The sequence below is a fragment of the Citrus sinensis genome, chromosome 8, assembly GCF_022201045.2.
Source record: "Citrus sinensis cultivar Valencia sweet orange chromosome 8, DVS_A1.0, whole genome shotgun sequence".
Taxonomy (NCBI): domain Eukaryota; kingdom Viridiplantae; phylum Streptophyta; class Magnoliopsida; order Sapindales; family Rutaceae; genus Citrus; species Citrus sinensis.
Window position 1 is genome coordinate 6,605,325 of NC_068563.1, and position 115,317 is coordinate 6,720,641.

General features: G+C 34.7%; 10 protein-coding genes and 1 non-coding gene across 14 annotated transcripts; 6 read left to right on the forward strand and 5 right to left on the reverse strand.

Annotated features, from left to right (window-relative positions):
• Positions 1-9,155: 9,155 nt before the first annotated feature.
• Positions 9,156-12,236, reverse strand: LOC102629789 (hypothetical protein). Its single transcript, XM_006487303.4, has 5 exons — positions 11,965-12,236; positions 10,923-11,095; positions 10,525-10,588; positions 9,621-9,714; positions 9,156-9,476 (listed from the first exon to the last, which is right to left on the reverse strand). The coding sequence occupies exons 1-5, from the start codon at positions 12,167-12,169 to the stop codon at positions 9,362-9,364; spliced, it is 651 nt and encodes a 216-aa protein (XP_006487366.1). The 5' UTR covers positions 12,170-12,236; the 3' UTR covers positions 9,156-9,361.
• A 1,656-nt stretch (positions 12,237-13,892) lies between these two features.
• On the reverse strand, positions 13,893-24,473 carry LOC102630078 (zinc finger CCCH domain-containing protein 19-like). Its single transcript, XM_006487304.4, has 10 exons — positions 22,752-24,473; positions 22,566-22,645; positions 20,257-20,444; positions 18,854-19,781; positions 18,630-18,757; positions 18,163-18,222; positions 18,023-18,073; positions 16,770-16,840; positions 16,302-16,456; positions 13,893-16,203 (listed from the first exon to the last, which is right to left on the reverse strand). The coding sequence occupies exons 1-10, from the start codon at positions 24,278-24,280 to the stop codon at positions 14,057-14,059; spliced, it is 5,337 nt and encodes a 1,778-aa protein (XP_006487367.2). The 5' UTR covers positions 24,281-24,473; the 3' UTR covers positions 13,893-14,056.
• A 7,493-nt stretch (positions 24,474-31,966) lies between these two features.
• Positions 31,967-37,860, reverse strand: LOC102630381 (uncharacterized). Of its 2 annotated transcripts, none has more exons than XM_006487305.4 (4): positions 37,673-37,860; positions 34,898-35,103; positions 33,958-34,050; positions 31,967-32,754 (listed from the first exon to the last, which is right to left on the reverse strand). In XM_006487305.4, exons 2-4 carry the CDS (start codon positions 35,020-35,022, stop codon positions 32,187-32,189), a joined length of 786 nt encoding a protein of 261 aa, XP_006487368.1. In that variant the 5' UTR covers positions 35,023-35,103; positions 37,673-37,860; the 3' UTR covers positions 31,967-32,186. The 2 variants fall into 2 exon arrangements, with proteins under 2 accessions (XP_006487368.1, XP_006487369.1); XM_006487306.4 differs by having other exon boundaries at positions 34,898-35,191.
• Positions 37,861-40,330: 2,470 nt separating this feature from the next.
• Positions 40,331-43,131, reverse strand: LOC102630889 (probable beta-D-xylosidase 5). Its single transcript, XM_006487307.4, has 5 exons — positions 42,431-43,131; positions 42,142-42,311; positions 41,961-42,058; positions 41,099-41,863; positions 40,331-41,006 (listed from the first exon to the last, which is right to left on the reverse strand). Exons 1-5 carry the CDS (start codon positions 43,118-43,120, stop codon positions 40,381-40,383), a joined length of 2,349 nt encoding a protein of 782 aa, XP_006487370.2. The 5' UTR covers positions 43,121-43,131; the 3' UTR covers positions 40,331-40,380.
• An 18,874-nt stretch (positions 43,132-62,005) lies between these two features.
• On the forward strand, positions 62,006-65,024 carry LOC102631193 (endoglucanase 24-like). The gene is made up of 4 exons (XM_006487308.4): positions 62,006-62,844; positions 63,507-63,806; positions 63,897-64,058; positions 64,188-65,024. The coding sequence occupies exons 1-4, from the start codon at positions 62,443-62,445 to the stop codon at positions 64,794-64,796; spliced, it is 1,473 nt and encodes a 490-aa protein (XP_006487371.2). The 5' UTR covers positions 62,006-62,442; the 3' UTR covers positions 64,797-65,024.
• Positions 65,025-67,379: 2,355 nt separating this feature from the next.
• Positions 67,380-67,452, forward strand: TRNAE-CUC (transfer RNA glutamic acid (anticodon CUC)). The gene has a single exon. It is a non-coding gene; the product is annotated as a tRNA-Glu (tRNA).
• A 23-nt stretch (positions 67,453-67,475) lies between these two features.
• On the forward strand, positions 67,476-69,930 carry LOC102606906 (uncharacterized). The gene is made up of 2 exons (XM_006487310.4): positions 67,476-67,659; positions 69,049-69,930. Exon 2 carries the CDS (start codon positions 69,051-69,053, stop codon positions 69,801-69,803), a length of 753 nt encoding a protein of 250 aa, XP_006487373.2. The 5' UTR covers positions 67,476-67,659; positions 69,049-69,050; the 3' UTR covers positions 69,804-69,930.
• Positions 69,931-70,720: 790 nt separating this feature from the next.
• LOC102606603 (fructose-bisphosphate aldolase 1, chloroplastic) lies at positions 70,721-73,025 on the forward strand. Its single transcript, XM_006487309.4, has 6 exons — positions 70,721-71,009; positions 71,444-71,713; positions 71,823-71,932; positions 72,020-72,110; positions 72,202-72,471; positions 72,570-73,025. The coding sequence occupies exons 1-6, from the start codon at positions 70,833-70,835 to the stop codon at positions 72,846-72,848; spliced, it is 1,197 nt and encodes a 398-aa protein (XP_006487372.2). The 5' UTR covers positions 70,721-70,832; the 3' UTR covers positions 72,849-73,025.
• An 8,393-nt stretch (positions 73,026-81,418) lies between these two features.
• LOC102607193 (B-box zinc finger protein 19) lies at positions 81,419-84,725 on the reverse strand. 2 transcript variants are annotated; one of them, XM_006487312.3, is made up of 6 exons: positions 84,185-84,725; positions 83,421-83,517; positions 83,202-83,317; positions 82,877-83,113; positions 82,652-82,740; positions 81,419-81,890 (listed from the first exon to the last, which is right to left on the reverse strand). In XM_006487312.3, the coding sequence occupies exons 1-5, from the start codon at positions 84,275-84,277 to the stop codon at positions 82,657-82,659; spliced, it is 627 nt and encodes a 208-aa protein (XP_006487375.1). In that variant the 5' UTR covers positions 84,278-84,725; the 3' UTR covers positions 81,419-81,890; positions 82,652-82,656. The 2 variants fall into 2 exon arrangements, with proteins under 2 accessions (XP_006487375.1, XP_006487374.1); XM_006487311.4 differs by having other exon boundaries at positions 81,419-81,893; positions 84,185-84,723.
• Positions 84,726-101,019: 16,294 nt separating this feature from the next.
• Positions 101,020-108,696, forward strand: LOC102607874 (kinesin-like protein KIN-7F). 2 transcript variants are annotated; one of them, XM_052432216.1, is made up of 14 exons: positions 101,020-101,576; positions 102,241-102,538; positions 103,062-103,151; positions 103,253-103,353; positions 103,448-103,561; positions 103,637-103,718; positions 103,798-103,865; positions 103,980-104,045; positions 104,145-104,269; positions 105,173-105,509; positions 106,189-106,293; positions 106,372-107,307; positions 107,398-107,711; positions 108,215-108,696. In XM_052432216.1, the coding sequence occupies exons 2-14, from the start codon at positions 102,319-102,321 to the stop codon at positions 108,537-108,539; spliced, it is 2,883 nt and encodes a 960-aa protein (XP_052288176.1). In that variant the 5' UTR covers positions 101,020-101,576; positions 102,241-102,318; the 3' UTR covers positions 108,540-108,696. The 2 variants fall into 2 exon arrangements, with proteins under 2 accessions (XP_052288176.1, XP_015388480.2); XM_015532994.3 differs by having other exon boundaries at positions 101,022-101,576; positions 107,392-107,711.
• Positions 108,697-109,621: 925 nt separating this feature from the next.
• On the forward strand, positions 109,622-111,352 carry LOC107175247 (uncharacterized). The gene has a single exon (XM_015526642.2). The coding sequence runs from the start codon at positions 109,622-109,624 to the stop codon at positions 111,350-111,352; it is 1,731 nt and encodes a 576-aa protein (XP_015382128.2).
• Positions 111,353-115,317: the final 3,965 nt, after the last annotated feature.

Below are 115,317 nucleotides of genomic sequence, written 5' to 3' on the forward strand. Positions count from 1 at the left end.
AAATTCAAGTAATGTTTGAACCTTTATTGAAAAAGAATATAGTTAATCGAACTCCAAAAATCAAAGTTAACTGATTGATTTGACAAATGCTAATTCTTCCCATTCATGTTAAGAAAATAATAAGGAAGAAAATGCAAAATCAAGAATCAAAATTGATGTTCATGACCAAGTTAAGAAGGGACCATCTTCAAGAGTTGTAAAGAACAACCCGTTAGATCTTATTGTTGGAAGTCTAGAAAGCTCCATGGTAACTAGAAGGAGGTATGCGAATCTTACTTTGATATAATTGTTTTACCTCATTAATTGAACCAAAAAATACTAAGGGAGAGTTATTTGACGAATTTTGGGTTAAAGCTATGGAAGAAGAACTTGAACAATTTGAGCGTAATGATGTTTGGCACTAGTTCTTAGGCCATATCACACTAAAATTATTGGTACTAAATGGATTTTCAAGAATAAAACAAATGAATATGGTAATATAATAAGAAATAAGGCTAGGTTAGCCGCACAAGGCTATACATAAATTAAAGATATTCATTTTGATGAAACATTTGCTCATGTGGCTAGACTAAGTCTATTAGGCTTTACTTGCTATGCCTTGTTTAATTAGCTTTAAATTATTTTAAATGGATGTTAAAAGTGCATTCTTGAATGGACTTTTGAATAAAGAAGCTTATATTGAAAAACCCAAAGGCTTTGAAGATCAATATCATTCCGATTATGTTTACAAATTGAAAAATCCTTTATATGGATTAAAATAAGCACCTACGGTATGGTATGAAAGATTAATCAAATTCTTGATTGAAAAAGGCTACGAGAGAGGGGGAGTGGACAAGTCTTTACTTATCAAATATCTTAATCCTAGAATTATGATAGCTCAAATTTATGTGGAGGATATTGTTTTTAGTTTTACATCTCTAATGTAAGTTCAAGAATTTGTTGATCAAATGAAAAATGAATTTAAAATGAGCATGGTTCTTGACTTAACCTATTTCTTAGGTTTACAAGTAAAATAACTTGAAAATGGTATCTTTATTTCTCAAAGTAAGTATACCAAAAAATTTGGTGAAAAAGTTTGGATTAGATTCGGTCAAACACATGAGAACACTTATAAGCACTAATTTAAGACTAATAAAAGATTTAGTGTTGATCCAAGCCCATATAGAAGTATGATTTGTAGCTTATTTTACTCAACTACAAGTAGACAAAAAATTTATTCTAGTGTTGGTGTGTTAGATACCAAGCAAATCCAAAGAAATCTCACTTATTTACGGTCAAATTTATCATTTGTTTTGTAAATGGAACAATTAATGGTGAAATTTGGTATACTAAAGGCACTAATCAAGTCTTGCAAGATATAACGATACTAATTGGGCAAGTAATTTTAATGATAGAAAGAGCACCATTGGAGGTTGTTTTTATCTTAAAAATAATTTTGTATTTTGGCACAATAAAAAACAAAACTCAATTTCTTTATCTGCTGTTGAGGGTGAATATATTGCTACTAGTAGTTGTTGTACTCAATTTTTTGGTTGAAGTAAATGCTTGAAGATTTTGGTATTAGTTAGGATATTCTTACTATATATTGTTATAATACAAATGCTATGAATATTTCAAAGAATCATGCTCAACATTCTAGAACTAAGCATATTAATATTATATATCATTTCATTAGTGAGTTAGTTGAAAGCTAGGCTATATCTTTGGAGTGCATTAAAACCAAAAATTAGCTTGCAAATATATTTACTAAAGTTTTGGGTGAATCTAGATTTGATTCCTTAAGCAAAGCTTTAGGTATTTGTTCTTTGTAGTCGTGTTCTATGACATTTTGTACATGTATATGTATTATTATTATTATTATTATTATTATTATTATTATTATTATTATTTGGCATCTCATGACATGGTTAATACATTATTTGAATGTGTTTTTGTATCACACGTACTTTATTTGAATCACTATGTGCAAAAATATTTTGATTTGGTGACTTGAAAGCTTGAAACAATTTTTTATTGGTCTAATTTAAACTTAACTTTGTGCACATATATCTTACTAACTTGATTTTCAATTTTGAGGCTTCTGATGTTGAAATTAATAGATTGAACATTGCCTATATACTTTTGACTCTTATCTCAACTTTAGATATCAAGATGTGCAGGCACCTCAGTCAGAAATACTTATCCATAACATTTAAGAGTGAAGTTATCATTGAGTAATTTGAGTCTGCGTATCACAAGTGTAATAGAGGACCAACTACCATAAAAAACAAATGCTTCTTTCAAAGGTAAAGTGAAAGCTACTGACTATAGGCAATTGAAAAAGAAAGAAAAGAAAAATCTCAAAAGTTATATATATGCAGTAAAATGACAAACAAAAAAATTATTATTGCAATTTTTTATCATATTGCTTGATACAATGAAAAGATCAATTTGAAGATCAAGATGATAAGGTTAGTTTGAATTTTTCATTCTATTTTTTGATACAAAAGTTATTGATTTTGAGAAAATCGAGATTGAGTCTTGATGGATTTGTATTACACATAAAAGTTTAAAATTTCACTAATATTTTATTAGTTCAAGTGATTGAAGTTTGATTATCTTGATTTTGTGTGTATTTGTGATGATTATTGATCAACATATCTCTTCAATTTTTCAAAAAAAAAAGTGTCTTATTGCTTAATGTTTTTTAATTATGTGTTTCATGCATCGAATTATTGCATGGATGATTGCATGAAACAAATATACTTGCAAATTAGTTTTAGGATTTTTTATGATTTAGGGTTTAAATTGATAAAACTTAGTCATTTAGGGTTGTTCATCTTTTGTGTAGTCTTTAGGGGTCTTTCAGTAACTGTTCCATAAGTACTGAAATGCAAGTTATGCAACCCAAGAGGGGGGTGAATTAGGATTTTAAAATTTATGCAATACAATTCGCACAACAATTTAATCTATTGCCTTAATCAAATCAAAATAATAAATTCAATCAAGTACAATATTAAAAGAGTAAGGGAAGAGAAAACAAACACAATGATTTTTACGTGGTTCGGTTATCCCTGCCTACGTCCACGCCTCCAAGCTCACCCGGCTTGAGGATTTCACTATCAAAACCTCCTAAGGCTTCAAATGTTTACAATTGACTTCTAAGGTGTCAATGGACCTTTACAACAAGAGATTATATCCCCAATCTCTTCACCTCAAGTGTTTCCCACACTTGTACACTCACAATTTGATGAAAAATGAAAATCACAACAATGAAACTCTCTTTAAGAGTAGATAATAAATTATAGCTCAATAATGATTCAATAAATGATGATTTGCGAAATGGAAGCTCAATATATGTTATATGATCTTATATTTCCTTGTATTTGTTCATATAATGAAGTTTGAGTTAAATTTTTATAGTGAAAGTCCAAAAACTAGCTGTTATAGGCAAATTCCCACGCCCAAGCAGTTAGCCATTTGATTATCCGGCTAGCCGCTCAGGAACAGTGATATTACCGTTAATTTTAAATTTTGCTATAGTAACACTATTCACTAAAATTATACTTTAACCCAAAACTTTCTATAATTATACTATAGCCCAAAACGTCATAAAATTTTACAAATAGATCAAATTTCAGAACATCCTAAGAATAATTGTCTTTCCCAAACTTTTTAAAATTATGATATGACCCCAAAAATTTTATTATTTCGCACAAAAGTCCTTTTCAACATAATACCCATATTTTTCAAAGTTCTTCAAGCCTTTCACTTTAGTCCAAAATATTCATAAATTATACTATGGCCCAAAATATTTCAAATGTTTGTAAAAACGTCCAACTCCGAAATTTAGTACTTATTAAAATCAAAGATTTCAAATCTTAGCATTTAAGTCCAAATTACTTAAATCCATAAAATACTTTACTTAAAAAAAAACATTTTAGTTTATGAAAAGTATTTAATTAAATTAATCTCTTGAGCTTCTCAAATGCTAAACCATGCATCGTTTAAATCATACCGGCTTTTCAAGAATTTATTGCACTAATTTGTTCGTTGTGCTCTAAACTATATTCTTGATGTTACCGTTGTCCGTTGAGTGTCTTCAATATTGATTTCACTTGATTCACTTGTATAAATATTATCCTTCAAAAACTAGTGAAAATGTGAAATACAATATTTATTAAATTACTTAATACATATGTTTGTTATCATCAAAATTACATTATGTATAACCCTTTAGGCTAACAATTACTTCACCATTTTTCATTTTGAGCATAAAGCTTTCTTATATTTACACACTTTTCCTAAATCTGACAAGATTCTCAATGACGTCCTTATGACTATTTTTTCATCATACTTAGAGGTGGCAGAAAAACTCGCCCGGACCAAACCCAAACCAAACCCGGCCAATCCAATCCAGACAAAACTCGGACCACATGCACAAAAAACCCAGACATTTCTGGTCCCGGTCCCGGGTTCAGCCCCAATACCCATTACCCAACCCGATTACCATTTACTAGTACCTAAATTGCAAAGTTGATTTGAAGCCCTACTACCGTAAGCAACTAAGCATAAGCATTAAGCAGCAGCCTCCTCTAAAAAGCATAAGCAGCAGCGCTGCCACGATGCCATCGCCAAATCCTTAATCGCGAAATCCCTTGAAAAGTATAAGCAGCATCGTTGTGGCTGCCTTGAAATTACTAATCACCAAATCTCTTGAAAAGCATAAGCAGCAGTGTTGCGGCTGCCGCGCCTCCAATACTCCAAGCCAGCACCAGCAGCAGCCACCACCCACTGTCGGCATCATCTTGTCTCGGTTGTTGACTCACTACCCTTGGCACGCAACTTTGCTCGATTCGGTTACTCCATCTCCACTACCATTGTCAGTCTGTCATAGCTTATAGAGTTATTCGTGCAGCCCTCTCTGCCGCCGTCACAGCCACCCTCTCTAACTCTCCATTTATCATGTCATTACTTCCAAAATTATAAATAATTAAGCAGATATTTTATGTCATATACATATAATAGAGTGATTTTACATGCGGGCTTAGAAGCCCGAACCAAAAACCCAGGCTCGAGAGGTGCCGAGCTTGAGCCCGGACCGCACCCAAAAAAATCAGGTTTTAACCCGGGTCTGGTCTTACATTTCACTCATCCAGTTCGGTCCCGGGCAACACCAAAACCCGGACCGAACCCGGATTTTGCCAAGCCTAATCATACTTGTAATTTTTGTGATTTTTCTTGAAAATAATTCTTGTTTATGATTTTATTTTATGTATGTCTTAGTTATCATTGTTGTATGAAGATTCTACGACCTTGCTTGAGTTGTTTTACTATTTATGGAAGCATAATAATTAATACCCACTCAAAATACTTTTTTCTACCCATACAAGGTCTGTGGTTATCTCTCTATATAAGGGCTCTTGTTTAGCTCGTTTTTCTCATTCTTTCTCATCCAAACAGTAGCCTATACCTCTACAGTTTCTTTGTTTTAGTTCTTTTTCAGATTGTGCATGATGGTTTCCACAAAATCAAATATGCATGTTGAACAAGCAAAGGAAGTGGATGCTTTAGGTGATTCCAACGTGCATGGATGTACTCTAATTAATATGCTGCATGCTGCTCATGAAGAAGAGAAGGATGCCAATCCATGGCCTATGATAGAAATTGCATCAAAATTGCTCAACATACAACGATAAGGTGCACATGTCGATTGCACCCATTCACTCAACAATTTTGTTGGATCTTGTAATGGACATGCTGATTCAATTGAAAAAGATCCTAGTGAAGCCAATTTAGATAAATATGTCCCAAAGTCTCCAATTAATCAAAACAGCAGCCACTTAATCTATGTGTTACCTTATGCTTATAGTAAAAAGTACTATACTCATCCTCGTAGTGACAATCTTGATTTCTTGCTTACAAGAAAATATCATTCTGAATGTAGTGTTGCTATTTCCAAATTTATTCCTTTTAAGATTGAACCATCTATTATTGTTGCTGGTTTGGAAAACACCATTAAGAATATCTCTTCATATGCACCTAACTTAGTTTGAAAATTCTATGCCAATTTGAATAAGAATATTACGGATGAGACTAAGCTTAGTTTTTTCCATAAAATTTATGTGAGAGGACGTATCTTGAAGTTTTCCTCTTCTTTAATCAATTGTCGATTTAGGATAAAGAGTTTGATCATAGCAATGTCTGGAAACACATAAATACCTTGGACATGTCTACTATTGCTACTGGACTTTTAAGAAGGTATTCTCCTTGGCCTAAAGACCTTTTGGTTTCCAAATTTGATTCTAAATAAAAAGCTTTGCATTGGATTGGGGCACACATTTGGTATCCTAATGAAAATTATGCTACTGTGGACCCTTTGTTTGCTAAAAGTCTTTTCTTTTTTCAGTTAAAGGCTGAGTTTCTTTCAACTTTGGCAAGTTGGCTTTTAATTTGATTGTGAAAAATGTCGATGTGTTTTGGAAGAGACATGCATTACTATTCCCTTCCGTGATTTATCAATTGTTGACATCTTAGGATTATAATTTAGTTAAATAAGATGAGGGTTTTACTTCTTTTCCTATTTATATTAAACCAACCTATCCTAGGTAGAAGTCCTTAGTGTTGTTGGTAATCAAGATGAAGATACTTCTACTAAGAATGCTCTCATAGATTCAGCCACTATCACTTTTGACCTTCAAGCCATTCACTCCACTTTCCAGTGCTTGGATGTCAAATGAAGACAATTTTAGATTTTTTGGGTTGAGTTGAACGCATTGAACACACTTTTGATGACATTAGGCATGTTCACTATCCTTGATTTGTTTACTTTATACCCCCCTTGTTCATTAGTTTTGATTTTCGTCTAGCTTAGGATGTTGTTCCAATTTTTTGTTTATATTCTTTATCATGCTTTGGCACCTTTTGTCAAAAGGGGGAGAGAACGTATTTTAGTTTTTATTGCCTCGTGAAAACGGAAGAGTAGTTCTTTATTTTGTTCAAACTTTATTTAAATTTGATTTCAATAATAAAGGAGGAGTTTGTTTATATGTTCATTGAATTTATTATTCTTTCTCTAAGGGGGAGCTTGTTTGATTTGCATATGATCTTTATTGCTTATTTTATTATGTATTATTGCTCTCATCATCTATTGATATGAGATTATCTATCTTAAAGGGAGAGTTAATTTTCCTAATTGAATAATAAACATGAGCATTTATTTAGAGATGATTTTTGTCTTTAACTAACGGTGACTAAGTATCTTTGTTTTGGTGAGTTTTTTGTTTGCTTTTGTTGCTTATGAGTGGATTATTTCTTGTGATTTCTCTTGCTTCTACACACACCATTTGAAAGCCAAATAATTGGTTAGTTTATGTTTGACTACAAGATTGCAAACGGGGGAGATTGTTAGGGTTTTTATTAGTGGCATTATTGTGTCAATAATATTGTAATTTATTTGTTTCTTTTACTAGAGATTTTGTTTCCTTTTATTCGAGATTTATCTAATCTTGGGAAATAATTAAGATTAGATTATGTGGACTATTTAAGAATATTTGTGGAGGCATAGAAGAAGCAAATTGACGTATACATAGGATTCCATATCAAAGAGTTCCAAGTAAAAATAACTACTACTTTGATAAGTATATCAAGTATTTATAAAATAATGGACTATCAAGGAAGTATATTCTAATATCAAGTATTTTTGAAATATTAGACTCTTAAGGAAGTATATCTTAATATTGATATACTAGGATTTAGGTGCAATACCACTCTTACATAAAGAGAAGTATTTCACACATTAAAATAGTGAAGAAGACATATCGTAGTTTATATCAAAGAAGCAGCTAAAGCAGAGAACGAGAAGAAACCTATTTGGCCACATATGATGCTTTATATCTCTATGGTGTTTTAGTCTTCTTCATCTAGTTTTCATCGCATCAAGTCTTTTTATTAGACCTTCTTTATATTTACTTTGGTTTCTTCGGGACAAAGAGGTCGTTTATTGTGTCGAATTTGTTGTGGTTGTCTTGGTCATTTGTTAAATTCTATATAAATTTAGAACTTCAATAATGTAAATATATAATATTTTAGTAGATATATAAATTTTACAATAATAATTTACAAAACTATTTGTGTGTGTGTGTGTGTGTAATCATTCTCTAGTGAGGGTATTAAAGTGAAAATGCTAGTAAAAAATAAAAAAACATAAATTTTAATATACTAATAAACAAAAAATATATATTTTTCAATGTATTGAAATTAATTTTTTTTCATATTTTGGTAACAAAATGAGGATGTCTTCACTATAAAATAATTATATATATATAATCTTCTCAAGTGCAGGCGCCCTTATTTTTTTAATACGGACACACTCTTAAATCGTACAGTTTAAGATAATTAGTTTTGAATGAACTATAAAATCGTGCAATTTAAAAGAGTTAAAAACTAATTCTCTTAAACTGCATAATTTAAAAGTGTGTTCTCATAAAAAAAAAATGATGGTGTCCGCATTAGAGAATAACTATATATAGGATCATAAACTTTGTTCAAGTTTGAGAAAGTTGTTACGTCATATTGTACAATAGTGTAATGCCTATTATACTATTACATTATGTGGCATAATAATTTTTTTTATTTTAATAAAATGCAGGAACCCTCACAGAAAAGTACTCATAATATATTATTAAAATGATGGAAAATTATTATGATATATGGCATAATAATATCATAAACATTACACTATTACACAATATGGCATAACAATTTTCCAGACTTTAATACAATGCGAAAACCCTCGTTAGAAAGTTTACATATACACACATAACTAAGTTTATATATACACACATAATATTTGATGTAAATCTTAGTTATATATACAAATTGTAAGTTAATTATTAAATAACTCATTTATTTTCTAAGTCTATCTCAGACCTTGTGACATTGATCTTTTTCTGCCATGTTATGTTGGTGAAGACCGGTCACCTCAATCCTACGAAGCTACTTCTCTGATACACCCGTTGAATATTTTAATACGGTTATATTTTAATATGATTATAAATTTAATACAACATGAAATTGACACATCATGAGCATTATTAGGGATCCCGTTTCATTTTGTCTGCTCTACCCACAAACAACTAAGTATCCCAAAACTTATCCCAATCTGTAAAACGAAATGAAGAAATAAATAGTTAATAAATAAGACCAAAATTGAGTTTATTACAACGAATCAAATAAAATCTGCCACTTTTCTCCTTACAACGTACGAATTAAACATAATATTAATTAACAAGTACAGAAGAAAGGCCATTTCTTGGACGTTTGCTTTCCTTCTCATTACAACACATTATATATATTATGTGGAAGTGAACAGCAATCTTTGCTACTTCCTTCTGTAAGGGTACAGAATGTCTTCCAATGTCTCTTTTATTTGGTTACCAACTTTATTCACATTTTTTGCCACGCCAGCTGCAACCAGTCCTGCATTCCTTTTAAACCTGCACATTTAGTTTAACACACAGTTTAACACACGAGAACAGACTTAAGAGGTTGGATCTTTTAGCAAGTATGAACTTCACTGGAATGTCGAAATTACATCAACAATTGTCTAAAATTCATCAATTGGGTTTTGGCTGTCTTACCTGTTCCAGTACTCGTCTCCTGGAAAAGGTGCTGGCTTGTACGTTCGAGGTTGTGGTTGAGGTTGAGATCGAGGTTGAGGAAAAGAATGACTCTCTAATGAAGGCAAAATAGCATGAACAATTAGTTAAGCAGAAACAACCAAAAGCATAAAAGTAACGGAAAAATTAGTTGACTAATATTAGAATCTCCTGTTATGAATGATTTTAATCACTTTGACGTAGATGTAACTTTGAAAATATGATAAAAACAGCCAGAAAGTCCAGCAAGAATGAAACAAAATATTAAAGGAAAAAAGAAGAGCAACTCCACATTCTTGTTGAAGAATAATGCATATAATCATTCTATCATGTTTTACATTTGTGAAATCAACGCCTCCACATCTCAGTAGAAGAATAGTGGCAATTAAAAATCATTTGAAATCAATAACTATTATAATACATCTTTGGAGATATAATGACCAAATGCTGCAACAATATTTTCCTTTCCACTACCACAAAAACCAATAATAATTTTCAAGGATATGCCAACCACCAACGTAGATGCATAATTCTCCTCAACTCTGTGTCCAAGGCCCAATCAAAGCACCTAACATTTTTCCAGTAAATCTGATAAACTCGTTTATATAGAAGTGTTTCTTTCCTAAATCTTCTACAACAAATTAAACCTCAGGCAAGCCAAAGCCACATTCTAGAATGCAGATAGAATGATCATAACACTTCCATGGCAATGCATGGTATACAACTTCAGATAAACTGAAAGTGTAAATCCACAAGCCAATAAGCTATATTAGTTTCAACAGGCACTCTGAAGTTCATCTAGAGGTAAAACATATAAGTGTATAACTAGGAGAGTAAGAGAACCTTTGCTCCATTTTAAAGGGACAAGAAAAGAAACTCTCAATACCTTCACTTTTACGAACATGAGCAGGAACATGGTTGGCAGTTGAAGGGCTTCTGTCCAACAGTACCTTAAGAAAAAAAAAACAAATAAACAAATTTTAGTTTATCCCTTAAACAAAAATTCAACTTGATTTGAGAAGTATAAAAGTCATTGAAATTGTCCAACACTAGAAAATTGCGTAGACAAAACCAAGATAATAAAAGAAATTTATGTTTCTTTATAAGACAATAAAACATTGAATAGTTTTGAATGGAGAAAGATAAGCTACTACCCAATGCTTAGCAGCTTCTATAAATACCGACCGCATCCTAAAATTTGCGATGCAAGAGGTCCCCAGAGTTTCTTATTAGAACATATCTGAAAGTAAACAATCAGAAAATGAGATTAAAAAAATGCATCACCTCGAGACCAACACAGAATGGCAGTTCTGCTTCTTTACTATCCCGCTTATCAGTTGAAGAATCCTTGTTGTCCAGGAACACTGAGTAACCAACACAACCATACTTGAAATCTTTTAAGGTACGGCCCTCTTTGGAAGCTTCCAACTCAGTTTCTCCAACGATGTACCCAGGGACTGCTCAAACACCTCAAAATCATGGAATGAATAAACATACTTCTGAAGAAGTGAGATGTCAATAAGATGTGTGCGTTTGTGGAACAAAGGGCCAAAATTAAGCAGCATAATACACAAGAAACGCCATTAGCAATGTATGTCAATGGAAGTCTAAAAGTTAAGCAGCATAATAACATGAAAGACAATCGCAAGAAACACTTGAGCATCAATTGGAGCAAATCAGAGCTAATATTATACCATTCTTAGCTTTAAAGTGCAACCTGGAATACCAACCGGTCTCATACAGTATGCCAATTATCAGAAGTTAACCAAAACTTGCAATCATTTTGGGATATACAAAATAAACAATTTAGCGTTCAATAAAACTCAGACCACAACAAGTGCATAAGTCTAACGAAATTCACGGAAAATTTGATCAGAGATATACAATCATAGCAACAATTTAGCACCAATACAGCCCAGAAACAATAGAAGAAAAGCTGTATGTCCTTTTATTTCATCATCTCTAAGAACACACAAGTGCTTACAGCATGCAATGATTAATAAGCCTAACATCCAAACTCACTAATTCATATCACTCCAATTGTCCCATTAAGAAGGCATCCAAAATTTCAGCAAATTTTCCCGTTCTTTCTATTACGTTTAACTTCAAATTTCATAACCAAGGATGATCGATTACACTATCGCACCCGAAATCAAACTGCATCAATGCGAATAAACATTAGCACTAAGTCTGAATTATCATAAGTTTGGATCATAAAACCTCAAGCGTTCTTTTTTTTTTTTTCATGATTCGTAAGCTAACAAGCAAACAGAATCAAGGCAATCAAAATAAAATACAAATAAAACAAACCCAATAGAAGAAAGACCTTCATTTAGGGTTCTGGGGATGCCAACACAGATGGGGTTGTGAGAATTGGATTTGAGAGCAGAAGAGTAATACAAACAACCCTTGCATGACTTCCCTTTCAGCAATTTGCCCTGATTAGTTTCCTTGTAATTGCTTGAATTAGGTTTAGGGTTTTGATTTTGATTTTGGAGTTGTTTAATTTGCTCTTCTTTATCTTCCTCCATTGGATTTGTCGATTTTTCACTCTTTGCTTGCAACACCAACACAACACAAGACCAAACTGTTGAAAGTACTTGGCTCTTCCAATAAATAAATAAAATAAAATTTATTTCTGGCAAAATTGAATGGCATTTGAGTAAATTTTGTTCTAAATTATTTTAAATCAGGAAATAAGATTTTTAGGTTTCATTTTATATATCTTACTAAATAAAGATTATTTAAGTAAAGTTTTTGTTAGTGAAATTTATATTCAATAAATTTTATTTTGGTTATCAATGAAAATTCTTATTAAAAATTATAAAATTACTTTTAGCGTGGGACTATTAGCACTCCCATAATCTTTTTTCTTAACCCTTTTTTTGTGAAATCTTATTTTAATTCCCAAAATACCCTTTTTTCATTTTTTCAGTTTCTTTTCTGATTCAAAAAGAAAAAAAAAACAATTTCTTCCAACCAACTTCGAGTGCAGATTTTTTTTAACAATTTTTTGAATGATTAAAGCATATATATTTAATTGAAAAAAGATCATATGTATGTATGAATTAAGTAGAATTAAAACTTAACAGTGGACTCAAATAATTATTATGTAATTTTTTTGATTAAAAAATTAGAATGCAAAAGTATTTGTGAGCAAGCAGAAAATGTAAGGGCCCGTTTGGAATTATTTTTATGAGGTTTAAAAATTTAAAAGTTAATTTTAGTGTTTGGTAAAAAAAAAATTAAGATCAGTTTTATCAAAATTAATTCCTCCTACAACGTATTTTGAAAAGTAGAGAAGAAGCATTTTTTAGATTCTGATTAGAATTAATTTTATCCTTTAATACAATTTTATAAATAACCTTAAAATTATTATCGAATCCCAAAATTATCCTTTCAAATTGGAAACTAAATCAATATTCTAATAAATTTTTATTATAATTCATCAATATAAATTTATTAATATCAATTTGTTGGTTGAATTATTATTAAATTTGTTTCACTATATTATAAATTTAATTATCAATTGTTTTAAAATAAAAATAAAAAAATAAAATCAATATATTATTAATTTTATTTTTAGTAAAAAATTATTATATGTATATGTTTTTATATGTATAAGTAAATTTTATCCTACATTATATATATTGTACTCATTTATTTTCTTTCAACAATTTAAAATAAAATTTATCAAATGTTGATAAATTTTAAAAGTAAAATTTATCTAACACTTAACCAATTTTCTTCACAATTGATTATTTTCATAACATAACTAACAAAAATTATTTAAAAAATTACAGTATTTCCAAACTAACCCGAAGAGGCTTTGGTGCAGTTGAATGGATGTAAAAAGTTGGAGGGACAAACATAAAGATATACTTAGATTTATTTTGTCTAATTGCATTAGGAGAGGAGTTTTATAAGGAGCACCGACGGGTGCCAATAGTTAATATGGATGGCAGGCAACCTTTCCACAGAGACTCCAAATGATTCTGTGATCTTTGACATTTTTTTTTTAATTCTGTTTCAGCAACATAAAAAAAGATGAAAAGAAGATTGCAGATTATTAAAATGAATCAACCACACGCAGAAAGATGATATACTACTGGCACATCAACTCATTTGGGATCACAGAACCCAGAATAATCCTAAACCCGGATCCATCACCACATGCCGTCACCAACAACCTATTTATACCAATCAGCTAACAATTAAATAAGAAAAATGAAATTTAAAAAAAAAATCAGGAGATGGAAGAATGGACAATGTTTATGGGAAGTGAGATTCTACAGCTACAAAAAGTTAAATACTATGTATAAGCACTGAGAGACATAATGTGAGGAAATTTCTTCAGATGAAAATATACTGTACAGATATGACTGCTCTATCCTCCGCTGTAAGTAAATACCCAAAACTCAAGTGTGTAGATAATCACATTGAGATCCTTTCTTGCAATGCCCACTCTCATGGAATTTACACACTCTCTGCCCTTTATTAAAATGAGGTCTGGATGAATCTCCACCTCTGCTGCCAAATGACGGCTGTCTATTCCAAGGTCTACCTCCACCATAACCAGAATCTCCACCGTGAGAACCCCGATCTCTTTGATTCGAGAACCTGTCTCCGCCATTGTTCTGGTCACTACCCCACATGCCTGGATTCCCTGCCGGTGCCCCCCAACCAGGATTTCCATTTCCAGGTGGTGGCCCTTGCCCAGGTGCAACCCACCCGGTATTTGCATTTACGGGTGATGGTCCTTGACCAGGCGGTGCCCAACCAGGAACAGCATTTTTATGTGCTTGGCCCTGTGCAGGTCCAGCCCAACCTGAATGTGCATTACCAGGAGCTTGCCCTTGGGCTGGAGCTCCCCAGTTCATGTTTGTACTTGCAGGTAGTTGTCCTCCCCAACCCATGCTAGGATTTGCAGGCATTTGCCCCCAACCAGTATTCTGACTCTCTGGCACCTGTCTTGGCACAGCACTTTGATTACCTGCAACACCCATACCCCAAGGAGTGATGGGTTGAGCAGGAGACTGGACATTTGATTGACTAGGAACAGGAGCTCTCCATGAATCAGAAGCTGGCATACCTGATTGGCCTGACACAGGGAAAACTCCAGGTGAATTACCTGTATTGAAGGTTGAAGCATAAGGTTGAGCATAAGCAGGAGACTGAGCAGGTATAGAAACTGGATTATTTGGCTCTAGCTTCTGGGATGAAGCACTTCCCCAGCCTTGAGCTCCAGTCACAGGTTTGGGAGAAGGAGCCATCATCTCCGGCCTAGCAGCCAAACCAGAACCCCATCCATGACTTTCAACAGGTGTAACATTTGCACTCACACTTTGAACCAAAGTTTGGAGATTAGCACCAATACTTTTTATATCGACACCAGGATTCACAGAGGCAACAACCGAACTGGATGCAGGTAGCTGGTGGGGACTGACCAGCACCCTCTGTGATTCAACTGTTTCGGGCTTAGATGCCGAAGTCACTCCATGAGTGATATTTAAACCATCTACATTAACACTCAATTTTGATGCAGAAGATGAAGTAGAAAAATTTGGCGATTGCCCAGTCTCCAAACCAGTTGCAGGAGGAGATTGCTTCCCTACATTGCCTGGAAATAGATTGGTCACCATGAGAGAACCAGGTTGATTATTAGGGGTGGGGGACCATTCTTTTTCAAATGTTTTCCCCTTAATTTCACCTGCAGTGCTTTGAGTTGGAGTCGGAGACGGGAGGTTTGTCTCAGATGCCCAACCATCTCTATATTGCTTCGGAAGCTCAAGCGAAGGAGTGCCGCCAGACTGCCCTGAAGAACCTGGAGTACCGTGCTGATTCCAAGCCGTACGATTCTGATCAAAGTTTGAACTTCCTCCAACAGGAGTTTCCATTCCTGGCTGTGAAGATGCTCCATGTGATTTCCCAGAGTATGGGATTGTTTGAGACAGACTGATGTCCACCAAGCGAGGATCTTTATGAAACTTGCCAGCCAATGCATCAGTCAGAAGTATAGAGTCATCCTGCTTCTCGTTAGATCTCCAAATTCTCAAATTTGCAGGGAAATATCCAGTGTTGTTCCATTTCCGCAGCTGGACCATGGAAAATGGCCCTTGAACTTTTCCAGATGGATCCTGGTAATGCCATATTTTCTCTGATTCATTAATTTTGGGAGCAGATTGTGTCACACCTGTAGAGGCAGAAGCTGGTGATTTTTCTGCAACGGCCCTAGAAATTGATTCTGATAATACTACAGAATTGTTTCTAGCACCAGTTTCTAGATTGAGTGCAGTTCTCGGTTTATCCCAACTGTTAAATTGCTCAGTTTCTCTATCTCTTGCTTGATTCCATAAACTTTCATTCACTATCTCGCCACCTCCAACAAGATCATCCCCTTTGTTCGAGAAGCCTTTATTAGATATGTTTCTAGTCAAATCTTTAATCCCACCGGAATAATTCCTTGTCCCACTCAAGGAATCATTTGAAAAAGAACCTCCTTTTCCAGGAGAAATTGGCTCCCTTCCTCTCCTGCTAAAGCCACTACCTCTTGGTCTCATATAGTCTGCATGCACACGAAACAATGTTACAAGAGGAATGTAAACTATGATATTTGTATAAACAGAAGAATAAGTTCAAAATTCAAAAGAAGTCTAAACATGCCTTGTCTCTTGTCATCTGTTTCACCATCATCCTCTTCAGACTCATAGCTTGGATCCATATTAGGGTCTGAATGTATTTCTGGAATTTCCTCCAGTCTACGCTGACGCTCTTCTGGCGTCTTTAGAAGTTGCAACTTCTCCACACATTCTCTAAGCGTGAACATTGGTCAAGGAATACTAAACAGTTTTCCAAAATCACTCTATTAATTGTGAATTCACTTGCATAAACATTCAATTATTGATGAACAGGAATTAATGTTGTCATTTTCTTAGCTAAACTACATGGTGAGAAATAAAACAATAAGCTGGACTGATGGAGAGATAAAGCATAAAGAAAAGAATGGACAAAGACAAGATTGGGAAAGAGGCAAGAGGAGAATTTAGAACTAAAACACAATATCCAGACTGCATGAAAGATTATAACATAATAATAATAAAGTTGCTCATAAACTCATAAAGTAAAGGATATTCCTTTCGGCGCCCTAAATCACTAGCTCGGTCACGGAGATGACTGAGACGCAATATCTCTGCTTCCATCCACTGCAATGGAACAAGAAGTATTACACACCATATGAAATAAAACAGACAAAGGGCAATAGCAATGTCATGTTGTCAGCTATCTACTTCCATTTCTTTTATTCGCTTTACTCAAATTTTAATGGTGAAGTTTCAGATATTGAATCAGGAAAATTTAAAATATTGATTTTAAGGATGTATCATGATGATCTGTAACCTTCTCTCCAAATTCTATTTCTGGCACTCACTTCACAATCTTTTCTTTTCTTTTTTCGTTTGGGGGGGGGGGGGGGGGGGGAAGGGGGAGGGGAGGAATTAGAGAAAGACAAAGACCAGAATCAAAATAATCCTTGAAATCCTGTAGATTTTATTGGCACTTGCTTGTCCCTGAAACCATTTACTTTGAACCTTATATTAATTTACCATTATATATCTAAGCATTAGATCCCCAAAACATTGAAACCATAATAATTACTTAGTACTATGCACGTGAGTTAAAATATTTAATGAAGCAGCGTTCATAGTGTTCTCACGCAGCATTTACATTCTCCTTCTGCAGTACAAATATAAAACAAAAAAATCTTAAAATAACACTAAAAATGGACTATTCTGAACCTTTGCATAGCTTTAAATAACAAGAAAGGGGTCTTGCAATCCTCTTATTCATTATCCCATATATTCCCTCCACTTTGGCACCAGGACTTAACCGAAGGTTGAAGTAAAGACTTTTCTCAACAATTGGTGAGTGGAAGTGAGCAGAAAGGACAGGACGTTGGCAAAACATTGCTTTCTTGCCATAATATGGACAAGACTCCCTCAGCCCGTGGTTAATAATAAGATTTGAAATGTTGGAATTTAGGTAATTTATTCTCATATATTCGGCATTTAGTTTCTCATCCATCTTCTAAATTTAGTTAGAAATGCTTTCTAAGCATCTATATTTTACACTCTTCCACTATTTCTTGGAAGTAATTTCCTCTGGCGATACATGTTATAAGCCAAAGTTATCTATTTGACTTCTTCAGTACTGATAATTGGCAACCACCATGAAGAAAATAAAAATCAAGTTGATTTATTGAATAATCAAAGAAAATGTGCTGGAAATAGAATAAACTTCCTGAAGTGCCATGGTTTTTTCCCTGAATGCGCAGGAAATCAAAATCAAGTTGAGTTAATCCACTATTAAATAACACACAATGAACTTACATCTTTGACTCTGACTTCCTGGAGTGCCATGGCTTTTTCCTGAATGTCTCCCTGCAAGGAACCAATTAAAACATTTAAAGAAAGAACAAATATATAATTCATGGCTGATTCAAAGCAGAAATGGAACGTTGTGGGCTTACCACAGTTAGACGGTTGATAAGCCCACACTTTATGCTCTGGCGGAGACGCTTGCATTCATCCTAACAGATCAACAGAGGAAACATGAATACAAAAAAGAAATTACATGGACATATAATGAAATAGACACATAAACACAATGAATCTCCATAACACAATCTGTAATCCACAATGCTATGACAAACACCCCTCACTATTTGTATATTTGTTTACCTTTTATTTATTTTTCTTAATAATGACGTGTAGTTGTACACTCTATTTTAACTCCCCATCGTATGTTATTCATGAGGAACAAGCTACTTAACTAGCTACTTAAAAAGTGTTCAAGTTAGAAGCCTTCTAATTATTCCCATTTATGTGACTTTCTGAATCCAAAAAAGCAGATGGCAAATTCATCACTTTCTTGGCATGAAGGCAAACAAAAGAGACTAAATGGAGATATAACATGCATGAAATGTTCATTAATCACCTCTGTAAACTCTTGATTTGAGATTATATCAATTGATATGACCTCCGTCTTGTTCAAATTCAATATTTCTAAGAGGATATCGGTTGTCCTTTTGCCCACTTTATATGGTTCAGTACCTTTGCTTGTACCTGTGCAGAGTATCATGATATACTTGAAAATGAAAAGATTTCAAAAAAGACACTCCAAAAATAATATGGCTGATGAAGAGATATCTAGACATGTACCTGTAACTTGTACTAGCCTATACAAATCTTGTTTTTGGTGAGCACTACCAGATATTCTGATTCTTGCAAAGGTACCAACAACTTTGTCGTGAAAAGTTTCAGTATCTTCTAGCAACTCTTCCACAAAATTACGCCGCAAATAAATCAGATTGATGTTGTGCATATCGATTGCAGCATAATCATCAACATTAGATTGAAGTCCTCTGTGATCACCCTTTTTACGTGTCTTGCGTTTCTTATCTTTACCCCCCTTTACTAAGGCATCAGAGCTCCCATCAGCCTCCAACAGATTTGATTCAGTATCAACAACACTCCCCTGAAGTTCATCCACCTGAGAATCCTCCTTTGTGAGAAAGTGAGATTCAAGTAATTTAAGCATTTCAAAATGCCCCACACGTGGTTTCCCAAACAAATTTTGGAGGCGTGCATCACAGATAACATGAGTTCTACGTTGAGGATCCCGGAGCTTATATTTTTTTATATATTCCAAAAGGAGTGTCTGAACATCAAACTGAGATAGAGCTGATTTGTCGCCATTTCTCATGTGCATAACCAAATCCAAGAGCTCCTTCGATGCCCACTCAACACTTCCATCAGTAGATGCCCCTTCACCACCAGATAATTTCACTGTTCCTGGTGACACCTCATCCTTGGCACGGGATTTGGACCGTTTCTTGGCCTTCCTTCTTTTAGAGACAGTTGCCTCTGCATTTCCAGAAGAACTGTCTGAACCATGTCCCCCATCAACATTAGCATCATAAAGTTCGTCAGGTGAACTCTGTTTACCAGCATGTGTATCAGATCCCTTCCAAGGATTTTTTGCACGTGCAAGTTCATCTGAGCTCAAAGAAAGCCTCACTTTTAAATCAAGCCAATAATCCTTAAAGAGATACTCCCAGCTATTTTTGTCATCAAAATCCACTTGGGCCTACAAGATAAAGAAGGAAGAGACTATAAATGGAAAGTTAAATCATCAGCAAATACTAGATTGTTACAAGATTCAAACTCATTACGATATAGTCAGCTTCTGTGCTACTCATAGAAAGTTTTCAATATGTATATCATACTGCCCTGACATGTTTTGATTTTCCAACGAAACAGTCAAATCAACTGTACACGATCAATGCCAAAATCTCCCACCAATCAATAGCCTAGTGCCAATATTAGCTGCTTGCCATTCACCAGAATAATTAAAGGAAGCCCAAGGACACCAACTTGGGTGAGGTCACAGATTCAACATTTCAAATAAATCAAATCCTATTAAAATGATAAACTCTTCGAATACATGTATCAAATAAAATTGTTCAGAGCTATAAAATCTTCATATGAGATGGCCCGCAAAAGAAACAGTAGCAACGATGCTTTTTTTTTTTTTTTTTTTGAGGGGGGGAAAGCATACGTACCGTTTCCTTATTTCCCTGCTCATTCCTTTCAATCAACATCACAGTTTTCATGCATGTCTCACAAAAGCCCTTGTTACCTCTCACACATAAGATGACGGCATCTTTGGTGCACCCTTTGCACAAGGAAAACGTACAAGTGTAGCACATATAGTATGCATTCTTCTCGCAAATGCTGCATAGATGCCAACCTGAATAATAAATAAATAACAACATTCCAATTAGATAGGCAAATAACCCATGTAATAGCCATGTTTTAACAGGGGAATTTAAAAAAACTATAAAAAAAAAAAAAAAGACAAGCACAGCAAAGATATGAAGATTTAAGGTCCTCGAATTAACTATTAAACAAAAGAGAGAGAGCACTAGCAATAGCATGGGCCAGCAGTCACATGCATCGAATATTGAAGAGGAAAAGTACAAAAGCCCATAGATATAACAAAAATCAGATAAACAAAAATACATGCAAGAAACAACAAGTGATAGCAAATGTATTAAAGCAATCCATCAATTCCTTCAAATAGCAAAGAAAAGAGGATAATCGCATAATACACAAACAGTATCCAAATATGACCTTGACCCAGTTTCAGAAACATTGGAAATAGGAATCTGAATTTCCCCATTGCTATAAAAAGTTCATAGGTGGATTTCAAACTGTCAAGGAAGTTTCAGAAGTTTTAGCTATGGTACTCGCTTCATGCATATATACAATAAAGTGAATGTAACCTTGAACACCTTCATCCCATATTTGATTGTTTGTGCCATCAGACAATTACCCCAAAATGTATAATCTTGGACATTGTGAACACAATAAATTCAAACCAAGTAGTAGTCTAACAATCTCACAAGAAACTTTTTCTTTAACAGACCAAAGGTTAAATGGTGATTTGGCTACGTTAGCATTATGATTACCACTTCAAAGTCAAAATGAAGATGCCAGATTGAAGTCAAATATATTTGAAAGTAGTTGCAAAGAACCAGTTGGTTGGCTGATTAGATGGTTCTTATGAATCAACTGGGCAATGTTTACACACAACAAAATTAGACTTGAGTTCTCCTTTCCCTTCCTAAAATTATTGTTATTTCTTAACACAAAAATAGACATTTTCCATTGCCAATTTCAAAGCAGAATCATGTTCAGACTTTCTTTTTTAAAAAAATTGTCACTGTAGACCAAAACAATAAGTGTAAGTTCATTTAAGACGAAGAAATTTAGGAGAGTGTAAATTGAAGTCAAGAAAAAAACTTGTCAGTGCTGGCAATCCATCAATTAGTTCACCATGACAACAAAGAGCATGAACCGACCTTCTCCACAAGAGGCAGAACATAAATTCAACAAATGAAACATAAATGTATTCTCTTAGTTAGTTCAAATGAAAAAGCATTTAAGGCTTATACTGAACACTCTCTTGCATAAAGGTGGCAGTGTAACACTATTGTTAACAACTGATCTTGAGAACCGCTCAAAATCAAAATAAAGCTAACGATATATTCACTGAGTCATAATACATGCACGGCATCGTTCCAAAAATCACATAATTCCAAACTTGCCACACATTTAGCAAGCTTCTAACAAATATAGATACCAAAGAACTGTAACTTGTAGTTTAACAATTGACTTCCGGATCTTCAATGTGTTATGGATCCCCAATGTTGAACCACTAAAAGCTTATTACAATCCAGGGTAGTAATCATGATTTTGCACTTTTACTTGACAGTGGAAATTACCAGTATTGACAATTGCCTTTGGAACTCCAAAAAATTTAAACACTCCTAGTCATCAAAGAATAGAGTACACTTCACATGAAGCACAATAAACCAACTTCATAAGTTTGCAAAACTAGAACATTGTGCTGGGAATATTGAAGATTTTACTTCCTGTCCCTTCACACAAGTCCACCCCTGCAAGCTTTGCTGTCGAGTAGGTCACACCTTTTGCAAAGAAAAGAGGAAGCAACAACTTCAATACTTATAAAAGAACTTGTGTGAAAAAGAAATAAGAGGAACAAGGCACTGCCAGGATGAAGGCATCAACGAATGTATTGAAGTGTTCCTATGGTAAACTCTATTTACATTTCTTGGTTTCAAATACTTGTGGTTAGCAGTAGAAACTCAGTTTCATAATAAAATTCATCATAAACTGGGTTTCAAAGCAAAAGTCTGCATCACCAAGAAGTCAGTGGCCACAAAAGACCAAATGCATGCAAAATGCTAGAAAGTAAAAACAAAAAGAACAAAGAGAATGATGATATACAACTAATTGAATGTTGAATAAAAACAAAAGAAAATGACACAATCATGCAAACACTCACCACAATTCCATCTACCCTTAGCTCGAAAGAAGGCCTCATCGCGATTAACACATGAAGGATGATATGCCTTTGGGCATCCCCTATAAACCCAACATCAAAAACCCCCAATCAGGATTAAATTACGTGAAATAAAAAACAACTAAAAAAAACAAATAAAAATATTGAGGAAGGCACTCATAATGTCACCTGCGATCACAGAGGACAAGGTCACCACCATCAAAGCAAATAAAACAAACATCCTCCTCAGATTTCTTCTTTGAAGGAGCTTTCCCAGGAGACTTGGAATTCTTCCCAACTCGCTTCCTCTTCCCTCCAACCATTGTACTCACTTCCTCCACATCATCACCTGTTCCCATCTCCTCTGCTGTCTCAGCCTTCTCCATTTCATCTCCAATGTTAGCTCCAACCTCCAAGGTTTCTTCCCCCACATCACCCATCTCCATCTCATCTGTCTCAGTGACCTCCAGAATTTCAGTTTCTTCTGCGGCTTTCTCCATTTCCTCCTCCACTTCAGCTTCTCCTCCTGCCACATCGGTAAACTCCATCTCCTCCTCTTGCACCTCTGTTTCTTCTGCTACATTACCAACATCAATCTCATCTGCTATTGTTGCCACTTCCGTCTCCGTCACTGTCACATCTGCCACCTTCTTCTCCTCATAACGCATCGTTTCCTTTGCCAAATCAGCCACCTTTATCTCTTTCTCCTCGTCCTCTGCCACATCAACAACCTTTGTCTCACCTGCAATCTCACTATCCTCAGCTATTTCTGCCCTTCCTTCAGCCACCACTGCCACATCAACAGTCTCTGTTTCCTCTGTAACATCAACTACATTTGGACAACCCACGGTCTCCCTATTCCCTGCAATTTCTGCCCTTTCTTCCATGAGGTCATCCACAATACCAGTCTCCTCTGCCACATTATCCACCTTCTTTTCACCCTCAGTCCGCGACTCTGCTGCCACATTATTCACCTTCATTTCATCCTCAGTCTGCGCCTCTGCTGCCATAATATCCCCTTTTTGTTCGTCCACAATCTCCTTTGCCTCTGTAACATCATCCACCTTCGTTTCATTTTCATTCTCTATCTGCGCCTCGACTGTCACGTCATCCCCCTTTTGTTCATCCACAATCTCCTTCTCCTGCTCCGCCACATCAACCCCCTTAATTTCAGCCCCGACATCAACCTCCTCAAACACCTCAGCCTTTTCTTCTTTTGCCTCTGCCACGTCATTCACGCGCTTCTTACCTTCCGTTTCCCCCTCGTCAATCACATCCTCTTCGGCACCCTCACCACCACCAATGGCCGTTGAAGGCACAACCAAATCGCCGCCATTCACCACATCCTCAGTATTAGCAACAACATCCCCATCCTCTTCACCAACCACCGCAGCAGTCACCACTGGCTCCGAGTCACGTGACTCATCCCCTCCAGAGAACTTCGACTCGTCCAACTCAGCCACAGTCTCGCTCTTCTCCACAAACTCATCATCTAATATCTCTTTCCCATCTCCCAACGATTGCTCTTTCGACGTTAGTTGTAGCGACTCGCTCAACTCGGCCATAGCTTCCGATTCGCATTGCGGCTCGGTTATTCCCTGAACCGCATCGTTGGAGTCCGTAACTGTCGCTGCTGTTGCGGTGAAATTATTCGAGTCATCTTCGACTTGAACAGAAGGGTTCGTTAATTTCGAAGCTTCTTCGTCTTCGTTCTCCATCTTAGAGACTACAGTATTCGATTCAAATTTGAGAAAACCCTAGAAATTGAAATGAAACCCTAGGGTTTTGGGAGCAATTTGTGATTTTTATTTTTTTTCCTTTGGATTTTAGTTAAAAATAAAATAAAATAAAATAAAGATTATGTAGAAAGTGTGACAGGGGGGAGAGAAGGAAGAGAGAGTTACGCAAGAGAATTTGACGCTCTCTAGAGAGAGAGAGGATTTTGTTGCCTCGTACGTGTGATTTTTTAATGGACGATACTATCCCTAATCCGGTGACTTCATGACTTTTTTAACCCCCAAAATGCTGTGGGGCCCCAGTGATGGTTGGTGATTATTCCGTGGTCCGTGTCCATGTGTTTACCCGCGCTTGAAGGACTTTCGCAACCGTGTGATCTGATTTTGACTTCTAATTTCATTTCTGAGATCGTGACCTCATCATACTTGGGATTTATCGGTTCTGACATTTTGTCAAAAACATTCAAGAAGTTATGCACGTATTTTATTTGTTTTACATTTCAAAATAAGTATTTGATTGTGATTCATGAACTACTCATGATATGTTCTGTTTTATCATAGTTAAAAGAAAATTATTTTATGGCATTATAACTAATTATAATTTAATAAATAAAATCATACTTTTGTGTGGGCAGTATTATTTTTCAAAGAGTTTTTAAAAATAAAATATTGTTATGAATTTAGAGCTAGCAAAATTTGATACAAGTCATCAAATTTTTATTAAATGAGTCGGTTCAAGTCTACACAATTATATATAAAATTTTACATACATAATGTTTTATTTATAAAATTCTAAATATAATTAGAATTTTAATAGTATAAATTTATAATATTTTAATAGACATATATGTGTTGAAACGTTGACAAAATTGTTGGTATTTAGCACCTGTTAATACTGAGGATGGGGATGTTGACAAAATTTGGTGACAAATTGGCCAAAGTTGGCACCGACTTTGGAAATTTGACACATGCATGTGGCTAAGTATGCAAAGCTTGAAAAGTTGGCACAAACCCTTAAAAATTTAGATGAAGCATGTGGTTGGAATTGTGAAAATTGGAGCCAAAGGAGTTGGTGAAGCATGGGACAATTTGACAAATTCACAACAACTTTGACAATTTGATAAATTGTTGGTGAACGCCGAATTTGTAATAGTGCAAAATATTTCCTATAAATAGAGGGAGTTTTTTCATTTGTTAAGCATCCCAAAATTGTTAAGCTTATAAGTTTCTAAGCTTTTGAGAGAAGTGAGAGAAGTGTATCTGGAGAATTTATCTTTCTTGTAGAGTGTGAGAGTATTGGGTATATTTGGGTTTCTGGGAAGTGTGATTCGTTACTCAAATATTTGTACTCTATTAATTGTTAAATAGACAATTATTCTTTCTTACCTCCGTGGATGTAGGTTTAATTACCGAATCACGTAATTCTTGTGTCCTTTATTTTTCTATAATTATTTTGTGCACTTGATTCCGCATTCCGCGCACAACAAGAGGTATCAAAGCCGACAGTTCGTACTTGGGGGGATACGGTACTGTTCAAGTATACGGTACTATTCCCATATACGGTATTGTTCACGAATACGATAGAGATGGCCATTTGTACTTGGGAAACAGTCTATTGTAAGTAGTGTGTATTTTTGCATGTCTAAGAAAGTTCTGTCAATAAAGACGATAAGAGTCTAAAGATTCTGGTTTTTAATTGGGACTGAGTTTCCGTCCAGTCTCCTGAGAACTTTCTTGGTGCATTTATTCACGCGAAATTAACATCATAGAGACTGTTTTTTGAAGTGGAAATAGTTCATTGAGAAAATGGTAGAAGGTGAAACTTCCAGAATTGAGGAGAGATCTACCGAGACTATTTCAGGAGACACTTCAGGTGGGAAGCGAGATTTGTCAAATCGCTATTTAGCACCTGTTATAGGAGGCCAGAAGATCGATGTTGAAAATTTTGATGGGAAAATCAACTTCGGCATGTAGAGGTGCGAAGTTATAGATGCCCTTATTCAAATCAATTTGGATGTTGTTCTGAAAAATAAAAGACACTTGTATGATGAAGAAATTTGGGATCGTATGAATAAAAAAGCATGTGGTCAGATCAGATCTTATTTGACTAAGGAGGTGAAATACTTGGTGAAGGATGAAGAGTGTGCGATGACTTTGTGACTTACATTGGAGGAGAAGTACTTGCTAAAAAGTCCTGAAAATCGTCTTCATGCAATGAGCCAAGTAAATGGCTTTCGAATGAAGCCTGAGGTGTCAATGCACGATCATGTCTCAAGATTTGAAAAGTTACTTGCTGATTTGAAGAGTCTTGATGAAGATATTAAGGATGAAGTCAAGGCTATGATTCTGTTACACTCACTACCAGAGGAATATAACCATTTTGTGACTACTTTGATATATGGAAATAGTGTGATTGTCTTCAAAGATGTTTGCACAGCATTGACTAACTTGGAGATTTGGAATAATGATAAAAATTCTGAACGAGCATCGTCTGAAGCTTTGTTAAGTAGAAATTGAGCGATGGAGAAAAAGAAATAGTGTGGTGGAAAGAATTCTCGATTCAAATTAAGAAGCAGAAATATTGCTCGAGATGAGTGTGTCTTTTGTCATAAAAAATGTCATTGGAGAAAAGATTGTCCAAAGACTCAAAAGAGAGATGAGAAGAAACCAGCAGCAACAAACATGGCACAAAAAGATGAACACTCTGATTATTCACTAAGTATTACTCCTGCAGTATACGTGGCTAGTTCGAGCAAGTGGATACTTGATACTGGAGCAACATGTCATTTGTGTCATATTAAGGAATGATTTATAGATTTTCGTAATCTGGAATCCAGTGCAGTTGTGATGAGGAATGATCAACCTTGTCGCATAATGGGGATAGGAACAATTCGGCTCAAAATGTTTGATGGAATGGTCAAAGAACTCAAAGAGGTTAGATTTGTTCAAGCTTTAAAGAAAAATCTAATTTCTGTGGGTGCTTTGAAAGCTAAAGGCTGCAAGGTTACCATTGAAGATGACACAATAAAGTTTACACATAGGGCTATGATGATTCTGTAAGGGATTCGGCGTCACAATCTGTACTATTTAAAGGGAGGTATAACTGATGAAGCAAATGTTGTTAAGGCGCACAGTGACACCACCAAGCTATGGCATGTACGACTAGAACATGCTGGAAGAAGTCTTTGCAAACTTTGATGAGGCATAGACTCTTAAAAGGTATCAAAACTTGTAAATTAAATTTCTGTGAGCATTGTGTAGTAGGCAAAAAAACAAGGGTCAAGTTTGGTACAGCTAATCATGATACTCGTGAAATCCTTGAATATGTTCATAATGATGTATGGGGACCAACAAAGACTGCATCAATTGGTGGAAGTCATTATTTTGTTACATTTGTTGATGATTTCTCTAGACGTGTGTGGGTGTACACCATGCAAGCAAAGGATGAGGTTTAAAGATTTTCGTGAAATGGAAGAAATTGGTGGAGATTCAAACTGACAGAAAGATCAAAGTATTACGATCTGATAATGAGGGTGAATATACTTCTGATCCATTCTTGCAAGTATGCCAGAACGTGGGTATTAAAAGACATTTCACGATGAGACATACTCCGCAACAGAATGGTGTGGCTGAGCGTATGAATTGTACTTTACTGGAGAAGGTACGGTGTATATTATCTAATGCTGGTTTAGATAAAAAGTTTTGGGCTGAAGCTGTGAGCTACGCAAGTCACTTGATAAACCGGTTGCCTTCTGCTGCAATTGGAGGTAAAACTCTTATGAAAATATGGTCTGGAAAGCATACACAAGACTATGATTCCCTTCGTATATTTGAGTGTTTAACTTATTATCATGTCAAAGATGGTAAATTGGATCCTCGTGCTATAAAAGCTATCTTTGTGAGATTTAAATGTGGAGTAAAGGGCTTCAAGCTTTAAGATCTCAAAGATAAAAAAGTTTGTGTGTAGTAGAGATGTCATATTTGATGAAGCTTCAATGATGAAAGTTTCAAGTTCTCAGCAGGTGGAAAACAAGACCAAAGGGTATTGCAGCGGGTGGAGTTTGATGCAACTCCATATGTACCAGTTAGTTTTACATCAGAGAATGGTTTAACTATAGAAGTGACACCTAGAGTTGAAGAAGAGATTATTTCTTCTAATGTCCCACAAAATAAAGAAACAATTGATGATGTAGATAATAATGATTTTATAGCAACAAGGAGGCCAATAAGAGAGATAAAGAAACCCGGATGGCTTACTAAAGATATAGTGGTAGCCTATGCACTTCCAGTTATTGATGATGACATCCCCAACACTTTCAGTGAAGCATTACGCAGTAATGAAAGTGATCAATGGAAGTTAGCCATGGAAGAAGAGATGAAATCTCTCCATCAAAATCAAACTTGGGAACTTGTAGAGTTACCAAAGGGAAAAAAAGTTATTGGCAATAAATGAGTGTACACCAAGAAGCAAAGATCCCCAAATCAATCAACTCCTCAATACTAGGTAAGGCTCGTTACAAAAGGTTTTGCTGAAAAGGAAGGTATTGACTACAATGAAGTTTTCTCTCCAGTTGTAAAACATACTTCCATTTGTATCCTACTTGCCTTAGTTGCAGAATATGAGTTAGAGTTAACTCAATTGGATGTTAAGACGGCGTTCTTACATGGAGATTTGGAGGAGGAAATCTATATGATTCAGCCTTATGGTTTCAGAGTTGCTGGAAAGGAGAATCATGTGTGTAGGTTGATTAAATCTTTGTACAGACTGAAGCAATCACCAAAGTAGTGGTACAAAAGATTTGATCAATTTATACACTGGCAGAAATTCACCAGAAGTGAACACGATCATTGTGTTTACTTCAGAAGACTACTAGATGGAGCTTTCATCTATTTGTTACTCTATGTCGATGATATGCTTATAGTTTCGAAGAATAGAGATGAGATCGAAAGATTAAAGAAGCAGTTGGCTTCTGAGTTCAAGATAAAAGACTTGGGTGATGCACAGAGAATACTTGGGATGGAGATTCGTAGAGATAAAAAAAATGAAAGCGTATGGTTGACTCAAAAGTCTTATTTGAAGAAAGTACTAGAAAGATTCGGTATGGATGACAAAACTAAACCGATATGTACACCTCTAGCTCCTCATTTCAAATTAAGCTCTTCTTCATATCCTATATCTCAAGAGGAGTGCGATTACATGGCTCGTGTTCCATATGCTAGTGTTGTGGATAGTCTTATGTATGCTATGGTATGCATAAGGCCCGATATATCTCCAACAGTAAGCATGGTTAGTAGATACATGCACAATTCGGGTAAAAATCAATGGCTTACGGTAAAATTGATTCTCCGATATCTGCATGGGACAGTTGATGTTGGGTTATTGTTCAAGAAGGATTGTGGTCAACAATGTGTTGAGTATTGTGATTCTGATTTCGCTGGAGACCTTGACAAGCGAATATCAACAACAGGTTACGTATTCACATCGGGTGGAGGACCGGTTAGCTGGAGGTCGATTCTACAATCAACAATTGCTCTGTCCACTACGGAAGCAGAGTACATGGCAGCAACTGAAGTTGTAAAGAAAGATATCTGGTTAAAAGGATTGTTAGGTGATTTGAGAGTAATCCAAGAGAACATTGCAGTCTTTTGTGATAACCAAAGTGCGATATTTCTCGCGAAGAATCAAACATATCACGCTCGGACGAAGCACATAGATGTGAAATATCATTATGTGAGGGAGATTATCGAGGGTGGTGATGTGTTGTTGAAAAAGATCAATACCAAGGATAACCCATCAGATATGTTGACAAAGGTGATTTCTAGAGTTAAGTTTCAACATTGTTTGAAACTAATTCAAATCCTTCGATTGTGTTAAGTTATGTCCTTAGGGAATTTTGAACTACAGTTGGTTTGATCCCAAATTTTGAGTACGTAGGCAGTCATAGAGATGCAACCGCTTTGATGATGATAATTCGTTGGCAAGTCGGCTCAGATTTGGACAAATCTTCGCCGAGGTGAAGAATTGTTAAAAAGTTGACAAAACTTGGTGACAAATTGGCCAAAGTTGGCACCGACCTTGGAAATTTGACACATGCATGTGGCTAAGCATGCAAAGCTTGAAAAGTTGGCACAAACCCTTAGAAATTTGGATGAAGCATGTAGTTGGAATTGTGGAAATTAGAGCCAAAGGAGTTGGTGAAGCATGTGACAATTTGACAAATTCACAATAACTTGGACAATTTGGCAAATTGTTGGTGAACGCCGAAATTGTAATAGTGCAAAATACTTCTTATAAATAGAGGGAGTTTTTTCATTTGTTAAGCATCCTAAAATTGTTAAGTTTATAAGTTTCTAAGTTTTTGAGAGAAGTGAGATAAGTGTGTCTGGAGAATTTATCTTTCCTGCAGAATGTGAGAGTACTGAATATATTTGGGTTTCTGGGAAGTGAGATTCGTTACTCAAATATTTGTACTCTATTAATTATTAAATAAACAATTATTCTTTCTTGCCTCCTTGGATATAGATTTAATTACCGAACCACGTAATTCTTGTGTCCTTTATTTTTCTATAATTATTTAGTGTGCTTCATTCCGCATTCCGCGCACAACAAGATGTTCTTATATATATATATAATAGAGTGTAAATATATGATGTAAATCTTATTAAATATATAATTATTAAGTAGGTTATTAGGTAATAACCAGTTTATTTTCTGTCGAGTTAAAGTATAAGTATTATAACACAATTATTAAATGAGTCGTATTTGTGTCAACCCAATTTTGACACAATATGAAACTAACATAATACAAACACGATTCACTGACCGTTTTATTAGCTCTATATCAATTTAGTGTTTTCCAGTTTATAACACATTTTGTAATCATGAAATGTACTTTACATATAGAAACACACATAATGTGCTTGGATGAAATTTTGGAGAAAAATGTGACTACCAATAATAACTATTTTGTGAAATAAATAAAGAGAAAACGAATAAGTTTTGGTTTTCCAAATGATTTCTATTAAATTTGTTTTGAGAATGGAGATAACTTTTTTTTAATTTCAAAAATTTGTCTAACAGGCCCTCAAAATAACTTTTTTTTTTTAATTTCAAAAATTTGTCTAACAGGCCCTCAAAACAATGTAAAAGAAAAATGGATACCAAATGTTTGACGAAAAATTGGAAGTACAAAAAACATTTTAAGACAGACAATGACTACGATATCATACTCAACAACCCAAACACCCTTGTATAATTAAATTTTATTTATTTTCTAACCGCTCCCAAACTATAGCATATAATACCAATCGAATATTGTAATCAGATTTCATGCTCAGCTTAGGCTAGTCAGATTTTATTGATTTTCTTCAAAATAAATGATATAAGAAAAAATACTTTCTTTGATCTTTTTCATAAAATGCCAACACCATACAAATTTTCACCGTTCCGACGCATCTGAAAATGATAGTCGATGAAAAGCGGACTCTAAAAACGCTGTTTCTGTTTTTTCAAATTTTCTTCTCAAAACGTGAAAATAATTTAGGGGGAAAAAAACATTTTCACTTATTTCTAAGTCATTTCACTTCATGACGAAATCCAAACAGAGGAAACCAAACTCACTCGGAGTCTTGTTAATAGTAATCTATTATTTCGATAATAACAACAAATGGCACAAATCAATAAGTTTTTTAATGGATTAAAAAATCTCCCACATCGAAAACAAAAAAAAAAAATGCAATCCTACCACATCAAATTCTCAAACCAACTATCCAGCTCTATCCAGTTCCAATCTCAAACCTTCAACAAATCTAAGCTAAAACAGTATCCAAAAATAACATGGAAAAATAACTAGTATGACAAATTGATAGCTGACACAAATGCCATCTATCAGTACCTTCGAGAATAGCGGTCCAAGAACCTCCCTGAAGGGCACTCATATGCTAGGTGTCCTCGTCCACCACAGTTGTGACAGACCATCAACGGTCCCATACAATCCCTGCTCATATGTCCCAGCTGCTGGCAGTTTCTACATACTATGTCTCGGTAACCACCACCACGAGCACCACTGCCCCCACTGCCACGAGCACCACTGCCACCACTGTAGCGATCTCCAAGACCGCCAGATTTTGGACAGTGTCTAGCAACATGTCCAGAAACATTGCACAAGTTACAGATGGGATCATTGGGACAATCCCGTGCCAGGTGACCTGTCTTCCTACAGTTGTTGCAAGCCTTGTCATTTGTACAATCAGCTGCAAAATGACCCTGCTTATAGCAGTTGTTGCACAATCTCAAGTCCCCAGGTGGCAGTGGGGGAGCAGTGCAGTCTCTTGCACGATGTCCAGCTTTGCCACAGGTGTGGCAGATGCCCTCATTTGGACAGTTGCCAGCCATGTGCCCTGGTTCCCGGCAATTCCAACATAATGCCTTTGTAGTGCATTCTGAAGCAATGTGGCTGCACAAATGTTTTCAAGCACAATTACAAGTAAAACATCAATATTGCCCATTAATTCAAGTGATGAGAAAATCAGAAGAATATCACTACATTATTCAAGGGAGATCAATTCCTTTCTCATCACTGAAAAAAATTTAAAATACAAAGTTAGGTCACGAAACTTCCCCAAAGGCCTGTTTAACTGCAGAATATTTCAGGAATCAAAGCAATGCAATTATCTTCTCCTCCTAAAAATCTCATCTGGCAATGTCCATAATTTGGGCCTCAAGATTAGAGAAAAGGGGACAGTGAACACTATGTATTTCGAAGCAAAGGAACAAAAGCTGCATTGAAGCATATGTAAATTTTACACCAACGTAATACCACTAGTTTGCAATTGCAGAGTGTCTTAGTGACTTGGTTGAACAAGCAGCAACCATAAATATTAATAAGGATCAATTAAGGATGCAATGTTCCACTGGCTAAGGCCAAAGTAAAACACATGGGTTAAGGTACAATCATTCCAGAGATCAAGATTAACTAGTCACCACAATTTACAAACACAGAAAAAGTTAGTGAAGCTTGTACCTACACCAAACTAGTCCAAAAGATATCAATTCCAGACATAGCAGGGAAGCAAATGCTTGAACATATAGATTCCACATTAAGCCTCCCCCACACAGGCAATTTCAAGGAATTTATGCTTTCTACACAAAAATTTGTGTGAATCATTAGGGTGGCATTACTTTCGTTTTAATAATGGCATTATTCATGAGTAAGTTTAGAAATGGCAAATGCTTGAACATATAGATTCCACATTAAGCCTCCCCCACACAGGCAATTTCAAGGAATTTATGCTTTCTACACAAAAATTTGTGTGAATCATTAGGGTGGCATTACTTTCGTTTTAATAATGGCATTATTCATGAGTTAGTTTAGAAATGAAATTGATGGTTTAAACTCTAAAGGTTGGAAAACATGTTTTGCCTTTTGGAAAAGCATGTCAAACATGCTTCCCAAAGGCTTTTTGTTTTCAAGAATGGAAATGATGTCTAAGAGGATACCAGACAGCTACACAGCTGCACACCTTCACAGACCAACTGCAAACTACATGTGAATTACGAGATGTATAATAATAATAATAAAAAACTCGTATGTTCAGTTCAAGTGATCAGATATCAACTTATATACTTTTATTTGTCTCAAATGAAAGAGATTACATACCCTGGAAGACCACAATTGTGACAAATTGCCACATTAGGGCACTCTCTAGCAAAATGACCTGGCCGTTTGCAATTCTTGCAAAGATTACTTTGGCTGACAAAAAATGCAAAGAAGATTAATTCCTGAGCAGAAAAAGAAATGCATGGTACAAAGTAAATCTAGAATTATTTTAGTCTAAAACAGTGAGGACCCCATTTTTAAATTGATTTTGAACAATGGTAAATTGAAAATAGAAAAAATAAAAGAGCCCTTTTTTCTTCGTTTGGTGTTAGAAAAACATGAAACCTTAAGAACTTTTCATCCTAATGAATAATGAAGAATCTTACTCTTTGGTTTTTTGGGGCTTTCCAAATAAAAGAGAAGGGTATCCTCAAAAGAGTTAAGTAGCCAATATAATAAATGACCGACAGAAGCATTAATAAGAAGAATCCAGGACATAATACAAAAACAGCTATAACACACAGTGAAAATAAATATTACTTTCAAGAAAATATTAACTCTTGAATGCAATTCAGTGACAAGGAATTCAAGACATAACTTGCCACAGAACAACTCAAAACACAAAACCAAATTTCCAGTATAGTTTTATCATAAAACACCACACAGAAGGCAGGGAAAGAAGTATCTCCACAACCATGATGGCGTTAGGTAAATAACTGAATAACACAATTGAGTAAACTGATGCTATTGTATGAAACTCCGAGACAGTTTAAAAGTAGTTAACCAAGTAATTAGCATGAGAACAATCATAAGCAGAAATGCTAAAAACAATTCTGAAGATCCTCGAAGACATAATCATGTAGAATCATCAACCATAACTAGAATAACGGTCAGCTACAAAAACAACCTCCACCAAAGACATAACAGTCTCCTTCACCCCCCACCCCCTCAAGCCAATAAAGAGAAAGAAAAAACAAGTTTATGATCAAAATTAGAAAACCTGTAACCCCGACGAGACCCTCTCCTGTATGGTGCATCACGGTAGGAGAAGCGATCAGAGCGGATCTTACGATCCAGCGGGCTCCTGCTCCTGCTCCTGCTTCGGCTCCTGCTGACAGAACTCATGTTCAACTAACACCTATTAACACCTACCACCACCGATCTGCAAAAACTTCACCACCAAACACCAGAATAGCTGCTGCCTCCCTGTCCAAATCACAACCATACACCCATCATCATCCATGAGTACAAACCAAGCCCCTACCACACCCTTCAAAACAGAAAACACCAAATCCTAAAAGTAAAAGAACACAGCATTTCAGCAAGCACCAATCATATCCAACTACATATCACTGCATTCAACATCATCTCCATAAAACAACCTTCATAGTAAATTCATGGATCTCCTCTAAAAAAAACTTTCCCCAACACAGCAAAGACAAAAAACATAAGGTGGGCAGAAACTCAAAGTTCTTGACCAGCCATCTACACTGGATACAGGTCAGACCATTAAAGTGGGCCGTGGAGGTTTTAAAGAGAAAAATGAAAATAAGAAAGACAGGAAGAAGCTAGCACCACTGTACTTGTGTGTTTTTTCTATCTCTCACAACTTTTCTGCCTCTTAACTTCAAGGCAGTCCCCCCCCCCCCCCCCCCCCCCCCCCCCCCCCCCCCCTCCAAAACACAAATATGGAAAAGGTCAGAGGATCATAAATTGAAAAGGTGGGTGTCATGAGAAAAAGAGACCCGGAAGCTAGCTATTACCATAGGAAATCAGCAACCACAAGACGTGCTTATAATTTCTCACAGGGAGCATTTAGAGAATTCCAAGTATGTAAGGAACAAAGATAACAAGAGTTAGCTCAGGGAAGTCTGACCCCTCAAAAAGATTGGGGAAAAACTTGTCCTGTCATCTGGAGCAAATTATGCTCCAAATGTACACCATAATTAGAGATCACGTGTTGGCATATGGTAGCATGTTATTTTAAATCTGCACTGCATCCACATTTCTTCTGTGCTCAGGGAATAGAAATACCTCTTTTAACCAAAGTATCATTCCCACAAATTCTTGTTATTAATTATTTCATTTCTATTTTCCCTAGACATTGTCATAATAATAGACGTCATGACGATACTAACAAAATAACACATGATTCGAGTTAAACTGAGTACCTATGTCAATCATGTTTTCTAGTTACCACACACCTCACCCTATCCCACCCCAAACTAATTCAATTCCCCTCCAAAGGTTGGCAAGAAGGAACTTTAAACCATTGACCTCTTGCTTCCACCGCGAGAGGCAAACCAACTAGGTTGTCCCATTAAAGACTATGTCAATCCAACAGAAATAATACAACTAAATGGAGGATAATAAATAGAGAGGTAAAAGGACAGATTTTGGTCAGCGACAAGTCTCCTAATTCTCAAAAGTGTGATTTTGGATGCAAAAACTAAGCACGTCGCCAGTTTGGCACAAAAATCAGTTAGTGCAGGACTATTTCAACCATTTGGGATAAGTTTGGGATGCCTATCTCCCACAATTTTGCTATATCACCATCCGTAAAAGTGATGATGATGATATTGGCAAACAGAAAAGAACCCATCTTTCCTTGAAGTTAGTGGCAGGAAATTGTTTTAGATTGTACTAACAAAAGTAGGCACATAGGGTTCCATTTTAGAAATGATTTACCTTAGATTTCGAATGATCCACATTAGGGAGGAGCATTTGTACAAAAGTCACACCCTAGTCAATAAAATGTACTAGCTTACTGGGGTGTGAGCAGAGCATTAGTGTAGTTTTGCTATTCAGATTTTAATATTTGATGCAGCACACAACATGTTGCACAATACAATAGCATTGAGATCATCTAGGTACTCCAGCGTTCATTTCTTTCTTCTTCTGTTTTTTTAAAGATTCTTCTGATGAGGATTTTAATCTAGGTCAGAAACAGCTTGATTTCAGGTTAAAACACACTGGTTGAAATATTTTTCTAGTACCATAAAGCACTCAACGGGAGTAAAACAGCTATCAGAAATAAAAGAGTTAGATGTTAGTTTTGGCACTACAAAGCAATTTATCCAGAGCAATATAAAAATATATTAAGCCCTTCCAATAAGATACATGCATATCTCTGCTTGTTTGCTGAAACTCAGACCCAAAAAAAAAATTATCAGTTATCCTTCACAGACAGATATCGCAAGAATTCATCTTTGTTGAATCTACCGATGTCTAGGTCCCCTTCACATACACAAATTTCTTTCATAGGACAGACTGAACTCATTTGGATCACACAGACATAACCGCAAGTTGTCAGCTCTTTTCCGCAACATAGACAACGTAATGGTAATCTCAATCGACCCGGGAAAAACTTATTTTGGCAACTTTTGTGCAACAATTTTGTGCATATTGAAATTGACTCATCGTCAACCAAATACACCTATGTATTATTTTCCTTCAACAAACAGCTCAAATTTCCTTCATAATGAATCATTATTCATAAAATTTCTGGATTTCCAAGTTCAAATCCCACAGACACCACCACAAACAGCATAAATTCCACCAATCATCAATTTTATAGAAAATTTAGAAACAAATTAAAAACAAAAAACCTCGTGAACTATGATTTCACGCACATATATATACACATACGCAACCACGTGTATTTTAGGTCAAAATTATAGAACACTAATCTCTGAGCAGTAGACCTAAACCCTAACCCTAACCCTAACACAGAGCAACAGAATTGAATAACAATTAATCAATTAAATGAACAAACCTGATGAGTCTTGCTCGGCGAGTCAGCGAAAATTGTTGTCGACGAGAACTGTTTTAGCTAAAGAAATTACTTTTATGTACGGACGGAATTGCGACTGTTACGATTTTCAACTCCTGGAGAAGGAAAAGATGACGAGCAGCCGCTAACAGATTTGTGTCCGACAAGTGCCTAATTTGGTCATGTGATGTCCGGTTTGGTTATAACCGGAAACGACGACGTTATAACTAGCAGGCCCACTTTTTGATTTTTGTGGGCCCAAAATGGCCCATTGAGCCTTATATTGCTTCCTTTCTATTTTGAAATAGTATTAGTTAACAGAAATAAACAATTGTATGAAATATAAATTGATGTACGTGTACCATAATATGATTGGTTGATTGAATAGAATTCGATTTATTCTATATTCATACCTCGACGAGGCCTTTTCCCCTCTTCAGAAAATGTGGAATAGAGTTACATTTCTCCCCTTCTATTGTTTGGGAGAGTAAATTTCTAAGCTATATATATATACTTGATTGGTCAATAGGCTCTGGTATAAATGTATACACATATAGATCTAGAAAAAGTAGAAAATATTAAACTTTTTCTTGTAAGGCTTACTTGAGAAGCTCTTTTTAGCTCTATTCAAAGTTATTTGTCTAAAAAAATTTCGTAGATAAATCATTAAAGTCTTGAATCCTTGTGTATATAGAAAGCTCCAATATTATAGAAATTACAAATTATAAGAATTTGTCCATTAATAAAGAAACAAAAGTTTTAAATAATAATGTGTTAATTGAAAAAATTTGTGCAGCCGGAAGGTTTTACATCATTTTCATATTAATAGATAGACTAAATAGTGTAATAGGTGAAGCTTCGTCATTCTCTTTCAATCATCCGATGGGTCATACTTTGCACTTCCAAAGTTTATTCAATGACAGAAAAGTTGAATAGTTTGTCTCAATTATTTTCTTGTGGCACACAATATACAAGATGAGTTAAGTGTCTTCTGAATAATATTAAAGCTCTTCTGAATAGCTTTAAAGATAAGTAAATAAAAGAAAAAGCGAAGGAAATCCCCTACCAATAAAGGGCAGAGAAGCTTTATTACAGAAATTAATTACCATCTCCTTTAGTAATATTCTAGAGATGGGGTTATTTTTATTCCGCAGAGAACAATCTCATATTGCGGAATCAATATAGAAAACCAGGCTATTCCGACCAAGCAATTAATGAAAGCATATAAAATAGAAGAGTCATTAAGAATTATCTTCAGACTTCAGGGCCCTACAAAATATGAACACGTATAATCACCAGGATGAGGTGTAATGGTGTATGTATATATAGGAAGTGGCTATGGTGGATTTGAACGTATGGTTATAAGGTAATGGTCTACGGTGGAACAACTCCGCCATAGCCGCCCCTGGATCGACAGGTCATATGCAAAACCACGTATTTTCTGCCTCAGCTTTAAAAAAGGTCATCTCCCCAGAAGAAGTTTGAGGGCTGGCATTCTTAATTTGCTGCTTCATACACTTGCAGGATGAGTCGTCAGAGAATAAAGATTTAGAGACACATCATCCGAAGGTCCAAATACCGCACTACAAAGTCGATGAATGAAAAATCTTACTTGTCGATGAGAAAGCAAATGATCTCATCAAGTGAGGTCTCCAGCACCGCTATCAGCTGTGGACACTCAAGTTTATCCAGTGCATCTGTCAAACAAGTCCACACAGACAGTCTTCGAAAAGCTCACCGATCCCAACCACAAATGAAAAATATATGTTCAGCGCAGGACGTAGTATGTATACTAAACTATACACCACTGCAGTAAAGATAATACCGTATGTTCCACCAGACATTTCAATGGTGATAGTGCAATGAGATTACCAATCTCCTCTTGGATGCCGACGTCTCCCCATGTAATACCATTAATTGTAGTTGCTGATTGGATTAAAAAATTGAATTAAAAAAAAGGCTGAAAAAATGTTTTATAAAGCTTAGTATCTCTATAATACTATCATTAACTCCCAATAAAGTTTAGTATCTCTATAAGATTATCATTTTGACTCCCAATAAATTCAGCAAAACGGGCTTTCTACATCATTAGGTTCATTTTCCTTGCCTCCCATTTCTTTAAGAAGCTTCAAAAGAATATCAGAACTCAATTCTGCCATTTTCTTTAAAAAGAAAAGAAATCCAGCCCGTTATTTTATTGTTTAATAGTTAAAAAATTAAAAAAATTAATAAAGAGAATTGAGTATTTCAGATCAGTAAATCGCAAGGAGTGGTTTTTGCAAAAAGAAAATGGGTTGTTTATGGGCAGTGAATTATTTACATACATTTTTTTTTTAGCAAAATGTGGTTCTTGATTCTTGATCATCTCCAGTTTGTTCTCTTGAATTACAATGATATCAATTTTAAGAAACCAGTAAGCTTCACGAAAACTGCGATGCTGGACATCAAATAGGCTGTTAAAAACCGTTACTACAGATCCTATACTTGGTGCTGTCTCTTGGATTGCTGGTGATGGGTGCATAGACCCATTGTTGAAAAGTAAGATATTTTTGTCTAGTTCTATAATTATTTTTACAATGTTTATTGTATAAAAATATAAGTTTTTACTTTTATTAAATAGGTCTCTAAGTTTTTACTATTACATAATAGTAACACCTCAAATTAAATATGGGTGACTAATATTAGTTTTGTTGGTAATAGTGGTGCTGAAACTACATGATTGCTAAGTCTGTTTCACTTGCACTTCTAGCAAGCCTAACATTGAGATGGTGCCTCACTTGGCGCTCACTTGGAGATCCAACAATAAGGGTGTGCAGCCCTATGACCAGCTTCCTTTGTCCATCGGTATCCACAAGATTAAGCCCTTGGCACACGTCAAACCCTACTGTCACATTCTTGGTTTTGCCCTTCTGCACATCCACTCTCTCAAACCCAACCAACTCCACATTTGGGGCCCCGGCTGTTGATGCACTTGGTGGCTTCCAAAATATTAGCACAACATGAGAACCGCTCATTGGCCCGTTGTTCTTGACACCAATGACAACGTGAAAATGCAAGTCTTTGCAGTTTACTGTGGTGACATCAATGGCTTGAGCATGAGAAGAGTGTATGCTGTTTCGATTTTTTTTTATGAGTACTGTGGAAGGAGCCGAGACTATAAACTTGGAGAACGATGAGTAGCTTAGTCCGTGGCCAAATGGGTAGACGGTTTTGCCCGAGTAAAACCTGTAGGTTCTTCCGGGGAGATTAGCTGTGGCATTGGCTCTCATGTTCATGTCTGTCATTGGCAACTGATCTACATACTGTTGCGGATACCATGTAAACGGAGACCTTCCAGCTGATAGTTATGACAAGTTATTTAAGCAATTAACCTCAAGCAGTGGTACAAAAGCTTAAACTGATCAAACTGATCATGCGTTAATTAATTACCTGGATTATAGTCTCCAAAGATGATTTGAGCTATCGCATCTCCACCAGCTTGTCCTGGATATCCCACCCACAATATCCCTCCAATTTTCCTATTGCTTTTTGCAAAAGAGATATCAACAGGACCAGCAGCCATAACAACAAGAATCACTGTCCCTTTTGTAGCATTAGCTACTTCCATCACCAGCTTTTCTTGATATCCTGGTAAAGTCAAGTTCTCTCTATCGAGCCCTTCTGCTTCTATAGACTGATCAAGGCCCACAACCACGACAACAACATCAGCCGCGGCTGCAGCCTTAGCTGCCGGTTCAATAAGGGAGTCGTCTTGGCATTTCACATTGCTACAACCTGGTGCATATGTCACAGCGGACACATACTCTTGCAGGCCCTGTAAAGGACTAGTATAGCCACAAGGTATGCCAGCATAGTTGCTTATCATCACATTGGTGGCATTAGCATTTGGTCCTATAACAGCTAAGTTCTGGGTGGCATTTGAAGACAAAGGAAGAGCTCCGTTGTTACCTAGCAAAACTATTCCTTGCCTAGCTGCATCAAGAGCCAAGGACTTATGATCATCTGTACAAACATCGGACGGTCCTAAATTCCCCAGTGGCTGTGATTTGGGATCCCCATCGAAGAAGCCTAGCCTCATGAGGACAATGTAGTTGTATATTAATGCCTGATCCACCACAGATTCTTTAACCTTGCTCATGTTAACTGCATTCTCTGTATACTTCCCCAGATAATCCCCACAGTTCATGTTTAAACCTGTGTGACAAAATCATATAAAGAGACCGAGTATAAATGAAATCATGACTATCAATCAAACTCAATATATGCATTTATATGGATGCAAGTACAAAACCTGCGTTCAAAGCAAGGGCCACTGCATCTTCAGGCGTGGCGGTGTAACGTATGGCAGTGTCATAAACCTGAATAGAGTCGCAATCTGACACTATATATCTGCCAAATGCAACAACACAAGCACAATTAGGCACAACTAGTATGCATAGTAGCTTGACCTTGGATCATACGTAAGTACGTACCCATCAAGACCCCATTGGTCTCTAACAACTCCTTTGAGCAAATTTGGATCAGCACATGTTGGAATTCCGTTTACTCTATTGTACGAGCACATTACACTACTTACGTGTCCCTCCTGTACACAACTCTTAAATGGTGGCTGATACGTGTCTTCCAGGTCTTGCTTTGTCACCTGGAACAACCCAACACTTAATTACGACGACATAATTAAGATATCATACATGTATACAACATGAGGCCTCACACTAATTATGTTTACGAAGATACGATCAATATAACAAATAACAATACCTTTGCATCAAAGTGAAATCTATCAACACCTTTCCAATTGTCAACGTCATAAGCAGTATAATGCTTGCAACAACTGGAGACCTTAAGCCTGTCACTAGATGAATTTTTGCTATCACCTATTTCTTGCAAACCTCTAACATAATTCACAGCATATTTTGATACCACTAATGGATCCTCTCCGGGGGTTTCTTGGCCACGGCCCCATCTCGGGTCACGGAACACATTAACATTAGGACTCCAGTACGTCAACCCGGCTTGACCAACGTTGTACATGGCACGAGCCTCGGTTGACACCACTTGCCCCATCTTGAGCCACAAACTTGCATTAAAACTAGCAGCTGATAAAATTACAGCTGGGAAGCTTGTCGCACCGGGCACCGTGGCATTAAAACGCACAGCGGGTCCAACGTTTGAGACGCCGTGTAGCGCCTCGCCCCACCATTCGTAGGATGGCACGCCGAGCCTGGGAATGCCTGTGGCTGTGTTTACTAATTGTTGCACCTTTTCTTTCAGAGTTAAGAGTGAAACTAGGTTCTTGGCTCGGTCCTCATAAGTTAATGAGGAGTTGCAAAATGGGAACTGGCTTGTTTCTGACTTGCTCTTGTCACATGCAAATTGTTGAGGGGTACATTGGGTTGTTAATAAGAGGAGTATTGCAAGGCAAAGCGATAAGTGATATTGGGGTTTCATGACTTTGCCTATTTTCGTGTTGTTGAAAAGTAATAAGCATGGGGCTTGCTTTTATAGTAGAATGTTGAGCCAAAAATCTCTATTAGCACTTTGTCTACAATGCAAAAAGAAGTTGTTGCTTGTAAGTTGAGTGACACATGTATCATTTGGCTTGTTTCCTAGTTTAGGAAGAAATGATGCTTTGATGCTTAGGAGAAGCAAAAGCTTCTTTTAGTTCAAATGGTCCACGATGTATTAAATGATTTATTCCACACACACAATAAACCCAAAATGTGCTATGGGGGTAATTATATAAAATGATGCCAAATTCGTCTCCAACAAGTTTCTGAGTCAAGTTATTTTAATTAATCTAGTATCAAAGTTAAGCCTCTCATAGAATTTTAGCGAATTATATATTTTCAATTAGCTTTCTTAAACACACTATCGGAGTTTGAATTATAAGAGAAGTAATTAACGAACTAAGAAATCAACTTCAGCTTTTCCCTTACAATTATAAAAAATAAAATTAAACCAAGACCTTGTGTTTTGAATAAATTCATATTTAGCTCAACTAATTAATTTTAAACCTATTAGATTTAAGTTTTTACCAAAGCATGTAGGTGCTTCTTCTCTCGGCCTTATGTACATATATATTTTATAAAGCAAATTTTATTTTTGAAAATTTTATGTGATGGATATGAAGGATACGTACTAGTTTAGACTTCATCAACTATAGTTTTACGTACTAAATATATATATATATATATATATCAAATTGCGTGCGATACTTGAAATTGTGAACCTATCGAAATCTTGTACGATCAAGATTGTAGTGAATGTGATGGTGATTAACTATGGTTTCCACTTACTAATTTTATACTCAATTAATTAAGCGATGATGCCGTATCCAGAGCCAACAATGAAAAGAAATATTATTCTTTGTCGACGCAGCAAGCTAAGTTTTGATTGTTGTGCACTACTGATGGAAGTGTCTTCCAAGAATCTGCAATCATCAAAGCGCAGTGGGATTGGGTCATCAAGTTACTTGAAACGATGGCAAAGTCATATCCACTCCCAGCAAAGAGAACTGTGTGTCAAAAAAGTTTCCTAAAGTTTTCCATTAATTGCTCCCTTACTTACAGGTCAAAGTTTATGCTTTACTCATCAACATATACATGCTGCCACACTATCAACCAATATACAGTTACAAAGAATTAATACTTTTTTAAATAAAAAATGAAAAGCATGATCAACCCATGTACAGTTGCAAAAGCGAAAGGAAAAAGAGATTTATTACTTCGTCAAAATAATGAATTGAAAACAGCTTCTGCAATTACACTCTTTATCCTCGCCCTTTCTACTTAGATTTATGATTTGATATTCAAGTTTTTTTATTTTGTAGCCGCAATATATATATATATATATATTCTAATCCAGAATCTTGGACTTTATTACTTTAACAAATCGTGCATCTTGAACCAAATCAATACTCTATACACACACATTTCCTTTTTCTTTTTCTTGTAAACAATTCGGACCATTGGAAAGACTTTTACAAGACGTCTCAATGAAGCAATATAATGAAAACATTATGCATGTTTTAAATTTTTTTATATTATTTTTATATATTGTCATAATTATTCAATTTCAAAGTCAAATACACGTGACAATATATAAAGTACGTGCAAGTAATAATTCAATTGATCTATCCAACTCCGAGCTAAGTCGTTCTTTGATGACAACATATATTAGTTTGAGAACTTGTTTTACACGATCAAGAGGGAGATAGAATAAGAAATAAATTCAATAATATCTCAAAACTTTTAAGGTCGTGTTTGGATGTTAGGATTAAATATGGGATTGGACTAATTTTGGAATTAAATTCTTATCCCATGTTTGGCAAGCTTAGTTGGATTGGACTAAGGGGACTAAATTTAAATTTAATCTTAAAATCATCGGATTAATAATCCTAATTTACACATGGGTTTAGTTGGGATAAGATTAAAGAAAAAAAAAGTCATCCATTTATGAGATTTTTATTTGTATCTTTTTTTTTATTTACACCTAATATTGATTGATTAATTAACTAATTAATTAATTAACTAATTTTTTATTAATTATGATTTACTTAAATTTTATTTTTATTTATTATATATGATCTAATTAAATTGGTACTTTTACTTCTACCAACTCTTGAGATTAAATTTTCATTACTTGTATATTTAATAATTAATCAATAAAATTAAACGTTTAATTATTTATTGCATTATTTGATTGTCTTAAATTTAATAATTACTAATATAATATTAAAAATAATCATGAAAATTAATAATACCATTAGTTAATTGATTTTATATAATATTTTTAAATATTTGATAAAATTTAATTAAATATTTAAATTTTTATTTATTTTTATTTGTTTGTTATATTGTGGCTACCCAATAACTTATTTGCAATATATTTAATTTTCCTAGTAATTACTTTTAAAATTTATTTTAATTATGATTATAAAATTCCATGGATAATTGTTATTTATATTAAAATACCAACTTAAATGCTATTCGATATTATTTAAATATAATTTAAAATAGTCTAATTTGGTATTGTACCAAATATAAGACTATATAATATAATTGTTGGTTAATTTTATACTAATGCTATTGGTGTCAATGTGCAAGTGTACACAACAAGTAATAAAGTGATGAGTATTCAAGATCGTCTCCACAGGGATTGATGTTATCAGATTTGCTACAGCAATCTTAACAGTGCATATTTTGTGTCTAAATTAAGATAAACAATTGATGAAACTAATTTACTGATTAAAATAAAAACACAATAAATAAAATGCAACAAAGTAAATTATCATGTCAATCTCAAGGATAAAAGCAATGGGAATATAAAGTAGTTGAGTGAATAAACTCTCTTAATGGTCTTGACTATTTTCTAATGGTTGGCTCGGTTGCTGCAGTATTTGCTATAGAACTGGGCATAATCCTTATGTATCCTCAGTCGTCTCATGTTGGATATCTTATATCTATATGCAACATAACAATGATCAGTTGCTATGCCAACATAAGATATAGCATTACACGCTTAGGTTCTATTTACCCTACAATGTGAATCACTATGTCTAGTTCATCACTAATCTTAAATCAAGCATGACCCTTTTGGGACTCAAGTAAAACTCAATCCGGGAAACTCAATTTAAGATCAAGTATTGTTCTGATATGTTCCACTAAGATAGGTCATTTTGCGGCTCTCTCCTAACTTGTATCATTAAATGGGTGATCAACCGAAATAATGAATAAAAATAAATATTATCAAAACAAACTGCTACAACAAACATGCAGCAACACATAAATTCTATCAATAAACCATCAAGATTGTTTATCACTCAACCACAAATAAATTTAGTTCATGGTTTGTAAAAGAAAAATAAAGAACAAAGTTTCAGCCATGAAACACATCCCCATAAATAAATAGAAAACGAGAAAGCAAGAGAAGAATAAGAATGTTTGAGCTCCCAATTGATCTCTGCAATTTTTCCTCTTGTTTAGCCTTCAATCTCTCTCTTGAATCTTGTTTTTCTTTTGTTTCTTTGTGTTTTTCTCCTTGGGTGACGGCTCCCTTTAATCCTTATGATGTGTGCTTCTTTTATAGTTGAAAATTAGGGTAAACGGAAGCCTAGGGCCGCATAAGTCAGATTAGGAAATTACATATCGCAATTATGCAAGTATCCCGCACGGAATTTTCTCTGTCGTTGTTCTAGGATTGCTACAGTAACGGCTACAGCAATGGTTGCTACAACAACGACTACAGTAACTGCACTGTTCCAAATTTATTTCAATTCTTTTATAGCCATGTTTTTTCCTTATTTTTGCAAGCCTATTGCATAGCATTCCTTCCATGAGTTATAAGCTTCTGGAAACCTACAATTATGCACACAATTTGAGCACAAATTACTTTAAATCGAGCAAAACTTATTAAGATTGACTAAAATGATTATTTATGCAAAATGTAACAAAAATGCAATAGAAATACATAATTTACTCTCTAAGTAGTATTGATCTAAATATAAAAGTGCCATGATAACTCTCATTTCATAGAGTTATCAGTAATCTAACTTAATCCAATTCAATATAATGCAATCCAATCCTAATAATTTAAGAGTTCGACTATTGGCACCCCTTCATTAATCTCACAAAACCCCTGTTATATTACAATCACTTTTAATGACAAATATAAATAGAATTAAGCAATTTATATTTTCTCTCTCTTTAATTTTATTTTCCTTACACAATATAATTTTTTTATTATCATTAAAATAATCTAAATTTAAGAAGTAATCCTCTAACCCAAAATAAAATTCTTGTAATTAAATATAACAACTTAATTAAGATACAACACAATGAAAAAACTAAACTAAATAAAATTTTATCCCATTGTAAATAATTTTTTAAGGATTCTCAAACTAATTGCTAAATCCAAAATTTATAGGTAGGATAGAATTGTATGTAGGATAGAAATGTATTAGACCCATAAAATATTCATTATTTTCTAAGTATAATGCTCTTCTTGCTTTTTTTCATTTAGATTTTTTTCTTTAGAAATTAAATAATAAAAAATGTTTGAAGAGAGGAATACAAATATTAAGTATGAAAGAGTGAGAAAATTATTAGAAACTGAAAATTCATAAATGAAAAGAGTGTTCATTTAGAAAAAAAAACATATTTTTGGTATTAAATAGGATATAATTAAAACAGGGGTTTTAATAGGAATCATAGGATCTTAGAGGGTGCTAATAGCCGAACTCATAATTTAATTCAATTTAATTATGCGTGCCAAATGTAATCTAACTTAAAAAACAATACAAAAATTAGAGTAATAATATAGTCATAAATTCTTGTACAAATTTATTTTATATAAATTGATGTGACATGAAAATATTTGTTGAATCACTTGGTCCACATGATTTGTTTTTATTATTTTATATTTTTATTCAACCAATGAATTAATGTCATGTTAATTTATACAAAATAAATTTATACAAAAATTTATAACTGTATCGTTACTCTAAAAATTATTAGGAGGACTTAATTGTTTACCATGCGGAGAATACAACAAGGGCAAAGCCATACGTCATACCTACTCCCAACGAAAAATTGTGCCAAAAAGTTTCATTAAGTTTTCAATTACAGCTCAATGTTTATACTTTACAGCCTTTGCTCGTCAACATATGCATGCTGCCAAAGCATCAACCAATATAACAATAAGAACGAATAAATATTTTTTAAAAAAATAAAAAATGAAAAGGATGGTCAACCTATGTACAGTTACAAAAGCAAAAAGGCCATAAAGAGATGTTTATTACTTTGTCAATAATAAAAGGGTTTTTCTATGATGCTGTAATTTTTTTACAGCATCAATAATATTTTTAATTGTGTACTATTGGATTTAATCAATGGTACACAATATTCGTAGTAAAAATAAAAAAAATAAAAAAATAATGGTAAACGGTTAACAAACGTGTAAGGGGTGGAGAATTCTATAAAATAACTATGAACATCCTTAGAGTTTGAAACAAGTTCACTTAAATAACATATTTTATTTAAAATTATTTTTCAATCCTCCTTTAAATTTGAAATGTGATAATCTTTTTTAAATAAATCTTCCAAAATCTATTACCATTAAGTATAAAATATAATGGTATGTTATTTAACACAAATCAAATAAATAAGTTGCAATTGTAAAATTTATATATGATATAATAGTAATAAATAACACAACTAAGTACATATACTTAAGTAAATGTCATAGTTACATCAATAAACTCATTGTTAAAATTGCTTGTAACATAAAAATTACTTGATCTCACATGTTTTAATAAAATTTAATATCGTATATTAAAATACTCATTATTTTATATAATATTAAGGGTCATTGTATAATTGATCATGAAGTATGTATTATTTTTATCACCCATTTAACATACTTATTCTCTAAACTTTATATTTATCTAACCATTAATATCCTTGCATGATAGGAATTTTAAGTTTTATAAGCCTATATGTTTTCATTTTATTTTCAAATATCACTTTGTTAATTTCACAAAAGTTAAATCTAATATATATTCCTAATGAGCTTTAGTTTATGAACCGTGAAAGATTATTTTATTGATATCCTTTGATTGTAATTATAAAATTTTATGTTATTAAGAATCATTATCTTTGTTATGATAATTAATAGTGACAATAAATAAAATATTGCCTCCCATAATATTTACGTGGAAAAAAAAGTGTAAGAAAATCATTTATATTTTTAGATTTTTATTGACATAGTAGGAAATTATCTCAGCCTTATAAAATTTAACTTTCACAAGCTTGTTTTCATTTTATTTTCAAATGTCACTTTGTTAATTTCATAAAAGTTAAATCTAACACATATTCCTAATTAACTTTAGTTTATGAATCATGAAAGATAATTTTATTATTATTCTTTGATAGTAATTATAAAAATTTTATGCTACAAAGAGTCATTACTTTTATTATGATAATGAATAATGACAATAAATAAAATATTACATCAAAAAATATTTAATGGACAAAATGAGGAAAAAAAATCATTGTATGTTTTTATATTTCCATTATAAAGATATGGTTTGGGATACTTTAACTTAAAATTTGGTACAATATTTGAGCCACTAATATCTCATAGTCTAATGGTTGATATTGAAGGTCAAAGCAACATTTCATAATGTTATATCCTTCACCATTGAATTGCATGAAATAAATAGTTTATTTTTTTGATAAAAATTTAAATCAAAATATTTCTCACTCTATAGTTATATAGACATATATATTTTTCAATAATAATTAGTGAATAAAATATTTCTCATTTGTTGTGACTCATATAGTATTATTAATAAAACACATATAAAATAGTTTATTGCAATACTTTCTATTATCATTAATGTTTAGGTGTTAATGGTTTGTAATTAAATTCATACAATACAAATTATTACAAGACTTTGTGTTAAATAACCTACTTGATATTATATTTTATACTTAATGGTAACTGATTTTGGAAGATTTATTTAAAAGAGATTATCATATTATAAATTTAAAGGAGGACTGAAAAGTAATTTTAAATAAATATACTATTTAAGTGAAATTGTTTCAAACTCTAAGGGTGGTTACAATTATTTTACAAAAATTATCCACACACTTAAACAATTACCATTGTTTTTTTAGTACAAATATTGTATACCATTGATTAGATCTAATGGTTCACAATTAATACATTATTGATGCTGTAAAAAACTTTACAGCATCATAGAGGAATCCATAATAAAATCATAAAACAAAATTTATATTAAAGTTTATAATCAAATGTAGTCATGCAAATTTAAAAAATTTAATAGAATGATTTAATTAATTAAATGAAAAAAAAATTATTAATTTATATTTTTAAAAATGTTGTGAACTCATTAGAATTATTTTTTAGAAGTGGGATTGTTGGGGGGACTTAGCATAAGATTTCTAGGTATCCAACCCAAAAGACTAGCCTTTTAGGTGGAGTGACCTACCACCTTATAAACCCAAGCATCTCCCCTTTACTAGCCAATGTGGGACACAACTCAACAATCCCCCCCTCGGACGAAACCACCGCCGGACTCCGGTCCTTTTGTCCGACACACCTGAGTTGTTCCACCACCACATCCCGGCTACTAGGGTCTAGCTCTGATACCACTTGTTGGGGGGACTTAGCATAAGATTTCTAGGTATCCAACCCAAAAGACTAGCCTTTTAGGTGGAGTGACCTACCACCTTATAAACTCAAGCATCTCCCCTTTACTAGCCAATGTGGGACACAACTCAACAAGGATAAATTTACAAAAATAGTGGGTGGAAATATTCCCACCCAAACTTTAAACTTAAGTTTTTTTAATTTTAAAAGATTATCAGTCGTCCACTAAAATGCCCTATTATAAAAAGGGTTCCTCTATGATGTTGTAATTTTTTTACAGCATCAATAATGTTTTAATTGTGTACCATTGGATTTAATCAATGGTACACAATATTTGTAGTAAAGAAAAATAAATAATTTAAAAATTATAGTGAACAGTTTGTTAAGCGTGTAAGGGGTGGAGAATTTTCTAAAATAACTATAATCACCCTTAGAGCTTGAAACAATTTCACTTAAGTAGCATATTTTATTTAAAATTATTTTTCAATCATCCTTTAAATTTGAAATGTGATAATCTTTTTTAAATAAATCTTCCAAAATCTATTACCATTAAGTATAAAATATAATGGTAGGTTATTTAACACAAATCAAATAAATAAATTGCAATTGCAAAATTTATATATGATATAACACTAATAAATAACACAACTAAGTATATATACTTAAGTAAATGTCATAGTTACATCAATAAACTTATTGGTGAGATTGCTTGTAATATAAAAAATACTTGATCACACATGTTTTAATAAAATTTAATATCGGATATTAAAATACTCATTATTTTATATGATATTGAGGGCCATTGTATAATTGATCATGAACTATATATATTTTTAATACTCATTTAACGTACTTAGTCTCTAAACTTTATGTTTATCTTACAATTAATATTCTTACATGGTATGAATTTTAAGTTTTACAAGCCTATAGATTTTCATTTTATTTTCAAGCATCACTTTGTTAATTTCATAAAAGTTAAATCCAATATATATTCCTAATGAGCTTTAGTTTATGAATCATGAAAGATTATTTTATTGATATCCTTCGATTGTAATTATAAAATTTTATGTTATTAAAAGTCATTACTTTTGTTATTATAGTTAATAGTGACAATAAATAAAATATTGCCTCCAATGATATTTACGTGGGAAAAAATGTGAAAGAAAATCTTTTATATTTTTATATTTTTATTGACATGGTAGGAAATTATTTGAACCTTATAAAATTTAACTTTCACAAGTTTGTTTTCATTTTATTTTCAAATGTTACTTTGTTAATTTCATAAAAGTTAAACCTAACACATATTTCTAATCAACTTTAGTTTATGAATCATGAAAGATTATTTTATTGTTATTCTTTGATAGTAATTATAAAAATTTTATATTACGAAGAGTAATAACTTTTATTATGATAATTAATAGTGACAATAAATAAAATATTACATCAAATAATATTTAATGGACAAAATGAGGAAAAAATCATTGTATGTTTTTATATTTCCATTATAGAGACATGGTTTGGGATATTTTAACTTAAAATTTTGACACAATATTTGAGCCACTAATATCTCATAATCTAATGGTTGATATTGAAAGTTAAAGCAACATTTCATAATGTTATATCCTCCACCATTGAATTACATTAAATAAATAATTTAATTTTTTGTTAAAAATTTAAATCAAAATATTTTTCACTCTACAGTTATATAGACACATATATATTTTTCAATAATAATTGGTGAATAACATATTTCTCATTTATTGTGACTCATATAGTATTATTAATAAAACACATATAAAAAAATTTATTGCAATGCCTTCTATTATCATTATTGTTTAGGTATTAATGGTTTGTAATTAAATTCATACAATACAAATTATTATAAGACTTTGTGTTAAATAACCTACTTGATATTATATTTTATACTTAATGGTAATTTATTTTGGAAGATTTATTTAAAAAAAATTATCATATTAAAAATTTAAAGGAGGGTTGAAAAATAATTTTAAATAAAATATGCTATTTAAGTGAAATTATTTCAAACTCTAAGGGTGGTGACTGTTATTTTACAAAAATTCTCCATACCATTATTTTTAATTTTTTTTTACAAATATTGTATGTCATTGATTAAATCTAATTGTATACAATTAATACATTATTAATACAGTAAAAAAATTACAGCATCATAGAGGAACCCTTATAAAAAATATTATAAAAATTTAAATTTATTCCTATTTGCCCTTATAATTTATCATGTATGCAACCGGCTACCGAAAATTCAAAATTACTCTTATACACCACCGCTGTAATTTATGTTTTTTTCAATAGAATGTCGATAAAAATTACGTACTCGTAAGTAGGCGGCTGATAATTTCCCATTGATTTTTAAGAATTTATGGCTGCATTTGATACATTACCTTTCAATGAACAATGTATAAGAAACAAAAATGTTACAAGTAGAAGGACCGTCTCTTATCATGCTTTAATTCAATATTTTTTTATGTAGCTTCTGCCCCGGACAAGAAGATAAGAATATTACTATTATCTATCAATTTCCTGGTCATCATTCGTCCCCCGCCCACTTTTGGGAATCCTGACCACTGCTAGTCTATTAGCTTACAAAAGCACTCTTATCAAAGCACTTTTACTTATTTATTTATTTCTTTTTTCCCCTCCCGTGAGCAGCTACCCTTCCCTCCACGCTTTTGCGACAGACCCTGTGCTGCTGGCTGCTGCAACTTGGCATCGGTTACCAGGTTACAAACGCCAAGACAAATGAGTCGTTTTTCGTTGCACCAAGAATTGATATTACACCAAACAGTGAACAGTTGACACCACTGATGTTTGGATTAAAAACTCTTTCCGGATCTGCTCATTTATCTAAATAAATATACTCATGTAACTGGTAATTGATAAATAAAAATATAATTAATAAGTTTGAATATGATCAGATCATAAAAAAATCATTTTCTCCGATTTTGTACTAAGTTTATCTCAAATAAATGGTCCTCTCGTTCTTACAGATTAAATAAATTATTTAGTTATTTTCTTTTTATTTTTATTTTTTCAAAAATTATTCTAAATATCCCTATTTGTTTCTTTTGTAGTTAATAGTTTAATTTTTAAGGGTTAGTTATATTTTTGCCTAATTAAATTGAAATTTTAAATAAATATAGCATTTGACAAGTGAAAAAAATGATAATTACATAATTTTTTAATGAAAACAGATAACAAAGATTTTTTAGTAACTGATAAAAAATAAAACTTGAAAAGTAATTTTTCAATAAATTAAAATAGTAATTAACAGTAATTACACAATTGAATGAATGGTATACGAGATTTTACTAGGTAAAGTCTCAGTACATTTAAATATTACTAAAACATATTCTTATTCTCATTTTGTATTACTAATTGTTTGGGGTATAGAAATATGGCTACTGGATATTGATGTCGTGAAGGTAATATGAAACATCAAGGAGAAATCTGATTGGTCGCACAAGCACGACCAGAATCCTTCGAGGAGACCAAAATTAGGCCGTTCGATCTTAAGGTCTTGGTTAATTCTCAGATCATTGAACTCCACTTGGAAATTCAGCCATAACGTTCAAGCACGTCTGGAAGTTATAACTGTAGCCCAATAACTACATAAAAACGGATACATTAACTCCTAATTCAAGCGGCACATTTAATCTAATAACGGCTACACATTGAAGAATATGCGATAATCACGAGTGCCTATAATAACCCTGAAAGATCCTGAAAATGGGACTTTTTTCAAAAAAAAAAAAGCTCTCTAAGAAAAGAAAAAGAGAGAAAGAGAGATCCATTAAAAACTAAAAAATAATAATTAAAATCATAAGAGGAGTAACATTAGTTCTTTACCAGAAACCCAATTACTGACTTGAGTGTCAGAGGAGTTTACCTAGAAAAATCCAGTGCCCCATGACAGTTCTCTGTTGCTGTAGATAATAACGAAGTTAGGGATGGCAAAATAACCCGGACCCAGCCCGGACCCGCACAAACCCGGATAATCCGAACCGGGTTCAACCCGCACCGGATACAAAAAAATCTGGAATCCGACAGTAATTTAATAAACCCGGATGTATCCGGGTCTGGATCCGGAATAGGCCAACCTGCATGTCCGGAACCCGGACCCGGATGTCTTTATTCTTAATATTATATTTTTAATTTTTTTAAAATATAAATAGAAAAGCAAAAAGTCAAAAATAAAAAGGAAACCCTAGTTTACACTTTACAACTTTTGCACTTTACAACTTTCTCTCCATACAGCCGCTACCCATTTTCTTCTTCTCTTCATCAATTCAACACAACCCCCAACTATTGACTTTTTCGTCATCGTCATCTTGCTGCTTTGCTGCCACCGCGGCTGTGTTGATCATTATCATCATCAGCTGCCATTCAATTTGTTGATTAGTGCCAAACTGGATTCAAGTGTGGTATCAATTACCAGCCTCCAACTGTTCGAGTGGTGATCTCGCGAAGGTGCAAAGGGCTGTGCGCATGACAGCGAACTCAACTAGTATTGCTAAGGTATTTTCTCGCATTGACGAAAAATTTGATTTGATGTAATGCTAAGAGGGCATAGAGAAAGGTGAGTTATTTGAAACCCGTGAGGATTTTGCAGCTTTGGAGAAGGATTATGAGGAGGTTGGTGCTGAATTTGACGAGGGTGAAAATGGATATGAAGGAGATGATCTGTGTTTGTAATTTTTTAGGCTTGTGTTCTTTTGATTGCTTCTTTGATGTAAGGTTAGATTCTAGTTGCATTCGTTCTCATTCTGTTGCTTTTACTTTTTTGGTTGGCTATGCAGCTGTGTATTTTTTTCCATTGTATCCATAGCCTGTTAGAGAATTGGAAAAGGGCAAAAAAATACAGACATCCGGGTTTGAAACCCACAATCCGAAAACCTGGATTTTTTCGGGTTAAACCCGGTCCGGACCCAGAGATAAATTATCCGGGTTTATATCCGGATCCGGAATACCAAATTAACATCCGGGTCCGGAACCGGAACGGCTAAACCCGGACCCAGCCCAGAATTTTCCATCCCTAAACGAAGTAAGATGACAATTTTGGTTCTATCAGAATAGCAGTTCCCTATCAAAACAAATCCAAGTGTTGATGAGGCAACCTCGTCAGTATAAAAAGCTCGACCGAATTTCGACATTAGCACTTTGGCGTCGTCTGTGGGATCGAACTAAAAGCTGCTGTTAACTAAATAAATTGAATACATAACAAACAAAATGAATACTGGAGGACAGCGGAGCCCGCATCATTGATTCTAGAGTAATTGAGCTTTCTGTTTCACGAAGGACAACAAATGAGGAAATGGAGAAGTTGACGTACAAGCGAATAGAGCAAATGGAAAAATAGATGATGGCTCTTACTGTTGTCCTTCAAGAGTTGAGGAAAGGGCAGAGCGGAGTTAAGGAGAAATCTCAGGTGGAGAACCCCGGTCTCTCTAGCCCTAGTAGTAGAGTTACTTGAGGAGAACAAAGTCAAGAGAAAGGAATTCGGCTCTATAGTGATCAGAATATTTGGGTGGAAGACCAGTTAGGAGGGGACTACGGATAATTAAACATTAAGGGAGGAGTAGGTTCTTAGAAAGGAGAATTGAGACAATAGTTGAATGATATTGAGCGAGAATGTGATCAGGTTGTAGCACGAGACCCTAATCGGATCATAGAGTTAGAGGGCGAGATGCGTAGATTAGCTCAGGTGATCGACGAGCTACAAGGGCAGCGAAAGGCATCAAGTTGGAGAATTATATTAGATAACAAGTCGCCTCTTTCAGAGGAGATCATGAGCACAAGAATCCCGTGGGATTTTTGGTTCCTTGACCTCAAATATTCAGGGAAGACTAATCCCTTAGTTCATATTGAGCATTTTAATAATATTAAGGTGATGCAAGGTTTAACGCATGCCCAGAGATGTAGAGTGTTTCCATTGACTTTGGACGAACGTGCGCAAGAGTGGTACTGAAAATTACCCTGAATAAGTATCCGAAGTTTCGAGTAGATGTGCTTGAACTTAGATTTGTTAGCTGAAAAAAGGAAATTAACCTTAAGAAGAGTAGTAGAATATCAACAAAGGGTTGCTCATTATTATAATCAAAATGTGCGAGTACGAAAATTCAAAATAGGCGATTGGGTGCCCAGGAAGGTAAATCAAAGCACGAAAGATCCCAACGACAGAGTGTTTGGTCTTAATTGGGAGGGACCATATAGAGTCTTGCGAGCAATTGGACTAGGGGCATACAAGTTAATTTACGTGAATGGACGAGAAGTGAAGAGGTCCTGGAATGCCGAGCATTTGATGAAGTATTTCCAGTAAGCTTCTTTATAAGGATTCAATTATTCTCTTAGCAGTATAAATTATAAAAAATTTATGGTATGTGATTTGTCAATTATGGATGAAGTTTAAGCATGGAAATCATATTTCTCAATTTACTTGCAATAAGAAATTATTTTATTAAAAGATTTAAAATCTCAAAGTCCACCCAAGGGGAGATAAGAATCAAAGACTGTTCGTGTCTGAATGAAAGACGCCAAGCAAACATCATCAAAAACTCGCATAGCAGATAAAAGGCACAAAGTCTCAAAGCCTGCTCCAGGCAAGGTGAAGGTCAAAGTATGCTCGTATCAGCTCGACTAAACGAAGTTGGGCAAGTAAAAGTTTGATCAGGTTAAATCAAGTAAGCGAACGAGTCAACGAAAATTATCTAAGTAAAAGACTCAAAGTTTCAAAACTTGTTCGAGGTAGCACAAGGTCAAGTTTATCAAAGATAATATCAATCAAAGACAACTTAGATTGGGTAATGACTAACAACTTATTATTAACATAAGTACTTCTTAACAAAGAAAAAGATAATAAGTAAGGCAAAAACAGAAGCCTTTAAACCGAAGTCTGTGGCCAAAAATATAATCTAGGCAAAGCCTTAAGGAGTCTTCGCAAGAAGGTCCACATCTGCTCCTTAGGACTTCCCCTCACCAGAATGGGCTGCATCTGTTGTAGTCTAAAGAGGCTCCTCTATTTCTCCACTTTTTTTATTCTGCTCGTCCATGTAAGCATTGACGCCAACATCGAGCTTGTTCATGTCCAGCTCTGGATATTTCTACTTTAGCACGAATATGATTCAGTCATAGCAGAATGATAGCCCTGAGTTGTACTCGTCAACATTATGCTTTTCTAAGGAATCAATCCTGCTTTGAAAGCGAGATGTTTCAACTTTAAGATGTTGCTCGAAAGCAAACCTCTGAGTGTTAAGATCTTTTATGGAGTTGATCAGCTCATCTCTTATCCTTGACAGTTCACACTAGAGCTGCGATGCTTTGAACTTAGATAGGGGAATCTTCTCCTCGAGCCTGTCAATCACAGTATTGAGTTTGGTTGACTACTCTTTCTCTTGCTCCAACTCATTCTTTAAGTTTTGATTTTCTACCCTCAACTTCGTATCATAGTTGGCAACTCTAGACCTGTAGATTGTAGAAGTAGTAAAAAGTTGGTATACACACCATTAGCTGGTAGTAAATAGCTTAGGTAGGCTACGGTCGTTCAGGCCGTCAAGAAACGTGTGTTTCATGTGCTTTACATAGTCCCTCTAGAAGGGGCTCAGAAGATCAGCCTCTTCGCTCTGTTGAAAAGGTCTCGATCGACTCTTTAAAAGAGCATAGACTACTAGGTCTTAAAGTTGAAGATTTCTCAACCAAGCCCTTAGACTCACTAGAATGATGAGGAATATGAAGAGCTCGAATGGGAAAAGTAACCTTAGTAACACCAGGCTTCTTAGGAGGATCAGATGAACTGCTCGGAGCACAGTCAGTACGACTGCATTTCTTCATCCGGCAAGAATGCTACTCATATCCTCAACCACATATATAAGATGGGAGTTAATTAAATAATCAATGGACAACAAATCTCTGTACGAGCTCACGTTAACCAAAGTCGTCTCAACCTGCAACTTTTGCTTATCTTTTATCTCGTATACCACACTTTAGGAAGTTGAAACACAAAAAGACATATTAGAAAGATAGTAAAAGCTATAAAAGAAAAAAGTAATGGATAGTGAGCAACCTCGAGTGCAAAAGGGAGAATGAACTCGAATTTCTCCTTTGGATGTAGAGACTATTTGACCCTAATTACCCCCAACAAAAAAAAAAATTGTTCCTCCAGTTACCCCATGAGGTGGGGAGATCTATAATGGATTTTGTTTACTTTGAGCTGCTCATGAAGTAGTACCAGCCAGCATCTTTCAGGCTACTTCTTGGCTGTATAGGTTCTTTATTTCCTCCATAGAGGGTTCACCTATTTCACATCTCTGAGTACATACAAACCAAAGAACTCTCTATCTATTGGGATTAAGTTGGCCGATGATACGTTTAACTTTCCCAATATCTTGGCGAAGTAAGGCTAAAGTGGCAGTTTAACACCAAGTTTAAAACACTCTAAATATAAGGTTACATATACCCTTAGAGGTCGGCTAGGAGTATTGACTTTACAAGGTATCCTAAGGTCGATATCATCAGGAATACCATATAATGCCCTAAGGTTGTCTAAGTCTTCCTAAGTGGTTTCATAATCCATGAGTAAAACTCGGCTTCAACCCTATAATTGGTTTTGGCTTTTTTCGTTGGTCGAGATTCTTCAGGAGAACTCTCTCCGCTACTCTCATCCTTACCAGCGCTCAGTGCTACATTAACACCAACACTCTGGTCCGGAACTGGATTCCTCCTCACCAACTTCCTTGTGGGATCTATCTTCTCTAGTTAAGGAAGAGATTTTCGAGGACAGTCTCCTAGGGTTTTCTCTAATCCTAGGTGGTCCAACCTCTTCTATATGAATTTGAGGATTAAGGTTTGACCTTTTAGAACGGTCGGGTAAAGCACCCAATTCCTCTCTATTATCAAGGTCTATTGTTGTGTGTTTTCCCTTAGGCACTACAGCAACAAGAACAAAAAATCCAAAAAAAAAAAAAAACAGCAGCACGAAAAACAACTAAGTAAGATTAGGGCAACGAGTTTGGGAAAAAGTACCTAAAAATATTTGGAACCGGTAAGATAAGTACCGCAATGGTGGCAACAAATGGGGAGGCTCTTATTTGGAGATTAAAGATAGATCTTAGTCGAAGAATGAGGAAATAAGAGAAAGAAAAGAAAACGAAGAGAGAGATTATGAATTTATAAAAGAGAAAAAAGTGTGACATCGCGGCGATTTGAAGAGACGTGCTGAGAGAAACCAAAAGCCGCTACTTCGAAGTTTAAACGCTTGGCCAAGGTTTAGCCACATCACACATATTTAATGGGACAAGATGGAAGGTCAGATCATTGAGAATTCGTGAAGTTAAAGCCATCTCTTCTTAACTAAATTTATAGTTTCTAGTTTTATTTCATTTTACTTCAAATACTAGAAATTAGGGACTAGTGTTTGAGGTATAGAAATATAGCTACTGGATATTGATGTTGTGAAGGTAATATGAAACATCAAGAAGAAATCTGACTAGTCGTGTGTGCAAGTACGACCAGAATCCTGCGTGGAGACCATAATCAAGTCATTAAATCATGAGGTCTTGGTTAATTCTCGGATCGTTGAACTCCACCTAGAAATTCGACCATAACGTCCAAGCACATCCAGGCGTTATAACTGCAGCCTAATAACTACACAGAAACGGATACATTAACTCCTAATTCAAGCAATGCATTCAATCTTGTAACAGCCGCACATTGAAGAGTACGCGATAATCAAAAGTGCCTATAAGAACCTTGAAAAATCCTGAAAAGGGGACTTTTCTCTATAAAAAAAAAAAAGCTCTCTAAGAAAAGAAAAAGAGAGAGATCCATTAAAAACTAAAAAATAATAATTAAAATCACAAGAGGAGCAACATTGGTTCTTTACAAGAAAACCTAATTACTAACTTGAGCGTCGGAGGATTTTTGCCGGAAAAAATTCTGCCCCCTGAGAGTTCTCTGTTACTATAGGTAATAACGAAGCAAGGTGACAATTTCGGTTCTATTAGAATAGCAGTTAGCAGTTCCCCATTAAAATAAATTCAAATGTTGACGAGACAATATGGTCGCTATAATAAACTCGACTGGATTTCAGCATTAATACTAATTACCAATCAAAAATTTGTTTCGGTTCCGATTAAAGTTAAATGAAACCGGATCTTGGTCTTTTAAAAGAAGATAATTGAGATTAAAATAGAGAAGTTTTGTGGGCGTTTGTCCTATATCTTAATTAGCTTGGAATTAGCAAGAATAATTCTGCTCATGTGTCACATGTGAAACAATGAACAAGCATATTATCACAAGTTTATGTTTGGTAGTTGATTTTATAACATTACATGCAAAAGATGCCTAGATTCGAGAAGAAAAAAAGGACCACCATATGTAGAAATATGACATTTGATAGGGATAATTAGGATGAGGCAATTTGACTAAACTTTTGTCTTAACGTCATGTGGAATTGTGAATTAATGCAAGCATGATTTGTAAACTATGGTTGTTTAAAATATTAAAATATAATTATTCTAATAAATTAATTGATTGTATAAAATAAAATTGAACTAAAATAAATATTGATTTCTATTAAGAGAATTGTGAGGCAAAGGCTTTGTTGTCTCGAGTACAGAAAATTTATTGCTGTCCGTGTCTGTTGTGGGAGAGGTGAAAACCGTTTATAGTATTAATTGTATGTGGATAGATGTTGAATTTACTGGGATCCTTAGCATTATATTATATTCTAAAAAGTTGTATATTTTTCAAATTATTTTATTTCTAAACCATTATTTATTAGTGTAAGACATTTTCATCTTACTAGAAAATACCAAATTAGAATGGAAAATAAGTTCTCTTATATTTTTATTCGATAATAGTTAAAATTCTAATATAGTACTACACATTTAAAATTTTTTATTCTAAAAAAAATTACAAAATAATGTGATATTTATCAATTAATCGATAAGATAATATAATTAATTAACTTTAATTTTTAAAAAAATTATAAACTACTTATTAAATAACACATTATTTAAAATGAAAAATTTAAAATAACTATCAAAACTCTTTAATCTTATATCCCAACACAGAGGAGTAATGTCATAACCGACGAAATATTTATTGGACGCCTAATAAATGCACAACACATCAGTAAAAAAAAATAATAAATGAATAAAAAAGGGCGAACTTAATATCTGTATGCGGATTCAGATGGCATGAGAGATTGTCCTCGATTTCTACATGCCTCGAGTCTCAACTGCCCGCTCACTGAACCTAATACAAAAACAAACAATATAATGCACAGTAGTACTCAGTCTCAGCTCCCACTTTTCGATCACCAATTGGCTCATTTTTTGCAGGACCCCACCCCCAGTCCACCCCAGTCTCTCGATTTTGTCGAAGCATCGCTTCTATTTTCTAACTCTCTGTCTGTTAATTTGTGCACTCACATTTGAGCTTGCATGTGAAGTCTTTAACTGACAAACCACTTTCCACTATAAGTAGTGTGTCGGCACCACCCCTCCCTCCCCATTCCTTAGTGACACCCCCCGTCTCTTAAACACCCACAAGACCCACCGGCCACCATGAAGAAGAAGCTCCGATTTTCATTTCTATTGCCTACTCTACTCATCGCGGCTGTTGTTGGCCACGACTACGGCGACGCATTGTCCAAGTCGATCCTCTTCTTCGAAGGCCAGCGCTCGGGTTACCTGCCGCAGGACCAGCGCCTCGCTTGGCGTGGCAATTCCGGCCTCAGCGATGGCTGGACGTACAACACCGACCTGGTTGGCGGCTACTACGACGCCGGCGATAACGTCAAGTTCAATTTCCCCATGTCATTCACCACCACTCTCTTATCTTGGAGCATCATCGAATTCGGAGACTCCATGCCTCCCCATGAGCTGAGAAATGCACTCGTCGCTGTCCGCTGGGCCACTGATTATCTCCTCAAGATCGTTTCTCAGCCTAATCGGATTTTTGTCCAGGTCAGTCGCACTTTTGGATCGTTTTGTAATGTTTGTGAAATACTAGGGGTATTCTCGGGATTCTATCAGCCGTAGTTCAACTAATCCTACTTGTCACTTTGGACCGCATGCTGTAAATACTTTGTCTGTTTGATAATTCGATAAGCTCTTATTGGCTATTTTTTAGTGGAATTTTTGAAGATTAAATTAGTTATTTTGTAAAAATTTAAATTTTAAAGTAGAGGTTAAAAAGTATTATTTTAATGTTAAAATATTTAAAATATTTTTAATTTATTAAATTATTTTATTTTATTTTTTATAACACAATTTTAAAAAAATTAACGTGTTAAAGTAATTTTATGACTTTTAATAAAAATTTATATTAACAATTAAATAATTAAAATTTTTTAGATAAAAATTCTACTTAAAATAAAAATTCTACTAAGATAAATTCTAAATGAAAAGCAATGCGAAATGGAACCTTATGCGTCTCTTTATTTTTTTTAATAGATGTCAAGTACTTTAGCAAAGCAGAACATGTGAGTCTGAGTGAGATTGGAACATTTATACACTTTTTTTTTTCTCTCTCTTATATAAAGTCCGTGAGGCACATGGGGTCTACAAATTGTCCCTATCAATTTTAAACTAAATTTTAATCCACTGTAATTTTAAATTAATTTTAGGTGGGGGATCCTAATATTGATCACAACTGTTGGGAGAGACCAGAGGATATGGACACAGAAAGGACTGTGTATGCAGTTGATGCACCAAATGCAGCTTCTGATGTAGCTGGCGAGACTGCAGCCGCTCTAGCAGCTGCATCCATGGCGTTCCGGTCTTCGGACTCGGGATACGCAGAGACATTGCTGAGAAATGCTGTCAAGGCGTTTCAATTTGCAGACAGTTACAGGGGAGCTTATAGTGACAACCCTAATATCAGAGATGGTGCCTGCCCATTTTACTGTGACTTTGATGGATACCAAGTATGTTGTTGATACATTAAATTAAGTTTAATTGATGTAATGTAATGTAATTCAAAGTCTAATAATGTTTCAATTGGTTCTGTTCTGCAGGATGAGTTGCTTTGGGGAGCAGCTTGGTTAAGAAGAGCTTCTCAGGATGACACTTACCTTAATTACATTGAAATGAATGGCAAAACACTTGGTGCTGATGAGAATATTAATGAATTTGGCTGGGACAATAAGCATGCTGGCATAAATGTTCTAGTCTCCAAGGTCAGATAATCACGTTCTGCATATATATATATATATATATATAGCGCAGATTTTATTCATCAAAATGGTTTAATTTTCACGAAATTTAACATTTTTGGATTTTTTTTTTATGCTTTTTTCTTGTTCCAGGAAGTACTAGAAGCTAACAAGTACACTCTGCAATCATACAAAGCCTCAGCTGATAGCTTCATGTGCACGTTAGTCCCGGAATCATCCTCCTCCCACATCGATTACAGCCCCGGTGGCCTAATCTACAAGCCTGGTGGCAGCAATCTGCAGCATGCCACAACCATTTCGTTTCTGCTTCTGGTTTATGCAAATTACTTAGCCAAAACTTCACAATCTGTTAACTGCGGCAACCTTTATGTTACACCAGCTTCGCTTCGCTTGCAAGCCAAGAAGCAAGTTGATTACATACTAGGTAGTAACCCATTGGGATTGTCATACATGGTTGGTTACAGTAACAATTTTCCTCAACGTATTCATCATCGGGGATCATCCTTACCATCGATCAAAGATCATCCTCAGTTTATAGCGTGCAAAGAGGGTTCGATTTACTTTAATTCAACGAATCCTAACCCAAATGTGTTAGTTGGAGCTGTGGTTGGGGGTCCTGGGAAAGATGATGCATATAATGATGATAGAGTTGATTTTCGAAAATCCGAGCCCACGACATACATTAATGCACCGTTTGTTGGTGTGCTTGCTTACTTTGCTGCCAACCCTAATCCTAGCTAGCAGAAAGGTAAAGCTTAAATTGTATATAGATCAGCAAAAATTGTCTCTCATCTTGGGTGAAATTATTAACCGAGAGGGAAGAGGCTCAAAGTTTTAGTTAAGATTGGACAAAAACTCATTGTCACATTTTAGGAATTTTTTGGGATTAAGATGCTTAGAATTTTAAGGTGTAAAATCCCAAAATGGGTTCAAATTGATGAAAGCAAATGAGAATTTCAATATCCTTTCTTTCACGTGATCCAAAAGCTAATTAATCCAGATCACAACGACAGTTTTGGGAAATTGTTGCCTGTGGCATTCATTTTATATATGGGAGACATTCTGTTTTCAAATTAGAATTAATTAAGAGAACTATAATCCCTTCCGTGACTGCCTCTAAATCACAAATTACTTTCAATTTGCTCATTTGCACTAAGATAATTTTTTTTTTTTGAAACCTCTCTCAATAGTTTTCACTTGAGACAACAGAGTGTCGAACGCCACAAAAAATTTCGACTCTTAATACTATGCACCAATTGCCAATCAATTAAGATGATAGTCTCCAATCCTAGCTAAAAAGTGTCCAACCTCACATGTTACAATCAACGAACATTAAACCACTTGGGCTAAAGAGCCACTCCCTCACATATGCGAGGGAAGTGGTTCGAGCCTCCGCAGACGCATTACAGGGGTTTAATTTAAATGTCCTTTCTTGGAGTCTCAGAGCTTGAGTGAAGACAGTCTTTCTCCTAGGCTGGGAGTTTGACGTCCCTCGAATATTTGAGAGGGTTAAAAAATTTGAGCGGTGTCATATCAGCATTAATGTCAACAGGTCTCAGTATATATATATATATGATTGTACATATCAGTTATACTCTCATGTAATATGAGTTGTAATTTAAAAAATAATCTCATATCATCAAAAAAAAAATCAACGAACATTAGATATATTTATTAAACTAACCATAAATGATAAATTATGTCACCAAATTAGCTTTCAAAGACAGAGTAGTGACAGCGCAAGGAGGGGACTCTAATAAATCAACCAACACTTCCCTCTCGCTCAAGCAGTTGGCCAAACGTCATCACATTGATTTTCGGTCACCGGCCATAAATTTTGAAGGGCAAGCACAGTAATTTCACCTACCAAAATTTAATGGTTTCGTGAGCTCCGGCGCCGTATAAATCCGTAATCGGTGACATTTTTGTCACCTACTGGTACCAGCTAAAGTTTTAGTGGTTTACAATCATGATGGCCAAATCCAATCAAGGCAATGACTGACAATTTAATATTGCAACCTCCTTCTACTTCTTGTCATGTGACCTGTGTCTACTGTCAAAATTTCTAATTTGTGGGGGCACTTACCTATTTGTCTCCTTTGTAAATTTTAATTCCTCAAATTTGGAAGATTTCAAGTTTTGGGAGATTGATTTGTGGGGAAAAAAAAAATCTGTCGCTGCATCAGATAGAATGATTGAATCTAGTAGTGGATTAAAATGAATGATAATCATATTAAAATGAGTGTTCCTAACTCTTAAAAAGCCTAACCCTTCAAACTAAGGGTCAAGTTAGGGCTTTATCTAAGCCCATCCATAATTTTTTTACCTTTTTTTCTTAAATTTTTATATGCTTTTTTTGGAACATGAAAAGTCACTCTTTCGTGTTTTCTAAAATCTACTGTAAGATGTGGTCATTTAAAAAAAAATAATCAAGTACTAAAAATTTGTGCTTTTATTAAAAATACTGTAATATTTGAAGGGTATATCAATCGTCCACCTTATATTGTTAAAAGTTATCTGTCGACCACTAAATCGTTAGCTGCCTTTTGAAAGTTAATGGAATTATAGCAAATTGACAATTTTACTCTTAAAAATTATCACTTGTATACCCTTAAAATCTTTTATTATCACTTATATACCCTTAAATTATTACTTGTATAATATGAAAAGACCAGATTACTTTTCTGACGTCATCATATTTAAACAGCAACTAACGGTTTGGTAGAGCGCATGTACATTTTGTCAACTTAGGGTGGACAACTGGTATACCTGAAAGTATTGTAGTAAATTTAATAATAGAGTAAACTAAATGTATACAATTGATAATTTCTCATACTCAATTGTTTATGATCCCACAAATATGGATGGATATAATTTTTTTTCCTCAAATGTTAGTGGGAGCAAAATTTTGACTTTATCTCAGGAGAACTCTAGGTTGTTTATAATTATATTTATATTTTCATTAAATTTCATATTAAAGTATTAGCAGTTAGTAACAAATATTTTTTTAAAAAAGAAAACTAAGCAGGCTTAGTTGAATAAATAAGTTTGTAAATGTAATTGGTTCTATTATTCATTAGTTGATATTGCTTATAAAGACCGACTCTCATATTTATTGTACATCGTACGAATGATTTCTTATCTTATGTGTAGAGATATATTATTTATAACATAAAATTTCATATTCCCTAAAATTTTAAGTTCTAGGTTTGGAAAATAACGAAAATTGGTCTTAGAACTTCCGATTCCTCTCTTATTAAGAGTATTTTCATTGATAACTTCTGTTAGTAATTAATAAATAAAATTTTCCATTTTAGCCACGAATCCGTTGTAGTCTAGTTGGTCAGGATATTCGGCTCTCACCCGAAAGACCCGGGTTCAAGTCCCGGCAACGGAATTGCGCTTTTCCAGTTTTAATGATTTTATCGAACCTATTTTGCCAACCTCAATTTCAGACGTTGCCGTTTAAGCAATTCCCACGAAAGTTCTTATCCCCGAATTCAATCTATCAAATATCCAATACTCTGCGTGTTCAATCAAAATCTTCCCTTTTCGTCTCCAACAGGCACTGAAATTGAAATTAGGGTCTCAAATTTGAAAATAGGTACTCTTCTCTTTCTCACTCTCTTATTTTATCTATCAGTGTTTGGTTGCTTCGATTTTTTTATTCGCCCCCCCCCCCCCCCCCCCCCCCCCTCCTCTCTCGATTTGCTTCCAGTTGTTGCTTTTTGAATTTCAATTTGGCAAATTTTTTACGAAAATTATTTTTATTAATTATTATTATTATTATTTTATCGGAAGTACTTTAGTCTTCGAATGATCACATGTAATTGTTCGTGTTATGTGTAGCTGAGTAACTTTGCCTGTATCATGCTTAAGTAGCAAAATGGTATTTTCGTATTTTGTCACTTCCTATGCTCTCATTGATTCCGAGAACATCGTTAATCCTGTTAAGTTTGGATGCCTCAAAACCTTGCCAGGGTAACTGCTGCAGTGTTTCCTCTTGGTGTGTATTGTGTCGCTTATTTCAATTATCTATTGGGCATTATGCTTCAGGCTCTTTTCTATTATGGGCTAATGGATTTTCAATAGAAAAGTTCCCAGTTTAGGATTTGTGTTTCTTTGTTATTATTGAGCTTGAAGTCTCGCTAACTTGCACGCGTATGAATGTTAGTGAGTTGTAGCCCCTGGTTTTCTGAATAGAGACAAGGAGAGAACTTTTGACTTTTGAGAGAGGGCCCATGCTGAATGATATGATATGTTTAATCTGGTTATATAGGTGGTAACTCTAACCCAAGCTTTCTGAAAGAATGAAAAATATAATGCAACAGGGTAGTATGATTTTCGTGGTTATCATTTGGGTTGAGGATGATTTGTCATCTCGCCAGTGAGGCATTTGCTTTTAATCTAGTGAGACATGAGAAGCTGTTATCTGGATGTCAGGCATAGGAAAATTACATGCGGTCTGTGTGTACATTTTATTTTAATGCATTATAGCCCTATGAATGGAGCTCAGAAATATTGAAATGTTTAAGTAAATATGTCAGAGGTATTACATGTGACTGATATATTTGGCCAACCTATTTACATTGCTTGTTCCGTATGGTATCCCTGCATTAGAATGCTTCTTGTGAATATTTTTGTGTTTTATCTGTTGTTTCTATTACGTGGACCCTGTGGTTTGTTTACTGGCCACGTTCAGTGGTATACTTTGATAAACCTCATTGATTTGCTGTAATGTGATTAGCTTGGATCACTTCCAGCTGCCCATTAGTAATTAATGATGAGGTTCTAGTTATTCTTTATTTGTGTTCTTTTGAAACAAAAATAAAGGTAAAAGTCTTACAAGTAATGGCCGGGTTGATGAACGTAACCTGTGTGTTTTTGTAAAAACATTGAATTTTGATACACGACACTTCTTTAGTTTTGATGAACAACAACAATAATAACATGTGTTTTCTTCTTGAATTGACATTTTCCCCATAATTTTCAGCTATGCCTGTAGAGGATGAAAAGATGGAAGGCTCTGTGTCTTCTCTTTTTACTGTATCTTTTGATTCAAACCTGAGTGGAGATGTGCTTTCCGCTGAAGATTTAGCCTGGGTTGATTCTTGCCTGGTAAAAGATCCTGAAGCACCAGATGGTAACTGGGATGCTCTGAGAGATGCCTTACTAGAAATTGTCGATGCTCTGCCTGAATCAGTTTCATATTCTTCATCCGGAATTGATGGTCCATCAGTTGGAACCGACATTGAGATGCACCGTCCTGATGAAGAGGCAACTGCACAGTCACAAAAAAATGATCATGATGTTGTTCCAGCCAACGAAGAATCAGAAACAAATAATGATAGTTATCCAACCAACAAGAGGACTGGCATTCCAGTTTCAAAACTTTTTGAGGGTGTTGATACCATAGACTCTTTTAAGGGAAATCCTTTTTTGCCGACTTACAAGGAAGGCGAGAGTGAGAGTGTGGGTGAAGCCATTGCTTTAGGGGCTGATTTGAATTCCTTGGCATTTGAGACCGAACCATTGTCTGAGAGAATCTTCAAGGTCTGGGATTTGGGCGTTCCTGATGAGGAAGATGAGCTCATTACACAATTGAACAAGGCCCTCGCAGGAACTTCCTCTTGGTCAGGACCATCAGGCTTTGATGATTCTGGGACATGGAAAGATAGGAAAGATGAGTCACTCAATAGCTTGATTGCTGGCATAGCTGATCTCTCTTTGGATCAAACTTCTTCCTAATTATGTATTTGTCATGCAATTTTAGAATTTGTCCTGCTCCAAACCTTTACTTTTTAGTGATTTGTAAGCTTTACTGAGGCATTTGAATGTTTCATCTGAACCAAATGAGTATGATGTGTTTTGTATAGCAATTGTGATGGGACCATAGGAAAAACGGCATCAAAACTCCGAATAATTGAATCCTACAGCTGTCGGAACCCCAAGTATGGCCTTAAGGCCGGGGACCGTGACAGCTTTAAAGGGTATGTTGACATCCCCAGAATGCAATACAAGCCTCTCTATTGATATTTGCGAGAGTCAAATGCATTTCTTCTAGTCAGCTGGACAAAACACCCAAGCACAGAGGGCAGGAAGCTAGGTGAATTGCTACTACTGGTTAGAGAAAACATAGGAATCGAGATCACGCGTCATTGCTAGCTGATGAGTTCTGAAATGGACCCCTTTGATGATTTGTCCAGATTATAGTCTAGGTGGAATGGGAAATCTCCAGTCATCACATGGAATAGCTTCTGTGTCAAATTTTCTACCGTTAACGAGCTCATCAAATCCTGTGATTAAAACATGGCCATTAATCAAAATGAAGCCAGAAACAAAGAAGCGAAGTTACATTACATTAGAGCCTCATACTTATTTTCCAAAATTTTCTCCCAAGAAGACTCTACACTAGGACTGAACTTGACACATTTGTCTATTTCTACTGACACTAGCAAAAAATCATGGTTTTTCTCAAATCAAATTGCCCATAATTTTCATTTTTTACGAGGTGGGTATGAAACCATCTGTTTCAACCACGCATGCATGCTGCCAAGTAAGCAAAAAATTATCACCCACACGGCAAACTCTCGTTGGTTGATTCATGAGAGCCTCAAATGAGACATCCGATGATGCAGTGAGCAACTATAAATATAGTGAAGTGATTTGCATGTGTGGTAAAGAGGCAGAAGAAAGATAGTGAAGATAAGATTATAAGTGCTATAAGCTAAGGCCTCTCGAGCTCAGAACCCACAGCAAGAAGAAGCAAAGAGGAAAATGGCCTCAGCCTCGGCATCTTTACTCAAGTCATCATCCCCCGTTCTTGACAAGTCTGAGTGGGTTAAGGGCCAGGCCATCCGCCAGTCTACTGTCTCAGTCCGCAGCCTCCCCAGTGGCCCCTCTTCCCTCACCATCCGTGCTGGTTCCTATGCCGATGAGCTTGTCAAGACCGCGGTATGTTTCAATGTTTTACATCATTTTACAAGCTTGCATGCCTTTAAATAGAGTACCCTTATGATAAAATATAGGACAGTTGTTGGAAAGTTTAAGTTGTTTGTATAGTTTGATTGATACCTAGATGAAACCATGAATGAGTATGTTGTACTTTTATGACAAAACTTAAATAAACTACTGCAAGTTTTATACGATAAGGTTGTTTGAGAGTTGTTGCAATAAAAAGTAGCTTTGCACTTTTGCCGACAGACTATCTTGAAATATAGTAAAAGTTGTAAAAGACCTTTGCATGCAACCCTATAGCTTGTATCAAGATGTAAAATGTAGATTAAAGTTGCAAAGAATGAAAGAAGATCATTGTTCTTGGCTGCCAATTAGTTGTCTTGTTATAGCTACATGAAATATTAATTAAGTTAATTTTGTTGGGCGAATAGAAAACTGTTGCATCACCAGGACGTGGAATTTTGGCCATGGATGAGTCAAATGCAACTTGTGGAAAACGCCTTGCCTCAATTGGGTTAGAGAACACTGAGGCTAACCGCCAGGCATACCGTACCCTCCTTGTTACAGCCCCTGGTCTTGGACAGTACATCTCTGGTGCCATCCTTTTTGAGGAGACTCTCTACCAATCCACCACCGATGGCAAGAAGATGGTCGATGTTCTTGTTGAGCAAAACATTGTCCCCGGTATCAAAGTCGACAAGGTAATTAAGCTAGTAAACTTAGATATTGTAATGAAAGTGCATGCACTTTTGTGTGTTTTTGTGACCAGAATGATATTCGTACATGTGCTTTGGATGATGAAAACAACAGGGTTTGGTGCCCCTTGCTGGTTCCAATGATGAGTCATGGTGCCAGGGTCTTGATGGCCTGGCTTCTCGCACTGCTGCTTACTACCAACAGGGAGCTCGTTTCGCCAAATGGTATATATGTTACTATAATTTGAGAAAACTTCACTAATGTCTGCCTTGGCCGTAACATTTTAACGTTGATTCAATTTGATTGATTAGGCGTACTGTTGTGAGCATTCCCAATGGCCCATCTGCCTTGGCAGTCAAGGAAGCCGCCTGGGGTCTTGCCCGCTATGCTGCCATTGCTCAAGTATGATAGCTCAACTACCAAACTTGTTTACGGCCAAGTAACTTTTTGTGTTTCTGATCATTGAAAAATTTTTGTTTCCTGGATCTTGTAGGACAACGGATTGGTCCCAATTGTGGAGCCAGAAATCTTGCTTGATGGTGATCATGGCATTGACAGGACTTTTGAAGTAGCTAAGAAGGTTTGGGCTGAAGTTTTCTTCTACCTTGCTGAGAACAATGTCATGTTTGAGGGTATTCTCCTCAAGCCTAGCATGGTCACTCCTGGTGCTGAATGCAAGGAGAAGGCCACACCACAACAGGTTGCTGAGTACACACTCAAGCTCCTTCACAGGAGAATCCCTCCAGCTGTCCCCGGAATCATGGCAAGTTTCCTAAAAGAAAACCTTCACTTTCCCAATTCTAAAGCAAATGCTTTTGCAAAATCATTGACTAATGCATTGAAACATGTCGTATTTTGCAGTTCTTGTCTGGTGGGCAATCTGAGGTTGAGGCAACCCTCAACTTGAACGCCATGAACCAAGGTCCCAACCCATGGCACGTATCTTTCTCTTATGCCAGAGCTCTCCAAAACACCTGCCTGAAGACATGGGGTGGCAGGCCAGAGAATGTCAAGGCAGCTCAGGATACTCTGCTCACCCGTGCCAAGGCCAACTCACTTGCTCAGCTCGGCAAGTACACTGGCGAGGGAGAATCAGAGGAGGCCAAGAAAGGAATGTTCGTCAAGGGATACACCTACTAAATTTGTTAGCACGAAGATCATAAGAATGGTGAAGAAATTTGAAATGAGTAGTCATCTCAAATGTGTTAATGCTTTATAGCCGTGCTTTGGAGACTATTTTTGTTCATGATTACATGTACTTTTAGCAACTTAATAAACTTCTTGCCAATGAGATGAGTTAGTGTGTATTTATGATGAGATTAAGTTCTCTGTACTTTTATGTGCATCGTATCTTATACTGCTTTAGTTTACAGTCCTCAACTATAAATTAAACCCTCTTTCTTTATATATTTACTTGAAGATAAATACAAAAAAGTTAGTATGTGACACGTGTGGATAAATGTGATAATCACATCACACCTTATAAATTTTTCATGACAATAACATGATTGATTTTACCTTATGATCTTTCATGTCATTTAGATTGTGAATCTGAGCAAATTTGAAGCTTCTAGCCAACTCAATTATAACCCACTTATGGGTTATGGATAGTGCTCTTCTCAGGCACATTTGTTTAATGCTCCTGCGCGAGCTGAAAATGTTGTCCTGGAAACTTAAAGATGGAACAAAGTTTAATTTGTTAAGCTTATCCAAAATGCTCAGGGGAAGCCTGTGAAGAAATAATGCTCAGGTTATAAACAAATTTAATTTGTAAAGCTTATCCAAAATTATGAGTTCGCTACCAACTGTTTAAGTTTAATTTATTCTGTGGTCATAACCATAATTAGACCTCATACTTAACCTTAATTTTTATAATAATTTAGAGACTTAAGACCCGTTTGAAATTGAGATCTTATAAATTTTAATCCGCAGTCGATGTCAAATGAAATTTGTATCGAAAATAGGAATGGAGATTGATATCTCTATTTTTGTGCCCTGAGTTAAGGGCACGTGACCACCCCTTCCTAGTTTATAGTTATGAAAAGAGTAGTAAAAATTAAGGGGGCGATCGGTACCGTTTTATGTTTTCTGTTTTTCAGAAATCAAAAACAAGAAACGTGTTCGGTGCCGCCATTTCTCGGCCTGTTTTTTCACCAGAGTGAAAATGAGTACAGCACATTTTGCACCATTGTCAAAGGAAATTTAGGACCCCACGTCTGAGAGCAAATAAAAAAAAAAACAGTAACCTTAATTCTTGTTTTTTTGTGTACAATCAAATTATTTGACCCCACAAACTGTAAAAGCAATAACTCAACTACTTGTACAGAAAAAAAAATATTATTTTAATAATCTTTTATTTATATTTTTAATTTATAATATAATAATATTATTTCCAGATAAATTACTAGACAAATTATGAACCAAATTTTATTGATTTCTTTCTTAAATATCAATTTACAAACAAGTTACAAAATGTGATTTTATATTCATCAATACATCTTAAAGTATTAAGTAAACACGCTGGGGAGCCACTCGTCAAAAGTAAAAATAGGTACAAAAATAATCTACAAAATTATTTTTGTAGTGTTTTACATCCTTGAATCCTCGACCTAAAGGTTGGATTCTCGTTGGGAAGTGCTAGCCTCATTACTTTTGGTACAAAGGTTGAAGTGCCATTAATCTGTCCATCTCTCTGCAAAAGTAAATGGTAAGAGACACGATCTAAGGGAGGAAATGTCTTAAGAGTTATTTTTAATATTTCACAACGGGTTCAGAGTTTACAAATCTTTACAACTGAAACTCAAACGAGGCACCGAAATGAGCTAGTGACTCAAAATTGATTGCATGGAAAAATGGTAACTTTTTTTTTTTTTTTTGAATGAAAGTAATCATTTCATAAATCAAACAACACTGTTTAATACATTCAATATCTTTGCTGGAATGTGATCCAGCCAGATGGCTGAAGTGTTTGCTCCTATAGCAAGTTTTGCCAAGGAATGGGCACAAGTGTTACAGGTTCTAGGAATATGTCTGAACTTGACCTCTTTAAAATTTCTTCGTTGCTCTTGGATGTCTGAGATAACACAGCTTATACCTGTTCTACTGCCCTTGGTGTTGTTAAGTAAGTCCACAACTTCTTTGCAATCTATCTCCATGATCATAGCAGATAGAGAGAATTATTTTGCTACCTGCAAGCCCCACTCCATCGCTTCAGCTTCTGCAAAGCTCACTGCCTCCCTTAGTGGAACTTGTTTTATGCCTGCAGCCACTATCTTGCCACTTGGATCTTTTATAACAGCTCCCAAACCTAATACTTGGTTCCTGCAATTTATTGCTGCATCCACATTAACCTTGAGAAAATTTCCAGGTGGGGGCTCCCACTTTTTCTGCACAACCCTTTTGACATTATGAATGTGAGATGCATCTGTTTTTCTAGCCCTGTGATAGGCTTCTAGAAGTGATTCGGCCTTTGCTGCTGAGGCTCTTGGGTTTGACTTTTTTCCTTCGAAAATCCTTTTATTTCTTGCAAACCATACTGCCCAACAGTAAGCTATGGAAAAATGGTAACTTATGGAAACATTCAACCACAATAAGTAAGAAGATCTACGTACATGAAAAATGGTCATTAACATTAAAAACGCGGCATCTGAGGAATCTTCTTATCCATGCATGTTAATAATCTAAAGGCCCTCACTGATTCGAGTCCTCTTCGAGGGACTTAAAAGTTGGGCAGAGGTGGACACCTTCCCTATTGGCATGAGTGGAGTAAACATCTCCTCAACATTTATAATAATAAAAATTTAGATTGTGTCATAAAAAACTTAATCTAAACTACTCCTGATAAATTTTTGATAATAAATGTCATAATACTTCTTATCGATGGTGTTTTTAAAAATCTACCTTCTAGTGTGATTTGTAGTAGCTCCTACTGAAAATTTCTAAACAATCTGCAGACTGACAATCTGATAACATTAGGGATGGTAAAAAAATTTGGGTTCGGCTCAAATCTACAAAGATCCTGATCTGAAAAAATATGGATCCGCACATTAAAAAATGCGAATTTGGAGTCTAAGAATTAAGATTCATGCAGATACGCATCTAGATGTAAGTGCATTTGAAAAGCCAAATATCTAAATCCGAATTAATTTTAAGGGAAATTATCATTCATATACCCTATATTTGCTCTGTTATCAAAAATACTACAACACTTTGACGGTGTATCAATCGTCCACCTTTAGTTGACAAAATGTATCAGCAGACCACCTAACCGTTAGTTGTTGTTTGAAAGTTAACAGAGTTACAGTGAATTGGCGATTTTACCTTTGAAAATTATGACTTGTATACCCTTAAATTCTTTTTTTATCACTTGTATACCCTTCAATTATCACTTGTATCATATGAAAAGACCAAATTACCCTTCTGACGTCATCATACTTAAACGGCAACTAACAATTTGGTGGTCAGCTGATACATTTTGTCAAATGAGGGTGGACGATTGATACACCCTCAAAGTGTTGTAGTATTTTTGATAATGGAGTAAACTAAGGGTATACAAATGATAATTTCCCTAATTTTAATTATATTATTAATTTAATCAAATTTGTATTGAAAAATATATAAGCTAAAATTGAAAAAAAAAATCCAGCAAGCCTAAAACAAAAAGTGCAAACAACAGACTCACTCACCATTCACATCTCACGCCTCCCCTATTTCCCACTGCTCACAAGCGATTGAAATCAGAAATCACCCCAAATCCCTAATCATCGAACATTGTCCACCTCGCAATCACTATCATTGAACGTCGGATGCATCACTTGAGTTGAGCACGCGTTGCTGTTCTCGAACACCGGCTGTGTTGCCTCACCTCACTCAACGCACTTCATTGTCATCAAACCCCGACAACCCACTGCATCACTGGCTTGCGAAGCACATCATACACAGTTGTCTTGTCCATTCTTTTCATTGTTGGTCACTATTAATACCAAAGGTGAGCACAGAAATTTCCAACAAATCAATTTTAGATTTTCAATGAATTAGTATGTATAAGCATAAATGCATAAATACAGTTTGTGCTTTATTAATTACTTTAATTTCATATTTACTTTAATTATTTTAATTAGGTTTTTGGTTTAATTACTTAAATTAAATGCATTAATTTTCAATATAATGTAAATGTTTAATCTTCTTTTTTTCACACATGCTAACTCACTTAATTAAGTATTTTAGTTAGGTTTTGGGATTAGTTAAACATGGCTGAAGAGGAACAAAGAAATAATTTTATATTCTCTCCAAATATTGTTAATAATGTAGATGATAGATTGGAGGATGTCCACGAACCTAAAAATGACAATGTTGTTGGAGTTGAACTGGATTTAATAGTTGTAAAAAGTGGTCGTGGTCGTGGTAGCTGTGGTCGTGGTCGTGCATGTGGTGTTAAACAAAAAAGAGGTCATGGCAATAAAGTTCTAGCAGAAGGATCTACATCAGGACAATCTAGTGGTGGTAGGCTAACTTCTTATGTATGAAATCATTTCAAGAGGTACAAAGATTAGGATGGGGAGTTTCAGGTAGTTTGTAAATTGTAGTAAAGTATTGACATGACATTACTAGTTGTTTGGGAAAGAATTTTAAAGATTTTGGCCAAATGCTTCTTGCCAAGAAAAACACTATGGATCTGTTACAGTTAAAAGTTGTTTTAAAGTAAAATGTGATATGGCGATGTTGAGGATTACTATTGCAAGAATGATCATCTTGCATGAGCTTCCACTTTCATTCGTTGAATAACAAGGGTTTCGTGATTTGATGAGGTTGGTTCAACCCGCACTTGATCCAATAAGTAGAAACATCATCAAGAATAAAATTTTGAAGCTTTATGATGTTGAGAGGTCGAAACAATAAATTTTGTTAGTTGCTTATAAAAGTAGGATTGCAATCACTACAAATATGTGGACGACTAGTAACCTTAAAAAGTTTTATATGTTTATTACAACGCATTATATTGACAACGTATGGGTGTTACGGAGTTGCATTATAGGTAACACTTTTAATATTTATATTATGATTATTTTAATGATTTTAATGGTTATGCTTATTTATTTTATGCTTGTTTTAATGATTTTAATTATATTGTTCTTTTTAAATTTTTTCTTTTGCGTTATTAGGTTTATATATGTGCCAACTCCACATAGTGGTGGAATAATAAGTAATGTTCTATATAATTTTTTGATGGATTGGAATATTGATAGGAAAGTGTCAACTATGATTGTGGATAATTGTGCTGGTAATGATGCAATTATTGGATAAATTTTCACCAAGTTCAATGATTTTAGGCAGGATAATTTTTCACATTTGTTGTTGTGCTCATATCTTGAATTTGATTGTGAGAGATGAGATGTCTATTATGGAGAAAGTTGTTGAAAATATAAGAGATAGTGTCAGTTATTGGACTGCTATACCTAGAAGAGTTGAAAATTTTGAGACTGCAATGCACCAGATAAGTATTAAAAAGTCCAAACATTTGGTTTTCGATTGTAAGACTTGATAGAATTTAACTTACTTAATATTTACTATTGCTTTGCTGCACAAAGATGTATTTGTTTGATTGAGTAAGCTTAATAAATGGTATAAATGTTTGCCTAATGAGTCAGAGTGGGATTTGGCAAAAGTTTTGTGTGACTATTTGGATTTGTTTTGTATGTTAACAAAAATTATTTTTGGATCTCAATATCCCACTTCTAACTTATTTTTTTCCCAAAATTTATGAGATTATATTATCAATGATTTCATGGAAGGTGTCGCCCAATGTCGGAATTATGCAAATGGTTGAGAATATGATTGCTAAGCGTAAGAAGTATTGAGATGTTATTTATGAAGTGTTGGCTATAGGGAATATCTTAGATCCTAGGTTTAAGAAGATGATGGTTGATGACTCTATGAAATGAAAGTTATCATGACATTTTTAGATTTAAACTAATATTACTTAGAGAACAAATGATGTGTTTTTATTACATTTTTAGTTACACTTTGCATGAGTATCTATTTTAGTTTAATTTTAATAAATTGATTGTCTTTTAGATCACTTTGTGCTCTGATCATGTGTATGATTTGTAGGTGACCAAAAAGTTCAAACTTTATGGATGAAATGCTACTGCAGCAAACTTGTAGAAATAACAAAAAACTTGTCTGCAGATAAACTAAAACAAGTTTGAATCAAAGAAGATGTTGCAGCAATCTAGAAGCAAATACAGATAAGACTACCCACGTGTTGACTGACAAAATAGAGACAGACAGCATAAAAAGATATGCAATCCGAGGTTCCCAAAAAAAAAAAAAAACATGTGGCTACATGCTTTTGGTTGCCCTAATTCCAAGATATAAAAAAAGCACACATGAAAAAAGAAAAAAAGGGAGTCATCACAAAAAGAAATAACAGAGAGAAAAAGAAGAGAATAAGAGATAGTTGAGGGCTGCAGTAAGGAATTTATGAGAAAAGGAAGAAGAGATCACACAAACCTAAGAGAGGGACGCATTGTATTAGTGGAACTCAATTCCTCATCTTTATTTGCTCATTTTCTTCTCTCTATGGGAATGTATTTGATGGCAAAAACGAGTATTGTTACTATTTTATTGTTTATCATAAACTAGACTTCGATGTAGTTGAGTGTTAAATAAGCTTAATGGTTATTTGACTTTTATATGTGTGTTGCTTAGAATCTGCCGTAGTATTTTGTCCTGAGTTTACTTATTGCAAATCTTTATTTCGGTTGATTACCCATTTAGTAGATACTAACTAAGAAGGAGCTTAAAAAATGTCCGACTTAGTGGAACAGATCAAGATAATACATGATTTTAGATTAGGTTTCTTAAGTTGAGTTAATCTGGATTTGAATAGGGTCATACTTAATCTAAGATTAATGAAGAACTAGACATAAAGATTCACCTTGTAGAGCAATTGGAATCTAGAACGCATAATGTTATATCTAATGTTAGCATAATAGCTGGTCACTGTTAGGTTGCATATAGATATAAGAAATCTAATATGCGATAGTTGAGGATACATGAGAGATTCTGCCCAAGGCTGTAGCGGATGTTGTAGCAACAATACCGTAATTAAAAAATAATCAATCCCATTAAGCAAGTTTAAGCACTCAACTACACATTTCCCATTAAGTATATCTTTGTGTTTGACTTGAGATTTTTCTTTTTGCATTTTGTTTATTGTATTTTTAATTTTTTTAGGTCATTAATTTCATTAATAATTTTATTTTTTATTAGACTAATATTGCACTGTTAAGATTGTTGTAACAAGTCCTATAACATCAATCCCTATGGAGACGATCTGGATACTCATCATTATACTATTTGTTGTGTACACTTGCACATTAACACCTATAGCAATACACATCAACAATGGTTCACCTTTCGTTTTTCCTTAAAATTTATAGAGATGGCACAACCTATCATGCTGAAAGGGTATTTAACCTTTCGGTGAAGTGGTGAAAGAGTATGAATCAAAGCATGCAACAAGTGAAGATGGAGGAGATTTTGAGGTGGGCAGTCTTCTCGAGGTATGTCACAAGCTCCTATTTTTAAGGATTCAAGTATGGTCGGTGAATGGGACTCGTTTGTTTCCAGAGAAGTCAACTATAAAAGCAAGCTAAGTATGAGTTGGAGACCTACTTAGATGAGAGAGTTTTGCCTACTATTAGCAATTTCAATATTTTGTCCTCGTAGAAGAATAATAAGGGCAAATATCCGATACTTGTTGAGGTTGTTAGAGATTTCTTGGCAATTGCCGTGTCTACTGTTGTTTCTGATTCCGCTTTCAACATCGAATGTAGGCATTTGAATACTTACCCTAATAGACTTTTATCAAAACATTGTGGAGGCATTGATGTGTACTCAAAATTGGCACTGGACTGAAATCAAAGGTAAAATCACTTATTTTATTTATTCATATATTTTAGTATTTTTATATTTTTTCACTAACAAAGCACTTGATGATTATTTTTTATATTTTCATTATTAGATCGTGAGCCGCTTAAATGGTTTGTAGAACAAATTATGAATGTTGAAGGAGTGGATGATCCCAATGATCAACGATATTGTGCCATGGCGTTTTGGATTGGCAGCTTGGAATTTACATGGATTTGTAATGTTTTTTATTTGTGGATTTTAATGGTGGTGTACTTGAACTTGTGTTATTTTTTATGTTTGTTTTATTTTGTGATATTTTTAGTTGTGGATTTATGATGTTATTGTATGTTATTCATATTGAATTGTTAATTGTTGGGTTATAATTGAATTTTATTTTATATTATTAGTTAAATTGTTGGATTTTTAAATTATATTTTAAATTTTTAAATTTTTAATTTTTGTGGATTCGAATATCCGAAATATCCACCTGCATCTGTTACGACACATTTTTTTGCAAATCCAGATGTAGATCCGACCATAGAAACGTAAATTCAGATCCGGATATGGATTTTGCCCACCTTACGCATAACATGAACTATAATGCATTACCCAGATTATGTGTTCCCAGGTCAAGTGACGAAAAGAAAAAGGAAGTAGCTCCATCACCAAATCATATACCAAAACTGGCTTAATTTGATGTTCCAATTTTCAACACCTTCATCTTAAAACGATATCAGTTGAATTCCACTATTGACTACGTACTTTGATATAATTAAAACATACAATGAAAAAAATAAAAAAGGAAAAATGACTCTTGATAACTTGAAAATCATGATATACAAGATCTTAGAAAATCGTACATCATTTTCAAACCAAAGACTGATAGAATGACCCCACAAATTTCTGCGATGGATCCTAGTCCATAATGGTAATTTTATCGACTAGAAAAAGCAACTGAAGTACAAGAGTAGCAAATATTCTCATTTGACTCGGAATGAAACATTACAGTTAACTTCTGCACACTTAACTACATTTTATTTCCAAATTTCTTCCTGGATTTTACAACAATCTGGTGGAAAAGGAGTAACTTTAAAAGTCGCGCTCTCCCTTGCAAGAACTAAGGCTTCTGTGCAATGTTCATAGAGAAGAGAGAGTGGCATTATCATTATCACTGTAGTTTCACTATCCACAGACTAGTACCCCACAAAATCCTCCCACTGATACCAGCTGCAAACTCTTGTAAATAACTAGGACATAAAGCCAAAACTTCTGACAAAAAGAAAATTGTCAAACTTAGTGAAAGTCTTAAGATAACCAAAAAAGGACTGAATAACAAGATGCATACATCAAATAACTGACTGTAGATCTTCACTGAAATGAAGCAAGCATGCGTATGAAAAGATAATTTCTTTTTATTAGATCTTCAAATGTCCATCCCAAAGGCAACAATCATCATTTATGCAGTTATAAGGGATTTCCTTTTAAAGCTAAAGCATACTTCCAACTCTACACTGGACATTCAGTTTCTAGAAAACAAACCAACTTAATTCTCTTAGTAAGAAGAATAACATTAACAGATATGGTGATTTGTGCATATATATATGTTCACAAATGGTTCATGAGAATCGTTTTCTCTTTTGTGATTTATCAAGTCCAACTGAAGAAAAATTCCATAGGTTAAAGGCTAAGCTGAGCAAATGGCCACCTTTCCACCCACAATAAGTGGGTGTTTTTATTTTCATTCCTCCTTTCTTTTTTTTCTTTTTCTCTCCCGAAAGGCACAAAACTGGGTTTAGACAAACCTAATTCAGGTTAAATTAAATAAGGATGTGCTGATCCAAGATATATGGGAACCAATCAAGAAACTAAATTGTAATGTGAAAAGCTCAACTGTTGAGATAGCTCAATAGGAGATTAATTGTAATGAATAAAAGCAAAAAATATTCCTCCAAATTCATGAACTACATGGCAGAATCAAAAGCAAATGAAACATTTCGGTAAGGATCAATGAGAGATATGGATTATACCTCATTCAATTTTCAGGCTCTCTTTTGAAGGAACCAACAGGAACCACACCAGCGGAATCATGATTAGTGCCACTCAGAACATCCATACCCTGTTAAAAAAACATTAAACTAGTTACAATATTTTGTTGAGTTAAAAGAATCCATATAGTTGTTAACACAAACAAAAATCTGGCCATAAAGGTTTAAATGTATAATTAGTACTTTCTACTAAAAGACCCACAAAACCTGATTATTTGAAGCTTGCCCCCGATTGGGCCTCGCATTGAGATCAATTAATTTATTGTCCACCTTTCCATCACCGTCAGCATTACCATCTAGCATTGGAACTGGAGAGCCCCTGTGATTTTGCTGGTTCTCTCTAGCAGTAATCCTAAATGGTTGAGTCTGGTCCCTCGTTATTTTGTTTTGATCAAGGGATTGCAGAGCCAGTTCCTCCAAACGACCAGCCTTGTCCCCTGGAAACTATAAAGAGAGTATCAAAGAAGAGTTTATTCAGAAGACCATTTACAGAAAGAAGAACACAGAACCTCTCTAGTAGAGAGACACAAACCTCAACTCTCTGCCTCAAAAGGAGATATCTCCCATGGGTTCTTTTACCACCAACATGAACAGTCATATCGCATTGCAAGCACAGGGAACTACCATCTATCTCACAGTAAAAGAAAGCTACATACACATTTCCAAGATAAGAAACAAACTTAAACCCCTCGTACAAAAGCTCAAAAAATGAAATCCTTGCAGAAGTAAAAAGTAATAAAACCTTACATACCAGGAGCATTTTCACAGATGTCACATCGTGGGACATCACTGGGGTTAGCAAGCCCTACCCTCACATGACGACTAGCAAGCTTATTGCACATATGGACCTGGAACCCAAAATGAAAAATGTTTTGCCATCAAAATTGTACCAAAACACAACGAGCAAATGGATCGTAGGAAGGGTAACTTTTTTTTAAAAAAAAAACTTTAGATTACAATTCACACCCATTCTGGTTTGGAATGCTTTTAATCCATCTAATTTAATCCGACAACTCAGGAGTTGATTGATTGAAGTCACCGCCAAGTAATATTTATTATCTAATATTACCAACTAACTAGCAGAGTAGTGCTACACTTGCAAAGCCAAGAAGTAATACATGTGGTGCTCATACGAATCATCACCAAATCGCAGTGAAATGATAAGATACGATAACCACACGACACTTTGTATCCCTCCAGAGACTTTGAATAATTGATTCTTTGGATGCACATCTTTCCGCTTCATTCTCACAGATTTCATATCAAGAATTTTGTTTTCAAGCTTTAATCATTAGGGCCCCCGGAAATGGATTGTTACAAAGACCAGCTACAGTCAACACAGAACATGTCCGTGACAAACGAGCAAATAAAAATCTATTACTATAAATGCACCAAAATAAGAGAGGGGGAAAAGATTTTTCCTTTCACAGCTATATATTGCTCATTCTAGATAAAGAGTCACAACCCCAGATGAAAACGGCATCAGAAAATGAACTGTGGTGATGATGATGATACCTTTTCGTCGCAAGAGCGGCAAAGAGCGGCCTCATCAGCAGCGCAGAAAAGAATCGCAGCTGCGCTTTCACACACGTCGCAAAGCGTTCGCATTTTTCTGTTTCTTTTTCTTTTGGTTCAATCAATCTATCTATTCTAATCTCTCTACTTTTTCATTCGAGCTATCTCTGTCTCGGAAACGACATCGTATTTTTCACTGGCGAAACCAAACTAGTGCAAAGATGATGATGATGAATCCAACAAGTTCAGAAACAGATTAGATTAGAGAGCTCGATTGAGTTAACTAACCTGAAAGCAAATTTTACGTATTATAAAAAAAAAGAAAAAAAAAGAAAGAAAACTGGAGCTTAAATATATGTTTGTTGCGCGTTGAATGGGGGGTGCTGTTGGTGTTGGATGGAGAAAGAGAGAGAGAGAGAGAGAGCAGTGAATGAAGGGAGACAAATTGATTCTGCTTTGATTTTGAGACTCTCGTAAGAACCGTGGAGAAACAAAAGCAAGAGAGAACACTGTGTGTGTTGTTTTGCTTTGGTCTCCCCTCACGCGCTGCTCTGTGTTTTATGTCCTACTCGCTCTATTTCGCCTATAATTATCACTCTAATTAATGAAAAATACAGTGTGCGTGTGTGTGTGTGTATATATATAGGGAAATTTACCAAATTAGGCATAGTACTTTAGGAAATTACAAAACTAACCACACAAGTTTTTTTATATCAAAACTAGCCAAACAACAAATTTTTGGACCACAATACCCTTGTCAATCTCACCCAAAACTCACCAAAACCTGTAACTCACCCACACTTCTCACCAAACGGAAGCACCATAGAGAGCCAAATCGGAGACCATCATCGGCGGCAATCTCACCGAAATCCCGTTCAACAACACCAATTCCACCAAAATCACGTTTAATAGCAATCAAAATCTCCAAGATCAACATTTGAAGTTTAAAAACCCTAGATTAGCAATTTTAAACACATGCTTTATATTGTTATTGTGTTGTGTTGTGATTGTGTGTTGTTGTGATGGTGTTGGTGGTGGTGGTGGTGGTGGTGGTGGTGTATTGTCGGATTGTGTTGGCAGCAATATGTTGCAATAGGTGCTGACCAATTCGTGAAAATTCAAAATTTTTGTGCGACAGGTGCCCGTCGCACCAAATTTTGTGCGACAAGCAAGCGTCACACAAAAAATCAGATTACACAATCTGAAGTTTTGTGCGACATGTTCCCGTCACACTAAATTTTGTGCGACTGCTTATCTGTCGCACAAAAAATCAGATTACATAATCTGAAATTTTGTGCGACATGTTTCCGTCACACCAAATTTCATGCGACTGCTTATCTGTCGCACAAAAAATCATATTACATAAAATTTAGGTTATTTTCTAGAGGTCATAATTTAGGCATATCCATTTTTTATGTGTAATATATCGTTTCAAAGTTTGCAACGAAATAAATCAAACCCACAATGTGTAACCACATTTGTTATTTTTTTTATATTTTGTAGGGTTAATGGATTCAATTTTGCTTCAATTGTGTTACGACGGTTGGTGGGAGACGTTGGCGGATGGGCGTATGGAGTACGTGAATGGCAATAATACAGCTTTTCTAATTCGAAAAGATTGTACGTTTGATCAGTTTCTGGCAATTTTGATCAGTACTGTCCGTGGCCACTAGTAAAATTGAGTTTGAGCTCGAACATTAAATATATCGTGATCATCAACATAAAAAAGCCGCAATCGCCACTACCAGGCTCTTGTTGCGGCACACCCTTACATATTTTGACATTTCAAGGGTCAGCATTTCGCAAGTCATGTCAGACGTTGTAAAATCCGACATCTTCTAACCATCGAGGGAATATGACTTCAAGTGGCTTGAATTTATCCTTGTACGTTTTATCATCACGAACTGCCACCAACGAGTTATAAATCCACACATTTTTCTTGCGAAGGTCCACTCGAGCTACTATCCAATGATCGCCGCCCAGATTCACAGGAATGAAAACCTACATACATTAATTAATGCAAGTTAATTGTTATGTTTAAGATCTTAAAAAAATAGAAACTATCTTGAATTGTGTAGCTATTCTAACCATATTGACGTCTGTGAAACGTTTCAACATGATTTCTTCTCGTCCATCAATATTGCTAGAAACTAATCAAACGTACAATCTTTTCGAATTAGAAAAGCTGTATTATTGCCATTCACGTACTCCATACGCCCATCCGCCAACGTCTCCCACCAACCGTCGTAACACAATTGAAGCACAACTGAATCCATTAACTCTACAAAATATTTAAAAAAAACATAACAAATGTGGTTACACATTGTGGGTTTGATTTGTTTCGTTGCAAGCTTCGAAACTATATATTACACATAAAACATGGATATGCCTAAATTATGACCTCAAGAAAATAGCCTAAATTTTGTTTAATATGATTTTTTGTACGACAGATAAGCTATCGCACAAAATTTGGTGCGACGGGAACCTGTCACACAAAATTTCAGATTATATAATCTGATTTTTTGTGCGACAGATAAGCAGTCGCACAAAATTTGGTGTGATGGGAACATGTCACACAAAACTTCAGATTGTGTAATCTGATTTTTTGTGCGACGCTTGCTTGTCGCACAAAATTTGGTGCGACAGGCACCTGTCACACAAAAATTTTGAATTTTCACAAATTGGTCAGCACCCATTGCAACATATTGCCGCCAACATAGTCCGACAATACACTACCACCACCACCAACACCATTACAACAACACACAACCACAACACAACACAAGAACAATATAAAGCATGTGTTTGAAATTGCTAACCTAAGGTTTTTGAACTTCAACTGTTGATCTTGGAGATCTTGATTGCTATTAAACGTGATTTTGGTGGAATTGGTGTTGTTGAATGAGATTCCGGTGAGATTGCTGCCAATGATGGTCTCCGATTTAGCTTTCTATAGTGCTTCCGTTTGGTGAGAAGTGTGGGTGAGTTACAGGTTTTAGTGAGCTTTGGGTGAGATTGACAGGGGTATTGTGGTCCAAATTTTGTTGTTTGGCTAGTTTTGATATAAAAAAACTCGTGTGGTTAGTTTTGTAATTTTTTAAAGTATTATGGCTAATTTGGTAAATTTCCCATATATATACCGACATTGCTGAGAGTCTGAGCCAATCACATCGAGTTTTAGTAATTTTTGGAAAATTTACAAAATTAACCTAAAATTTTTTTATTTTTCACATTTAACCCTTTTAATTTTTTCCTATCATAAGTAGCCAAACTTTAGTTTTTTGCCCCAAATTACCCTCTTTATTTCAACCCAAACTCTTCTCTCTCTTCACCAAACCGTAAGCAGTTTTTCTCTCTTGAATCATCATCGATAACGGCGAACAGCGATGACAAAAGTGAATTCCGATCAAATACACCCGAAATTGTATCCAGCATCAATCCGACACAATTCTAACAAATTAAATTAGAGCCCAAAACCTAGGTAAGCTAGCTGAAAGGAATTTGGTTTTGTAGAATTATTGCACCTTAATTATTCGATGAAATGTTTCTTAGATTGTTTATGTTTTGCTTTTGTATAACTAAATGTTAAGAAGCGTTTCTTGAGTTGAGGGGTGTTTGTGGTCGATTTGGTGCGAGAAGACAATTTCGGTCCCACTATGTCTTGGTGCGACATAAAGAGTCACTTTTGATACAATTGTCTTTTACCAAATTGCTGCAATATGGTGCTTATCACACTTTATCTACATGTGATAAGGCGTGCCTATAGCCCAATTTAGTACAACGGGCAACCTGTCTCACTAATATATAGTTTCTTTAATTTTTTTAAATGTCGTTAATTTATTATAAATGTAATATAATACTGTTATATAAAATGTGCCGCATATTCTTTTGATTATGTTTTCTAGTGTGTAATTATATTTGTTTATAATTTCAGGCTTGATAGATGATAGTTGGTGGGAGGCATTGGCAGATGGCCGGATGGAATATGTGAATGCGAAGAGTACAACTTTTTTTATTCGGAAAAATTGTACATTTGATTAGTTTCTTAATAAAAAGTAAGTATTAAATTTGTATATACTTAAGTACTTTTAGGAAAAAAAAAATTCATACATCAACATTCGAATGGCTATAATGGCTTACAATCTAATATCACCATTAAATATATCCACTGCAATCTTCTTCCTAAAGCACTTCCCATGACTATTGTTAAATGCATTGTCAATATTGTCATGTATCGTTTCCCACGACAAGCGACCCCATAGACGATTTCAAAAGTGATATCAATCATCTACCTGTTAAGCAATGAGAAATTGATTTGACAATGATTTTTTTTTCATTTAGTGCACTGTCTAAAAATAATATAGCGCGATTTTTAGTGCATCAATGTCATCTATAGTCTTGAAGTCCAAGTCCTCAAATCTTGAATCGAATTGCGTAAGATTGATGTTGTTAAACAAACCATCAAAATACATATTAAGTGACATGTGCGCTGTTTTTTACTTTTTTAGTACGGCATCTTCACCATAGGAAAGTCTCATAACTAGGCACCACTCTCCAACTGATAAGCGTATCAATACTCATCAATTTAAAATCATAACTGATCTTTCTCCTCGCATTCTCCATGGGCCACTTGTCTAAGCAACACATTATGCAAAATTATGCCACTGAACAAAAAGCTTCGGCACTCCAAGAAATACCAAAATATGTCTTGCCTGAACAGTTACAACTGCCGTTTTGTTAAGTTTTTGTGGATGACTTTTACTACTGTAGCTAATTTACACATACTCGAGATACGCCTTAGGAAGTGATCGGTATAAGCTAACTTCATCATGCCCAGTTCATGTCTCGATCCTGTTAGATCAGGCTTTGTTATTTTAGATTTCGTTATGTATCTGTTACATTTATAATATTATTATATTACATTTATAACAAATTAATAACTTAAAAAAATTTATAACTTGATGCAACATGCAGCCTGTCGCACTTGATATGCGCTACAAGCGTGGGCCTGTTGCGTATATCAGGTGCAACAAGTGCCTGTCGCACCTGATCAGGCTTGATGGGTGCCATGGCCGATAGCCCATTGCACGAATTTTGTCAAGACACACTAAATTCATGCGATGGGCATCCTGTGACCCACACCAACAACCTCACCCACACCACCAACATCACAAACAATTCAATCTTCCATCACCATCACCATCACCAACACAACACAATACAATAATAATAATATAAACACACAATAGCATATCTAATTAAATTTAGGGTTTTTGAACTAACCGTTAATTTAAGATCTTGGCCGTGATTTTGGTGATATTGGCCATCGAGGATGGACTCTAAGATGCTGTGGGAAGTCGCCAGCAATGAGTGACCGATTTGGGTGAGAGAGATCGTCCGGTTAGAGAGAGGAAGCTTTGTCAAAATGAGAGGAGTATTTTCATGACTTGATGTGTTGTTTGGCTAATGTTGATAGAAATAAATTCCAAGAGTTAATTATAAAAAAATACAAAATATTTGTGGCCAATTTTGTAAATTTTCCGAAATTTTTTGTAGGTCGGGCTAGATTAATATAGGGATGGTAATAGGCTTGTGAATTTATCATTATTAAATCTGTACCTATAAAAAAATTTAAATTAATAAATCCACCCGTAATTTGTAGTGGATTTTTATTTCTTAAAAAAATCAACTAGCTGCGAGTTTTAACAATTATCATTTAAAATCACAAATATTAAAAAAAAAATTTAATACTACATAAAAAATTAAAATTAGTTTATAGTCTCTACCTTTCTTTACTATATTCCTATCTATCTACAAAACATTGATATATGTATATGTAGACACACACACACACACATGCATATACATATATATGTAGTGAGACAAATTAAGCTTAATAATAAAGAATTTTAACTTACATATATTTATGATTAATTTTTTTAATATAATTTGTATGATTAAAATTTAAAATATAAATAATTAAAATAAAGAATACGGGTTGGCAGATACTCACGCAGATATCCAATGAATTTTTTCTTAATATCAATTTCATTCGCAGCCTGTAGCATTTTTTAGTTTAAAATATTAAATCTGCCCGCAATCTGCAAAATTAAAATATAAATAATTAAAATAAACAATACGGGTTTGTGGATACTCGCGCGAGTATCCAGTAGATTTTTTCTCAATACCAATTTCACCCGCAACCTGTAGCATTTTTTAGTTTGAAATATCAAATCCGCCCACAATTCCTAAGATTACTAGCAGTAGACAGGTTTTTGTGGGCGATTTGGGTGGATTTGCGGGTTGGCGAGTAATATTGCCATCCCTAAATTAAAGGCTTATTTATTAAATGTTTAAAGTCTGAAATTTTATTAAATTTAGAATTTTTTTAAAAATTATGTCTGAATTGAAATAGATAGATTTATTTTTGTGACTTTTATTTTAAGGAAAATAGGTATGGAACATCTCAAAAATTATATTCGTTTAATATACTTATTTCATAAATTATAAAACTTAATCTCTTATTTATTTTGATTTATAAGGATGTAAATAGCAAATGATCTTGTTTATGATTTTTTATTTATAAAAACAAATAATATGTCACTTAATATTCATTTAAGAAAAAGAAACATATCATTCATATATGTATATTTGATCTCATTCGGACTTCAATGAAATTTAGATATATTTAAATTTTAGACAAAAAAAAAAAACAAATGTTATCTAATAAAAGGAGAATCAAAATCACTATTGATTGAATTGTATTATTTAACTCATTTCAAATTGACTAAGTTTAAATGAATGTTTAAATTGAAATTCATTGACCTAAAGGATAAATAAAACTTCGATTAATTTAATTTTCTTTTCTTTCCAAAAAAAGATAATTTTTAGTAGTAAAACATTTTATTTGGAATAATTCGACATTTTAAAATATAATAATAACAGTAATAATAATAATAACAATAACAAAAGACACCTACCGTAAAAAAAACCAACAAATTAAGATTATATTTGTCCAGTTCGATAAATATATTATAAAAGGATAAAAAAAAATCCCCGGATGGAGTGACTTAAAATCAATTAAATATTATCCACATCATTATCCAAAAGCGTTAGTTGCTCTACATAACAATTTTCAGACATTCTTTTACAATTTATTTTTCTGGCGCGTGCTCATTTCCTGCGAGTTGGCTGAACCTTAAGGTTGTGATTAGAGGTGAAAATTTGGGCGTAAAAGTAATCACACGCGTTCTTAAGATGTGTGAAATCCACGTTCGGTGTTGATGCCACAAGCGTCGGCTTTCCAGGCAGGTGGGTTCCACTCATGCAGGGAAGGCAACTTGGTTTAATATCATCGGCGAAGAGGGAGTTAACGGTGTTCTTCTTCTATGTTTTTGAGTGGGGGCAAGAAAATCAGGAGTACTAAAAAATGCTCGTACATTACACGGTACCTCCTCTAAAACGTCTTAAAATACATTTTTTTAACATTTTTTTAAAACTTTTTTAAAGAATTCATATAAAAAAAAAATTGAAATTTTTTTTATAAGATAAAACTATTAATTTAATTATTATAATTTAATAAAAATAACGATATTGTGACTTAAGTATGTTATGTTGTGACTTAAATATATCCTATAATATAATGTAATAATTAATAAATTTTATTAATTTTTGTTAACTTTGTAATAGTATCTCAAATGGAGTACTACTATAGTTGCACCCATTAAATAAAACAAGTTTGAAAAAACCCATAACTTATGTTTGGTTTTTATTTTGTATATAATCGAAATCCTTTGGTGCAAAAATAGTAACATAGATTTGTTTATTTTCAATATTATATTAATTTTTTTAAACGGTAAGGGTTGGCTATAGGCCTAAGTTATTTTTAAAATATTATATATAATTATCTAAACAAGCATATTTTATATCTTAAGAAGAAGAAGAAATTAGCTACAAAATTCTATCTTTAGAGTACAAGTCTGAATCTATACTCCTCCTAAAGAAGAATTCTCTCCTTGATTCAGAGACTGAAATGATTAATCGCAATAATGAATTAACAAGCTAAACCCAATGAGCATTAGGCACTTAGAGATAAAAGGGGGGTCCACGAGTCATTCGAGAAGCTGTGGTGCCAACCTAAAATTGGATAATTTGGTAAAAGTGGGCCCAAAACTTAAAATCCACAAATTTTTATTTAATTTTCTTTTGGAAAAAAAAAGGTTTATATTTTATATTTTATTGAAAAAAAAAAAGGAAAAGGAAACGAGTGAGAGAAAAAGAAAGGAGAGCCTTAAGGTTACGGATTTCTGGGTAAAACAAGTTATGTGGTGCAGCCACTTCAACCATCACCACTAGCTTTCAAAAAAATGTAGTGAGAAGAAAGATCGATAGGGACTTGCAATTGATTTTTAGCCACCAATTTCAATATCTGCCCTTGACCCCACTCTAATTGTTTCAAGGCCATTACTTTAGTTTTTTTGCCTTTTTTCTTTTCTTTTTTTTTAATTTTCTCCTCATTACTTTCATGTCTCTCTTGAAGTTTCTCCTCTCCTCCTTGAGAAGAACGAAGAGTCCTTATGTGTGGTATATTTAAAATCCAAGTGAGTGATTCTTACTTGCAAATTCCAAGTGAATTATCATGTGTAACCCCAAATATATCATGGATAAAAAAATAAAAAATAAAATAAAAATATTGAAACCTTTATCCAAAACATATGGTAGATATGGAAACAACAGAATCGGAATCTTCAATGGCTTCATCTGCGTGAACAGTAGCTTTTACTTTTTAGGGATCAAAATATAAGATAATTATTTTAAAGGCTAATATCTGATGTGTCAATTGTCATCTATGAAATGAATGATAGTGGCTATAGTTATTTCTTTTACCACCCCATAAAGGCATTAAGAAAAATACAAGGCCTCCACTACACTTATGTTGACCCTTGATTGAGTTTGTCAAGCCCAATACTAAGCCCAACGCCTGAAGTTGGACAGCACTCTAATCGGATGGCTTGTGTAAACAGGCTTCACATTTGTGGCCCATGAGGATGTACTCTTTGATGGGAGATGAGTATTTGAATTTAGGCTTTGAATAAATAAAAATAAAATCGACTTTCTAGAGGGCTTTGAATAGAAATTTTTTTATAGTTTGTAGCATGGAATTCAATGTCTACTTAAAGGCCATATATTAATTATGTCAACCAGAAGTTATTAAAAAAATTAACACAGCCATGATTGATTATTGAAGTGGGCGGTTGTGTTGATAAAGGATTGTATATTGTTGATACATGGATAACTTGTTTGACAATTGAGTTTCTTGGTGGTGGAAGGGAGGATCATAAAATTGTATTTAATTTTTTTACTTGTTTGTGATATGGAGAGTTGTTTAGACAATTTTTTTAGTCAAAGAGGATATATTATTAATTAGTTGGAGATTATTTGATTAGTATTTTTTTTTTTTTTTGTGGATATAGAAGTTCACATTTTTATAAAAGGCAGATTTTAGCCAGTTATATGCAATCAGGTACAAAATAATAAAAAAATCACAAAATATAATACAATATTTTAATTGTGTCTTTGCAGCACGTCACAGACAAAGTTCACAATTTTTTTTTTTGTTTTGTAATTAGTTACTGACAACTAATTGAAACGAACATTTTACAAAATGCAGATGTCTACACCTATAAATGATTATTGATTTGTAATTTATTTTTTGAAATTAAAATCCAACTATTAAAGCTCGGGTGCATAAAAAAGATTAGATCTATTAATTTGATTAATCAAGCACTCTCGGATGGAAACATATATTTATACTTTCTTTTTTCTTTAATCATTTAGGAGTGTTGGTTGAGACGTCCCTTTGGTCATACAGTGTAAAGCTTTGAAATTTTAATCATGCTTACCTTAATTGTTTGTCAAAAGGCTTGAAACTTTTGAGGAATGAGAAGAAAACAAAAGGGTATAAGTCACAAGTCTTAAATTAAATGTTATCATTAGATATATTGACTAACATTTTCAGAAACAATGTATGGCATAAGGAATTTTTTGGGTGAGTATTTAAAAAATGAAGCCACGCTATTAATAAGGGAAATCAAGATAACTAATAGAAGAACTCAATTAAGATGTTTAAGGGTTAAGAGAGGAAAGAAGAAAAAGAAAATTATAATAATTTCATAAATTTACACTCGACCAAAGCATAATTAAGATCTCCAATTTTTTTTACCAATATTAATTTGTGGCATATCATGAATTAGAATTGCTTTAAATATGATCATTATAGAAACTTTGAAAAGAATATTCACCCACTTCCTTTGTACTTAATAATGGGCTTGATATTGATCATCTGTGGGACCTTTGTCACTATAGTTTATAACTATAATATAATATGTCACTACTTTTCACCGCTCAAAGTCATCTTTCAAGAAATGCAAGGGTAATGATAGCATAGAATTATGTAAAATATAATTGGGGTATCTTCGGGGTTAATTTCGGTTTATCCTTGATAAATTGAATATGTTCAAATTATTATAAATTTTAATTTACTTTTAATTATCTTTTTTTTTTCTCCAAAGAGGGGTGTAACATGAGAACTTTTCAAGAGGTCATCTATCCTATTATTAGAGCATCTCCAAAAAGCTCTTTAAATTTTACTCTTTAAATATCTATTTGCTTACCTATGTAGCAAATAGAAGAGTGAAAAAATATATTATTCTCTAAAAGACTCTTCAAATATAAATGAGTTAATATATTTCAATTAAATAACTATTTTTTTTAAAGGAAAAATCAATAGTAATTAAAGCACCTCTATCTTTTTCTCCAACTAAAAGTAATAAAATATAAATTGAAGAGGTAGAAAGTAACTCTCCAAACTTAAAGAGAGAGAATCATTTCTTATTTGAATAATTTTAATTGGAGTGTCTTTTGGAGCCTTAAATCACCAAAAGACTCTTCAAATAAGATTTTATTTTAATAAGTAATAAAATCTTATTTGAAGAGTCTTTTAGTGATACTTTTACTCCCGCACAAGTATTTTTAATTGTTAAGTTTTAATGATATTCGGCATGTTAGTATGAGTATGGTCACACCGAAAATGGATCATAAATATTTGTTAGTGTCTGAGATTGTTCAAAAAATAAGGATAAATATGGACATGTTGATGAAAAAATTATCTTCTTAACAATAATTGGGGCTAGGTCGAGATTTACAATAATTAAGGATATTTTGAATATAGTCAATGTATTAGCAAGTTGATTGAAATTAACTATTTTTTTTAACAAAATTATAATTTAGGTCTGGATATATTCCCTCCCAAATATTTGTGTAAATAGCTATCCACTTCTAAAAGAGATTTTTCTAAAAAGTTCACATTATTTTAAATTACTACAAATTAACAATACAATTTTTACAATTAATGGATTAAATCCTTCTTTTAACTTTTTTCTTGTTTATGTTTTTTTAGCTATCTTTAACCATTCAAGTTGACTTAATAATTTCTATTTAACTATTTTACCCTTTTGACGTAAAATGAACAAATTACTCCAAATAAACGTGTGTTATTATATCTGATAGTTTAAATATTTAATTTTTTTACTTATAATCTTTTATTTTTAAATGATATCTAATAATTTTTAATATCCTACATGTAAATTACATAAAATTGACAATATGATAATTTACATGAATATTGTACTATAAAGACACTATGTTAATTCAATTAAAGATTAACAATCATACTAGTAAAGTAGTATCGACACGTCATTAAGAAAGAATAACTTTTTGTAAACATAAAAAAACTAAAATAAAACTAAATTTTTTGTGCTTTTACTTTATAAGAGTAAAATAGTAAATTTAAAGTTAAACTAAAGCAATCTTACTAGTCAAATATATATATTTATTAATTAAAAAGATATATTTTATTAATTAATTCTCTAAAATTCTTTTTATGTTAGATTTTAAAAAATTGTGCAGGCTTTTAAAATTATTTTCTTAAAATAGTACGGAAATATCACCACCCTATATTTGTTGTGGGATAAATGTCCATTTAGTTCTTATATTTTGATTTAAGTTCCTATCTAGTACTTATATTTTAAAAAAAATATCAAAACACCCTGTAGTTATATATGATTCATTCTTACTCTTATTTTTTCTTTCCTTTTATAATAACAATATTCTTAATATTAATTAACTTAGTTGTAAAAAATTTAATTAAAAAATTGACTAATAAATATCAATGGGAAAAAAATTAGCATTTTTTCTTGGGTAGTAATCTTGCTAATAATTATTTATAAAATAAATTAATATAAGCTAACTTAAAGCTACTTTTAATATCCTTGCAACAATCTTCCTATTAATTATTTTATAAAAAGTAATTTATCAAATCAATCCTAAAAGTAAAATAATAATATAAAATGTTCTGCAAATTTTTTATGTTACTTTTAAAGTTAATTTGATAAATTAGGATTTTTTTTATTAATATCTCCAAGAATATTGATGCAAGAATATCATTTGAAGGATGGCAAACCAAAAAAAAAAAAAAAAAAAGTCAGGGGATGAGTGTAACATACTTAATAGCAAGTTGTTTTTAAGTACTTTAAAATATAAGAATTAAACGGATATTTGACTTAAAATACAAGGATTAAACAAGTATTTACCCTTTATTTTCTACGAGTTATACATGTTGGTCGATAACTGCTAGGTTGGATTAGAATGATTCTCGTTTGTTTGCAAACAATTATAAAAAGAAAAAAAATCAATAATGTGGTGGATACAAAAATTGGTGAAAGTTTGACCTAATGAAGTTCAAAGTTGAAACACTGCATTGCAAACTTTTTAATTTATATGTATATTTTTTCTAATTGACTTGAGAAATGCATCAAATGTTTTTTTTTTTTGGTAGCCCCCTTCTCTCTCCAGAGACATCATACAGGTATCTATTTTATCTTCAAGGGTTTGTTTCATTATCTTTGACGATAGCAAAGTTGGAGGTTGAGAATTGTTGAATGCAAATGCTATGAATTTAAGAGAAGACAAAAGAAAAAAGAGGTTCATGACCCATAAACATCATCAGCTGGTCCAAGAAAGCTATTCATTTGGCCATTTACTTTTTTAGTCTAGTTCTTTCTTTGTTTGGAAGCAAAAGATCATATTCTAAAAAGGAATAATAAACTTACTTTCTCCAGTGATTAATCACATTAATTCATTTGATTGACCACTCTTGATTGTCACTGTCCCTTCTTCATACGATTTTCTCAAGAATTTGGAAATTTACTATAGCAACATTAATTCAAAGTGGTTCTCGATATTTTCAGGCTAAAAATTTAGTCTTTTCATCATAATTTTTGTTATTGAATGACTTTTTGATCAATCTCTTGTGGGTGCGTATTGGTGATTCGAGTAATGTAGGTAAGAGAAATCCCCCATGTGGAGTAAATAATTTAAGAGGGTGGTTAGTAAGTATGATGATCTTTATGGTCACAACTCACAGGAGCTTTTGAGTTGGCCTACTCCTTTATGAATTCGGAGGTGCTGCTTTGCTTTGCTTTGCTTGCTTTCATGGGTTGTTTGTTGCTTTTGCTTCTTTTTACAGGTTCTGTTTCACTTTCTCTGCCAAGCTGTATGAACATGAAAGTGTTTTTTTTTTTTTTTTTTAAAGTTACATAAATGATCGAGTGAATAACTCCTCCGTATATTATATGATAAGCAACAAAATAAGTGACATAATTTTCTATGAAAAATGTTAGAATTATAGATAAATCACACAGTATCACGTGATAGTATCACTCATTATAACATAAACAGTATTACATGATGTTGGTACTTATTTAGAAGATTCGTGTTTTGTTCATCACATCAAACACAAATCAGTTAATGATTAAAATACTAAATATATTAATAAACTATCTAATGCTGCCTGAATTGGGGAAAAAACTAATGGACCCATGTAATTATAAGTACGCGTGCAAGTGCAAATGCAACCTTATAATTACTCTTATAAAAAAAGTTGCTTCTTTGACCTTTATACGATTTTATAGTATTTGTTTGATTCAATCCTCTTCAATTTGTCAGCATTTACAATGCCACACATCACGCCACAATCTGAGATTTGCTAAATCCTAGGGTAAAGAACAACCACGCCCTCAATAAACTTTACTTCAATAGACGATTAGATCTTTACTATTCAAGAAATTGGCAGCTAGAGCTTCATCAATTTAGAATTAGATATTTGAGAACCTATTATAAGTGAATTATATATATATTTGAATAGAGGAAACAAAATGAGCCTCCGAATATCTATTATTTTAAGAGTAATAATAGAGTTATAAATTTTTGTATAAATTAATATAGAATAAATTTCGATGTAATTCTATTTGTGTATTACAACAATTAAATTATCACTAGTCTCCAATTAAATTATCGGTTGTTATTGGCATTTAGTGTCGAAACAAAAAGCTTTGTTGTCGGCATAATCGTCATGAGAAAACAAGAAGAAACAAGACATGGTTTAATTAATCTTTTAAAATTGCTTAAATCAATTTACATTGTTCGAGTCCAATGAAATACGGAGAGAGCAACTTTTTAATATGCTGACTTGGCATATTATGAGGCCCGTCTCATCATAGCTGTAGATAACGTAACCGACAAACCGGTGCGTTTACTCGTTCCGTTATTCATGACTTGTTGTTTCTCTTTTGATATTATTTTAGTGCCCTCCCTCACCGTCGCAACTTAAAACTATAGTCTGCGACACACTGGAATATATTGTTTTGTTGTTTTCAATCCTTTTCCACGTAACGTATAGACATGTAGGCGTGGGGCTAGATTAATGTCTTTGAAAGCCATGGTTGATAATTATAGCTAACCAAAACGATTCCCTTCTCCTTTTTTTCTTCTTCTTCTTCTTTTTTTTTTTTAACTCGTAGAAGGTTATAATATCTTAGGTTTTTTTTTTTTTTTAAAGAGAGAGTTAGTTAAATTCATTATTTTTTAAAATTGTATATTTCACCTCACTTACTCATTTAAAGTTCATTATCATTATTCAGTTAATGACATAATAAAATACATTTAAGAAATTTAGAAGCAAGATTGGTGTGGTAGGGTTGGCATCGAATCGGATTAGATTTAGACCATATAATTAAACATAAATAACTAAATATAAAATTAATTATATACTTCGTGAATTTTATGTTAAAATCACCAAAAGATTCAAGATCTAAATTCAAAATACCACCCGAATCCAAAATAGCATCTAAATTCGAACCAACCCAAACCCAAATTCATTCGAAAGATTCATCCATACGATTTATTTCAGATCCAATCAAATCGAATTTAAGGTTTGAATTATATTTGGATGGTTTTTTTTCAATCAAAATAATTTAAAATTCGATCAAATTCATCCAAATCTAAAGTCGTCCAGAGATAGTTGATACTCTCCTATAGTCTTATTAAATCCGATATTTACAATGGACGTAAAATATCAAAAGCTTGGTTCCTCCTCAAAGTAATTTTGTAAATAATAATAATAATAATAATAATAATTCTGTAATTTGATCAACATGGGGAGGGATAGAGATTGGAGGGCATCAAATGAAAAATTGGCGTGTCATAAAATTATTATTTGGTTGAAAAAAAAATGATTTGTTTGTTTAAAACAGAAATTTATTTTATTATGCTCGAGTGCCAAATTTGTCAAAGAAAACATTGGATAGTCGGTTGGTGTGATGGATGAGGGCCGAGCCCTCTAAATCTTAAACTTTTCATATTTTAATAAACAAACAGTCCAACAACGTGCTTTCCACGCAAAACAAAAACCGAGTCCTTTAGGACCATTACCTCATTTCTCCCTCCACTTTAGTCTTTATACATTATAATATGAGTTAAATTTTTGGTATAGATCACTAATGTTATTTTTTTAATTTATTGTAATTAATTTTTTTTCTCAATCTTAAAAAAAGAAATGGTATCTTTTGTGAGCATTAATGGATTTATTTGATATCAAAATTAGGTTTATATTTACATATTACTAAAAAAAAACCAGAAAAATCTTTAAAAAAAAAAGGATGAGTGTGGTAGTAATTGTGAAAAAAATCAATGGATTTATTGCTCTCCCTGCTTTAAAAAAATTTAAAAATTTCTGAAAAAAAATTATTTTTAAATTAAGAAATAATGTAATAAAAATACGTCTAACTTGTACAGGAGGTAATTTGAAAAAAAAAAAGCCGTTTTTTTTTCAAATACAAATTTATTAGATTAAAAAGTAAAATTAAACATTCATGGAAATGGTCAAAAGGTCAAAGAATCAGACGGCGACGAGAATTTGATCAAACAGTGAGATCCGAGGCAAAAGGGTACCTGACGAAAGCATAGATTCCACGTGGCGGGAGGCCAACTGAAACTGACCAATCTCTCTTTACTTCACGTGCCTCTCCTTTTTCAATCCAGAACAAAAGGAAGGACAAAAACGTAATTCCGTAACACCCCCAGCCTCCATAACCATAGCCGTGACGGTGAGAGATGCCCTTTCAGATTCTGAGCTTCACCGTTAGGTCCACTACTACTAACACGTTCCAATGAGAGCAGCTTAAAACGTGAAAAGGAAAAAAAAAAAAAGAAAGCTAGCATTTTTTTTTAAATTAAAAAAATTTAAAATTCTTATTTAGTAAAAAAAAAAATCACTCTCTTCTCTTCTCTTTCTTTCTCTCAGTTTATTTAGATCGTGGGAGTGTTTTAAAAAGTCGCCGATTTTTTCTGTTTCTATCGAAAGTCTCCGTGCAGTTTCGGTTGGTTTCTAATCCTGTACTTTTTTTTCACCATTTTGACCTTCATATTAACTCACATTCTCCATTTTATCCTTCCTTTCAACTTTATTCCAGTATTCCACGCGTATAAAAGTAATATTGGAAACTTGCTTCTTGTATATTTGCTCTTTCAAGTCACGTTTTTCATTAACTCCATGAATTAGTATTCTCAGTTAACTGATTTTATTATTATTTTTTTCAATATTTAGACTTTGGATATGAATTGATTTCCAGTCTTTGAAGGAAAGATTAATCAGATTTTATGTAAGAGATTTAGTTGTAATATCGTTACCGTTAAAATTGTTTTCATTTTTTTTTAAAACAGTAACGTTGAAGTCCATTAAAATCAGGATCTCACAAAGCATTTAATGTTTCTGCTTCTGTGTAATTTTCATTTTTACTTTGTTTTTGTGTTTGGTGCACAGCTTTCGACGATGAATCAGTGAGTTAACTGATTCAGATCAGAGGCACCTAGACGATACGACGGCGTTTCGATATGTATGGTCAGTATTATTACTGTTTCATACTTTATCCGAACTGCATTGCTAAAATAGTCTCTGTTCATTAACGGTTTCTTGACGAGGACACAGCGTTTGAAGGTAAATAAATAATCTACGCGAGTTTATTTTATGGATTTTTGTTTTTGTTTTTGTTTTTTTGCTTGGCTTTCAAGCATGGTTGTTGGTCGCCACTGTGATAACTGATAAGTTTTCTTTTCTGACAATGTAACTGATAGCTTCTGAAGAAAAGAAAAATTTTTAATTTTTCAATTTTTTTGGATTGAGAAAGCTTAGGACTAAAGATTAACCAAGGACAATTAATTTTTAACTACCTCATTGAGCCTTAATTTTGTTTCTATCGTTGGTTTTAGGTGGTTGGTTGATACTAATAACTTGCTTTTGGCCCCAGCTGTTAACTTTGTTAGCATTCCAATTTTTTTTTTTTATTAGAATTTATTAAAGTGACCCATTTTGGGGGGTTGGTTGGTTAAAACTGATGATTGGTTTGTTGTTGATGATGTAACCTGTTATTAGTCTTTTGTTAGTATGGTTCATTATATTAGGGTTGCTTCTTGCTTGGGTAACAGTATTATGTCCATGATTAGCGTTGCAATTATCTTGGTGGTGAAAGGTTGACGATGATATATATTTTGCAACTGCAGCAGCCTTGCTGTTAACCATATTTTAATTTTCTTGTATTTTGGGAAAGCAGGATTGACTGTGAGTGTTTGACTAATTGAGTTTGATTATTTTGTATTTGAAGAGTTGTAAGTTATGGGCTTCTCTTGATTGAAGTGGAGGGAGGTTTGGGTTGAGAAGAACAAAGGTGGAGTGTGAAAACATGGGGGCTGTCGGAGCAGAAGAGCTAATGAAGATGGAGAAGATGCAACCGCCTAGTGCTCGTGAGGAGAAGATTCTTGTTTTGGTGAGGTTGAGGCCTTTGAGTGAGAAGGAGATTACAGCAGATGAAGCAACTGATTGGGAATGCATCAATGACACCACTATCTTATACCGAAACACCCTTCGGGAAGGATCCACATTTCCATCTGCCTATACATTTGGTACACAATATGTTCCTAGGTCATTTGGTTTAAATTTCAAATTATATTGTCACTGTAGTAAGTTAGAATGAGGATTATCTGTTTGAGTCTAAATGTATAATGCAATTTAGTGTATTTGTGTATATCCATAACAACTCTTTCTACTTCTGAAGCTTTGCTAGTGTTGGATCTAATATTTAGGCACATTGAATTTCATTGCATCTATCAACTTAAGTGATGGATGCATTGTTAATACGGTAAGCCTGGATGGCTTGTTTACTTAATTATACTCTATAGTTACATGCTTCAAAACTTGGGGCTTCTATGGTTTGATCTTTATGCGTTGTGTATGACTGGAGCTTGCATTTCCATAGTTTAAAATTTAGTAAAGATGTGCATGAAACATCAACATAAGTGCATCAATCACGTCTTTGGACCGGGAAGCAGTTACTATAGAAATATGGATTTAGTAGTTTCATACAAGTTATTTGAGATCTATTTAATTGTTTTCTTTGTCTTCTCTTTGCTATATTTTTTGAGATAGACAGAGTATTTCGGGGTGATTGCTCTACGAGGCAAGTGTATGAAGATGGAGCTAAAGAAATTGCACTTTCAGTTGTTAGTGGTATTAACTGTAAGTATGATATTGTTATATGGCTTTTTTTTTTTCCTCCCACTGTCCTCCTCAATCTCTAATGGCATTTGAAAACATCTTTGCAATTTTCATTTTCATAGCAAGTATTTTTGCATATGGGCAAACAAGCAGTGGAAAGACATACACAATGACTGGAATAACTGAGTGCACAGTAGCAGATATATTTGACTATATACACAGGGTAATGAGTTTTCTAGTTTTTCTTATTTTTGTTTTCAGTGTTACACTTCTCCAGATTAATGTGTTGTTAAGATAAGGAATGTTGATACTTTCAGCATGAAGAAAGAGCATTTGTTCTGAAGTTCTCCGCAATGGAGATCTACAATGAAGCGATTAGAGACCTCCTTAGTACAGATAATACTCCACTTAGGCTGCTAGATGACCCAGAGGTGAATGCCACTTTCCCTAGTGGTTTTATCCAATAAGTATCCCGATTCTCTCTCATGAGTTTTTATTTTCATCAGAAAGGGGTTGTTGTGGAGAAAGTAACGGAAGAAATTCTGAAGGACTGGAATCATTTAAAAGAGCTCCTTTCAATTTGTGAAGGTAAGGCATCTTACAAAGTCCAATTATCAATGGATGAATTTGTATGTTTTGAATAATGTTGTTTATTACATTTCTGCAGCTCAAAGACGGATAGGGGAGACCTTACTGAATGAGAAAAGCTCCAGATCTCATCAAATCATAAGATTGGTTTGCCCCTTCATCTGTTTTCTTTTCTGGTTTGAGCAATTTTCACGTATCATCAGTATGGAGCGCTGTAGGACTTTTCAATTTACACCGTCTTTTCTATACTAATTTGCTTAGATGATTGAAAGTTCTGCTCGAGAGTTCTTAGGCAAAGAAAATTCAACCACTCTTTCAGCCAGTGTGGTAAGGACCAAAAATTCTCTGGAAAGTGTCTTGGGCATTTTGTCATTTTTCAGTGAAAAATTACTAAACTGAGTCGTTCCAAATTGATGTTTTGTGCAGAATTTTGTTGATTTGGCAGGGAGTGAGCGTGCATCCCAGGCATTATCAACTGGGGCAAGATTGAAAGAAGGTTGCCACATAAACCGCAGTTTACTGACTCTGAGCACTGTCATTCGCAAGCTAAGGTTAGTAATTAAATTTTCTTCCTGATAAACATGTAATTTGTTTTGGCTGAAGTTTTTTGGACATAATGTAGGTTACTTTGGCTGTGTAAATTTCACTTTTCTGGACCAAGAGATAAACAATTTTTTACAGTGGAAGCTTGAGATAATTTCTCAAATGCAAAAAACTGAAGGTGACAATTCGGAATTGTGTAGTCCGATTCTAGTTATTGTTCACTTGTTGAACTACTGGACTTTGTGGTTTTATGCAAATTGTTAATATGAAAGAAAAACAGTCATATTGGATTACGGGGATGCAATAAATCGAGCAAAGCTAGACTGAATCTGAGTTATTCAAGCCTGGTTGATTTGAACTTGATAAACAAAGCTGATGCTCCTTGTGAACATTGTAATATAATTTGAGTTCCTTTAAATTGGTTCCTAAAGTTATTGAGCCAATTGAGTGCTAATTTGTTTATGACTAATAAATTTTCTGATTACGTATAAAATATATAGTAGTGGATTATATCAAATAAGAATTCATATCATATAAACTAATGTGGTATGGAGGTACTCAAGCTCTTCATCTGAACTGGATTCGAACTTCTAAAAGTTCGTGTTTGAGCTTGAAACCATAACAAGTTTAATAATGAGCTCAAGCTCAAGTTCAAGCAGAATTCAATGGTTAAACGAATCAAACCACATTTTCAAATGACAAAAATTGACTCATTAGCGGTAGGGATTTTGACCCCACTAGCTTGTTTGGTACTTGTTGATATATATATATAGAGAGAGAGAGAGAGATCCCTATAACTGAAGCAAGAGTTATATCTTTGCTCTGCTCCCTAGAATTCCTTGCTTTGGAGCTTTATGCTATGGGGAGCTGAACTTAACTTGCTTATTGTTGTGGTGCTGTGATTCATGCAGTAAAGGAAGAAATGGACACATCAATTATAGAGATTCTAAGCTGACTCGCATGCTGCAGCCTTGCTTGGGTGGCAATGCTAGAACTGCCATCATTTGCACTTTGAGCCCTGCTCGAAGCCATGTCGAGCAAACCAGAAACACTCTTTTGTTTGCGTGTTGTGCAAAAGAAGTAACTACAAAAGCACAGGTCAATGTAGTCATGTCAGATAAGGCCTTGGTTAAGCATTTGCAAAAAGAGCTGGCTAGATTGGAAAGTGAGTTGAGAAGTCCTGCCCCTGCTTCATCAACTTGTGATTATGTGGCATTATTGAGAAAGAAAGATCTTCAGATCCAAAAGGTAAGGATTTACTTTAGTATTAGTTTCATAGTTTGTTGGTAGTTAAAATGCTCACATGTGTAGGCACAGGGATTCCTAGACGCTGTTGATTTGTCAATGTCCAATTACATATGGTACTGTTTTGTGGATAAGCATGTTAATTTGAAAAATATTTGCAATTTACTTGAAATATATGGTGGTTAAAATATTTTAAGGTTTTGTTTGCCCTAAAACTTGATGCATATATTGCTACCTTTTGTATGGCTTATCATTTTTATGGCACCAATACCACACTTCTTTTGTGTCCATCAGGCATAAACCAGGAGAGAGGGAGAGTAGACATAAGATGATAAAGTTTCACTTTGATGAATCAAATAAATGGCGCAAACTAGAGAACTTTCAACTATTGCCACAACATATTATTATCAGATGTGCTTCAGGCCCCTAGCCGTTTTAGTTCAAACAGTATCTAAATACCTTTGCCCTAGAACTTTCATTAGACCTTTCAGTATGACTTACTGCATGACTGGAAAAGGCCCAAAGTTATGTTTTATGTTCTACTCTCATGGGAATCCCAGATTTAATGATACATGAGATGCAGCTTAATGTGTTTACTCCTAGATGGCAAAAAGATTAGTTTATACAACTAGTTCCATGTTACTATTGGCTAATTCTAATTTCATGGTTCTGTATCATGCAGATGGAGAGAGAGATTAGGGAGTTGACTAAGCAGAGGGATCTTGCTCAATCTCGGGTTGAGGATTTGCTGAGAATGGTTGGATGTGATCAAGATTCAAGACAAGAGGTGTATATTTTTGCCAACTTACTGCAGAGTTTGAGTTTTTGATATATTACTAACTCTTTCTTTCATTTCCTTTTTTAGACTGGTCGCAATCATAATTCTCATAAGCAAGTGAGTGATATATGGGAAGGCGAATATTCAGAATCAGAGGCATCAGGTGTTGCTGATTTGCACCGTATGAAAAATGGTGTTAAGAAGTCGAACACAACTCGTTTCTATGACACAGAGAGTGAGAATAATTCTGAGTATCTCTATCACCCGGAAAATAATGAAGACCCTACTTTGTCTGATTGTACCTCATCGCCTCTGCCAATTGGAAAGAAAGTTGTAAGATCCTATTCAGGCAAGAGTCTGGAGGAGAATGCAGGTGCAACCACAGAAGATTCTGATGAATACTGCAGGGAAGTTCAATGTATCGAGATGGAAGGATCAAGTAGGTTCAAGAACTTTGAATCTCATGCCTTATCAAATGGTGAAAATGAAGGAACGCTGGCTTTGACATACGAGGATGGAGATGTAACAGGTCAAGAAATGATATCAACCCCTGTGAATGGAGATAGGGAGGAGAGACGAATCCAAAATGGTTTTACATATGGTGCGTTGGAGCAGAGACTCAATAATGTGCAAAAGACCATTGAATCTCTTGTCAGTCCTTATCCTGATGCTGGCGAATCCTCTCCAAGGTCATTGGCAGAAGATATGTCAAGTTCTAGAAGCCTATCGCTAGCTAGGAGCCGGAGCTGCAGAGCTAAGCTCATGGCTGGGTCATCTTCTCCAAGTTTGGAAAAGGGAGAACAAATTGAAAGCACTCCACCCAATGGGTTTGAGAAAAACTTCCCTGGAAGACCAGAAGGTTTCCAAAAGAAGTTGTTTAGTTATGGTACCAACACTTCAAGTTTGTCAAGAAATGATTCTTTATCTTCTCTTGAGAGTGCTTCCATCAAAACCTCTGCAGATGAAGATATAACTAGCATTCAAACTTTTGTTGCGGGATTGAATAAAATGGCCAAAAATCAGGTGAGAACAGTTCAGTTTATTTGTCTTTACTAGATTTAGGTTTCCTTTGAAATGGTTTTGATGCATGCCACTTGTGCATTGCAGGCTCAGGAGACAGGACTACAAGCTGATAACTCTGAAAAGAATGTGAAAGATGTAGGATTGGATCCAATGCATGAAGCACTAGAAACTCCTGAAAATTGGCCGGTGGAATTTGAGAGGCAGCGAAGAGAGTTATTTCAACTTTGGCAAACTTGCAATGTTTCGTTGGTCCACAGAACCTACTTTTTCCTGCTCTTCAGAGGTGACCCATCAGATTCCATTTACATGGGAGTGGAGCTTAAAAGACTTTCATTCCTTAAGGAATCTTTTTCTCAAGGAAATATGGCAATGCAAGATGGTCGAGTCCTATCTTTAGCTTCAAGGTTCGTTCTCACTGTACTGTTTGTGCAAGCGCATTTTCGTATGTGGATAATTCAAGTGTCATGGATTTTAGAAATTTTCTTCTGATTCTGAATAGTAAGACCAAACATGAACATGAATCCCAGGAATTTGGGAATTTGATTTGGAAAATGTGTCATTATTCATCTGGAGTGTTATACTATTCGTGCTTCATTTGTTTATGGTTTTAAGCGTTTAATTCATGAGTACTGTAGAAGAAAAATGGTGGATGGGGTTGTGAGGCATGCCCATGATGTCATAATAGAGTGCATGGAAGGATACACCATTCAATTATTTGATCTTTAGCTCTAGAATTTTGAACCTCTGAGGCCAAAACAGTTTTTTATTTCATTTTGTTGCATTGTTGGACATTTCTTTTTATGTTTCTACTGTTGCAGCACAGGCATCTTTAAACATGTATTACATTATCTTCTATGTTCTATATTAGTACTTCATCATCTTATAAGATTTTCTAATCTGGAAACAGTGAGAGGGCTCTTCGTCGTGAGAGAGAAACTCTGAGCAAACTGATGCGCAGAAGGCTTTCAGCAGACGAGAGGAATAAACTCTACCAGAAGTGGGGTATTGGGTTAAACTCAAAGCGCAGGAGGCTTCAGCTGGCCAACCACTTGTGGAGCAACACCAAGGATATGAACCGCATCACAGAGAGTGCGGCCATCATTGCAAAGCTGATAAGATTTGTCGAACAGGGCGACGCCCTCAAGGGAATGTTTGGGCTTAGCTTCACTCCTCTGACAACCCCAAGGCGAAGATCCTTAGGCTGGAAGCACAGCATGGCATCCCTTTTGTAAGCTTGTTTTACACCAACTTTTATGCACACACACGGCTGCAGAGGTGTTGAATTAGATAGGCCAATGTAGCATTCTTTTCATGATTGAAAGGTTGTAACTATAATTGTTGTAGGCTTGGTAATGTGGGTTTCTGGTTTTGATACGATTGTGTTAATTAGCAGTATTTGTTGATTGCTTGACCTAACTAAACCAGCATAAATCTCCTTAAGGTTCTTCAAAATATTGTCCCTTAACATTATCAATAGATTTTTAAAAACATACAACAACGTTGACAATAAATTTTACAAACTTGCAACGGATAGTCTCGTGAACCAATATAGTCATAAAAATATTCCCAATTAAAAAACTATACTATTCAAGTTGACTACAAATTATGTGATTAATCTGATCCATATTTATAAGTAGTTTTTTCTTATCACTTAGAATAATGGGTGGATTATTTTAATTTAAAATTTTGAAACACTTTATCATCCATCGACATTACACAACATGATGACAAATATTCAAAGTTAGAATAAGCATTCTAATCAATTAATAAAGAAATGTTTCAATTTGAAATTTTAAAGTGCGAGAACGTTTGGAAAAACGCATAAATCGTACAGTTTAAGCGCTTTAAGTTTTAAGTTTTTAAAATCTTGCAGTTTTAAAGTTTTCTCAGACGTTTCCCACACTTTATGATCCCAAACCATAAAACTATTATCAATAAATATACTCTTTATATTGTTAAATTACATAATGTCAACGTATCAAATTTGTGTCAAAATTTTAACTTAGAATAACTTATTATTTTTCTTTTTTGTTAGTAATATATACCTATTTATTTTCATTATTAAACTTAATAATATTTATACTAAAATGTTAGTAATACAAATTCTGTATTTTTATTGATATGGTATATGGAACATTATAGCAAACTACCATTTACTAAAAATATTTATAGTAAATCACAAAGCTAGCCAGCATTAGGTAGCATGTGTTGATGGAGCCCTAATGAGCTCGTTACCGCCTTATATGGATTCTAGTTCACTTGGCTTCTTTGCACAACAAAAGCTTTAGCCAAAACGATCAAGAGATAACCGAAGATGTCGGAAAGCTCCGAAAACCTTGGAACCCAAGAAAACCCTAGTTTGTTGAAAACGATTCCACCACCGCTGCTTGAGGATCGTTCTACCAAAAAGGCTCGTTTTCGCAGCCATGGTATGGATGAGGATAACTCACCGCCGCTATCTTTCAAGGATGCCCTCATGCCCCGGACTCAACAGAGAAGTTTTGATGATACTACGATGGATGACGAGTGGGACTTTGAACCTGGAGACGTAATTGTTGGGGATGATGGTGCCATGCCAACTATTAAATTTTCTCAACGAATCCACGAGAAGTTAGTTCAACCTTGGCAAAACTCTGTGGTGGTTAAGTTGTTGGGGAGGAATATCGGCTATAAGGTATTGTGCAATCGGCTGAAGGTCATGTGGCATATGATTCCAGATTTCTCAGTAATCGACCTTGAGAATAATTACTATTTAGTCCATCTTAATTCAGCAGAGGATGCTGTTTATGCGTTAACTGAGGGGCCATGGGTAATCTTTGGACATTATCTAACAGTCCAACCTTGGAATCCCAGCTTGGATAGCACCGTTACAGAGATTGATTTTGCAGTTGTTTTGATTCGTTTGCCTGGAATGGCTTTTCACTTATATGATAAGCGTGTCCTAAGAAAGATTAGACAACTCGTGGGGAATGTCATTAAAATCGATTATCGTACTGAATTGCGAGAAAGGGGCAAATTTGCTAGGATTGCTATTCGTGTCTCTCTTACTCAACCGTTGGTGTCTCGGTTTAACTTGGATGGAAGGATTCAGAAGGTTGAATATGAAGGGCTGCCGATCATATGCTACCAATGTGGTAAGTATGGCCACAGTAGCACAGTTTGCTTGAATAAACAAACTTCGGCTGAGATAAACAAGGTAAACTCTGAGAACAACCCACAAGCTAACGTAACAGTCGAGAAGATCGGTGTTCCGACTGTGGATAACAGCAGCCGTGAGAGATTTGGCCCATGGATGGTTGTGGAGCGAAAAGGGAGAGCTAGAACAGTTGTGGATAAAGAGAACATTACGGATTCAGAGAGAAATCAGCGAACGAATTTCAATACTACTTCTCGTTTTGCTGCCTTATCTGACGACCATGATGCACCAACTGCGGAGGAGCTTGATGCTCAGAACCCCCTACAAGTCCCTCCCCAGCAACCAATCACGTCCATTACCGATCACTTCAACAATCGAAAAAACCCTACTCTGAAAACCTCTCGCACCTTAAAACCTTATCACCAGCTATCCAAAGGAAAGCAAGTGGCCAAACCACAGTTTTCAAAACCTAAGCCACTGCACCTTACCGCATCCAGCTCCATGCATGAAACCCTACGTCCCCATGTCACCAAAATTCTATCCCACACTACCAATAATCCCAAACCGAGACATATGCCTAGTGATACCGTTGAATTTACGTTCAACTTGACCACTCTTGATCCCACAAAACATACGGCTGTCACCTTACCTTTCAAAAACCAGGCTACAAGACAGCCACCAAGTGGAACAATTGTTGACGAACCTACACAACAACTCACTCCAAAACAGCTTGCGGAGCCTCCCGATGGCAAAGATGCAGGGGTTATTGACATAAGGGTGAATAATGAGGGTGATTCCCAACCGGTATTTAGACATGAAGGTGAAGACATTATGTCTGATGATGAAGACATGGTTGTACAGGAGACTCTTAGAGTGCATGAAGGAATGATGGTGGGGCTTAGTCCGTAAGCCGATCCTGCTCCCCATTACTCATAATTATTTTATGACAGTTTCAATTTTATTCTGGAATGTTCAAAGGGCGGGGTCCCCAACTTTTAGACGAACCTTTGCTGCTCTAGTTAAGAACTACAATCCGACAATTGTAGCAATTTTCGAGCCAAGAGTCAGTGGGAAGAAAGCAGACGATTTTATAAAAAAAAGTGGTTTTGACCGTTCTCATCGTGTGGAGGCTAATGGTTTCTCTGGAGGTATTTGGGTGTTATGGCGTGATTTTTTTGACGTTGAAGTTACTTTAAATCATAATCAGTTTATACATTTAAAGATCAGTGCTCAGAATGTTACTCACGCTTGGGTCACGGCAGTCTATACGAGCCCCAAGTCAAGTCGTCGTCATGAGCTTTGACACCAGTTGAATTGCATTGCGAGTTCGATGCATGATCCTTGGCTGGTGGGGGGTGATTTTAATTCAATCTTATATGCTGAGGAAAAACGTGGAGGGTCTCAACTGGGCACCGGTATTTGTCCAATCTTTAATAATTGGTTTTATACTAATCAAATGGTTGATTTGCCTTTCAGTGGTCCTCGGTTCACTTGGGTTCGTGGGAGTTTGTCCAAGCGCCTTGATCGTGTTTTGAGTAATAAAGATTGGATTTTCAAGTTCGATAATTATTCAGTCACCAATCTTCCGAGAATTGATTCTGATCACAAGCCGATTTTGGTTCGTTTTGAGCGCAATGGTAGAGGAATGGGGCGGATAAAGCCTTTTCGGTTTCTAGCTGCCTGGATGACAGACAATCGGTTTGGGAAGTTTATGCAGGATAATTGGCAAGGAAATATGCCTTATGCTCAAGCAGCTTCTCGCTTCACAAGCAAGGTAACTACTTGGAATATGGAAGTGTTTGGCAATATATTTAAACGGAAAAAAGAATTGCTGGCTCGACTTGGTGGGGTTCAGAAAGCCTTGGAAAATAGGTCGCTCGGTAGCCTGTATCGCCTGGAGATGAAGCTAAAAAAGAAGCTGGAAGAAGTACTGTCCCAAGAGGAGTTGTTATGGTATCAAAAATCTCGTAGAGAGTGGATAAAATATGGGGATCGGAATACATCTTTTTTTCATCAAAAAACCATTACACGGAGGGCTCGTAATCGTATCACAGCGATTAGGGATGAAGGAGGTAATTGGATTTATGAAGCATAAGCAATTAAAGACCATGCTGTGACTTTTTTTTCTACGCTATATAAATCTGAACAGGATACCTACCAGCCGTACCAGGTGCAAGGGTGTTTTCCTCAAATTGACCAAACCCGAGTGGCGAGTCTTGCTATGCCAATTGATAAGGAAGAAATTCATGCGGCTATCTGTCAGATGAGTCCTCTCAAAGCCCCTGGCATCGATGGCTATCCTGCCGGGTTTTATCAGGCTCAGTGGCATATTGTTGGGGAGTCTTTTAGTTCTGGTATAAAGGAAGTCTTCAATTCACACATATTCCTGGAGAGGTTAGTAAAACTCTCCTAGTCCTAATTCCAAAGACTGAGTGTCCCACATCCTTCCGGATGTATCGCCCTATTAGTTTATGCACAGTATTTTATAAAACAGGAACCAAAATTATTGTGACTAGACTCCAAGCCTTACTCCCGGATCTTGTTGGGCCTTACCAGACAAGTTTTGTCCCCGGCCGGCATATTACGGAGAATATCATCATCGCTCAGGAGGTTGTCCATTCTATGCGACGAAAGCTGGGTAAAAAAGGTTTAATGGCCATTAAGATTGATTTAGAGAAAGCATATGATCGATTGAACTGGAATTTTATTCATGAGACCTTAATGGAGCTAGCTTTGCCTTTCGATCTTGTCCACTTAATAATGGAGTGCATTACTTCTACTAGGATGAACATCTTGTGGAATGGGGAACTAACGAGGGATTTTTCCCCTAGTAGAGGTGTTCGGCAGGGGGACCTGTTGTCTCCTTATATTTTTGTTCTCTGCATTGAGAGATTGAGTCATGGAATTTATCGCTCCATCCAACAGGAACAATGGAAACCAATTCGCTTAGCTCGTATGGGTACTCCTCTAAGTCATTTATTTTTTGCTGATGATTTATTACTCTTTGCAGAGGCTTCTAGTGCACAAGCTTGTATCATTAATTCGGTCTTAGACGAATTTTGTTTGAGTTCTGGCGCAAAGGTGAACAAATCTAAGACTCAAGTCTACTTTTCAAAGAATATCTCCGGAGCTGTAGCTGGTCGATTGGGGCGTGATCTGGGGTTTACAGTCACCAAGGATTTGGGTAACTACCTAGGCATGCCTCTGCTGCACCGCCGGGTTTCGAAGCAAACATACCAGGGAATTCTGGATAAAATGAAGCAAAGACTTTCGAGTTGGGCTGCTTCTCAACTGTCCTTTGCAGGGCGTATTACCCTCACCCAATCCGTCCTCTAAGCAATCCCTATTTATGCTATGCAGACTACTAATTTACCGACTAGCATCAAGACTAAAATTGATCAAGTGTGCCGACGATTCTTGTGGAGTGGGAATGCTGAAATGCAGAAGATGAGTTTAATTAGTTGGCACACTATATGTCAACCGAAGCTGACTGGTGGGCTAGGATTTAAGAGATTGGAGATTATGAATGACGCTTTACTATTAAAGGTTGCTTGGAACTTGATCACGGAACCTGGTAAACTTTGTGCCCAAGTGCTAGCTACAAAGTACAGAGTGTCACTTTCGGATATCCCACAATCTCTTCCCACTCGGCATGGCTCTCATTTGTGGAAGTCTGTGGGTTGAGTTTGGGATCATGCCAAACGGGGGTTACGTTGGAATGTTGGTAATGGCTTGAGAGTGCAATTTTGGTGGGATTGCTGGGCCACGACATCTTCTCCCCTTGCGGCGTTTACTTTGAAACCAATACCTCCCGAACTTTGTGATTTGTATGTGGCTGACTTTGTGACTGCAGATGGCAACTGGAACTGGCCGAAGTTCAGCTACCTTTTATCTCATAATGCAGTGATGCGTATTGCTTCAGTTCACCCCCCTTTGGCGTGGAATGGTCCTGATAAAGCTTACTGGGCAGCTACAACTCATGGCAAATTCACAGTGAAGTCAGCCTATGACCACTTGGCTCAGCCTTCTTTGCAGGAAAGAGATACGATCTGGCGGTTGGCATGGTCATGGAAAGGCCCGCAAAGCATAAAAACCTTCATATGGTTGGTGCTGCATAATCGATTGAAGACGAGGGGAGAATTAGCATCACGACATTTAACCATTGACACACATTGTGAGAGATGCGGATATGAGTTGGAGACCACGATCCATGTGCTCCGTGACTGTCCTTATTCTAGATCGGTATGGCTTCGACTTCTTCAGGACCATAATCATCAGGAGTTTTTCAATATTGATCTTGTAGGGTGGATGTCAAGAAATTTGCAAGCTTCAAACAAGTATCCTTGCAGCAACCTTTGGCGGGTCATGTTTGGAGTAGCTATTTGGCGGATTTGGTTCTGGCGGAATCATTTTATTTTTACTAAGGAATATTGGGAGAGCAATGCTATTGCAATGGATATCAAAGTAAGGGCTGTTGAAATTCAACGAAGTAATTCCTCTTCCTTTGCTACTGGCACTACCCGTATCGAAAGATGGATTCGTTGGATTGCGCCTGTTTGGCCTTGGGTCAAATTAAATTCCGACGGTGCCAAGAAATCTTCGGGGATTGCAGGAGCTGGTGGGCTAATTCGTGATTTCAGAGGTGGGTGGCAGGTAGGCTACAGTGCCAATTTAGGTGTGTGCTCGGTGACTTCAGCTGAGCTCTGGGGTTTATTTCATGGATTATCTATCGCTTGGCAATATGGGTTTCGCAAAGTTTACGTGGAAGTAGATAGCATGTGTGTTATGAAGTTAATCTCCAATTCAAACCCTCCTATCCATGAGCATTTTACGCTCATTCAGGAAATTCAAGCTCTCCTCCGGCATGATTGGTT

Bases quoted from the DNA above. Each gene is read 5' to 3' on its own strand.
- LOC102629789 (XM_006487303.4), bottom strand. From the start codon at position 12,169: ATGGAGGAAGATAAAGAAGAGCAAATTAAACAACTCCAAAATCAAAAT. The intron at 10,589-10,922 runs GTGATGCATTTT...TTTTTTCTTAAG, and splicing joins CATTCTGTGTTGGTCTCGAG to GTACTGTTGGACAGAAGCCC. The intron at 9,715-10,524 runs GTATTGAGAGTT...TGCCTTCATTAG, and splicing joins TCATGTTCGTAAAAGTGAAG to AGAGTCATTCTTTTCCTCAA.
- LOC102630078 (XM_006487304.4), bottom strand. From the start codon at position 24,280: ATGGAGAACGAAGACGAAGAAGCTTCGAAATTAACGAACCCTTCTGTT. The intron at 18,223-18,629 runs GTGATTAATGAA...TTGATCTGTTAG, and splicing joins CAAATCAAGAGTTTACAGAG to GATGAATGCAAGCGTCTCCG. The intron at 16,204-16,301 runs GCATGTTTAGAC...GTGTGCATGCAG, and splicing joins AACAGATGACAAGAGACAAG to ACTATATGAGACCAAGAGGT.
- LOC102630381 (XM_006487305.4), bottom strand. From the start codon at position 35,022: ATGAGTTCTGTCAGCAGGAGCCGAAGCAGGAGCAGGAGCAGGAGCCCG. The intron at 34,051-34,897 runs GTTTTCTAATTT...ATTTTTTGTCAG, and splicing joins GGGTCTCGTCGGGGTTACAG to CCAAAGTAATCTTTGCAAGA. The intron at 32,755-33,957 runs GTATGTAATCTC...ACATTTGTGCAG, and splicing joins CACAATTGTGGTCTTCCAGG to CCACATTGCTTCAGAATGCA.
- LOC102630889 (XM_006487307.4), bottom strand. From the start codon at position 43,120: ATGAAACCCCAATATCACTTATCGCTTTGCCTTGCAATACTCCTCTTA. The intron at 42,059-42,141 runs GTACGTACTTAC...TGCATTTGGCAG, and splicing joins GACCAATGGGGTCTTGATGG to ATATATAGTGTCAGATTGCG. The intron at 41,864-41,960 runs GTTTTGTACTTG...TTTGTCACACAG, and splicing joins GGCCCTTGCTTTGAACGCAG to GTTTAAACATGAACTGTGGG.
- LOC102631193 (XM_006487308.4), top strand. From the start codon at position 62,443: ATGAAGAAGAAGCTCCGATTTTCATTTCTATTGCCTACTCTACTCATC. The intron at 62,845-63,506 runs GTCAGTCGCACT...AATTAATTTTAG, and splicing joins CTAATCGGATTTTTGTCCAG to GTGGGGGATCCTAATATTGA. The intron at 63,807-63,896 runs GTATGTTGTTGA...TCTGTTCTGCAG, and splicing joins GTGACTTTGATGGATACCAA to GATGAGTTGCTTTGGGGAGC.
- LOC102606906 (XM_006487310.4), top strand. From the start codon at position 69,051: ATGCCTGTAGAGGATGAAAAGATGGAAGGCTCTGTGTCTTCTCTTTTT.
- LOC102606603 (XM_006487309.4), top strand. From the start codon at position 70,833: ATGGCCTCAGCCTCGGCATCTTTACTCAAGTCATCATCCCCCGTTCTT. The intron at 72,111-72,201 runs GTATGATAGCTC...TGGATCTTGTAG, and splicing joins GCTATGCTGCCATTGCTCAA to GACAACGGATTGGTCCCAAT. The intron at 72,472-72,569 runs GCAAGTTTCCTA...CGTATTTTGCAG, and splicing joins CAGCTGTCCCCGGAATCATG to TTCTTGTCTGGTGGGCAATC.
- LOC102607193 (XM_006487312.3), bottom strand. From the start codon at position 84,277: ATGCGAACGCTTTGCGACGTGTGTGAAAGCGCAGCTGCGATTCTTTTC. The intron at 83,518-84,184 runs GTATCATCATCA...TTTGGGTTCCAG, and splicing joins GCCGCTCTTGCGACGAAAAG to GTCCATATGTGCAATAAGCT. The intron at 83,318-83,420 runs GTATGTAAGGTT...ATGTGTATGTAG, and splicing joins CATCTGTGAAAATGCTCCTG to CTTTCTTTTACTGTGAGATA.
- LOC102607874 (XM_015532994.3), top strand. From the start codon at position 102,319: ATGGGGGCTGTCGGAGCAGAAGAGCTAATGAAGATGGAGAAGATGCAA. The intron at 104,270-105,172 runs GTTAGTAATTAA...TGATTCATGCAG, and splicing joins ACTGTCATTCGCAAGCTAAG to TAAAGGAAGAAATGGACACA. The intron at 106,294-106,371 runs GTGTATATTTTT...TTCCTTTTTTAG, and splicing joins ATCAAGATTCAAGACAAGAG to ACTGGTCGCAATCATAATTC.
- LOC107175247 (XM_015526642.2), top strand. From the start codon at position 109,622: ATGTCGGAAAGCTCCGAAAACCTTGGAACCCAAGAAAACCCTAGTTTG.